We start from the raw sequence: 109,378 nt of genomic DNA, 5'->3' as shown, positions 1-109,378 counted from the left end.
TGAGCATTCAGAAGTTCAGGAACTAAGATGCACAAGGACTCCTAATCATCAAATGGTGTGCTAAGAGTATTCCCAAGCCCTCACTTTAGGATAGAGGGCCCTGTAGAGCTAGACATCAATTATTTCTCTTCCTACCTGTCAAATACTTAAGGACAAAACTATCTCAATTGCAGGAATGTCCTTGTCCTTAATTTTACAAGTGGCAAAAGTAAAGAAGCCTCCATTGTAAAGAAACTAGAAACCTTTTCATGTGATCTGACCCCATGAGCCTGTATACTCTTCTATACCCATAACAGCCAGCCATACAATTCAATAAAATTACTGAATAAAGCTAATTTAAACTACCTGCATTCATATCTGGATTACTGCAACTCACAAAATCTGGTTCTTTAGCTCTGAAATATCAATTAAATAAATTAAAAGGGGTAACGTAACAAAGAGGAAAAAGTACAAACCTCTAACAATCCCCTTCTTATTTAAGTCAAGCCATAAATAATAATTAACTACATCAGATAAATAACTAAGAAACTAATTAGAGGTGCATCTCATCACTGTTTCTTGCAGATCCGTTTCTGCCCTTTTACATCCATTTCTATTCCTTTCTCCTAGCGACATCAGACTAAGAGAGCTGCCCCATAGTAACTTTCCTCTTACACAAAGCCATTATCTTCCTACTTGAATGGCTTACTCCACCACTCCATAACACAATGGAGCTTCTATGTGCTGCCGGGATCAGCAGACTTAGGATCCCAGCCACATTCATGGTGCACACAAAGTTCTTTCAGTAAGATACAGAGTTATACTTCATTCCTGTAATGAGGATTCACACCCACAAAGATAACAATATTAGGGAAAACATAATTATATTTTCATGTGGTTGGTATCATAGATATTTCTCTCCATAAGAAATGGTGATTGAAATCTGGGTAAAATTATTGTCTAGTAAAGTTAAGTCCTTGGTGGTAGTAACGGGAAATAACTTGCACTGATATTTTTTCAGAAAGAAAACATGTCTAATTATTTTCAAGATGACTCATTTGGAAACTAAGCAAGGAATGTGGACAGGCAAATCTGCAAATTATAAATGATCAGTAAACATGACAAACCATTCCATCTCACTGTCAATCAGGAAAATACAAATTGAAACAAGATACCATTTTTTATAAAACTAGCAAAAAATTTTTTTAATTTGATAACCTGCATTGTTATGGGGGGGGGGGGGTAGGATGCATTCTTAAGTACCACTGGTAGAAATATAAATTAGTACAAAATTTTTGAAGGGCAATTTTATACTACTTATCAAATGTGCATGATCCAGCAATCCCACTTATAGAAATCTATCCTACAGAATTAACTACATAGTCCAATACAGTACCTACTAGCCACATGTGGCTATTTTAAGTTTAAATTAATTAAAATTAAATACCATTAGGTATTCACTTCTTCAGTTGCCCTAAGCACACTTCAGATGCTCAACTAGCACCTATGGATGGCTAGTGTCTACCATACTGGACAGTGCAGATTAGGCCATTAACTTCTGAACTGTCTGAATTTGTTGCTATCAGTATATATTAAATCTGTACATATATATACACTTATATTTATATATATATATTAAGCATGGGCAGGCTCGGGGAATCAAACCCGGGTCTCCAGCTCAGCAGGCAAGAATTCTTGCCACTGAGCCACTGTTGTATCACCCTATATGTATTTTTGAAATAGAGATTTTCAAAAGAAGTTCTATTTTTAGAAAGATGATTTATCAGTAAGTCTTGAGGCTATTATGATCTGCTCATTTCTTTTCTAAACTGATGCTTCCATTCTTTGGTTAAAATTTTTCTAGCTCTAGTAATCAAACATATTTTTCTGAGGCCCCAAAGAAGGTATATCATCTTCTAGTTTGGGAGTCATCCTATCCATATCTCTTCCTTATGGTATTTCCCTGATTGTACTCTTTTCTTTACCCTTTTTCTTGCTCTTTTCAGCAGCTTCACAAAACTACCAAGACAATACTAACCTATCACACTAAATAAGAAGCAAAGAACCTCAACAGATATGCTTCTGCCCAGCCTGACTGCATGAGAGCAATAAAAGCATGAGGTAAACAAGGTGAAATGGACAAGCAACAGCATAAAGGGAACCAAAGCCTTTCAGTTTGACTCCTTGTAAAGACATACTAAATCTGGACACAAATCCCGCACATTAAAATATTTTTCAAAACAAAAAAATCACGTAAAATATAAGAAAACCACCACTAGCAAGTCATATGAGCAATTAATGTTTCAAATGTGATGGATTTATTTTACTCTGATGCAAAACCAAAGATTCCACTACAGCACAGAGACCAATATATTAAAAGGTCATGAAAAAGTGGTGTGGGACATGCAGGACGTAATGTACAAACCGGAGGATCAGGTCATTTCCTTTATAACATGACATACACTGTCATTGAGGAACACATTTAAAATAACACTGAGGAACTGAACTGAAATGTGGCACAAACATGACAATTTCCATGCATGCCTTCAAGTACCTCCCTTAGGATGGACTTGCAATCTCTAGACTTCAGTGTAGGGAGGATTACAATTCTTTGGAAGAATAAAAAGTTCACACTTTTGAAATTTCACAGAAGAATTTTAAGGCCAAAACAGCAGGTTCACTTCTCTTCATCTCCAGGGATAAATCGGATACTCTATACTTAAAACCATATTAAGCCTCTAGTTCAAATCCCAACCCAACCTTGTGACCTCCTGCATTGAAGTTCTTTCCATCAATTAAAGCTGACAGGGTCAGTTTGACTCCTAGAAAGAAAAAAACACCACAGTCATTTATAACAGGTATTACAATCAAATCTGAATGTTCTTGAAAAAATGGATGGAGTCAATGGCATGGACTATAGCAGGGTATAAGAGTTACAAGCATATGACTAAATCTACATAGGACTATCTATAATCATCTGCTCTGCCATAAGTAAAGCATGTTCATGACAAACTTGATTTGGAGTTCAGGGTTAAAAGCAATAAATGATCAACCAAATTTACAAGCCAGAGTGACCAAAATTACAGTTAAAGATACATAAATATTTTCTAAGCAAAAATATTTAATCTGTTTCACTTTCTGGCTGAACAACCAGGTGTTATACAGTGCTCTGAATCAACCTACAATAAAGATTATTTCATATTACTCTATCCCCTTCTACCCAACCTTACTGTCATTAATTCCTTTACATACCTGGTCGTAGGGTCTGAGTATAACCAAGTCCAATCAGGCTGGCATTATTTACTTTAGCCTAAGATTAGGAGATGGAATAAAAATAGTTAGAAAACTGTCAATTCAATAATATGTAAGTCCAACACAACCACCACTTCATGCACCAGGTTTCCAAAGCTAAAACACCTCAGGACTACTCTGTACTTACTAAAACTGAAAATTTAGTAAACAAAAAGATAAATCTCTAAGAAGTCAGTACGGGTGGTAGAGATGGCATGAACCTTGAAAATACCTGCTTAAAGGCCTCAGACAAATTCGTCAAAAACACCAAGGTGCTAGGACTAGAACCCACCTTTTCTGACTTCAGTTAAATACTATTTTCACTATACAATGAGCTAGCCCATGAAAGTTAGTAAGGATGCAAACAACCATAACACAACATTCATTTACAACCCAGATAAAACCCTAAGAGCAGATCCAATCTGGTAGTATATTCTTACAGATAGAGAAGTCCTACAATCCAGCTTGTATTTAGCAGCAATGCCAAAACGGGTGTTGTTACTGCCAGCTGTCCAAGCAAGATTTATTGACGTTTCAATCTTCTCATTAACCTTCTGGTATATAGAACCCCCAAATTCAGTGCCATCATTCCTGTTTTCAAGATACAGGGAAAATTTATAAATATCTAGTTTGTACCATTTTTATGATATGGAAACAAATGGTAAGACTATCTATACAAAGATCCCACGTGCAACTAGAGATTTTAGCAAACTCCTAGCATAAATTACTTTCTAACAAATAAGGAACTAAATCCAGTTAGGCAATTTATAAGCACTAATTCAAACATAATAACACTTGATTCATTTACATGGGTCCTGAACATGATGTAAATTTCTTAGACACATTCAGTCATGCACAAAGGCAGACACCTCAAGCAAATATGACCTAAAGGTCTCTATGAGATTTTCATAGAATTTAGAAACTTCAAAGTAGAATTCAATAAAGATTCTGCAAAAAAACACAAAAAAAATATAGAGAGATACAAGTTCAGGAATAAAGCCGATTCAGGATTTCATCTATAATATAGTACTAGAGTTAAAAAGCACCCTCTCTACAATACCTACGCTGCTCCAGAGAAGTGTATAAATTTTTGCTTCAAAGCATCCCAGAAGTTAACCCTTAAGATTTCATAGTTTTCTTGGTAAAACCGTTTCATTAATTTCAACGCCTCTTTGTGTCTAACTTTGCTTAACTTTGCTTTAGACACCAGAAATGAATTAGAATGTCTAGCAGACAGCAACCTACACCACTTCAAAAACACAGCTCACCCTTTACTTTTGCTTTTTTATACAATGGCAGTTCCCAGTAGACCTAAACATACAATATAATTTAAAAATTCAAATTCAGTCAGTCAATAAGTTTCGGACTACATAATTTAATCCCATAATTGCTACTTCTGAATGTATTAGGGGTAGCTGGGATTGGCTGGGTGCTGACCAAGGGTACCTGAAAACTTCTACAGCATCACTGGGGATGTTCCAGGACGCTGAGATCAATTTGATGGTTGTTCTTGGTGATCAAAACAGACCTGCTTCCAGACACCACCAAGATGTGTAGGGCATCAGAGGAAATTGGAACATATATTGCCAAAGGATCCCTTATATCAGGAGATGACCTATGCCCTCCTTTTTTGTATTTAGCAGCAATACCAAAATGGGTGTTGTTACTGCCAGCTGTCCAAGCAACATTTATTGACGTTTCGATCTTCTCATTAACCTTCTGGTATACAGAACCCCCAAATTCAGTGCCATCATTCCTGTTTTCAAGATACAGGGAAAATTTATAAATATCTAGTTTGTACCATTTTTATGATATGGAAACAAATGGTAAGACTATCTATACAAAGATCCCATGTGCAACTAGAGATTTTACCAATCTTGCTTGGACAGCTGGCAGTGGTTCATCTACAGATTCTAGAGCTTCTATGAAGTCTGGAGTAAAGACCGAGAGACCAGTAACTGCCAGCAGCACAGTACTAGGCACCAAGTACAACTAATCTCCTTGTACTTGTTTTGCTGACAATGAAAATAGTATAATGAGGTTGGGTATCCACCAAGGCTTAGCAAATGCTAGTACCATCACTTTTACTTTTCCCAACAGGCTAATGACTACCATCCTTCTGGGAGACTGCACTGTAACTAAAGAAGGAATGAATTATAAACACTCACACATGAGTGTGCAGCTGGAAGTCTGCAGCCTTATAACCAAGGGCGAAATTATTCTGTGACAATTTGGATTTGGCTGTGTCAAAACTCATTTGATAGCCGGCAAGCCAACCTTCAAGGGCCAATACAGCCCAGCCATAGATGGTTGGTCCAGAAAAATCTATATCAACATTACTGCCAAAACTGAAACAATCCCGTTTATAGGAGGCCTTTAATTTCCCACTCTTCTTTCTGTAAAAAACAAACAACAAAAATGATGAAAACAACATGAGTTTCTACTACCTTCCAGGAATTTTTAAAGACCTTCTCTCCCCCAATTTAAATATTATTTTGGTAGACTGTATATATACTGTAAAAATGATTCAAATGACTTAGCTCTACAAATGTAATTTTGTTAGGTTTACAAATGTATGTGTAATTTCTACCTATTACTGATTATAAATTCAAATTATAGGATATTTCAGCACTAATTTTATAAAGGCATGAAGAAAAGTAGAATATAAGAAGGAATAAGGTATATCAGCACCAAATTAATAATCTGAAGATATATATACACAGACATACAAGAGATCAAATCTCTTTTAAATATGTCCAAATGCCCAAATACCACAAAATATAACATCCAACACACTTCTCTATTATTAACCTATCATGGTCAGAAGTGTATTTTTTTGAAGGACAGTATTAAAAACACTAAATCAATTTTTAATAGTCCTTGTCTTGTTCCAACTAGGCCTTTTATGAGAATATTTGTCCTAAAGAAAACTGCAGTATGTGGCAGGAAAGATACAATCTATTGTTATAGGTGAAAAGACATGCCACCTTGCATTTACCTAGCATCTTTGTCCTTTATGTAACATCAGCCTCTTAGGCAGAACTATCCACACTTTACAGATGAGGAAATTGAGGCAGAGAAGTTTTGGGATTTATAGAGGCTAAGAAAGCAAGCAATAGTAGAACTACTCTAGAACCAAGAGATTATATTCTTCTTAAGAAATTAACTTCTCAGCAGAACACCACATCCATGATCTTTAGAACACAGTATAAGAAATAACTATGGTCTCAGATCCTTCTAGGTCCTAAACTTTTTCTACTCTATACCTCTTTGAAACAGATTTATAATTTTGTGTTCATCTTTTCAATTTTCACATCTAAATTTCATCTTACCTCAAATGAGTCTTCCTTTATCTTCACTATAAGCACAAAGTCCCTAGTGTTACTAACAGCAACTTCTTAAGCTCTTCCTGCCTGTTAGCTTTTAATTGCACTCCCTATTCTAAAGCTTTCTATCTCTTCAGGCTACAGAAACATTTCAGAAAACCGAGTTTGATAATTACCCTGTGTTCGGTACAAATATGGTATCAAGAGTCACTTTCAACCCTTCAGCCAACTGAAAAATAAAGATTTAAAATTAACAAGTTGGTAAATTTCAATTATCTTTTCAACTTAAGAAACTGACTATTAAGTTTCCTCTAACGACCTATGTAACAAAAAAAACAAAAAAAAAATGGAAATCATAAAAGAAACCCAGACATTAAATTATATAATAAATTACCTTCCCATCCTTCACTTTATCCTTTCTCCCAGACTTCACCATGATTCTCGCACTCAAAAACAGGTTAAAATTTATAAATCAAATCCTATTACAACAACTAACATAAGTCGCAGTACAAACAACAAAATTCTAATACAAAATAATCTTGATATTCTCTTAAAACTGTTGTAATGTGATAACCTGGCATTCACCAAGCCAACCAAGGTAATTTATTCAGCTATGCATGATTATATATCTATATATGGTAATGTGTATGTAGACAGTTCAAAAGCCAGTGCACTAAACACAGTGGGTACTGGCTTTTTTTTTTTAACTTTTTTATTGTATAGTATAACATATATACAAAGCAATGAAAATAAAAAGCAATAGTTTTCAAGCACTCTTCAAAAAGCAGTTACAGGATAGATCCCAGAGTTTGTCATGGACTACCATACAATCCTCTCATATTTTTCCTTCTAGCTGCTCCAGAATATAGGAGGCTAGAGGGCTTAAATACTTTTTTATCATCACAATCGACTCTTTTTTCCTTCTTTTCTTGTAAACAATAACATACATACAAAAAAAGCTATAAATTTCCAAGCACGGCACCACAATTATTTGTAGAACATATTTCAGTCTTTGACATGGGTTACAATTTCACAATTTTAGGTTTTTACATCTAGCTGCTCTAAACTACTGGAGACTAAAACAGATACCAATTTAATGATTTAGCATTCATATTCAATTGTTAAATCCTATCTTTTATGTATAATTTCACCATCACCTTTGATCTTTCCAAACCTCTCATTGGGGTTGTTTGGGCTATGGCAATTCTAAATTTTTGATATTGGAAGTGTCTGTCACTAGTATGGAGTAGGGAGATGGAACTATCTGATGTTCTGGAGAGGCTGGGCTAGGTTTCAGGACTTATCTGGACCAGGGACCCATCTCGAGGTTGTAGGTTTCTGGCAAGTTACTCTAGTGCCTGGAACCCTTGTGGAATCTTATAAATGGTCACTGGCTTTTGAACTGTCTATATGATCGACTTTCTCTTTTAAACATTACAGAATGTTTTAGAAACATTTTTCTGTGTACTCAGTTTTGCAACGAATATAAAAAAAAAATCACCACTAGTTTAGACTACCCAAGAGAGGCTCAGCTGTATAAAAGAACAAGTATGAGCAGAATAAGTAAAACGGGAGAACAAAGATGTAATGTCATCATTAGTGTACTTACAAACAAAGCCTTCTTTTCTAGAAACATAAAACATCAAATAAGGCCATACACAGAAAAAAATATATAGCTACTGATAGGTTGTAACATCTTGTTCAGGTTATATCTAGCATTTGTTCATCTTTGAATCTGCAAGATATGTTTAACCAACAAATAACTTCTAATGTTTTTTCATACCTTATTCTCCAAAGAGATTTCTGTCCCAAGAGTATTGTCTGTGTTCCATTTTTGGGTGAAGGTAAGTCCATAGTTACAGATCTTATATTTGGTCTCTAGGTTGCCTGATGCTTTTCCTGTATCAGTGTAAGCATGACCAGAAGTAGAAAATTCCTGGTAAACAGGAAAAAATATAATTACCTTAAAATTAGCTCATCAAATAGAAAAAAAATCATTTAAGAAAGTAATGTTCAATGCACCAGAAAGCAATATAATTTCCTTTGCATTCCCTAGTACTCTACAGTAACTTATTTCCTGCTTTCCTTCCTTCTTTTCAGTCTCTAAACATTTTAACTAGTTTTACGTCTTTCCATTATTCCACCTGTCTTAATGGTATTTCTTGTTACATTTACTCTCTTACTAAATTGAAATCTTAAATCTCGATTTAAATAAGTATCTTTACTAAAAATAAATGCCTGGGTGCATGGGTGGTTCAGGGGTAGAATGCTCGCCTTCCATGCATGAGACCCAGCTTTGATTCCCAGACCATGCACCCAAAAAATAATAATAATAAACAAATAAATCCTTCTCTAAAAAGACAAAAATATCAAATCTTAAACATTTAACTTCCATGACTTGAAAAATATTATAGTTCTCCACCAGATCTTTCAAATCATTAGTTCATTTAAAAGTCCTTAAACATCCCAAAACACTAGAAGTACTACAGCCTTCTTCCTCCATTGTAATAGGGTTGAAATTTTATTGCTTTTGTCCACAAGACTATGTTCAAAACTTTCAACATAAACAATTTCAATATTTTAAAGTATGTGTGCATTTTTCACTACAAAATGGAATGTTATAGGCTGGGTCACGGTGGCTCAGCAGGCAAAGTTCTCGCCTGCCATGCCAGAGACCCGGGTGCAATTCCCGGTGCCTGCCCATGTGAGAAAAAAAGGAATGTTATAATTTATTCCTCTTTTCTCTTGCTTCCCCAGTTTAGTGCTTTCTATCAAACAGTTACTATGAATGCCCTAAAATATACCCTCTTCCTTAGGTAAGTGTCCTTTTAGTCATGCGATAAACAATTGGAAATACATTTCCTTCTAAGGGGAAGCAAGAGTTAACACCTGTCACTATCAATCTATAAACTGTCAAGCAAAAGCATTTTGACTGGCTCTGTTTTTAAGGAATATTTCTGAACTACTGCCAACAGTAATGAAATGCTGCCAACTCTCAACAGTTTTCACTGCCTGCAATATGAAGCCTCCCTTTAACAAATATCCTGCTGCCTTAACTAGTTCTACAGGCTAATGAAACAACTGGAAACATATGATCTGTTTATCAACACCAGACAGAAAGCTTTAAAAGAGAATATCATGCTACACATTTAGGGCAAGGCCTTACTAAAAATGATAAAATGCTAGTCAAGTTTTATAGTTCACATAATGTTTTAAATATGACAGTCATTTTCTTTTAGTAAATCCCACTATCCAGTTTACCTTTTACACACTTGACAACTGTAGCAAATATAAACCTCAATTTTGTGGTTAGGGTAACTTTATGCATAAAATTAAGGTTAAGAAGTATTATATTCCACATTTTTGCCTTGTTACCATCACCATTTCTTAGTTTGAAGATCTTTCAAAAAACGTAAATACCAGAGGTACAAATCTAAAAGAGAAGGCTAGGATTTTTCTGAGTTCCAGGATCCCAACTGTTTCAGCTTCTGTTTAATTTCATAATTAGGTCAATCAGGTGCAAAATACACATGCATGTAACATCTACAGCTCTACATTAAATGCTAGTAAGCAAGAAAACAATCACAAAAATGTTACTCTTAAATAGATGGCATATGATAAAAGCATCAAGGTACAAACTAAGAAATTTGGATCAATGGAGGAAACCTGTCCTAAATCCAAACCAGAGACCAAAAGCAAGCCATAACAGCAAGCACACAAATATGCTTTTTTCCTTACCATCTGAATGAATAGTCCCAAACCACAGCAGCATGAAAGGGAGATAAAATTTTAGTTGATGACTTTAATGACATGAACCTAACTTGAACAAATTCTGAAACTCTATCCAAAATGAGCATAAGTTTTCTATTTTAACAGAATCGTACATATAATATGCCCACCTTAGCAAGGAAGGCAAAAATAAATATATACACTAGAGAAACTCAGGGAAAGAATGATAGAGACAAATCAGGATTATACAGACTGAGAGAAAAAGTGTCATAGGATTTCCACATGCCTCCTGTCCTTCTAAGTAAATTTCTATATCCAGAAATAAAACTTGTATTTGATTAAATAAATATCAAAAAAAGATGTGTCCAATGAGGATAAATCAGAGAATGGGGTAAACATAATCTATTTGCTGAGATCTAGTGAATGAAAGCTCTGGCTAATGACTCCTCTCAAAATATACCACCACATCCTTTACTAGTTCTTAACTTCCTGTAAGACTTTATGAACATGGCTAAAAACTGTAGAATAATCATCTGCATGCACTTTTTTTCTACATGTTTCAACAATCATAAAAAGACTAAAATTATTTTTTGTAAAAGGGCAATAAAACTTGCATGAACCTATTATAATAGAAATAGTTTTTAGTGACTACAGGACACTTTGACATGGGTCAAAAATGCATATTCTGTATCTTCTGAAAGTAAGACTCTGAACACTCTTATTATGACAAATATATAGGGTCCCCTAAAAAATTCGACCTAATTGTCAATGGGTTCAATTGGCTGAGTAAGAATGATCACTGAAATTAGAGAGTAGGTCAAAGCTGAGGGAAGATAGAACAGTATCAAACGTAGGGTGTTTCACATAGAGTGAACAATGATTTTTAAACAGGTTCTTTTAAGTTAATTATGCTACATCTATTAAAAAAAATATTAGGTTCCTGGCCCAAGTAGCCCCACCCCCCCAAAAAATATATATATATATTAAGTACTCACCACTCCACTACAAGACTTGGTTTTCAGATCAATTTTGACCATACCAAACCCTAGACACACACACACAAAAACACAGTAATGAACAAAATGTGACATCCACTCATTTTTGCAACTCAGAAATTAAGAAAATAGTCCTTCCATGTGGAAACATAAATTTCCATGATAATGAAAAATAACCAAATAAATTTAGTATAATTTCAATAACCAAATAACTTATATATAATTTAAGCCCCCAAACTGAATAAAGCCTTACTTTAAATATAGAAGTTAAAGAACAAGTAAATGAAAGCAATATGTACCATTCCAAGAACCAATATTATGTTGATAAATATACAAGCTTAATATATACAATTAACATTACTAGCTAACGAATAAATCAAACGTGCATAGCACAGGAAATTAAGAATTTAATTGTTTTAAAACTAAAAATAAATTTCTTTTTGGGATCAAAGAATATGTTGCTCCAAAGAAGTAAAAAGCCGCACCTTCACTCTTATGAAAACACAACCAATATTTGAAGGGACACAAAAATTATACCCTGCCTTGACTGCCCCCAGGGCTAGCCAAGGGAGACACAGATATTATTGATTTATATTATTTTATATTACCTATGTATGTATGTATACATAAAATTGCTTGTATTGCTTGTAAGGGACTCTATTCCTAAGAAATGAAGTCTAATAACATGTTATCCCCTTAAATCTTGTGAAGTAGGTTAATGTTGTCTTACTCTTATTTTACTAGTACAGTATCTTGCACATAGTAGGAATTCAACACTGACCTCAAACTCCCCAAGGTGGAAATTTACAATAGCGTATTTACCATATCCTTTGTTGAAGACATCTTTGGCAGCCTTTCCTAGGTCACAGTAAGTCGGTGTGTTACACATATCTTACAAGGAAAAATGGGATCAAAGGAATAAAAATAACCATTTAGTATTTATTCAGCCATAGTGAGAAAAGGTATACAGTCTCTTCCTTTGCATCATTAAAGCTTATACCCTTATGCAATCAGATTAAGAGAAGGCATTTTACTCCTTAAAAAGAAAGAGCTTTCCAGAACACTGGAATAAAAGGGTTTTCCCACAAGTCACAGAGGTCATTTTTCTGATTGCATTTCCAAAGAAAAAAAAAGTTCTCACAGCCTGAAGGAGATGCTTTGTTAAAATGGACTTCCCAAATTCATCTCAGTAAAACATTTTTCAGGCTATTATAGAAGCCAAAGCGTATGTGAGCCAACGAGGTAAATTTTTTAAAGAATTCTAAGAATAGATACAATCAAAACCTCAGGGTTAACATTATTATTAAGATGAAATTCAGTTCTTAAAATAAGAATTTACCATACTAAATGAAATGGATTCAGCCAGAATATGCTGTTTCTCAAAGCCCTTTTTAAAATGAAGTCAAGAATCATACTTACTAACCAGAAGTAGAATGGATTCTACCTGGAGCAATCAGTTTACCAACAATTGGTATAAAGCCTAAGGTGAAAGCCTTCAAAACCCAAGGTGCCTTGGCTTTCTATCTTGCCTATTTAGGATTCAGCCAACTTTTCACCTTGACCCTCATATCAAATTCTCAGCACTATCAACACTGCCAAATATATCATTCCTTTGCCCTCTTTCTATAATGGGAAATGTTTTTCTGCAGTTGTTTCTGTTCTGTCAAGTCGTGTAAACTCAAAAGCCATGTCTAACCAAATCCAGAACCACTCAAGCAGGCCCATTAGCCTGATTATTATACCAGAGCACCAGCTAGCATTTGCAGTTCCTATGCCTGAACTACCTATACATTCAAACTAATATTTACTTCTAGATAGCCTAACTCTTAATTAAATTTTCTGCTAAATTTCTGCCCATACCATCATACCTGCACATGGCATACATTTAAAATACACTTATCAATTGGCAATTCATTTAAAATTACTCTGTAACCTAAACCTATCAAATATATCAATATAAATATACTGACTCATATCATAATAAAACTAGGCTCTAAGCCATAGGGTTTCATAGTCTACTTACAGAACAGTTATTTTACAATTCAATCCCTTGTACTCAAATGATCGATTCTAGACTTTTTTTTAGTACAGTTCCAATTTCATTTTGATGATATTACTCTTTTTAATCACAAATTATGCTGGTATCTGTTGAAATTTTGTCAGAACTCTAATTTGGGAGGTAAGCATAGAAAAGCAGGCACTATATATTCAAGTAGAAATGTTAAGGCTTTTCATATCTGGTTTTTCATCTACTCCCGAGAGACTGGTTAATGTTTAGAAGCACCAAACACATGTGGGTACTAACTACTATTTGTCTTTTAGTATTTTTCCTTATTATTCAAAACCACTGCCAAATAATTTGCAAAAGACGTTAGCTGGTGTAGTTTACTAACTATTCTCAATTCTGCCCAGTTCAAGCTTACTTCTTCTGGTCCATGATTCTAATGGAAAATGTCTTACTGGTATGATCAAGCAAAAAATCAAGGAGACACAGAAACTTCATGTTACACGAGAGTAAAGCTATAGTCACATATTTCTATTAGCTCTATAAAATGCGCTTCTTGTTTGTTGATATGCACATTACACTGGTATTGCATTACATGCAGACAGAGGGGGGGGAAGGCGTTAACTAGGTAATACTGCTTTACCCAATCACTAACACGACATTAAGTATAGCGCTCCTTTTGTTCCTCGTTTGTCCTTTTTAAGCTGCACGTACACTCTTTGGACATAAGGAGCGGAATAGTTGCCGAGATGTTTGACAACTATTCCAGAGAGGAAGCTGGGGGCGGAGGTGGGGTGGGATTGAGGTTCGACGATTCAACTTCCCTAGGAACCAACCTCCTTTCTAGCCTGACTCCTGGAAAGAAAGTCCTGTCCGCACACTAGCAAGAGGGGAAGATCAAGGCTCTGCTCTCGGAGCACCACCTCTTCCACAGAGAGCGCGCAGGACCTGAGGCGGCAAGGAGAGCAAGGTCTCTGACAGGGACCACCGCCCCCTTCTGCTCTCCTCTGCCCCGCCTGGCCGGCGCCACAATCACGCCCCGTTAGACTGCTCTCTCCTTCCCTATCCCTCCGTTAGGTCCGTCTCTCGTCGGGTCCCTGCTTTGTCGCGACCCACCGCTCCCGTGGCCCTTTCGCTGGTCGAGCCGGCCCACGGCTTCGGCCCCGCCTCACCTCCTACAGGGCCTGTCTCGGATCCACCCGGGCAACGCTGAAGGTCTTCTTCAAACCAACGCCGTCCGCGCCTGCGCGACCTCACGCCCACCGCGGCGCCTGCGCGTCCCTACTCCCGTCCCGCACCGCGTTTGCGCCGCAGTGTCGTGCAGGGCTCGCTCGCGGCCAGCCTGGATGAGGAGCAGAACAGCTGGGGCGAACAAACACCACCAACTGTCTGGCTTCGTGTGTGCGCGTGCGCAGGAGGGCTCGGCGCGCAGGTGTCTGGGAGGTGGGGGTTGACGCGGTGCTGGAAAGGCCCGGGGACCGCACCTATTAGCCCTGGAAGGGGTTGACTGTCGCGTGAACGCCTCGAGGTCACTAGTTAAAATCCGCTAGAAGAGGATGTGGGGTTCCTCTGCAGATGGATGTAGTGGCCTGGCACGCCAGGCCATGACCGTTTCATTCTTGGGGGATGTCTTGCAGATCTTTATGGGAATCCCATCTCACACTGACTAGAATTGGAAAATGTGACCCTTAGGTCAGCTCATCTTAAAGATGAGAAAATAGAAGTCCCGAGGGGTAAGTGACTTATTCAAGGCCACACGAGTAACGGTAGATTAAAAACCAAGGAGGGGAGGAGAAGCAAGGGAACGTTCTTTACAGAAGAATACCAACTAATGAATGTGGAAGAAATTATGGAGAAATAGTAAATGGCCGCGTTGGAACCACCATACTAACAACTGATTTGGGCAAAAATTTTCCATGGAGAGTGGACTATTGATATTCCTACAGTTTCGAAGTATCACCCTGTAAATTACAGAGTAAATTACAAAGACAAAAGGATACCTTTACACCAAAGAAATCACCCTTAACCAAGTGATCAAACTCAGTATCCCCAGGGATGGAACAGACTGGCATCATGTGCCCCGTGATGGGATACACAGAAAAAAGTGCAAAGGTAATATTTTTGCCAAAAGTGTGTAACGTGTCATTCATAAAGAAACAATCAGACAAATCCTAACGGAGGTATAATCTAAAAAACAATTCTCTTAAAAAACGTAAATGTCATGAAAATTTTCTTTTTTAAAGTCTGGTTAACTGTTCTAGACTATAGGAGACAAAAGAAGGACAGGACACTAAAAGCTATGCTTGGTCCTAAATTGGCCCCTGAATTTAAAAAGATGAATAAGGAACCTTACTGGGTTAATTAGGGAAATGGGGAAATTTGAATATAGAACATATATTAGTATCATAACAATGTAAAGTATTTCTGGGTAATAATAGTATTTGGATTATAGAGAAATGTCTGCTTTTAAAGATTAGTACTGAAGTGTGTAGTAGTAAAATAGCGTGGTCTGCAACATAACTCTCAAATGGTCCAGGAAAAGAGAAAGGGAGACCGGAAAAGTAAATGTGACGTATGTTAAGAATTGGAAGATCTAGATGAAACGTATATGGGTGTTCATAGCACTATTCTTGAAACTTTTCAATGAGTTTTCAGATGTTCAAAATTTAAAAATTGGGGAGAAAAATAATATAAAGTCTCTGATGTTCAGTCCACAACACCAGGCTGCTTACTTAAATCAATAGCCAAATACTATTTGCCTGCTGTGTGTAAAGCATCTCAAGTTAGCCAAAGAAAAATAAGATAAATACCCCCAAGAGACTCATAATAATCTAAGACTTGGATGAAAAACTACTGAATGAGGCAGAATATGATAAATGTCATAAGCAAGGCAGTATAGCATAATAGGCTGAATGGAATGAGTTTCAGAGTCAAAAGAAGCTGCCAGCTCTGTGGTATTAGGCAAGCTACTTAACCTTTCTACCTCAGTTTCATATCCCTAAACAGAACTAAGTAATATCTACCTCAGAGGATTGTAGTGAATATTAAAAGAAGTAATGCATCCAAAGCACATAACAATCTACCTGGCATATGGAAAGTATTCATTAGTTAATAACATGAAAATTATTATGAGTTTAAAAGCAATCGAAGCAGAAACGATATTTGTTCATGTATGTAGTTATTTCTCGGGACACTTGTTCATTAGAGTCACAACTTCAGCCTTTTTTTTTGGCTCAGCTCTGGCCTTGTCATATACAGGTACCTCTAAGGTCATAAACACTTTGGATGGGAATTTGACAACATTCCTTTCTTCCTCTTCTGTTATCCAAATATCTTTTTTCTGAAAGGACCTAATAACACCACTCCCAGATCATCCACAGAGACTTGTTCTCTCTCACGACATTTGAAGCAGGAAGATGATGAGCGAAACCGAGAAGGAAAAACAGTCATGAAGGAGGAAATCCTTCCTTTGTTTCGTGTCCCTCTGGCCCTGTCAATTTAGCTGGATCCAGATTAATGTTTTTGATAAACTGTCTGTTTTAGTTGCCCAGGCTGCTCAAAGCAAATATCATGAAATGGTTTGACTTTAACAATGGGAGTGTATTCGCTCGTGGTTAGAGTCCAGAAAAATGACCAAATCAAGGCATCCCTAAAGCAATGTTTTCTTCCTTGAAGACCAGCTGTTAGTGATCCTTGGCTCCTCTGCCACATGGCAAAGCACATGGTGGTGTGTGCTGCTCTCTCCCTTCTCTTTCAGGTTTTGTTGCTTTCAGCTTCATGCTTATGTGGCTTTTTTTTTCCCTGTGTGAATTTCATTCTCTTAGAAAGTATCCCAATAATAGGATTAAGATCAATCCCAAATGCACTAGAGTTAACTTGCTGGAAACCTACAGCCTCCAGATGGGTCCCTGGTCCAGATAAGTCCTGAAACCTAGCCCAGCCTCTCCAGAACATCAGATAGTTCCATCTCCCTACTCCATACTAGTGACAGACACTTCCAATATCAAAAATTTAGAATTTGCCATAGCCCAAACAACCCCAATGAGAGGTATGGAAAGATCAAAGGTGATGGTGGAATTATATATAAGAGATAGGATTTAACAATTGAATATGAATGCTGAATCATTAAAATGATATCTCTTATAGTCTCCAGTATTTTAGAGCAGCTAGAAGTAAAAACCTAAAATTGTGAAATTATAACCCATGTCAAAGTCTAAAATATGTTCTACAACTAATTGTGGTGCTGTGCTTGGAAATTTATAGCTTTTTCGTATATATGTTATTGTTCACAAAGAAAGAAGGAAAAGAAAGTAGATTATGATAATAAAGTATTTAAGCCCTCTAGCCTCCTATATTCTGGAGCAGCTAGGAGGAAAAATATGAGAGGATCATGTGGTAGCCCATGACAAACTCTGTAAACAGTTATTAAACAGTGCTGTGAAAACTATTGCTTTTTTATTTCTTTGCTTTATATATATGCTATGTTATACAATAAAAAAGGTTAAACAAAAAAATCAATCCCAGTTGAGGTGCACCACACCTCAAGTATATATATATAAAAAAGCTATAACTGAAGTAGCTTCATCAAAAGATCCTACTTATACTGGGTTTACACCCACAGGAATGACTTAACTTTAAAAACATGTTTTTCTGGGGGTTATGCAGCTCCAGTGACCACACTGTTCACATCAAGACCCTGGCCTTAGCCACCTCCAGAAACTACACCAGCAAGTGACTGCAAATTCTCATGCCCCCACCCACACTTGGATCTGAATTCTTGGGAAGCATAGAAAATACTCTCTCAGTCAAAATCATGATAACAGTATTCTTCCCTTATAAAATGTACAGAATTTTAGAGCGGAGAAGGAACTCCTTCACTTGAGAGATGTGTGCTAAGGCTTATTATCTATAGGGCTCCATGCTCACAGCTGAAACAAGAGGAAACACCCAAAATATCATTGCCCTGTGGGTGTGGAGACCCATTAGATGGGTGCCCCATCATGAGCAGGTTCCAATACAGATTACCCACTTAAGTCAAGATAACTTCTGATCTGCCTATGTTGCCTTTTTGGAAAAAAATGTCAGAAGATTTGTATAGTTTACTCTCAGAAATGAAAATAACATGAGAACAGAGGCCCCACTGTGAAGATCTGGTAACTCAACTACCATAAGAATATTATAAGATTATGAAATCTAGGGGGTATTGGTTTGTTAATACTGCCAGAATGCAATATACTAGAAATGGAACTGCTTTTTCTATCCATATGGTTTTTTCCGGCGGGGGCGGGGGGTGTTTTGTTTTGTATTTTTTGGCATGGGCAGGCACCAGGAATCAAACCTGGGTCTCCAGCATGGCAGGTGAGAACTTTGCCTGCTGAGCCACTGTGGCCCACCCTGAAACAGCTTATGAAAAGTGAATTTACTAAGTTGCACGTTTTCAGTTCTAAGGCCATAAAAATGTCCAAACTAGGGCATCCAGAGAAAGATATCTTGACTCAAGAAAGGCCAATGGGTCTGGAACACCTGTTTCAGCTGAGAAGGCACATGACTGGCACCTTGGCTTCTGGTTTCCAGCAGCTTCCCCAGCGGCATTTTATTCTGGCATCTCCAAATATCTGGGTCTCATGTGCATCTGCTCTCTCTGTCAGCACTGCAAGCATCTAAGCTTCCTTCGTAATGTCTCCCCTAAGGACTCCTGTAAACTATCAAGGCCCACCTTGAATGAGTGGAGTCACATCTCAATCTAATCAAATTTCACAACTACACAAATCAATAGGCCATGCCCTCGATCATGAGGCTTGCTTTTGTGAAGCTTATGTAGGTAGCTTAGAAGGTTAGACTACCTATAGGCATGCCTAACAGTTACTTCTGAAGGACCTCTATTGTTGCTCAGATGTGGCCTCAGTCTCTCTAAGCCCAACTCTGCAAGTGAGATCATTGCCCTCCCCCCTATGTGGGACATGACATCCAGGGGTGAAAGTCTTCCTGGCAACATAGGAGAGGACTCCCAGGGATGAATCCAGACCTGACACCGTGGGGTCAACAATTACATCCTGACCAAGTGGGGAAAAAAGAAGTGCAATTAATAAAGTATCAGTGGCAGAGAGAGTTCAAATAGAGTCAAGAGGCTACTCTGGAGGTTGCTCTTTCATAAGCTTCATATAGTTACTATCATAACCTGCCAACACCCAACCAGGACCACTCCAGCCACTCCTAAGGAACATCTAGGGCAATATATAAGATTCCACAAGGGTTCCAGGCACTAGAGTAACTTGCCAGAAACCTACAGCCTCCAGATGGGTCCCTGGTCCAGATAAGTCCTAAAACCTAGCCCAGCCTCTCCATAACATCAGATAGTTCCATCTCCCTACTCCATACTAGTGACAGACACTTCCAATATCAAAAATTTAGAATTGCCATAGCCCAAATAACCCCAATGAGAGGTATGGAAAGATCAAAGGTGATGGTGGAATTATATACAAAATATAGGATTTAACAATTGAATATGAATGCTGAATCATTAAAATGATATCTCTTTTAGAATTCCAGTATTTTAGAGCAGGTAGAAGTAAAAACCTAAAATTGTGAAATTATAATCCATGTCAAAGTCTAAAATATGTTCTACAACTAATTGTGGAGCTGTGCTTGGAAATTTATAGCTTTTTTGTATATATGTTATTGTTCACCTGCAAAAAAAAGGAAAAAAGAGTTGGTTGTGATAATAAAAAAGTACTTAAGCCCTCTAGCCTCCTATATCCTGGAGCAGGTAGAAGGAAAAATATGAGAGGATCATATGGTAGCCCATGACAAACCCTGGGATCTATCCTGTAACCACTTTGGGGGGAGTGCTTTGAAAACTATTGCTTTTTTATTTCTTTCTTTGTATATATGGTATAGTATACAACAAAAAAAAGTTTTTTTAAAAAAAGCTTTTACAGTAATAACTCTGAATGTTAACCAACTAAACTCGCCAATTAAAAGATACAGATTGGCAGAATGGACTTAAAAATATAATCTATCTATATGCTGTTTACAAGAGATGCATCTTAGACCCAAGGACACAAATGGTTTGAAAGTGAAAGAAAGAAAAATGATGTTCTATGCAAGCTGTAACCAAAAGCAGGAGTGGCTATACTAATATAGATAAAATAGACTTTAAATGAACTATAGATGTTTAAACAACAATAGTGGGAGATTTCAATACACCTCTCTCTACCATAGATAGAATAACCAGAGGCTCAACAAGGAAATGAGAACTTAAACAATGCAATAAGTGAATGAGACCTCGTAGACATATAAATCGTTGCACCCCAAAACACTAGGATAAAAAATTCTTCTCTAGTGCTCATGGAACATTTTGTAGATAGATCATCTGCTATGACACAAAACAGGTCTTTATAAATTTAAAAAGATTGAAATTATCCAGAGCACTTTTTTCAGGTCACAATGGAATGAAGCTGGAAATTAATAATCACCAAAGAACCAGAACTATCACAAATATATGGAGATTAAACAATACACTTAAATAATTAGTGGGTCAAAGAAGAAATTGCTAGAGAAATTGGTAAGTATCTGGAGATGAATGAAAATGAGAATACAACATATCAGAACTTATGGGATGTGGCAAAGGCAGTGCTGAGAGGGAAATTTATTGCCCTAAATGCCTGTATTAAAAAACAAGAACCAGCAAAGATCGAGGACTTAACTGCTTACCTGGAAAAATTAGAGAAAGAACGGCAAGCTAACCCCAAAGCAAATAAGAGAAATAACAAAGATCAAAGCAGAAATAAATTAACTAGAGAAAATAAGGTAGAATCAACAAAACCAAAAGTTGGTTCTTTGAGAAAATTGATACAATAAATGGATCCCTAACTAAGATGACAAAGAAAAAAAGAGGGAGGATGCAAATAAACAAAATGAGAAAGGAGAGGGCAGTCATTACTATGGATCCTGAAGAAATTTTTAAAATCATGAACGAATACTGTATGCCAACAAATTAGACTGCTTAGATGAAATGGACTAATTCCTAGAAACACACAAACTACTTACAACGACTCGAGAAGAAATAGAAGATCCCAACCAATTACAAGTAAAGAGATTTAATCAGTCATCAAAAAACTTCCTACAAAGAAAAGCCCAGGACCAAAGGGCTTCATGGAGGAATTTTATCAAACATTCCAAAAAGAACTAAACATTCAGTCATGCTCAAACTCTTCCAAAAAATTGAAGAGGAGGGAACACTACCTAACTAATGAAGCTAACATCACTCTAATACCAAAACTGGATGAAGAAGCTACAAGAAAGGAAAACTACAGACCAATCTCCCTAATGAACATAGATGCAAAAGTTCTCAATAGAATATTAGCAAATCAAATTCAATGACATATTCAAAGAATTATGCATCACAACCAATAGGGTTTATACCAGGAATGCAAGGGTGGCTCAACATAAGAAAATCAATCAACATAATACAGTACATTAACAAATTGAAAGGGGAAAATCACATGATCATATTGATTTAAAGCATTCAACAAAATTCAGCATCCTTTTCTGATAAAAACATTTCAAAAGATAGGAATCAAAAGATACTTCCTCAATATCATAAAGGGTATGTATGAAAAACCCACAGCCAGCATCATACTTAACTGTGAGAGAATGAAAGCATCCCCTCTGAGATTGGGAATAAGACAAGATGGCCACTGTCACCATTATTATTCTGGTTCTTTGAGAAAGTCAAGAGAAGTCCTAGCTAAAGCGATCAGGCAGGAGAAAGAAACAAAAGGCATCCAAATAGGAAAGGAAGAAATAAAACTTTCATTATTTGCAGACAACATGATCCTATACTTAGATAACCCTGAGAAATCTATGACAAATCTATTTTAGCTAATAAACAAATTCAACAAAGTGGCGGGGTACAAAATTAATGTACAAAAATTAGTAATGTTTCTATACACAGATTATGATATAATTGAGGAGACAGGTAAGGAAAAAATTCCATTCAAAATAGCAACCAAATGAATCAAGTATCTAGGAATAAGCTTAACCATGGATGTCAAGGACTTGTATACAGAAAACTATAAAAATTGCTGAAAGAAACCAAAGAAGATCTAAATAGATGGAAAGACATTCCATGGTCATGGATAGGATGGTTGAATATCGTCAAGATGTCAATTCTACCAAAATTGATACAGATTCAATGTAATACCAATCAAATTCCAACAAACTGAAGATTTGGAAAAGCTAATTATCAAATTTATTTGGAAGGGAATGAGACCTTGAATAGCTAAAGATATCCTAAAAAAGAAGAGCAAAATGAGAGGACTAACACTTCCTGACTTTAAAGCTTGCTATAGAACCACAGTGGTCACAACAGCTTGGTACTGGCACAAAGATATAAATATTGATCAGTGAAATTGAATTGAGAGTACAGAGACAGCCCACCAAATTTATGGCCAGCTAATCTTTGATAAGGACCCAAACCCACTGACCTGGGACAGAATAGTCTTTTCAATAAATGGGGATGGGAGAACTGGATATCAATAGCCAAAAGAATGAACAAGGACCCCTACCTTACACCCTATACAAAAATTAATTCAAAATGCATCAAAGACCTAAATATAAGAGCTAGTACCACAAAATTTCTAGAAGAAAATATAGGGATACGTATTCAAGACCCAGTAACAGGCGGTAGCTTCTAAAACTTTACACCCAAAGCACAAGCAATGAAAGAAAAAAATAAGTGGGAACTCCTTATAATCAAAAGCTTCTGTGCCACAAAGGACCTTGTCAAAAAGGTAAAGAGGCAGAGAACTCAATGGAAGGAAATATTTGGAAGCCACATACCAGATAAAGGTTTGAGATACTATGTATATAAAGAAATCATATAACTTAACAACAAAAGAATGAACAACCCAATTATAAAATAAGCAAAGTGCATGAATAAATATTTTTCCAAAGAGAAATACAAATGACTAAAAAGCACATGAAGAGATGTTCATCTTCATTAGCTATAAGAGAAATGCAAATCAAGACTACAATGAGTTATCACCTCACACCTATAAGAATGGCTGCTATTAAACAAACAGACAACTACAAAGTTGGAAAGGAAGTGGAGAAATTGGAACACTTATTCACTGCTAGTGGGAATGTATAATGGTACAACCGCTATGGAAGACAGTTTGGCGGTTCCCCAGAAAACTAAATATCTAGTTGCCCTACAACGTGGCAATACGAATACTCAGTATATACCCAGAAGAGCTAAAAGTAGTGACATGAACAGACATTTGCACACTGATATTCATAGAGGCACTGTTCACAATTGCCAAAAGATGGATACAATCCAAGTGCTCATCAATGGACTAGTGGATAAACAAAATATGGAATATACATATGATGGGATATTAGGCAGCAGGAAGATGAAATGAGGTCCCAAAGCATGTGATAACATGGATGAACCTTGAGGACATAATGCTGAGTGAAATAGGTTAGCACAGTATGATTTCGCTATTATGACTCTGATAAAGTTAATCTCCAAGTTTACACTGTAGGATATAGGCTACCTAGGGGTTCACAGAAGCTAGAGATGGAGGAAATTTTACCCAATGAAATTGAACTTAAATGTAAAGGAACAGATAGAAGTGATGGTAGCTAATTAGTAGTGTTATAAGTAACATTGCCATATTGAAGGTGAATATGATTGAAAAGGTATGTATAGTGCTATGTATCCTACTGATCAACTCTATAATTACAAATAAGTTCTTGCATGAACTCCTTCAAAGGTTTGTTCTTGTACAAAGAGTAAATAAATTGAGGAGTAAAGAAGGAAAACTAATATTGCATGGCTTATTAGTATAATATGGCTTATAGTTAACAGGAAGACAGCAACAGCACTGCAGCAATACCAGGGGTAAACAGTTGACAGGGGGGAGGGACTAGAGATTGGGCAGGGTTTGATTTGATATCTGGTGAAGCTGTGTTTATAGGTTCTTTGTCTCTTTGGTCCAATGAAATTTGTCTAAAATTGAGAGTGCTGCTGATTGTACAACTAAATGAGGACACTGTAAGACATGGTTTGTTTATTTTGGACATTATCCATGATGCTCAATGGATGGAGGGGGCCAAAGGATTCAATGACTGAGAAGCTGAAAGGGGAACTTTGATATATATATATATGAATGATGGAATACTATGTGGCTACAAAACAAATGATCCTGTGAGGCACACAAAGAAGTGAATGAACTTTGGGGACCATGTGTCATGAAAAATAAGCCAGAAACGAAAGAACAAATATGATATGGTCTCTTTCAAAAAATACTTAAAAGAAAATTGCAGCCTAGATTGTAGGCTCTTATAGTAGCCATACTTAGTCTGAAGTTGCATTTCTAGATTCTGAGACACTAGCTAAATGTGTATAAACTGGAATTTTCCTAGAACTTTGAGTATCTCTGTGACACCTAAGACTGGAGTTCTGCAGCTCTGAAAGTCAGTGTTGCTAAATATGGTAACAATTAAAGTAAACAAAAAAGAGATCAGGCTTCAATTAGAGATAAAGACACTCTGACTGGGACTAAGGTAAATCAGAATACAGGGCAAAAGGTAATATAGTATGTACTCTAGAGCTTCACCTACTATATGAGATCAAAGAGAGGTTTATTGTGTCTAGAACCTAAATTTTCTATAACACACAATCTAAGTCAACCTGTTTGGATAGCTCATTTAAATAACCCAAACACATAAAGCCCAAAACAGGAATGAGGGCTTGTAATTCTGTATAGATTAATATAATAACTGGATACATCCCAGACTGTGGTGGGCTGATAATTAAAAAGTGTTGGTACATTCCCTTGAGAATGCTGGTACATTTCCTGGAGAAAAATGTAGAATGATTCAACTTTCCCATATGGAAAACCCCTGGTGCTTTCTCAAACATTAGAGACTCCCACGAAAATAGGCCACGCCCTTAATTTTAAGGATTGCCCTTATGAAACTTATTTCTTCAGTGGAGAAGCTAAGACTTAAACTATGCCTAAGAGTTGCTTCCAGGGAATCTCTTTAGTTGCTCAGATGTGGCCACTCTCTCTCTCTAAGCCTGGTGTTTTGGGGTGTAAAATCTATATGTCTATGAGGTCTCATTAAAGTTCTCATTTCCTTGTTGATCCTCTGGTTATTCTATTTATAGAGTAGAGGGGTGTATTGAAGTCTCAATAAACCATTATTTCAAACTCAAAAAAAAATTCCACTATTATTCTTGAAATATCTATTAATTCCCTTTAGTTTTGCCAGTGTTTGCCTCATGTACTTTGGAGCTCCTTGATTGGGATCATAAACATTTATGATTGTTATTTCTTCTTGATGAATGGTCCTTTTTATTGATATGTAGTGTCCTTCTTTGTATGATGACTTAACATTTAAACTCTATTTTATCTATATTAGTATAGCCACTCCTTCTTTTGGTTACAGCTTGCATAGAACATCTTTTTCCATCCTTTCACTTTCAATCCATTTGTGTCCTTGGGTCTGAGTTGCATCTCTTGTAAACAGCATATTTTTAAATCCATTCTGCCAATCTGTATCTTTTAGTTGGTGACTTTAGTCTGTTAACATTCAAAGTTACTACTGTAAAAGCTTTTCTTGAACCTCCCATCTTATCCTTTAGTTTGCAAGGAAACTCATTATGTTCCCCACTACATGAGACGTGATATTCAGGAAGAAGTCTCCCTGACAACATGGGACATGGCTCCCAGGGATGAGCCTGGCCCTGGCACCATGGGATTGATAATGCCTTCCTGCCAAAAGGAAGAGGGAAAGAAAGGTATTGAAAAAAGATATCAGTAGCTAAAAGAATTTAAATAGAATCCATAGGCTATTCTGGAGGCTACTCTTATCCAAGCTTCAGCTAGATATTGCTAATTGTCACAGTTTGTCAAACTCCATCCAGCATCATACCTATTAACCCTAAAGAATACCTGGGGGGCAGGTCACGGTGCTCAGCAGGTAAGAGTGCTTGCCTGCCATGCCCGAGGACCCGGGTTCGATTCCCGGTGCCTGCCCATGTATTTAAAAAAAAAAAAAGAAAGAAAAGAATACTTGGGGCTCTAAGACTCTATAAAGGTTTCATGCACTAAGTTTACTTTCTGAAACTCATTAATTCCAGAGGGTTCCTATGTTAGACAAGCCCCCAAACCCAGAGGGGCCAGTCTTTCCAAGAATATCAACTAATTCCACCCCCTACCCTATATTATCGTCACCCCTTTTCAACATGAAAAAGTTGGAAAGGGTATCAGTCAAAGATCCTTATAGAGTGGGAGAAGAATCAAAGGAGAAGGAAGAGTTATAACAAAGAAAATAGGATTTAACAAATGAATATGACTGCTGAATCATTATATTGCTATTTCTTTTAGCCTCCATTATTTGGTAGCAGTTAAAAGGAAAAACCTGAAACTGTGGAATGATAACCCATACCAAACTATGATATTTGTCTGGTAGCTGCTTGTTGGAGTGTACTATGAAAATTATTGCTTTTTCTCTTTATATATACATATATATATGTATATATGCTATATTTCACAATATAAAACATTTCAAAAATATAGGCTATGAACAGGATTATATTTCTGAATTAATGTTAATTTTTTCAGGTATAAAGGTATTTAAGTTATAGGAGAATGACATTGTTTTTTAGGAAAACATGTTGAAGAAGTTAGACATGAACTGTCAAGATTGATATTTGATACTTTCACATGATTAATAAACAAAAAATAAAAGTGAAAAAACAATAGGAAATTCTCCTTATGGTGCCTTAACTGGACCCAAATCCATTCCTCTCACTGACTCGGTGTGGACCCTGGTCCCAGTTTTGGAGGGAGCAGAATTACCTTGGTGCCCATCCTGGGAGCATGTGTATCTGTGCTAATCTCTCTGGTGACAGTCTGAAGTACTGGATCAGGACACCTGTCAGGCTCACTGTGCCAGAACTTGCCCTGCATGTAAAAGGCAGCTCACAAAGCTCTCCCATAGAATGCTTTAGGAGAACAGTCAAACTGCAGCTGCCCCGGGCAAAGTCTTGCTGGCTGTGACTTATACAGTGCAATGCCCAGGGCCATGCATGCAGAAATGCTATTTTCTAGGAAAAAGGAGATATTCAGATCCACATACATTCCTAGAAACACATATATGCCCAAGATAAAATGCATATGCATAAAGGACCTGGCAAGACCCTATGCTCACGCTATTCTCTAAACTTACCATTTAAACTTATTGTTAAGACAGCTAAGCTTGACACAGACCATTCTGCAAAGAGAAAGGAGGTTCTTTCTCTTCTTCCCCCACTCCCTCCCTCCCCCTCTCTCTTTTTCTTTCTTGTTCACTCCTGGGCATTCAAGGAAATCTCTATCATACCACTAGCTATACACAAGGTTAAGGAACAGACGACTCAGTGTCTAAATTTCACATTAAAATATCAAAATGTCCAGGTTGCAACAAAAGAATGCTAAACATACAAAGAAACAGGGGAACTATGGCTCATGCAAAGGAGCAAGATAAAGAGCTTGAAAACCATCAATGAGGAAGACCAGACCATGGACATACCAGACAATTTTTTTTTCCTGTATATAATCAAAGAGCTAAAGGAAAACACGGACAAAGTAAAGGGAAATCAGAAAAATAATAGAAGAACACAAAGAGTATCATTAAAGAGAAACAGAATCAAACAGAGCTGAAGATCGCAATTACAGGAATTTTTAAAAATCCAGTGGATTGGAGCTGGAAGAAGAATCAGAATCAGTGAACTTGAAAATAAGACAGTTGAAATTATTCAATCCGAGGGGCAGAGAGAAGAGTGGACAGAGGCAGAGGAACCTGTGGGGCACCATGAAGCATGCCAATATATGCAGTGTGGGAATCACAGAAGGAGAAAGGAGCAGAAAGAACATTTGAAGAAATAACAGCTGAAAACTTCTCAAATTTAATTTTTTCAAAAATGAGGGAGAAATTAAGACATTCCCAGATAAACAGTGGCTAAGGGAGTTTGTCACCATTAGACCAGCCCTATAGAAACTTCTAAAGGAAGTTCCTTAGGTTGAAAGAAAGGACACTAGACAGTAGATCAAATTGCATGAAGAAACAAAGATCTTCAGAAAGGTATTAACATGGGTAAATATAAATGCCAGTATTATGCCAGTGTTTTTGTTTTATAACCCCATTTTTTCTTCCTACAGGATCTAAAATGCACATGCATAAATAGTAGCAATAAATCAATGGTTTTGGACTTTAAATATATAAATATCTCATTTGCAACAACAGCAACAAAAACAGGAGGACAGGGGCAAAGGAGTATAGTTTATGTGTATGCTATTGAAGTAAGGCTGGAATCAAACCAAACCAGACCGTTATAGATTTAGGATACTAAATTTAAGCCCCATGGTAACCACAAATAAAATATTGGAAAAAAATATGCACAGAAAGAAATGAGAAGGAATTTTTCTAAAAGATTCACTTGAAAAACAAAGAACTTGAATAAACATTTCTCCAAAGAAGATATACAAATGACCTATAAGCACATGAAAAGATGCTCAGTATCTATTTTAGTTTCCCAGCTGCTAAAACAAATACCATACAATGGGTTGGCTTAATAACTAGAATTTATCGACTCATGTTTTTCAAAGGCTAGAAGGCTTGCTTTCTCCCTGGGTCAATATATTCTGGCTGGCAGGCAATCTTGTGGGTTCCTTGGCTTTTCTGTCACATGCCAATGCACAGGACAGCATCTTTTCCTTTCTCTTCTGGGTCCCATTGACTTCCAGCTTCTGGCTATACTACCTGTGGCTTCTCTTTCCATGTCTGCTTCCTTTGCTTACAAAGACTTCCACCATATTAGATTAAGGCCCACCCTCATTCAGCTGGGCACACCTTAACTAACAACATCTTCAGATGTCCTGTTTACAGTGGGGTTCACGCTCACAATTAGGTGTTGGGACTTGAATATGATTCAATACTCAACAATACCATTAGCCATTAGGAAAATGTAAGCCAAAACTACAATGAGATACCATTGCACACCCACTAGAGTGGCTACTGTAAAAAAAATAATAATAAAAATAACAAATGCTGCCAGGATGCAGAGAAATGAAATTCTTAGTACGTTATTGGTGGGAATGTAAAATGGTGCAGTTGCTGTGTAAAACAGCTTGACATTTCCTCAAAAAGTGAAACATAGAGCTACCATGTGAATTGGCAATAGAAAGCAGGGACTAGGACAGGTTTTTGTACACCAATGTTCATAGCAGTATTATGCACAGTAGCCAAAAGGAAGAAGCAACTGAAATGTCCATCAGCAGATAAATGGATAACATAACGTGATTTACACATACAGTGAAATATTATTCAACCCTAGAAAGTAATGTAGTTCTGATGCATGCTACTGCATGGCTGATCCTTGAAGTTACGGTGCATGAGATGACAGACAGAAGAAACAGATAATGTATGATTCTACTTATATGAAATAGCTAGATGCAAATTCATAGAAACGGAAAGTAGAGTACAGGTTACCAGGGATGGGGGAGGGGATGGGGTGGGATGGGGAGTTAATGTATATTGGGTGCAGGGTTTCTGTTTGGGGTAATGGGAAATTTCTGATAATGGGTGTTAGTAAGGGTAGCATGACACTGTGAATGTCATTACTCCCAGTGAATCGAATGCTTGGGAGTGGTAGAGATGGGAAAGTTCATGCTCTGTGTGTGTTGCCACAATTTAAAAAAGAGATTAAAGAGACAATAATAACAAAAGCAATACATGATCCCTGACTGGATCTAATAATGGGGAGAAAATGCCCAGGAGGACATTACTGGGACATAGGGGAAAAATCAGAATATAGTCTGTAAGCTTTATATCAATTTCTTGACTTGATAGCTGCACTTAAGGTGGCTGCAGAAGTGAATAGTCTTCTTCTTAGGAAATGTACATGGAAGTCTTATGTGTTCACAGACTACTCATATGTTTACAGCCTACTGTCAAATGTTTATAAAATAGAGAGCTAGACAGATGCATGGTGTGCCCCAGAAAAGCCAGGTTTTATTAATCCTGATTCAATATTGTGAGTGGAAACATTTGATTAGATGGATATATGACTGTACCCTTTCCAGGTGGGTCTTGATTAGTTTACTGGAATCCTTTAAAAGAGGAAACATTTTGGAGAGAGTTAGAGTTGACAGGGAGACAGCTGACAGAGAGAGAAATGACAGAGCCTACAGAAACTTCAGAGCAGAGCTGACACAGATGCTGACATTTGGAGAACAGAGCCAGAAATATTTGGAGATGCTTGGAGCCCAGCAGGCATCACCATGAGATGTTAATCAAGCCAGAACCTGGAGAGAACCAAGGGAAGCCAAGAGATGAAAGCCAGCCCCAGAGAAGCAAGGTGAGGAACCCCCACAGGAACAGAAGCTGAAAATAATGGGGTGTGGGAGCAAGGGACCAGCAGGTGCCAGCTGCATGACTTCCCAGCTGGCAGAGGTGTTCCTGGCCCATCAGCCTCCCTTGAATTAAGGTATGTTCACCTGGATGCCTTAGTTTGGACACTTTTATAGGCTTAGAACTATCAACTTGTAACTTATTAATTTCCTTTACAAAAACCATTCCATTTCTGGTATACTGCAATCCAGCAACTTACAAACTAAAACAGATGGTAAGATAGATGGATAGGTAGAATGATATGCATAGCAAATGTGGGAAAATATTAAATGTTGGTTGATCTGGGTATCTGTGTGGAGGTTTGTTGTAGTTCTCAGTATGGGGTTTGTTTGGTTTTTGCAACTGTCCTGTAAGTTTGAAATTAATTTCTAAAGAGTGTATCTACAGTGTGATCCCAATTGTGTGTGTGTGTGGATATGTGTGTGTTGGACTTTTACTTTAGGAAGAAGCAAGGGAATGATAAGCATAGTCATCAGTGTATATCTCTGATAGGGAGGCAGACAGAAACGTGGGATAGAGAAGGTGCACATAGGGAGATGTAGCTATTAGAAATGGCTAGTCTGGAGTTGGTGATAGATTATATTGTATAATAAATAATTAAATTGATTAATTAAATGTATATATACATGTGTATAAATACCTGAAAAGAAAAAGGAACTGGGAAATTTTTCCAAAATTCAACAGTAATTATATCTACTGGATCAGAGAATATATGATTTTAATTTTCTCCTTCACACTTTTCTGTATTTTCCAGAATTTCTGAAGTGAACTTGCATTTCATTTATATTTAGAAAAGTTGAGCTCACTTTCATAAGGTGAGGAAGTGCCTTGGTTTATGAGAGGAGGGGAGTGCTGTCCCTTGGGGGAATTTCCACCAGAAATTGCTTCTGCGATTGCATACATGGAATTTATTTGGGGGCCTCTGAGTGCTCACCCCACCTTGGACCACAAGGGGGAGCAAGAACACAGTGTCTAAGAATAATTAATCCTGCTGGTTGACCCGGGCTTTCCTTCCTCAGACAGGGCAACGCTCACTGCCCCTTCCACTTATTCCCAGGAGCTTCATAACATTCTAAGTTTCTTCGTAAGGTTGTGAGCCTGGATATGAACGAGGGTTGCAGTGTGTCAAATTCTAAGTTGAACGTAGGTTATGGTACAGTCTGGCCCACACAACCGGCAAGTTGTTTCATCTAAAGCACTTCCTTGTGAAGTACTGTAATCCCGTCTACGTAAGTGTAATTTAGGAAAAAAGAGGTGACGTACTTCTTCAGTTGCACATATAGAAAAAGAATAAGCAGCATTCCCTGCAATTTAATTTTTTATCTGTGAGTATATAGCTATGTTTTAAGCAACTTGATATGTTTGGGAATGGTCTTCAATTAGTGAGCTGAATAAGGTGATATAAAGGACAGAATAAACTTTGGAACCAGAGAATTTACACTCAAATTCTGAGTCTGCAGCTTACTAGCTGTGTGACCTTAGGCAACTTATTTGACTTCTCTGAACCTCAGTTTCTTTGTTTTTAAAATGGACATTCCCCAGAAGTAGACCCTGGTCACACAGGGAGAGGCTTGAGCCACAGGTAACTTTCTTTGGCCAAAAATTTTGAGGAAGCTTGAGCAGCTCTCAGGACAGGAGCCGAGGGGACAGAGAAGCCAAGCTCATAGCCAGTGAGGCAAATGCATTGCAACCCCCAGAAGATGGAGAAACCAGATGAAGACTCACCCTGAAGGGGCTGTAGAGGGGCTGCGGTGACTGTAGTGGGGCCATGGGAGGGGCACGGTTTGTCTGGGTTTCCTTTTTCAAAGGGTATTGGAACCAGGCAGGCTTTTCCCCGGAGGACACCACAGAGAAAATCAAGGCCCTCAGCCTCTCTGCTCTCTGTTCCCATGTGCAGAGCACACAGGCAGCCATTTTTTAAAGTTTGTTTCTTCGAATTGGGGTTCCAGGCAGCAGATGGGTTTGGGGTCTAGCTAATGCAATGAGATTCACCCCGTACTTTGAGGAAAAAGAGCCAGACCCAATTTAGTCTGAATCTTAGGATCCACAGCAAAAGACAGCAGAACCTGTTTTGCCCCTAGGGAAGAGTTTGCAGGCCAGTAGGATTCCCATTTTCTTGCTCCTTCCCTGAAACAGGCTTCCTGGAGTCTGTGCACTCACCTGGTAATGTCCTCTCTCTGTCCTCCAAAGTTGCACATGGTCTCAGGCCTGGCAGGAGATATCTCCTACCCACAGCTCTAGGGCCTTTGGGCTGTCAGAGGGCAGTATAAGGACAGAAAACCACCTGACAGGAGTGAGTCCCAGGAGATGCCCAGAAAGGGCAGGCATTTCACACCCTAAGACTTTTCTTGCACACAGAAGGGTGGTTAATCTCTCCCACCGGAGAGAGTGATCACGGCAAAGAAGCTCCATTTAATGTCTGTGTCAGAGTTTGAGAAAAAAGATGCTGTTTTAGGAAAATGTGCAGAGGGGGAGCAAATGTGTTTGGGTACAGGCATAACTTATTAGAGAAGTTGTTCAGAAGCCCCAGGAGCTGGGGAGGGAGAGGACCAGGTCAGATACGCAGAGCTGGCACTCAGCCTGGCTGGAGCTTGTTGGTATGGGGTCCTCAGTCCCTGCAGCCTTCCACAACCTTTCCAGCCTCTTGCTTACCAGGGCATGAGAGAAAGGCCCTGGACAAGATTTCTGGAGACACTTCAGGTCACACACCTACATGATAGAGGCCATTGCCCCAACAGAGGCAGCTGCCACAGGGTGGCAGAGGCACACCTGACCATCAATTTAATGCTCCCATCAGGCTCCGAGTGCCACCAGAACACCATGAGATTTCAGAGGACATTTGGATTGAGGCAAAAGAGACATTATAAGTGTGGTTAGTTACGGGGTTGCCAAAGGAAGAGGGAAAAAGGGAAGAGCAACAAAACAAGACAGAAGTGAAAGTATCAAATGGCGGAAAAAGCATATGGAAGACAAAGGCATGAATGGTAAAGAATGGGGACAAGACCCCACTCAATTTTAGGGGTTTCTGTCATTCTGGTACTTTCTACCTTCCCCAAAGTATATTTGCCATTAAACTGCAGTCAGAAAAAGTATATCTCTGTGAAATTTACCTTGCTGTCAATGAGAATGAAAATTTCAGAGAACCATAAGGCTGAAAGGGCCTCAGGATGTCAGTCATCCCAGGGGTGTAAGTCTCTCTGGCAACATGGGACAGGACTCCTGGACAAGCCGGGACCCAGCATCATGGGACTGAGAGAGTCTTCTTAACCAAATGGGGGAAGAGAGAAATGAGACAAAATAAAGTTTCAATGGCTGGGAGATTTCAAACAGACTGGTGAGGTTGTCCTGGAGGTTATTCTTATGCATTATATAGATATCCCTTTTTAGTTTATTGGAGCGTATGGAGTATTGGAGTGGCTGGAACAAAGTACCTGAAACTGTTGAACTGTGTTCCCATAGCCTTGATTCTTGAAGACGATTGTATAAAGATAAAGCTTTTACAATTTAACTGTATGATTGTAGAAACCTTGTGTCTGATGCTCCTTATATCCAGGGTATGGACAGATAAGTAAAAATATGTACAAAAAATAAATAAATAATAGGGGGGATAAGGGATAAAATAAATCAGCTAGATTAAAATACTAGCTGTCAATGAGAGGGAGGGGTAAGGGGTATGGGATGTATGAGTTTTTTCCTTTTTTATTTCTTTTTCTGGATTGATGCAAATGTTCTAAAAGTGATTGTGGTCATGAATACACAACTATGTGATGATATTGTGAGCCATTGATTATACACCATATATGGACTATATGTGGCCATATATGTATATTTTATAAAATATATATATATTTATTTAATATATATATAAATACATATATATAAATTTATATATATTTATATATAAATATATATATAATATATATATATTTTATAAAAATATAAAGTATTTTAAAAATACTTTAAAAAAAGAAGCCAATCAAAGTACTCTGGAAACATAAATAAAATTATAATCCAGTTATAATCACCCTTGGCCTCTCTCAGCTCACCCTTGAGCCCTCTGTTGACCAAGTGAAGGATATTGCTATGTTTTCCAACCAATACACAGTGGACAGGGTGAGTGTTTCATTATCTCCTTTGCCTTCCATAGCAGCATCTGTTGTCACTCTCCTGGTGTTTTGTGTGACATGAGGACATAAGGGATTGCCTGCAGAGAGGGAGAGGACCGTGGGGAGGGCCCTGGAACAGGATAGGGTGGAAGAGGCATTTAGGAGGTATCAAGTCATGAATAACAGCACCGATTATTTAAAATCATTTATAGAAAACAATTTGAGATTCATGGATGGGGAAGCATCCAAAATACTTGCAGAAAGGAGCGCTGCCAAGGGGGTGGATGGGGAAAGCTTATATAGGGCAAACACAGAAGTGTTCTGATTGGCTAACATTAACTTTCCAATTTAAATAGGGGTCCTATCAAGTGAGGAAGAGATGTACATTGATTAGTGTGGCATACTTGTCCATCCTGATAAACTATCTCTACTGGACCCAAACTGATTTACCACCAGGTGCTGCCTGATTCTCTTTTAAACCAGGAAGGCAGAGCATATCCTTGAGGAAGAGAAACTCAGGCTTTCTGGGACTATTTTCAGCCAGGTACTGATGTAGCTGGGGAACTCAGAGGCTCCTACTGCTGGACAAGGAGCGCTCCGGGATGCCATGCTGCACAGCTGCAGCAGTTTACTATTGACATGGAGCACAGCGTGTGAATAGGGTCCCCGGGAACTCACAGACTGCTGCTCTGAAGCGGCCCTCAAAATCTTGAGGAACTGAGCCTGAAACATGACAAGACCTCTCGAAGGCCACACGGTTAATAAAAGAGGTTAGAACCGAAATTTCCTGGCCCGTGCTGTCTCTGCATGCTGCCCCATGCAAAGTTGCAAGACATCTGTCAGACTTGACTCAGCCATTGCAACTGGTTAGCTTTACCTCCTTCTGACCTCAGGTACCCAATGTTAATGTTTACATCAACTCTGTGATTAGATCCTGCGGTCTTTGTGCTCATCAACATGCCCCTTCTCATCTTTTATTTTATTGAACATTTCCTGTGAGATTCTGCCAAAGACTTTGTTTCAGTTACTTTGATTTTTCTTTTATGAAAAGCAAAATTTATGGGAAATCAAACTGGTTTTGACACTGGTGCCATAACAAATAAAAATTTCCATTCCTAAGTGAATATAAATCACCAGTTCTGACACTCTGCCTTTGACTTGATCTACGGCAGCTGTAATTTGGGAGGATACAGGTGTCAGCTGTCATCCCCAACTCTGCAGTTCTTACCTGGGTCATGAATCACGAAGAGAATGGGACCAGGCCTGCAGAGCTGAAACTGAGGCCTTTGGGAATTTCTTTTTGAGAATTTTCATTTCCTCTGAGTTCAATCAAGATTGTGCGATTTCAGTATTCCTTTGGCCCAGGTATTGCCGACAGAACTAAGAGGATCAGTTTGAGATTTTCAGTGGAACCCATAAGCCTTGCCAGGGGGCATCAAAATGGCAGTGTTGGGGCCAAAACTGCATGTGAGGGCTTCCTTTGTTCTGTGGCTACAGAAGCCTTTAGTGTCTCTCTTCAAAAGATAGCCACAGCTCAAGGTGATGTTCAAGGGGTGGTGGTTTGAGTGGGCTCTGCAAATCCTTTGCTGCTGTAGTTTGAGCTGTGAGCTCCAGTGGCCTAACCTCCAGCAGAGAAAATGCCTTTCAATGGGAGACACTTTTCAAGCTTTCCTCTCCCCTGTCATCTCCTTCCTGCTGCCCCATCATCTCTAATCCCCAAATAATTGAGATGCAGGATTATGGAGGTAAATTCTGCCATGGGGACATCTTATTTCTGTCATTGGCATTCCAGCTGAGGAGCCACTGTGATTGTTAATGGGCAAGCAGGCTTAACAGATTTTAAAATAAACCCAGAGTCATTTTCCAGGGAGTACTTCACATGTCTACTGTCCTTAAACTTGCTCTGGTTTTTTAGGAGACTTAGAAAGTCCTGCAAAGGGAGGTTTCAGGTTAGGGGAGATTTTTCCTTTGATGAATTGCACTGAAGAAGTATTTATTGAGAGACTGTCACAATAGGGCCACACTAGGTACTAAAGCTTGTATGATGGTGGAACGTTCTGGCCTCGAAAACAAGTGAGAGACTGACATTTGTTTACAGTTGCATGATTGCCAGTTACCATAGTAGGCACATTGCATTTTATTTCCTTTTGTGTTTTTTGTTTGGTTTTACTTTTTTTATTGTGAAATATAACATATATACAAAAAAGCAATAAATTTCCAGGTACATTTTAACAAGTACTTAATAGAACAGATTTTAAGTTTGGTATGGGTTACAGTTTCATGATTTTTCATTTTTTCTTTTAGCTTCTCTAAGACACTGGAGACCAACAGAAATATCAATGATTCAGCAGTCATACTCATTTGTTAAATCCTATCTTCTCTGTTATATTCCTTATTCTCTTTAAATACCAAAGATACATAAAAGCAATAAATTTCAAAGTACAGTGCAACAATTAGTTGTAGAATGGATTTCAGAGCTTGGTATGGATTACAATTCCATAGTTTTAGGGTTTTATTTCTAACTGCTCTAAGATACTGGAGGCTAAAATAAATATCAGTATAATGATTCAGTACTAATACTCATTTCTTAAACCCAACCTTCTCTGTATAACTCCATCATCATCTTTGGTCTTTCTCCTACTCTTTAGGGGTATGTGGGCTATGCCCATTCTAACTTTTTCATATTAGAAGGGGCTGTTGATAACATGGGATAGGGGGATGGAACCAGCTGATGTTCTGGAAGGGCTGGCCCCTCTGCATTTCAGGACTTATCTGGTCCAGGGACCCATCTGGAGGTTGTAGGTTTTGGAGAGTTACCCTAGTGCATGGAAACTTTGTAGAATCTTATATATTGCCCTAAGTGTTCTTTAGAGTTGGCGGGATGGTTTTGGTTGGGGTTTGGCAAGTTATGATGCAATGTCTAACTGAAGCTTGCATAAGAGTGATCTCCAGAGTAGCCCTTGACTCTATTTGGACTCTCTCAGCCACTGATACTTTGTTACACTTCTTTTCCCCCTTTTGGTCAGGATGGCATTGGTGATCCCATGGTGCCAGGGCCAGGCTCATCCTTGGGGTCCTCTCCTATGCCGCCAGGGAGGCTTTCATCATGCCCCACATAGTGGGGAGGGCAATAGTTCCACGTGCAGAGCTGGGCTTAGGGAGAGAAAGGCTACATCTGAGCAACAAAAGAGGTCTTTTGGAGGTATTCTGCCTAAAGGTAGGCTAATCTTCTCCGCTACATACATAAGCTTCACAAGAGCAAGCCTCAAGATCAAGGGCTTGGCCCACTGATTTGAATGTCCCTAATGTTTGACACGGTATCAGGGGTTTTCTGGGTGGTAAAGTTTAACAGTTCCACATTTTTCTCCCATCCCTCAAGGGACTTTGCCAATACTTTTTGATTATATGCTTAATATACTCTGGAATGTATCCAAGTATTACATTAAGCTATACAGGAGTAAAGGCCTTCATTCTAATACTGGGCTCCATGTGTTTGGATTGTTTAAATGATCTAACCAGACAGGTTGAGTTAGATTATGTACTACAGAAAACCTAGGTTCTGGACATAAAAAATTTATTTTCCTTGGTCTCAAAGAATAGATGAAGTTCTAAAAATACATGCAATGTCTTTCTTACCCCTGTATTCTGAATTACCTTAATCCTGACCCTATCAGCCTCATTCTTATCTCTAAATACCAAGTTATACATATATAAAACAGCCCCTCAAAATCCAGAAATAACAATTACCACTCTGTACTAAATGTGACTGCCATAAGAGCTTACAATCTAGGCCCCAGTTTTTGTATAAGTATTTTCTAATTGAGATCATACAATATTTACTCTTTTGTTTATGGCTTATTTTGCCTCACCAAATGCCCCACAGGCTCATTCACATTGTTGCATGTCTCACACCTTCGTTCTTTTCTGTAGCAGCACAATGTTCTAGCATATGTATACACCATCCTTCACAATCTACTTCTGTCAGTGCGTCCTCCAGCCACCTCCATCTACTGGGCCTCATGTATAAAGTCCAAAGTCAACAGTCCATCAACACTCCCAATTTTAGATAATTTCAGTGTTCCCAAGAGAAAGATAGCCAATAAACACATCCTCACCAAATGAAAATCCAAACCTCCCCCTAACTCTTGTCCCTCCCTCCATTATGTACCCCTGGTATTGCTGCAGTGCTGTTGATGTTTTCCTATTAAACATAGCCCAGAGCATGCCAGAGCGGTTTCCCCCTTATACCTCGAAATTATATGCTCTTTGTACAAGATTCATACCTTTGCAGTAGTTCATGCAAGAACTTATTTATATTTATAGTGTTAATTGGTGGGTGACATGAGTCTATATAACCCCTTGCAATTATGTTCACCTTCAATACCGTAATATTACTTATAGACCCACTTGTGAACTGCCTTCATTTCTGTCTATTCCCTTACAATTAAATTCACCCTCATTAGCTCACTGTTCGCCCATCTCTAGCCTCTGTGTTTCTCTGGGTTCCCTATACTCTGTATTATAAGCCTCTGATTTTACCTTTACCGTGGTCATAAAAGTGGAATCATACAGTATCTATCTTTTTGTGTCTGGCTTGTTACATTCAGCATTATGTCCTCAAGGCTCATCCATCTTGTCGTATGCTTCAGGATGTCATTTCGTCTTATTGCTGTACAATATTCCACCATATATATATATGCTACATTTTGTTGATCCACTTATCTGTGGATGGGCACTTGGATCGTTCCCATCTTTCAGCGATTGTGAATAATGCTTCTGTGAACATCAGTGTGAAAATCTCTGTTTGTGTCGCTGGTTTCAGTTCTTCTGGGTATATACTGAGTAGTGGTATTGCTGGGTCATAGGGCAACTCGATATTTAGTTTTCTGAGGAACCACCAGGCTGTCTTTCATAGCAGCTACACCATTATACATTCCCACCAGCAGTGTATAAGTGTCTCAGTTTCTCCACATCCTCTCCAACATTCCTGTTTGTTTAATAGCAGCCATTCTTATAGGTGTGTGGTGGTATCTCATTGTAGTCCTAATCTGCATTTCCCTTATAGCTAATGAGAATGAGCATCTCTTCATGTACTTTTTAGCCACCTGTATTTGTTCTTCAGAAAAATGTCTATTCATATCTTTAGCCCACTTTATAATTAGGTTGCTTGTTCTTTTATTGTTGAGTTGTATGATTTCTTTATGTATACAGGATATCAAACCTTTATCCAATGTGTGATTTCCAAATATTTTCTCCCATTGAGAGATTTATGTTTATACCATCTTCACCTTTTTTTTTTACCAAATCTTTTGAGGCACAAAAGCATTTGATTTTGAGGAGTCCTCATTTATCTATTTTTTCTTTTCTTGCCTGTGCTTTGGGTGTAAAGTTGAGGAAGCTACCTCCTATTAGTAGGTCTTGAAGATGTTTCCTTACATTTTCTTCTAGGAGCTTTATGGTGCCAGTTCTTGTATATATTTGAGCCAATTTGAGTTCATTTTTGTACAGGGCATAAAGTAAGGGTCCTCTTTCATTCTTCTGGCTGTTGATATCCAGTTCTCCCACTTCCATTTATTGAAAAGACTCTTTTGTCCCAGTTCAGCGGATTTGGGGACCTTGTCGAAGACCAGTTGACTGTAGATTTGGTGGTCTGTTTCTGCACCCTCAATCTGATTCCATGAATTGATACATAATAATCCTCAAAATATGGTCATTATGGTAAAACTGGTATTGCCAGTTTTACAGTGGAGGAGCTTGCAACCTAGAAAAGTGAAGAAACTTGCTCAAGGTCTCAGAGTTATTATAAAGTTCTCTATTCGTGCATTCATTCACACCCCCCCCCAAAAAAAATGTATGGAGCCTTTATTATGTGCCAGACACTCAAAGCATGGGAACACAGAGATTAATTAGGTATGGTCCTGCCCTCATAGAGTTTATAATCTAGTTGTAGAGACAATAAATAGACAAACAATAACAAGAGAGTATAAGTGGCATGACAGGCAGATGGATGCTGGCAAACCAGACTGGTGATCAGATTGGGTCTGCCTGACTCTTAGAGGCTGGACCCTTTCAGTACTGAGAGAGAGGATTCTTCTTTCCAGGCTCGTTCCCACCCATGTTTGTAACCCTCTAGCACTTGCATCCACTCTCCTTCTATCTCTGGGAGGAAATGGAGATCATCCTTCATGGAGAAAATTATGGTTAATCTTTATCTCAGCATTATATATCCAGCAAATATTTGATCATTTGATAGCTTTTCTCATGGCAAGCTGTTGTCCTGCCCCCCACTCTGCTCTCATCCTGAGTTTCTGTCCTTAGTGTCATCACCACCCACCCAATCTGCCAAATTAGAATCATCAGAATCACCCTTACCTCCTCCCTCCCACTGACCCCTCAACTCCCATAATAAATGAAGTGGAGCCAACTTCAGAAGCCCACCCTTCTCTTGCTTCTCATCACTGCATCACTGCCTAGGATGATCAGCATAATTACAACCGATTCCTAAGTGATCTCTCAGCTTCTCCTTTCTCCCCACCATAACCCCAGCTCCACACTGCCACCAGTAGTCTCTTTCTACACAGCAAATTAGATCATGCCATTTCCAAGCTCAAATATCTCCACTGGCTTTCCATTGCATACAGAATAAAGTCCAGTTTCCTTAGTGTGGCATATCAGGTTCTTGGCAGCTTAGCCTTATCTCCTTTGTCTGTCATCTGCCCCAGCCGCATTAATACCCAAATGTACCTCCCTGCCTTTGCATGTGCCTCCGCCTCTGTCTACTGTAAGACTATCCTCTGCTTCTCAACCTAGGCAACTCCTACTCATCCCACAAACTCAGTTCAACTATAACCTGTTCTGTTACAGAAGAGACTGTAAACATAGTCTCTCATTTCTCCTGAAAGTCTAAATCACACCTTCTGCAATCCTGCAGCCCTGCATTTATACCTTTGTTTTAGTTCTCATCACTCTATATTGAAATCATCCATACATATATGTCTTCTGGTTGGACTTGAGCTTCTCAGGGGGAAAGACTGAGTTTTATATTATATTCCCAACATCTCACCACAGGATCTGCTACTAGTAAGTGCTCAGTGACCGTCTGTGCTGTTACAGGATTACCCATCAGTCTTTCCGCCTGTGCATGTCACCAGACACCTTTAGTACCCTGGCATTCTCTCTTCAGTTTGGAAACAGGAAGCACAGAAATCCAGCAGAGAGGGAACCTAGGGACCCTCTTCTTTATCCTCAGTTCAAAATAAACTCTAACACTCCTAGTCACTAGCCTTATCAAACTATCAAAAGCTGTTATATGTCAGTTTAAATGAAAAAAGAAAGTACTTGAAAAAGTGACTCCCATTGCACTGTATGAGTAGTAGATAAGCAAAACCAATACAAGCAAGCGAGCCAAGCAATGGAAAGACTCAGATCACCTGCATCAACTTCTCAGTGGCACTGTGTATAACACAGAGCAGACTGCAAAACTGAGATGATTCTCCTCGCAGAGAATGTCAAGATACGTTTCCATGGACTGATGTTGTTTTGGAAGCAGACCCAGTAATACTAAGATTATTATTTATGGCATGTGGAGGATGCATTTTTGGATTTTAACCAATACCTCACACCTGAGGTACTGGGGTAAATCTACTCTGAGGACAATGAAAACAATTAAGAGAAAAAGAAAAGGAATTTTTTGACCCAGTCTAGATTGTTCTACTCTTAAAATACCTAAGGCAGTGGTAAACTCAGGTCTAAATTACTTGACCTCTGAAACAAGTAATGGGGGAAAAAAAAGGCAAAAGAAAGATGAAGCAGAAATTAAAAAAAAAAAAATCCAATTAGTAAATGTAGAACTGTCTGAAATTCCTTCTGAAATCAGCCAGAGACATGGAGACCTGTTCTGCTTAAGTCAATTAACGTAATGCATTGCAAATTAAATATGTTGCTCTTAAAATGGATCCCAAACTTCCCCTTGAATTGTATAAATCTGTACAAAGTAGACTTTCTGTCAAATCTTGTCATTAAACAAGATTTTTATAAATCCCATTATTTTCCTCATTAAATAACCCTCACTTCAAACAGTGCAGTTTTCATTTTAAGTAGAGTAATTTCCCAATTGACATGTAGTAGGAACAGGTACTATTATATTCATAGCTTTTAAACTACTGAGATTTTTACATCTGGATGCCAAAGTTAATCTGAAGGCATTTTCTCTCTTTTCTACATCTTCACTATCTGCAGTCCAGCTTAAAGGGTCTCAGTATATTTTGTAACTCATTAGTTTTTGGCATCCATCCTCCATAGAATATTGGCCAATATGATTCATTCTTTCTTTGAGCACAATTAACTGTGAAAACAGATCTTAGAACAGATGCCCCCACCACCCGAAGGATTACTGAAGGTAGGAAATGCAGGTGATTATCAGAGTTTCCTTTGATACAGACATCCTGCTCTTCTACTAGCCCTTTGAACTGACTTTGATATGCAATAATTAAGAGGGATTCAACCCCTGGAGGAGAAGCTGCTGTGGCCCTGCCTCTTCTCTTCCTCTATTGAGTCCTTGTTTTGAACTATTGATCAAACGAGATTTGAAGGGATTTGTTGAAGCCTGTGTGGGCTAAGAAGGAAGGAAATGAGGGGAGCGGGAGGAGGATAGAAATGAGGTGGGGGAATATATCCAACTATAAATAGTTTCAGAAGGAACTTGCTGATCAGACCTCATTCGTCTAATTTCACACACCTTACTAAGGTTTGCTTCCCTTTTAGAGAAAAAGCATTCACAAAAGACTTGCTGCATTTCCATCTTGGCAAAAGCTCTGTCGTGGATTTAGAGTCGTCCAGTTTCCAAGGACGCGTAGAGACCTGAGAACTTCGAGGAGACCTGGGTGATTGAAGGATGGTCGTGGTGTTCTTGCTGGCACTTGGCTGGTTCTGTTCTCCCCTGGGAGCTCTAGTTCTGGACTTCAACAACATCAAGAGCTCTGCCGACACGCAAGGAGCTCGGAAGGTAAGGGGCAGCTACACAGAAGGGGACACTGTGCACTCGTGGTTGGAAGCTGGTAATAGCATGACTGATGGGTGCTGTATTTAGGTTTAGGTAAATCATTCAAATTAATGTGTAAAATGTCTCACCTAGAAAGTAGTTGGACTGATGTAGGAACTGGGAAGCCACCCTGTTAGAATCCGTTTGCCTTCGCATTAATATATTATTAAATAAGCAAAGTGGCTTTTTAGTGCATTCAGTTATAGATTTGTCTGTAAGTGAAGTATAAACTGATATTTTAAAAATTCTACCTGTGCCAGGCCTTTAGAACATAATTAAGATCTCATATCATCTCACAACTTGAAATAGGTATCATACATCCTAATTTACAGATGAAGAAAATAAGACTCAGAGATGTTAAGGAATTTGCCCAAGATCATACAGCCAGTAAATATGTGAATTAAAATTTAAATGGAGCATGCCATGGTGCGTTGTCATTGCCCCTAACGTCACTTCAGATATATATATGAAAAAGTATCAGATGTGGATGAGAAAAATTGACCAAATTGACCTTTGGTACTTTTTTTCTGTCTGTGAATGAGGCATACTAAAAATCAAACAACAGTTCACTTGGGTAACCTCACAGAGGTCTACTCAGCAAATGGATGCAGTGATTAATGGGATTCATTAGAGTAAAAATTCAAATAGGAATGCCACAAACCCCAACATGACAGCTAATTAAACTGTAGCACAGCTTCTAGAGTTAGAGGTTTATATTATAAAACACATGACCATGTGTAAAACACGCATGGGCAAACATATCCTTTTCTTTTTCTGAGGAAGATAAGAAAATAAAATTCTGCATTTAAAAATAGGACAATTTCTCAAACACAGATAGCCTTTGCAACACCTGGGTGCTTCGTTGGTGACTTGATTTCCACTTTGTGAGATTATAATTATGTTGGCAGTTGAACTGCCTAACATTTATCACAGCATTCAAAGTGCCACTATGATTTGGTTTCTTCCATCTCCTTCCTTGAATAAAAATCATTTTATATCTTTTGGAAGGCCTACCTTGTTGTGACAGCAGTTTCCTTCATAGGGTTCACAATGCTTGTCTGACAAGGACTGCAATACCAGAAAATTCTGCCTCAAGCTCCATGACGAGAAGCCATTCTGTGTTACGTGTCGTGGGCTACGGAGGAAGTGCCAACGTAATGCCATGTGCTGCCCGGGGACACTCTGCATAAATGGTAAGCTATCATAAGCCCTCACAGAACTGCTTTGCTTCAGTGAATAGCAGTTTTTAAAGTAAAGACAGGTAGCATCTGAACCTCACAGGACAGAATATTCCACCATAGGCATTCTCTCTAAAGGTTTCCTGGATTCATGCTTGAAGTACATTTACACAGCTTCCTTTTCTGGATGCAAAATGTAATTTACTTCCCAGCAATAATTCTTGCCAGCAACTTGGAAGTAATGATTTTAAAGGAAGGATTCAAGTTGGAATCTTTCAAATTATTCCATTTTCACTTGGATTCCATCAATTACTTAAATACCCTCTTTGCCATATGTGAGCACGTATTTAGTGCACATGTCCTAAAAAATCTAGAAAGTTAGATTTCTAGAAACTAAAGGCAGAGGTGCTGCCAAACTATCACAATGTTATAATTACACACCTGTGTTCCTCCTGCCTGAAATGAATAACTCTGGTTTACGTGGTTGTCCCTCAGATGTTTGCACAGCAATGGAAGATGCAGCCCCGATATCAGAACGGGAGACTGATGACCAAGATGACACAGATACAAAAGGAATAACTGACCATCCAATTCAGGAAAACAAACCCAAGAGGAAGCCAAATACTAAGAAATCACAAGGCAGTAAGGGTAAGCAGAGCACTCTGAGGACATTTTATGTAAGAAAAACATTTTCCTCTCCTAGGCGCTTAAAGATAGGCTGAAGCTGACTTTTTAATTCCTCTCCACCCCTGAAACGTGTAGGGAACATGTCCCTTTACAAATCTCTTTCCATAAGAAGCTTGAGATTGTGTAGGGAGTAGCATAGTTAGTCAGCAGGCCAAGAGGGCAGAATAGCCAATAATAGCTGACTGGTTAGCAAGAAAACCTTTTACTGTATAATTCAATTTTATACACACACAATTTTCTAGTGTCTACAATTCAACAAAGGGCAATTGACCTTCCTAGATCCTCAGATGGAAAATAGTTGCGAGAGATAGAATTAGACACATTAACCTCTTTTCCTTGTACAAAACACAAACTTCACTAAGATGAGGCTTTTAACAAAATTGTAGCCTCAAAGTCTTCAACATAATCAGAATGTTTGAAGTTGGGTCAATTGGCCCTTCTTGTTCGCGTCTTCAGGTTAACTGGCTGTAGTTAGTAATGGTCCCTCTTTGTATCAGTATAAATCCCATTTAATAAAACATTGTAGAATGCTACTTTATTTCCTTTCTCAAGATGGAAACTCCAGATCTTTCTTTGTAAATGCTTTAACTTTATAAAATAGAATAAGTTCTGTCAGAAAGGGCTGGAATTTCCATTTCACTACCACTTTTAGCCTAAGACCTGACAATGAGAATTGCCTGCTGTTCCTATTTCTGCTTTGTGGCCTCCAGTCCCATATCCCATGTCTTTATCCCTGTGGCAATCCCCTCCATGTGCCACTTCCTCCATTGATTGCTAATGCCATATTAACCTTGTTACAGGACAGGAAGGAGACAGCTGTCTTAGAACTTTTGACTGTGGATCTGGACTTTGCTGTGCTCGTCATTTTTGGACCAAAATTTGTAAACCAGTCCTACTGGAGGGACAGGTCTGCTCTAGGAGGGGTCATAAGGATACTGCTCAAGGTCCAGAAATTTTCCAGCGTTGTGATTGTGGGCCCAGACTATTATGTCGAAGTCAATTTACTGGCAATCGACAACATGCCCGGTTAAGAATATGTCAAAAAATCTAAAAAGCTATAAATATTTCAAAATAAAGATGAATCCTCATTTTAGTCAAGCAGAAATGTGTGACATTAACGTAGTAATTCTTCTGTACAAATAGCTCTTAAAATAAGGTCTTGTAGCAGCTGAAATAGATGGAATCTGGAGAACTGTGAGATGCTACCTTGTCAAAAACAGAAAATTGCTTTTTTGTGTGTATTTCTCCAGAAAATTGATGTTTCTGTAAAAAAAAAAAATTAATTTTAATCTAGTGACTCAACTACAAATAAATCTTTAAGTAATTTTTGGTGAAGGGCTGGTACCTGACAACAGCTTGGGGAAGAAAAAAATGATGGTCTGTGAAATTAAGTGAGTGAATTCTTGCATCTTACCAGTGAAAATTATCACAGCAAATATTATATTTTTCCTTAAAAACCCTATGTTTATTTTCCTTCATTTATTGGAAGGAAAATGCCATTTTGCTACAAAATAATCTGTTCAATAAAGAAACAAAATCAAAAGGTACTAACATCTTATATTTGTATAGCTCTTCAAAAGTTATAAAGCACTTTCACATATTTTGTTTTCAATAGCGTTACCACTTGATTAGTTTTTATCTTTTATGATTTTTATAATTGAAAGTTAGGGCTTTCAAGGAGTATCTTTACTTATACATTTTGACTGTTTGTACTTAAAAGTTACCTTGAAGGAAAATTAAGGAAAAAAAGGTGAAATGTGTTTGCTTCAAGTTTCAGAGGCTGTATTCTGTGATGGGGGCATATAGGAAGTGGTTATGCTTGGGAAAGTTGTTTCTAGTAGACTAAAACCAAGTACTACAAATTTCATTTAAGAAATAAATCATTCCATTGCTCTTTGGTCTAAGTTATAAATAGATATTATAAATTCTAACATGGGCCAACCAAAGAAAAAAATTGAATTTATGAAGGTACCTAGTTTCCAAAAGAAATTTATTGAACCATCTTCCAGGTGCTAACCTCTGGTGTATATTAACTGACTAATTTGTGATCAGTATGTGGGAAGAAAGGAAGTGAGTATAAGTAGTTTACAACATAAGGGCAGAAAATCAGAATATAGAATTTCCCGTGACAGACTTCCTATCTCATATTTTTCTCTACTAAACCCTTAATAAAGTATGATTATGAACATAAGATATAAATTTAAACTGTACACATTTGCTAATAAAATAAGAACAGCATTAATTTATAGTATTACAAGAGGTTTTATTGACTACAATGCAAGCTAAAACATGAAGAAGAAACAATTATTTTAAAACACCAAAGACCCTTACATAGCAAAGGTTAAGAAATAAATTAAGACTCCTGTTGAGCTGTGTCTTGGAGAAAGGACAGGCCTCACTCACTTCGGTCCTTAGGTTCTCGGTATTTCCACTGTATATAGTCAAAGATGTCTCTCTCACTGTCCACTGGCAGGGGTTCACCAGCAACTCCTGTAAGTAAAAAGAAAAGAAACTTATTTTAAAGATCAGTATTGGAATTCAGATATAGACGGTTCAGGATTGAGAGTTGTGTGGGACCATTTTTCGGAAGAAAACGAAAATGGCAATCAAGTCATTAAAAAAGAGATACTGAATATCCTCATCTCCCACACGGCTCGTGTGTGAGGTCTGTCATGTATTACCCACGCTACCAAAGGAACCTGGGTATCCGAATGAGGGCCAATGAAGCGATCCTAACATAGGATTTTAATCTCTACTGGATCTCCACTGTGGCTACCAGGTATTACATAAGAAATCAGAGAGTATATTATAAAATGTTAAGATTCATAAAGCACAGATTAAGCCAAAGCTACCCAGTTTCGCATGGTACTAAAAGTAACGATACCTGGGTTCTTCAGAAGTCTTACGCGATACATTAAAACAAACGGACAAAGAAAAATGCTTTGGATTTCAAGAAAATGTTCTACTACCCATAGAATGGACTTAATCATTCTAATAGAGCTAGAAATAAAGTTGCCTTGATGGGCTTTCAATTGAGGGCCGGAGAGCACCTTAGGGATTAAAACCCCTCTTTCTGCCTTAGGGACTACCAAAACAAAGAAAAGAAATAACCTTTGAAAATAACTTTTTCTCTTAGGCGATCAGTTTAGCTCTAATGCAGACATAAGTACTCACCAGTGACTCCCAGTGGACGGATCGTATATTCATTGATTGTGAAGCCTTTTTCTAGAGCATGTGCTCTCATATTCTTATTGAAAATATCACTTCCGGTGAAATAAAGAACACCACAGTAATACTGATCTTTGGGTATCAACCTAAAAAAATTTGAATAGATAAACCTTTTACCACATGCTTCAAATCTGGTCAAAATAGGAATCTTAAAATCCATAAGGCACAAATACCTAAAATAAGTCTATGTGGTCTAATAACCCGAAGAGAAGATTATCATTAGGTAGACCGTTAGAATCACACCAATCCTGCAGTTAGTTTAGGATTTAATCAACTATGCTCTGCAAAGTTGCAGAGAAATGAAAAGCACTGTCACTTATCACAGCTAACTTTCCCCTGGCGAGAAGCTACTTTGGAGCTGTGGAAGACATCATGGTGAGAGGTATATACAAGAAAAATAATTTAGAATCTGTAAGACAGATATTATTCTTTATATATTTTCAGGCTAAACATTGTATGTGGCAGGAACATATGGCACTTCATAATAAAAACGGGTTGTGCTGGTTTGAAAGGAAGTATGCCCCCTAAGAAAAGCCATGTTTTAATATAAATCCCATTTCATAAAGGTAGAATAATCCCTATTCAATACTGTATGTTTGAAACTGTAATCAGATCATCTCCCTGGATGATGTGATTTAGTCAAGAGTGGTTGTTAAACTGGATTAGGGAATGACATGTCTCCACCCATTGGGTGGGTCTTGATTGGTTTATTGGTGTTCTATAAAAGAGGAAATATTTTGGAGAATGAGAGATTCAGAGAGAGCAGAACAAATAGCCACGAGAAGCAGAGTCCACCAGCCAGCGACCTTTGGAGATGAAGAAGGAAAATGCCTCCCAGGGAGCTTCATGAAACTGGAAGCCAGGAGATGAAGCTAGCAGATGACGCCGTGTACGCCATGTGCCCTTCCAGATGCGAGAGGAACCCTGACTGTGTTTACCATGTGCCTTCTGTCTAGAGAGAGAAACTCTGAACTTCACTGACCTTCTTGAACCAAGGTATCTTTCCCTGGATGCTGTAGATTGGACATTTGTATAGACTTGTTTTAATTGGGACATTTTCGCAGCCTTAGAACTGTAAACTAGCAACTCATTAAATTCCCCTTGTTAAAAGCCATTCCGTTTCTGGTATATTGCATTCCAACAGCTAGTAAACTAGAACAGGGATTCTGGACATTTATGTGAACACCAAGGAACACAGAGGTGAGGGAGTGGGGGAGAAGGGAAAAGTTAATAGGTCAGAGCAAATTTTCAGTAATACCTGATATCAATTCTCCTGTGTGGATACTCCTTTTCATGATTTTTACTGGGAAGTTGGCAAACACCCTAAAATAGATATTTTAAAGATTACTCAAAGATTTTCTTAAATTTAAGGCTTATTTTAATTAAAAGGTATTAAATACATAGCTATACTTTTAATGACTTCAGTTTTAGCATTCTGAGCACTTTTTACTGAATAGCTTTTCTATACATTCTGGTATCACCACCTTCCTGTTATACTTCATGATAACCAACTTTAGAGAACTATATGAAACAGCAAACATGCAAGGATTCTAGTTGAGAATTAAACCTTTATGTGATTCTAAATAAAGAGTCAATTGAGGAAAGAATCTAACATGAAAGACAGACCAAAATAAACAGAAAAAAGCAAACTGGAAGAAACAATTATGCAGGGAGAAGAAATCTAGACCCCTGTCAAAGCTATGAGTAAGATTCTCAAATAACAGAAGATTTTGCATCCCTAAAATAAGAATAAAATGCTACAGAAAAAGAATATTCACTAGAAAAGTTGAAATCAAAATTTAAAATATTACAGCAAAAGTAGAAGAGTTTGAATTTTAGGAAATTCCCTAGAAATCAGAAAAAGGCAGAGAGGTAGAAAATAAGAAATTTTTTAAAGATAAGAAAATTAGAGGATCTTCCTTTTTCTACCAGGAATTTTCATTATACTAATACAGTTTTCAAACAAAAATTAACAAAGTTTGTTTTGTGCATGGGACAGAAATCCCAGGATGAGATGGGACCCGGCACCAAGCGATTGAAAAAACCTTCTTGACCAAAAGGGGGAAGAGAGAAATGAGAAAAAATAAAGTGTCAGTGACAGAGACTGCAAACAGAGTCGAAAGGTTATCCTGGAGGTTATTCTTACGCATTAAGTAGATATCACCTTGTTATTCAAGATGTAATGGAGAAGCTGGAGGGAACTGCCTAAAAATGTAGAGCTGTGTTCCAGTAGCCATGTTTCTTGATGATGATTGAATAATGATATAGCTTTCACAATGTGACTGTGTGATTGTGAAAACTGTGTGTGTGTCTGATGCTCCTTTTATCTACCTTGTCAACAGACGAGTAGAACATATGGAATAAAAATAAATAATAGGGGGAACAAATGTTAAAATAAATTTAGTATGAAATGCTAATGAAAGCGAGGGGTAAGGGGTATGGTATGTATAACTTTTTTTTTTTCTGTTTTCATTTTATATTTTTCTGTTGTCTTTTTATTTCTTTTTCTGAATTGATGCAAATGTTCTAAGAAATGATGAATATGCAACTAAGTGATGATATTGTGAATTACGGATTATATATGCTGATGTTTTAGTTCATTTGTTAATTTTTTTTTAATTAATAAATAAATTTTAAAAATAAATAAATAAATTGGGTAGATGGAAATACCATTGGTCAATGAGAGGGAGGGATAAGGAGTATGGTATGTATGAGTTTTTTTCTTTTTTATTTCTTTTTCAACATAGTGATACAAATGTTCAAAAGAATGATCACAGTGATAAATACACAACTCTGTGATGATATTGTGAGCCACGGACTGTACACCATGTATGGAATGTCTGTATGTTAAGAATGCTTGTATGTTTGGATGTTGTTTTATCAACAAAAATAAATATTTTTAAAATTTGTTTTGTGATCTTTTAACTCCCTTTCCAGAAAAATGGGTAAAAATTCTGGAGTGGGCAGCAACCCATACATATGCAAAGAGAGCTATACACCACCAAGTTTCAAAACAGAAGTTAAGAATACCACGTTCTAAGAAAAATTCACAAATGATAGCTTCTGATGCTAAAGACTAGTCAATACTCAGGTCATTAAAGGCCATACTGTTTCACTCAACAAAAAAGAAAAAATTAAAATCTAAAATGAGCATTTTCTTTAGTGTTTCTATGACTCAAGGATTAATGAAATCTGTTTATCTTCAAAATAGGAAACCTACCTTCTTACACATTAACAAGTTCCAACTCAACCTCCAACTTCAAATGGATCAGAAATAATTTCCATCTGGAATTACCATGAGGTATTACCTTGCAGATATGGATGTCTGGATGCCATAGGCAGTTATCTTGCTGTTTGTCACATCAGTAATGGGATTTCATCTAATGACTTTGTTCCTTTCCCTCAGGTTAATATTATTTCCTGGCTTTTTCTGAAGGGCTAATGTTAAAGAATTTTTCTGTATTGTAAATACAGATTGAGTGGATTAGTTTTGTCTGGCATTTGTTAAATAGTTTCATGTGGAGTATCTCGAATAAGCCTTCTTTCATTTCTTCAGGGTAGTCCAGGTATCTTCTACTGTCCCTTGAATCCTTACTGTAGATATTTCACAGAAAATCATCCAAAGCCAAACTTGAAGAAAATACTAAAAAGGGAATGGCACTCGTCATATTTAAAGCTAACAGGCATCTAAAAGTAGAGGGAACTTTTTTCTTCAAAACATTATTATATTCGTATGAAGAAGAGCTCAATTATCTGAAGACCTTGATTTTACAAGATCTGGAATAACCCTGGCTTTCCTAAAGTTTGATGACTTTTAGCTAAAAGGAATTCATGTCTTGAAGATAATTTGAAAACACACGAATAAGCATACCTTTAAAGTTATTTATGTATTCAGCAGTTATAGCAACAAAAAGTTCTGAAATCAAGTGGATATGACATAAGAATGGCTTATTCACTTTATAATTATAAGCTGAATTCACTTTACAGCCAATTTCCTTTCAGAAACCTAGAGTTCTTAAATTCTCTGGATGTCTCTGCTGACGTTCATTTACTTAGGGTCTTGCTTGCATTCCTTCTGCCTGGATATCTTTTCCCTCAGATATGTGCCTGGCTAACTCCCTCACCTCAAGTCTTCAGTAGGATCTTCTCAATGTGGATTCCTCTGATCACCTTAATTTATTAATAATGCCTCTTGCACTCCCATCGTCCCACAATCTGTTCTCCTTTTCTTAAATAGCATTTATCTTAACCAGCACTTTTCTTAACCTACTATATAACTTACCTATTTATTATGCTCATTGTTAACTATCTAATTTCCTTCCATACCCTCCAAATGTAAGTCCTACTTCATTTATATATCCCAAGTTCCTAGAACAGCGCCTGGAATGTAGTAGACACATAATACACATATGTTGAATTGAATGAATATATCTTCTCTTTGCTATTAGTATTCATTCTCCCCATTTTGTTCTTTCATATCATCATCCTCCCTCATTTTCCATTTCTTTTTTGTTATTCCCCAGTTTTCTCCTCACCAGGTCATCTTCCTTTACTGATCTGTTTCTGAACAGATTATACCTTGTATTTGTCCAGCATGTACATGGAAACTTGACCTACATAATAGCCCTTTGAAACAACATGTATCACGTTACAGATACACGTTGCCTTGTAGAAGTATAGCAACTTGTCTAATATCACACAATTAATTAGTAATGGAGCCAGAATAAAATACTACATCTTCTATATCCAAATATTCTTCTATCATGCAATATATAGTACTCACCCTTCCTTTGCAACAAGACTCAAATCACTTCTTATTGCCTCCAAAATAGAGTGATTTAAAAGTTGACATGGTGGAGTTATACAGAGAAGGTAAGGTTTAACAAACGAGTTTGAATGCAGAATCATTATATTGGTATTTCCTTTAGTCTCCAGTTTATCAAAGCAATTATAAGTAAAAACCTAAAATTGTGGAATTGAAATCCATACCAAATTCTGAAATCTGTTCTACAACTAACTGTTGTGAAGTGCTTTGAAATTTATTGCTTTTTTGTATATGCTATTTTTCACAAAAAAGAAAAACAATGTCTATTGTGATGATAAATGCATTATATGATGATATTGTGTACCACTGATTGTACGCTTTGGATAATTACATGGTATGTGAATATATAATATATATCAATAAAAAATTTTTAAAAAAATTTTTTAAAGTTACCTTGGTATGCTTCTCATCCTCACAAAATACTAATTATAGCTCAAAACTGGAGTTTTAAACAGAGCACTTTTAGTAGGTTTTTTAATGTGTCTCCCTATATATATGTATTTCTATATCTATACATACTCACACACAGAGGCAGATATGTGATATTTGTATCACAGGGAATTTTCTTTACAACATTTTTGTTTTTGTGCATTTTGGGGGGGGGGGGACGGGAAGGGGGATCCATGGGTTGGGAATTGGTCTCCTATATGGCAGGCAAGAATTCTACCACTGAACTACCCGTGCACCCCAGAGCATTTTTTAAACTTCAGGAAATAAACTAACCACGTGCATAGTATCCAAACTTTATACACAAGCCATCCACTAAGATTTATTCCTTTGTCACAATATAAAGGTCTTTTTTTTCCTGCTCTTATCTTCACCTAAGTATTCTACATTAAAATCACACACACACATACCACTTTTTCTTATTTTTTAACCTGTTTCCTTTTGGAAATAGTTCTGGGAGATGCCCTTTCTGGTACTATCTGTATGTATGCTGCCAGGTATATGACTGAGAGAACGGACAGGCACAGTAATGTATTCACCGTAGTCTTTCCCATCCCCTACGTACTATGAGGTGTGAACAGGCCTAACCTGCAACAGTCACCAGGACGTGCATGTCCTTACACTTCCGTCTTCTCTTTCTTTGAGCGGTTACTAGGATAACCCAATTTTACCACAGTAAATAATTCTTTATGTTCACACCTACTTGGCTACCCATCTTTTCCATTCAGGAGTATACCAGCCGCCCAATTTGTAATTTTTACTTGTATTTTTGCTAACTAGATTCCTACAGTCTCTGTTGGTTTTTCCTCTGGCTCCCCCTGTGCACAGCAGAACACTGTTAAGGCTATTAAAAAATGCTTCTGCTATTGTATTGTGTAAACATCCTCCTGACTACTAATTCTGAAAGCAGTTGATAAACTTGCTCCAGAAGGGAGCTCCAGTGCCTTTCAGAGATAACTACTTAGGGAAGAGATTTAGGCCAGAAAGGATCCCCAGAATATCCCCAGGTGTATAGGAAACCAAGACATTTTTCTACTATGGGAAAAACCCAACTTGTCCAGCACATATTGCTTTTAAGATTTTTATTTAGTTCTTTAAATATAAGTTTTTAAGTACATTCATTTTGAGGGAATTAAAATCAATATATAGAGTGCTATGAGAATCTGCTAATTATTTTTATCTAAAGTGTCACAGTTAATTTATTGACTACCGTTATACTAAGCTACAGTGAGGTCACACACTCAGAATGGTTACTGAACAGTCTCCAAGGTTTTTTTTCAGATGTGTCAACTCAAGCAAGTACTTACCATGAACTTTGTTTCACCCTTTGACAGAGTGTCTGTAATAAAATGGACCTTTTGTAACTGCTCCACAACACGATGTAATAGTTTTGGCTGTAGAATCATAATTAGGGAACGGGAAAAAGAGCAGTAACTTCATTTAGGTAAGAAAACATTTTTAACAAGATGCTGTTTTGTATTATCTATACAAACTATGGAATACTTAATTTTCCTATGTTCTCAGCACTTGCTTTCTCTAACAAAAAAGTGATCTTATCAAACGAAACATATTTTTAGAAACTACCATTTTCCACCAATACCACGATACCTAAGAACAATCATCATTTGTTTATGTTTCATTAATTCAAAAAGTTAGTAAACTCATCTTTAAAAGCTTATAATCCAAAATTTTTAAAAAAGTCTCTGTAAGCTTTTAAATAGTGGTATAGTTTCTGAATACTATATATTTTAAGAGAAAAATATTCTTCTAATGAAAATGTGACTATTACACTGAATATTTCCAAAATATCTAGGCTAGGTAAATAATCCTAAGAATATTTTACTAAATTTTATCTCCTTCATATATTAGACTTTCTCCCAGTTTCTTGAGGGGAAAACAATGTATATTCCTTTCAACAACTCACTTTGCTGTTCATCAAAACACTTCAACTGACTTTCAGAGGCATTAAAACAAAAACTTATTCTGAAAATATCCAACTGGCATTTACAAGATGATACTGCTATGAAAGATGGATCACATCTGATTAATAAATTATGAGGTACCTGTTTGGTCGACTCAGAGGTAAAGCTTGGATGGGTGAGAAGAACATCCATGTCCCCACTGGACTCGGCACCTATGAAAACAAAGAATATGTTTTAAATTCTCCATGTAAATGTATCACTTAGGGAAACACAGAACCAAGTTGATAACACACACAGGAGATCCTTACTTCTTACAGCCTAACTTTCTATTTCACTGTGCTTCATGTTCATAATTAGTTAAAAGATTTCAACTCTGTCCAACTATTCAGGTGTATTGATGAAACAGCAGAATCTGTGACAACAGTATTCGGCATTAGATATACAATGCAAACAACTGGTTAATTTAATGTACTAAAAATGCACCTAAGTACTCAATACTGAATAAGAACAATATCTAAAAATATCTTTAAATCCCAATCATGAACAACAATATATCTGAAAATACCAAATTAAACAATAAGCTCTAGCTTTGTAATGGTTAATAAGGAAACACATCAATTCTTATGATTGAACTCATTTAATAAATATTGATAAAAATTACTATTATGGTGCCACGGATAAGGACATGGCACTTTGTAATGACTTGGGATTTTAAAAAAATTTTTATTAGAGAAATTATAGGTTTATAGAAAAATCATGCAGAAAATACAGAGTTCCCATATATTTCCCACACACACACACACAATTTTTCCCTATGATTAATACTTTGCATTGCGTGGTACCTTTGTTACAATTGATGAAACAAAATAATTATAATTGTACCATTGACTATAGTCCATAGCTTACACTAGTATTCAACTGTTTGCTTGTATGTACTATTTTTTTTAATTTTATTCTTTTAATATATACGCAACTTAAAATGTCCCATTTAATCACATTCAAACATATAATTCAGTGGTAATCACATTCACAAATGTTGTGCTACCATCACCAACATTCATTACCAAAACTTTTCCATCACTCCAAACAAACACTGTAACAGTTAAGCATTATCTATCCATTCTTTACCCACATCCTGGCTCCTGGTAACTTGTATTCTAGTTTCTAGTCTATAAATTTGCTTACTGCAATTATTTCATATCAGTGAGATCATACAATATTTGTCATTTTGTGTCCAGCTTATTTCACTCAACATGATGTCCTCAAGGATCATCAATGTTGTCATATGTATCAGAAGTTCATTTTTTACAGCTGAATATTCCATTGTATGTATAGTCCACATTTCATCTCCTGATGGACAACTTGGAATGCTCCCATCTTTTGGTGTTGTGAATAATGCCACTATGAACATCAGTATAACTGTTTGAGTACCTTTTTAAATTCTTTTGGGTATATAACTGTTCTATACTTAACCTTCTGAGGAACCTCCATACTGTTTTCCACAGTGTCTATATCATTTTACATATCCACCAATAATGAACTAATGCTCCTATTTCTCCTCATCGACTCCAATGGTTATAATTTTCCATTTTTAAACCATTCTAATGGGTGTTGTTCTAGTTTGCTAGCTGCCAGAATGCAATATTCCAGAAACATAATGGCTTTTAAAAAGGGGAATTTAATAAGTTGCTAGTTTACAGTTCTAAGGACAAGACAATGTCCCAATTAAAGCAAGTCTATAGAAATGTCCAATCAAAGGCATCCAGAAAAAAGATACCTTGGTTCAAGAAGGCAAATGAAGTTCAGGGATTCTCTCAAGTGGAAGGTCACATGGCGAACACAGAGATCCTCTCTGTGTTCATCTGGAAAGGCACATGGTGAACATGGTAGGGTTCTTCTCTCATCTGGAAGGGCACATGGTGAACATTGTGTCATCTGCTAGCTTCTTCTCCTGGCTTCCAGTTTCATGAGGCTTCCCGGGAGGCATTTTCCTTCTTCATCTCCAAAAGTTGCTGGCTGGTGGACTCTGCTTCTCGTGGCTATGTCGTTCTGCTCTGCTCTCTCTGAATCTCCTCTTCTCCAAAATGTTTCCTCTTTTACAGGATTCCAGTAAACTAATTAAAACCCACCCAAATGGGTGGAGACACATCTCAACCTAATCCATTTTAACAACCACACTTGATTAAATCACATCTCCAGGGAGATGATCTAATTACAGTTTTAAACATGCAATGCTTAGTAGGGATTAGAAGAAACGGCTGCCTTTACAAAATAGGATTAGGATTAAAATATGGCTTTTCTAGGGTACGTACATCACTTCAAACCAGCACAGGTGAGAAACAGTATCTCACTGTGGTTTTGATTTGCATCTCCCTAATGACTAAAGATGTTGAGCATTTTTTCATGTGCTTATTAGCCATTTGGATATCTTCTTGGGAAAAATGTCTATTCAAGTCTTTTGCCCATTTTTAATTGGGTTGTTTGTCCTTTTTTGAGTTGTAGGGTCTCTTTATATATTCTGGATATTAAACCTTTATCGGATATGTGGTTTCCAAATACTTTTTGGAAATATTAGATATTAGATATGTTAGATATGTGAATTCTCTTATAGATACATGTGATTTCCAAATATTTTCTCTCATTCTATAGGTTGACTTTTACTGTCTCATTCTGTGGGTTGTTTTTTACTGTCATGATGAAGTGCTTTTATATACACATGCTTTTAATTTTGATGAAGTCCCCTTAATTTTTTTTGTTGTTGTTGTTTCTCATACTTTTAGTGTATGGTCTAGGAAACTGCAGCCTAACACAAGGTCCAGGAGATGCTTCCCTATGCTTTCTTCAAGAGTTTTAGGTTTTGGTTTCATATTTAGATCTTCGATTCATTTTGAGTTGTTTTGTATATGGCATGAAGTTGGAATCCACCTTCATTCTTTTGCATGTTAGCATCCAGTTTTCCTAGCACCAGAGACAACACCAGTCTCTGTTGAAGAGACTACTCTTTCCCCACTGAGTGGACTTAACACCCAATCAATTGGCTATAGATATGAGGGTATATTTCTGAACTCTCAATTTGGTTCCATTGGTCTATATGTCTGTCCATGTACGTTGCTGTCTTGATTATTGTAGTTTTGATACAAGTTTTTAAATTGGAAAGTGTGAATCCTTCAACTTCATTCTTCTCTTTCGAGATGGCTTTGGCTATTTGGCATCCCTTCCCTTCTGAATAAATTTGATGTTTGGTTTTTCCATTTCTGCAGGGAAGGCTGTTGGAATTTTGATTGGGGTTGTGTTGAATCTGTAAATCACTTTGGGTAGAACTGACATCTAAACAATACTTAATCTTCCAACCCATGAACACAGAATGTCCTTCTATTATGTAGATCTTCTTTGATTCGTTTTTGCAGTTTCATAGTTTTCCATGTATAAGTCTTTACATCCTTGGTTAGATTTATTCCTAGATATTTGATTCTTTTGGTTGCTATTTAAATGAATTTTTTCTTGATTTTCTCTTCAGATTGTTCATGACTAGTGTAAAGAAACACTACTGATTTTTGCATGTTGATTTTGTACCCACCACTTTGCTAAATTTGTTTAATATCTCTAGTAGCTTTGTTGTAGATTTTTCAACATTATCTATATATAGAATCATGTCATCTACAAATAGGGAAAGGTTTTACTTCTTCCTTTCCAATTGAGATGCCTTGTCTTTCTTTTTCTTGCCCAACTGCCCTGGTTAGAGATTCCAGTACAATGTAGAATAACAGCGATGACAGTCGGCATCCTTGTCCCTTGTTCCTGATCTTACAGGGAAAGTTTTCAGTCTTTCATCATTACGATACTAGCTATGGATTTTTCACATATGTTTTTTTATCATGTTGAGGAAATTTCCTTCTACTCCCACTTTTCTAAGGGTTTTTGTTAGGAAGGGGTGCTGGAATCTGTTAAAAGTCAGACTTCGGTTCACAGCCCCAGTTCTACAACTATCCATCTTTTGGTAAGTTATAAAAAGCTGATCAAACCTTTCTTTTAGTATGTACTATGAAATTTGTCTCACTTTAGGGGGATTTTTTTTTTTTACTTTAAATGTTTTTTTTCAGTATTGTAAGTAAGCACTGTATTCCACTAGATCTCAGTTCCTTGCCTGAAAACTATTTCATAGGCTGTTAAGCACTTAAAAAAGGACATATGAATAAGTATCTAGCATAGTGCCTGGCACACAGTTGGCATAAAATAATCCCTTTTTTCCTCTCCTCTCTTTCCATTTTGAAAAGAACAATATATACAAAATATGCTTTTGGTGACTGAAGTTCTTGTAGTGTCTCCAGATCATCAATTGATTCATCAACTGATTCATCAATATTTATTCATCAATATTCGTTAACAACATATTTAAATAAAAAGAAAACTAGATTGAATAGGCCCTATCCCAGGATACCCCTGGAAACTATTTTAACAAAGAAAATTCTATCAACTTCTTTTCTTCTCATTTGGTTCTTTCTCCTAAAAGCTGAATACCTTTCACCACTTATCTACCCACATATCCACCAACATGGAACTGAATAAAGTATGGTACATCCATACAAGGGAATAGAATGCAGTTGTAAAAGAAAATAAGGCAGCTTTCTACATACTGATACGGAAAGATTTCAAGAATGTTTATTCAGAAAAAAAAAAAGAAGGTTGGTTATTACATATACAGTATGTTACCACTGTGCAAGAAAGGGAAGGGGAAGAGGGGAACCAAGAATACACACTCATATTTAGTTGTCTCTATATGCAGAAACACTGGAAGAACACATAAGTTCTTACAATGAGACAATGGTAGGAGAGGCTGGATAGAGTGAATGAGAACAGGATGGAAGTGAGAATTCTTAGCATATACCTTTTTATATTGAAATATATAACCACATAACCCATTCAATAATAGAAAATAAAATATAATTATAAATATAAACAAATAAATCCAGGAAGTTGTCATATTTCACTGAGAATGCATCTGGCTTGCTGTGCATCAAACTCTATCCTACAAAAATACAGATTCTAAGGTCCCACCCAAGGAGATTCTTATTTAGTTGGTTTGAAGAAGGGTACAGCAATCTGTAAGTTTTTTTAAAGTTTCCTAGGTATTTCTGACACACAGACATACTTGAACAAATGTGGAAACTAGGATTTGGAAAGACAGGTACCTAAAATCAAACAGTGGTAGTCGATTTGACCTCAGATCTGGCCCCAGACTTTTTGACTCCAATCCAAAGTTCTTTCTGTATATGTCAGGAATTATGGAAATAGTCCTTTCCTCTCCTCAACTCAGGATACATACAGCAGCTACTTAGAGTATTTCTGATAACTCATCACCTATATCCTATGCAAAACTCCACAGTTGGCTCAGAGAGTTGGTCAGGTACCCATTCTAAAGAGTTTTAAATAAAGTTTTTCTATTCCAGTTTTAAAAGTTGGCATTTTAAAACCTATACTACTCTTCCCAAATTCTGAGCCAGTAAGAGACCAAGATGGTGTGGTTCTCACTTTCCTTGCATTCACGTAGTAGTAAGTGGAGGTGTTCTCAAGAACCTGGTGGCTGTGAGAATTGGTTTTAAACTGGTGCTGCTGAGACATCATTATTGGATCCATTATAGAAAACTTGGAAAAAAAGTAAAAACCAATCACTTCAGAAGCAGCTAGCCAAAGACAACCAGTATTAGGATTTTGATATATGTAAAATTATTTTATAAATTTGGTAAAACTAGATATTACAATATTGTTGAAAAATAAAATCAGGATGAACTACCTCCGATTTTTAATAACAGATTCCCATCTATAAACAAATAAACTTAGCTAATACTACAGAGTCTTAGTGAGTCAATGAAGTAACACAAACGACATCTTTCTGATCTATGCCTTTTGTATACATTAGGCAATGTTAATGTCAAGGCAGAAATAACATAACATTAGGAAGTACTTTACCTCTTCTAAAACTGCCACAGACTGTAGCAATATATTCAGAATCCACTTTTTTAACTTCACTTAGTACAATATCCTAGCAGAAGAAAAATGTAGGTCAGCAATCCAAGCGTGACTTCTCCCCAGATGACTTTCTCAATTCTAATCAAAGAATATAATTCAGCACACTCTTACTTGCATTTGTAACATCTCATCACGAGGGATTCTTTTTTCAAAGTCCTCAAAATATCTATAAAGACAGATAAGTAGACAAAAGATTTTTGTAAACTTTAAGTTTCCTTACAAATTTCCTACTATAACAAATGTCCTTATTCTAGTAGATCACTCAAAAATTAAGACTAGAATTCATTAAAACAATAAGATTGGGGAGGGAAGATTTATTCCTTATTCCTTATCTTGGATCAAAATTCTTAAGTGTCATCCTTCGTAACATTCCAGAGACTACAAATCTATATTTATTTATATATAAACTTCACATTCACATTCCAAGAAAGAGTAAATATTTAAGTTAATGTATATTGCCAAACTACACTGCTCTCTAATGGCAAGTCCAGGAATTACAGTTTACTGCTCTTAAATCCTACAAAATTATTATATTTTAAAAAATTAGCCTACCACAGTGATGAACCTTGAAAACGTAGCTAAGTAAAAGAATTCAGTCACAAAAGACCACACATGAAATGACTGAATTTATATGAAATGTGCAGAATAGGTAAATATATAGAGACCTAAATTAGTGGAACTGGGGAGTGATTGTTAATGGTACAGGATTTCTTTCTGGGGTGATGAAGATGTCCTAAAATTGACAGTAGTGGTTGTTACACAACTCTGTGAATATACTAAAAACGAATGAATTGTACACTTTAAATGTGAATTATACAGTTATGTGAATTATATCTTGATAAAGTGGTTAAAAAATATTATCTCAGCATGAAATAATATCTAAGAATATGTCTGAGAATGATGCCTCAAAAGCACTAGTTCAAAACCAATTCTCAAAGCCACCAGGTTCTTGAGAAGACCTCCACTTACTATGTGAATGCAAGGAAAGTGACAACCACACCATCTTGATCTCTTACTGGCTCAAAATTTTGGAAAGGCAATTTAAGTTTAAAAATATTATGGTAAGCATAAGCAGGAAAGTTCAAAAGGTTATTGGGACTAAACTGTAAAACAAAACTATGTAAGATTATGGGAAATACATAAAATCTTATGTACAATGCATTATAATGAACAAATGAGAAAGGAAATTCCCAAATTATATCTGAGACACAAAATAATTACTGATGTTGATATAAAAGCATGATTACTAGTTATTCCTATACCATTACTTAGGTTTTGGGTTTTTTTTTTTTTTTTACTTAAAAAAAATTTAGCTTTTCATAAGAGCTACACTGAACTACTTTATACTCTTACCCCATACCTAGTGCAGTGTTTTGTACATTGTAAGCACCAAATAAACATGAGCTGACTGACTAACGCACCAGTCCTATGTATTTTGACATGAAGTGCCTCACTAAAGTCAAGAGATTGCAGGAAAATTCTACTTTTGGTAGTGCATTATCCAATTTAACTTTATGGTCAGTTTATTCAAACAGCATAATTACATGGAATCTTGAATAGGGAGTGAAATTTTGTTGGTTTGTACAGGTTAGCATGATGCCCCGATACATCCCAGAGTACTTTGGGTAGAGAATACAAAAGAATTTGCAGAGCCCCTTGTGAACTGGGGAGAAAGGAGTAAATAGTGAACTGGGGAGAAAGGAGTAAATATTCAACTTCACCAACTTTGAAATTCTTGACTCTCGCAAGCATTGGAAACTACAAATTTAATAGACTGAGACCTCAAACTTGAGGATCACCCTAAATTATTACTGCAAAGGAGAAGCTGAGCTTACTTAAAAAAGAATCACTCCCAGAGAACATCTTTTGTTATTCAGATGTGGCCTCTGTCTCATGGACAAACTCATGAACTCACTGCCTTCCTCCACTATGTGGGACATGACTCTTAGGTGTGTAAATCTCCCTGGCAATGTGGGACAGGATTCCCAGGGATGAGCCTGGACCCGGCGTCATGGGATTGAGAGAGCCTTCTTGAGCAAAAGGGGGAAGATGGAAATGAGACAAAATAGTTTCAGTGGCTGAGAGATTTCAAATAGAGTCAAGAGGTTATCCTGGAGGTTATCCTTATGCATTATATAGATATCCCTTTTCAGCTTTTAGCGGATTAGAACAGCTAGAAGGAAATACCTGAAACTGTTTAACTATATTCCAGTAGCCTTGATTCTTGGAGACAATTGTGTAACTATATAGCTTTTACAATGTGACTATGTGACTGTGAAAACCTTGTGGCTGACATTCCCTTTATCCAGGGTATGGATAGATGAGTAAAAAAATAAGGCAAATAAATAATAGGGGGGTTATAAGGGATAAAAAAATGGGTAGACTGCAATTCTAGTGGTAAGTAAGAGGGATGTATGGGATGTATGGGGTTTTTCTTTTTTCCTTTCTATTTCTTTTTTTGGAGTGATACATATGTTCTAAAAATGATCAGAGTGATAAATAGAAAACTATTGTGAGCCACTGTATACTTTGGATGGACTGTATGGTATGTGAATATCATCTCCATAAAAAAAATAAAAAAGAGAGAGCACGTAGGAAATCCTCCAAATAAGCAAACAAGCTAAAAAGCAATAATAAACATGTGTATGCAGACATATACTTTACGAAAGCCCACCACAAATTTAGCATTTCTGAATAGAAAACTGGTTATATTTAGCTAACTCTGAAATTACTATGATACATGAAAGGACTATAAAAATTTTAATTTTTATTAGCATCAAGTGCCCAAAGAAAATTTCCTATCTTATTACCTCAGCCCAATTCGCTGATGATGATTCAATTTATCTTCATTTTTTCTAAGATCTGTGTAGAAGATAAATAAAAAATTGAGATCTTAATTTACACATTTTTTGGAAAACATTCTAAATATAGTGACCCTTTTTATTAAGAAATGCCTAGGAAAACAATTACTGAAAGAACTTTAAAAAGACAATGAGAGGGGGTGGGCCATGGTGACTCAGCAGGCAAGAGTTCTCAGAGACCCAGGTTTGATTTCTGGAGCCTGCCCATACCAATAAATAAAAAAATAAAAAGGAATAGTGGCAAAGTAAAAAAAAATTAAAAAGACAATGAGAAAAAAGTTTCAGATACTAAGAACTAGATGGAAGTGACTCTAAATCAATGTAGAAAAACTTCTGATTTCATGATCATTTTTATATATTTAATCAAAATTTTACATTTTAGTTACAAAAAAATAGATAAAACATAACAGGATCATGGCAAATTTCACTGACTATATCAAAAAGCATCTTGGTAAGAATCTTTATTTCTTAATTTACTGTTAATAAAAGCAGTAGCAATCAAAACTTCTGAATAATGTTTTATGACTAAGTTTATTTATAAGTCTTTTATTCTCTCATTCATTCGGTAGTATTTACTGAATATCTGTGTAAATAAGGTGTTAAATATTCTGTTGAAAGGAAAGGTGTTGTCTTCATTTTTAATTAAAAAATCAGTTATAACATCATATCTTAAGTCTAAAAGTGACTTAGTTCCTTCCTTTATTGGGCATGAGCCACACGTACAGAAATGAGACTTGTTAAAGAAACAGTAAGATAAGAATACTTCAAAAGCAACTGCTAATAATCATCTTTATACTCACAAACATATAAATTTCCTCTGAAGATGAAAAATAAGCATCTCCATGATACATGAAGTACTCAATATTTCTCATAATTGTGTGTACAAAAACACTGAAGTATATGACTGAATACATAAACAGATAATTATTGTATAAATGTGGATCAGACAATTTAAGTTTTTTATTTCTTGTAATTGACTATCCAAGAGATACAACTGAATACTTTGAGAGACCCACAAATCCTTGACCTCTTTAGCATATCATTTCACTCAGATAAACTATACATGCCACAAGCAGAAAAGCAAAACCCTGTTTGAGATGCAGATTTTTAGTTCATTCTCTAGTCCTACGACTCACACAAATTCTTGACTAGTACCACGACTACTAACTAAACATATTCTTAAGAGCCAGTTACCATTTTTAAGTATTTACTAAGTACCAAACACTGTGTTAAGTGCTTTACATACATTATTGCATTAAATTGTAGGAGGCAAAAATTATGATTCCCATTTTGTGACTAAAAAAATTAAAGCAGCAAAGTCACCCATCTAATAAAGTGGTAGAGATGGGATTCAAACCAGATCAGTCTCTAAATCCTGTCCATCTAGATATTTTGGTTGCCTGCAAATAGTTGAACCCACAATTATTAAAACTCAGATGCCACAGATGTAGTGTATGAATCCATATACATGGAATATTCCATTGAAAAGCAATAATAAGTAAATTATATTTAAAGGGCAGCCCATATTAAGTTTAAGGAAAATATTTTATAATGCCTTGATTTAAGCTCTATTTTTATCATTTATTTGAAAGAGTCTACAACCTCTCAGGGTAACTTTCCCAATATATGAAACTTAGTTTTTAAGGCTGACCTGTTGTCCAAAATTTTATTAAAGAAACAAAGGAAATTTGAATCTTAAAAAATCTGCAAATAACTTCTTCATTACCTTTTAACCAAGAAGTCACTTCTTGCCTTTCTTTTCTTCTAAAAATTTTTAAAATGATAAAAGAAACTACACCCTATATCTACTTTCCATTTCAGAGTTAAAAAGGAAATCTTATTTTCTATCTACGAGTGAGAAAGTTTGTCAGGCATTACTGGTCCTTCAGGACTATATTTATCCTGGAAGCAGTGACCTATGGTACATACTTACCTTCTAATGTTTTAATTCCTTCCTCTACAAATTTTCTTGCAGCAGATGGACTACAAAGAAAGAACAGCATTATCTCAGTATCATAGGTGAAACTCAGAATCCTTGCATGAAATAAACAACTATGTCTTTTCTTATTAAACACAGAATTGCTATTGAGCCAAGCAGGATCTGCTAAATTGTTGCATGGTTACTTTAGTAATTGAAAGGTTTTAAGATATAAGGCAATTGAGAGAAAGGAAAGTAGACAAAAGGATTGCAAATGAGCATGCTTTATTGGCTGTGTTCGCTATGAGGTGAGTTCATGCCCCGGCTTTGGCGAGTGCAGTTTTTAAGGGCAGGGGTCAGGTGATGACATGAAAGGGGTGGCACATTAAACAAAGGATTATTATGCTAGTGGGTTGAGCAGCGGGTGGTTAGATGTCCGTGAATAGCTGTTTGCTGCCCAAGGACCTTGACTGTTAACGGTTCACCTCTCGTCCTGGAGTGACGTCATGATTCCAGCCACAGAGCCCTCCCTTATTCCCCCGACCTAACAGTAATGTTCGATTTTATCTAAGTGAGAGCTCTTGAAGCCTCAATCATTAGGAAGACAACCATGAACTTGGCCATCAAAAAAACATCAAGGGCGGGCCACAGTGGCTCAGCAGGCAAGAATGCTTGCCTGCCATGCCAGAGAACCCAGGTTTGATTCCCGATGCCTGCCCATGTAAAAAAAAAAACCATGAAGCCAAATATTATCATGCCTCACTCAAATGGACTAACTATAATATACAAAATTGAAGAATTGAAGTCGAGAGCATGGATTATCAGGTTGGGGCCTAGAGTAAAGGGTCCTAGATTGTAAGCTCTTACAGCAGCCACATATATTCAGGAGTTGTAACTAGTATTTCTAAATTCTGAGATATTGAACTATTTGTGTATAACCTGGTCGTTCCCTGAAACTTCAGATATTTATGTGATACCTGAGACTCTCAGTTAGAGCTCTGAAGCTATGGAAATCAACATTACCCCACATGGCAACTGTTAAAACAGTTGAAAAAGTGATCAGACTTCAACTAGAGGTATGAATGAAGCTGATTTGGATAGGACCAAGATAGATAAGAATACAGGGTAAATGATGAGATGGTCCATGTTTTAAAACTTCAACTTTTGTGTGAAACCAAAGGGAGAGACATTTATTTGATGCAAAATTTATATTTTGGGTAGTACATTATCTAATTTAACCTGTATGGTCAGTTTATTTGAACATCATAATTACATGGAATCTTGAATAGGGTGTGAGATTGACCTCGTTGGTTTGTATAGATTAGTGTGATGCACCCACATACTCCAGAGTAATTTAAGCAGAGCATAAGAAAGCATTTGAAAAGTCGCCTTGGCTGACTGGGGAGAAAAGAGGAAAAATTCAACTTCCTCATCTGGGGAATTCCTGATATTCTTGCAAGCAGTGGGGACAATCAATTCAACAGGCTGAGCCCTCAATCTTAGGGGGGGTCATCCTATGAAACTTATTCCAACAAAGGAGAAGCTACACTTACTTATAATTATGCCTAAGAGTTACCCTTAGAGAACCTCTTTTGTTTCTCAGATGTGGCCGAAGAGAGTCTAAGCCAACTTGGCAAGTGAACTCACTACCCTCCTCACTACATGGGACATGACTCCCAGGGATGGAAATCTCCCTGGCGACATGGGACAGAACTCTTGGAATGAGCTGGGACGCCACATCACGGGATTGAGAAAGCCTTCTTGACCAAAAGGTGGAAGAGAGAAATGAGACAAGAATAAAGTTTAATTGGTTGAGAGATTTCAAATAGAGTCGAGAGGTTATTCTTATGCACTATATAGATATCTCTTTTTAGTTTATGGTGTATTGGAGTGGCTGGAGGGAGGTACTTGAAACTGTTGAACTGTGTTCAAGTAGCCTTAATTCTTAAAGACAATTGTGTAACTATGTAGCTTTCACAATGTGACTGTATGATTGTGAAAACCTTGTGTTTGATGCTCCTTTTGTCCAGGGCAGGGAAAGAAGAGTACAAAAATAGGAATAAAAAAATAATGAGGGAGATAATGGATAAAAAATTGGGTAGCCTGAAATACTAGCTGTCAATGAGAGAGAGGGGTAACAGGTATGAGATGTATGACTGTTTTTTTTTTTCTTTTTCTGGAGTGATGCAAATGTTCCAAAAATTATGGTGATGAATACACAACTACGTGATGATATTGCGAGCCATTGATTGTATACTATCTATGGGCTGTATGTGTGTGAAGATTTCCAAAAAATATATTAAAAAATAAACAAAGACATCAAATAGTTAGCTATTATAATGCTTATGCACCTTACCCCATTAAACAGACATTCGGAAACTTGAAAACTTCATTCATCAAACTAAGATTTACTGAGGGCCTATTATGTGCCAGATACTCTTTGGTGCTAAAAACACATCAGAAAACAAAACAAATAAGATCCCTGGGCTTACAAAACTTATATTCTTGAGAGGAGAGACAAAAAATAGACTAGAAGAAAAATATCAGATAGATGTGCAGTGCTAAGCAATGAATTAAAATGGAGTTATAAGACAGAGTGTTTGGGTCCTACTTTAGACTCAGTGGTGAGGGAAGATTCTTAGATGATATTTAAGCTGCGATCTGAATGACAACGAGCTAGCTATCAGGCAGATCAGAGGAAAAAGCATGTCAGTCAGACGAAACAATGAGAGCAAAGCCCTTAAGGCTGGCAAGAGCTTGGCTTGTACAAGAGAAAAACTAGTATGGCTAGAATGATGTAAGAGATGAGGAGAGTAGTATGAGATACCATTGCACAATATGCAAGGTTCACATTATATAGGACTTTTTAAGCCATGGTGGTAAATCTGGATGTTATTCCGGGTGCAATGGGAAGCTATTAAAGGGTTTTGAAAAAAAACAGGGATAACATCTGCAATGGTCAGGTTCATGTGTCAACTTGGCCAGGTGGTGGTAACTGTTTGTCTGGTTGGGCAAGTGCTGGCCTGTCTTCTGCTATGAGGACATTTCATAGAATTAGATCATGATCATATCGGCTACCTCCACAGCTGATTCCATTTGTAATCAGCCATGGGGAGTATCTTCTTTAATGAGTGATGCTTGATCTAATCACTGGAAACCTTTTACAGAGGATTCAGAAGAGACAGGTTCTCTTCCTCCTTCGGGGCCAGCGAGCCTCTCCTGTGGAGTTCACCCAGACCCTCCATTAGAATCATCAGCTTCACAGCCTGCCCTACAGATTTTGGACGCTATGTTCCCACAGTGACGTTAGACACTTTTATAAATTTTATATTTATGAATATTTCCTGTTGACTCTGTTTCTCTAGAGAACCCTAACTAATACAACATCTGATTTAGGTTAGTTAAATATCATGCTGTTGCTGTGTTCATGTACATAAATAAGGACACAAGAAATTACTGAAGATGCTCTTACAGAATGGCAAGGGCAGAGATTAGCCCTGACCTCCCTTTCATTTTACAGGGGACACTGACATGTAGAAAAATAAACTGACTTGCTAAAGTTACAAATCTAGCTGGTAGAAGCATTGGGATCAGTGCCCAGATCTCCTGAATTTTTTCCCCCAAAGCAATTTAAAGAGTAATAATGTGGAAACACAGAAAAGGAAAAAATAGCCATACACATACAAAACCACAATAGTCTGGAGCCATACTGTTTTGAGATATCTATATAATTCAGGAACCTGTGAAAATCACACTATAGTGTGGGACTGTAACTGATATTCAACAAACGTGGCATAGAATAGAAATAATTGAGAATTAGAAGACTTGGGTTCTAATTCCACCTCCACCACAGTTATCTCACTTTCCATATTCAAGTCTCAATTTTCTTGCCTGGAAAAAGAGGATAATATAATAGATGCTTTCTTTCTAATTTTTTTAATGACCTTGGGTCCCCAGATAATCATACTCATTGATTAATCATCATTAAGGATGCTGGGTTTAAGAATTAAACATATTCTAGAATAACACTAATTGAAAATATTGCCAATTAAGGGTCCAGCATCATACATACTAAATAATAACCCATTCCATAAAGATGAGCAATAAGTAAAGCATAACAGCCTTTATATTTCAGTTTGATCTTTACTTTGTCCAGTGACAAAGAAGTCCCCCTTTGGTTGAGCCCTCTAGCTCCAATTTTAAGATAAAAAGTCCTTCATTAAAAAATGCTTGTGTGCTACAGGTAGGGCAAGAAACAAGAAAACAAGAACTGAAAAGTTCTCCTCTGTTAAACAAAACCTAAGCTAGAGGTCCAAAATAAGCTAAACTCAATGTCAAAGAACAGATAGACAACAAAGTCATCCAGCAAGAAAATCCTAGGTAAAAAAAAGTGAAAAAAAAACACTCCAGAATAAACTAATTAAGGTAATTAGATACTGAGACGCCAGCAAAAAATAACAAATTATACTAGGAAAATTGAAGATATGGCCCAGTCAAAGGAACAAACCAACAATTCAAATGAGAATCAGGGGTTGAAACAATTAATTCAGAATGTTCAAACAGACATGGAAAATCTCATCAAAAATCAAATTAAGTGATTGAGGGAGGATATAAAGAAGGCAAGGAATGAACAAAAACAAGAAATTGAAAGTCTGAAAAAATAACTCACAGAACTTATGGGAGTGAAAGGCACAGTAGAAGAAATGAAAAAAACAATGGAAACCTACAATGTCAGATTTCAAGAGGCAGAAGATAGGATTGGTGCACTGGAGGACGGGACATCTGAAAAACGACAAGCAAAAGAAAATACAGGGAAAAGATTGGGAAAATATGAGCAGGGACTCAGGGAATTGAATGACAACAAGAAGTCCCAGAAGGAGAAGAGAAAGGAAATAGAGGAGAAAAACTAATGGAGGAAGTTATTACTGAGAATTTCCCAACTCTTATGAAAGACTTAAAATTACAGATCCAAGAAGTACAGCATACCGCAAACAGATGAACTCCAAGACACTTAGTAATCAGAATGTCAGATGTCAAAGAGAAAAATAGAATCTTGAAAGCAGCAAGAGAAAAGCAATCCATCATATACAAGGGAAGCCCAATAAGACTATGTGTAGATTTCTTAGCAGAAACCATAGAGGACAGAAACAGTGGGATGATATATTTAAATTACTAACAGAGAAAAACTGCCAACCAAGAATTCTATGTTCAGCAAAACTGTCCTTCAAAAATGAGGGAGAAATTAAAACATTTTCAGACAAAAAAAATCACTGAGAGAATTTGTGCCCAAGAGACTGGCTCTGCAAGAAATACTAAAGGGAGCACTAGAGACAGATATGAAAAGACAGAAGAGAGAGGTGTGGAGAAGAGTGTAGAAAGGAAGACTATCAGCAAAGATAAAAAGAAGAAAAATTAGATATGACATATAAAATCCAAACGGCAAAATGGTAGAAGAAAGTACTGCCTGTATAGTAATAACACTAAATGTTAATGGATTAAACTCCCCCAATCAAAAGACACAGACTGGCAGAATGGATTAAAAAACAGGACCCATCTATATGCTGTCTAAAGGAAACGCATCTTAGATCCAAGGATAAACATAGGTTGAAAGTGAAAGGTTGGGAAAAGATATTCCATGCAAAAAACAATCAGAAAAGAGCAGGAGTAGCTATACTAATATCCAACAAATTAGATTTCAAATGTAAAATGGTTAAGAGACAAAGGACACTGTGTATTAATAAAAGGAAAAATTCAACAAGAAGACACAGCAATTATAAATATTTATGCACCAAGCCAGAATGCTTCAAAATACATGAGGCAGTCACTGAAAACACTGAAAAGAGAAATAGACACATCTACCATAGTAGTTGGAGACTTCAATTCCCCACTGTCATCAATGCACGGAACATTTAGACAGAGGATCAATAAAGAAACAGAGAATTTGAATAATACAATAAACAAACTAGACTTAACAGACATTTATAAAACATTATACCCCACAACAGTAAGATATACCTTTTTCTCAAGAGCTCATGGATCATTCTCAAGGATAGACCATATGCTGGGTCACAAAGCAAGTCTCAATAAATTTTAAAAGATTGAAATCATACAAAACACTTTCTCAGATCATAAAGGAATGAAACTGGAAATCAATAATAGGCAGAGTGCCAGAAAATTCACAAATATATGGAGGCTCAACAACACACTCTTAAACAACCAGTGGGTCAAAGAAGAAATTACAAGAGAAATCAGTAGATATCTCGAAGCAAATGAAAATGAAAACATGACATATCAAAATTTATGGGATGCAGTAAAGGCAGTGCTAAGAGGGAAATGTATTGCCATAAATACTTATATCAAAAAAGAAGAAAGAGTAAAAATTGAGGAATTAACTGTCCACTTGGAAGAACTAGAGAAAAAACAGCAAATTAATCCCAAAGCAAGCAAAAGGAAAGAAATAATGATGATTAGAGCAGAAATAAATGAAATTGAGAACATGAAAACAATCGAGAAAATCAATAAAACCAGAAGTTCATTCTACGAGAAAATCAGTAAGATTGATGGACCCTTAGTGAGACTGACAAAAAGAAGAGATAGGATGCAAATAAATAAAATCAGAAATGGAAGAGGAGACATAACCACCGACCCCACAGAAATAAAGGAAGTAATGACAGGATACTATGAACAACTTTATGCTAATAAACTTGATAATGTAGATGAAATGGACAACTTCCTAAAAAGGCGCGAACAACCAACACTGACTTGAGAAGAAATAGATGACTTCAACAAACCAATCACAACTAAAGAAACTGAATTTTCTTTAGCTCCCCCAAAAGAAAAGCCCAGGACCAGAAGGTTTTACATGTGAATTCTACCGAACATTCAAGAAAGAATTAGTATCAATTATGCTCAGTTATTTTTATGTTTGAGCATAAAAAATTGAAGAGGGGGGAGAAGCTACTTAACTCATTCTACGAAGCCAACATCACCCTCATACCAAAGCCAGGCAAAGATATTATTAAAAAAGAAAACTACACACCAACCTCTCTCATGAATATAGATGCAAAAATCCTCAACAAAATTCTTGCAATTCAAATCCAGCAGCATATTAAAAGAATTATATACCACGACCAGGTAGGATTCATCCCAGGTATGCAAGGATGGTTCAACATAAGAAAATCAATTAATGTAATACCCCATATCAACAAATCAAAGCAGAAAAATCACATGATCATCTCGATTGATGCAGAAAAGGCATTTGACAAAATTCAACATCCTTTCCTGCTGAAAACACTTCAAAGGATAGGAATAGAAGGAAACTTCCTCAACATGATAAAGGGAATATATGAAAAACCCATAGCTAACATCATCCTCAATGGGGAAAAACTGAAAACTTTCCCTTTAAGATCAGGAACAAGACAAGGATGTTCACTATCACCATCGTTATTCAACATTGTATGGGAAGTTCTAGCCAGAGCAATTAGACAAGAAAAAGAAATACAAGGCATCAAATTTAGAAAGGAAGAAGTAAAACTCTCACTCTTTGCAGATGATACAATACTATATGTCGAAAACCTTGAAAAATTTACAGCAAAACCACTAGAGCTAATAAATGAGCACAACAAAGTGGCAGGTTACAAGATCAATACTGAAAAATCTGTAGTGTTTCTACACACTAGTAATGAACAATCTGAGGGGGAAATCATGAAAAAAATTCCATTTATAATTGCAACCAAAAGATAAAATATTTAGGAATAAATTTAACTAGAGAGACCAAAAAAACCTATACAGAGAAAACTAGAAGAAATTGTTAAAAGAAATCACAGAAGACTTAAATAAATGGAAAGGCATACTGTGTTCATGGATCGGAAGACTAAATAAGGTTAAGATGTCAATTCTACCTAAATTGATTTACAGATTCAATGCAATACCAGTTAAAATCCCAAAAACTTACTTTTTAGAAATAGAAAACCCAATAACCAAATTTTACCTGGAAGGGCAGGGTGCCCCGAATAGCTAAAAGTATCCTGAGAAAGAAAAATGAAGTCGGAGGTCTCACACTACCTGACTTTAAGGCTATTACGAAGCTACAGTGGTCAAAACAACCTGTTACTGGCATAAAGACAGATATACTGACCAGCAGAATCAAATAGAGTGTTCAGATATAGACTCTCTCATCTATGGACAATTGATCTTTGAAAAGGCAGTCAAGCCAACTCACCTGGGACAGAACAGTCTCCTCAATAAATGGTGACTAGAGAACTGGATATCCACAAGCAAAAGAATGAAAGAGGATCCACACCTCACACCCTATACAAAAAATTAACTCAAAATGGATCAAAGACCTAAACATTAGATCTAAGACAATAAAACTGTTAGAAGAAAATGTAGGGAAATATCTTATAAATCTTATAGTAGGGGGCAGTTTCCTAGACCTTACAGCCAAAACATGAGCACTGAAGAAAGAAATAAATGGGAACTCCTCATAATTAAACACTTTCGTGCATCAAAGTACTTCTTCAAGAAAGTAAAAAGACAACCTACACAATGGGAGACGATATTTGGAAACAATATATCAGATAAAGGTCTAATATCCAGAATACATAAAGAGATTGTTCAACTCAACAACAAAAAAGACAGACAACCCAATTACAAAATGGGCAAAAGACTTGAACAGACACTTCTCAGAAGAGAAGATACAAACGGCCAAAAGGCACATGAAAAGATGCTCAACTTCCCTGGCTATCAGGGAAAGCAAATCAAAACCACAATGAGATATCATCTCACACCAACCAGAATGGCCATTTTCAATAAAACAGAAAATGACAAGTACTGGACAGCATGTGGAGAAAGAAGCACACTTATCCACTGTTGGTGGGAATGTCAAATGGTACAACCTCTGTGGAAGGCGGTTCCTCAGCAGCTCCTCAGGAAGCTAAGTATAGAACTGCCATATGACCCAGCAATACCATTGCTAGGTATCTATTCAGAGGACATGAGGGCAAAGACACAGACAGACATTTGCACACCAATGTTTATAGCAGCATTATTTACAACTGCCGAGAGATGGAAACAGCCCAAATGTCCATCAACAGAGGAGTGGCTAAACAAGCTGTGATATATACATATGATGGACTATTATGCAGCTGTGAGACAGAATGAAGTTATGAAGTATGTAACAACATGGATGAACCTTAAGGACATTATGCCGAGTGAGATAAGCCAGAAACAAAAGGACAAATACCGTATGCCCTCACTAATATGAATTAACATTAATGAATGAACTTGGATAATTTCAGTTAAGAACAGAGGTCATCAGGAGATAGAAATAGGGTAGATATTGGGTAACTAGAACTGAAGGGATACAGACTGCGCAACGGGACTGATTGTAAAAATTCAGAAATGAATAGCACAATACTACCTAACTTTAATACAATAATATTAGAACACTGAATAAAGCTGAATGTGAGAATGATAGAGGGAGGAAGCCTGGGGGCACAAAGGAAATCAGAAGTAAAGATATACGATAAAGACTGAGATGTTATAATCTAGGAATGCCTAGGGTATATAATGACAGTGACTAAATGTGCAAATTTAAAAATGTTTTGTATGAGGAAGAACAAAGGAATGTGAAAAATGCAGGGTGTTGAAAATAGATAGTAATTAATCTTTTAAAATGTATGAGACTAAAGCAAAAAATATTTATTAGGTACAAAATTTATATTTTGACTAGTGCATTTCTTAATATAACTTATGTGGACAGCTTAATTGAATACCGTAAGTACATAGAACCTTGAGTAGGGCATGAGATTTTGTAGGTTTGTCCAGAGTGATGCCTTGATCAATTTCAGAAGGATCTGAACAGTGAATAAAAAAGTATTTGCAAAGTCCCCTTGGGGGAATGGTGAGAAAGGGGGAAAATTCAACTTCTCCAAGTGGTGAATTCTTGATATTCTCACAAGCAGTGGGCACAACCAAAGCAATAAACTGAGCCCCCAATCTTGGGGGTTGTTCATATGAAACTTAACCCCACAAAGGATAGGCTAAGCCTACTCAAAATTAGGTCTAAGAGTCACCCCCAAGAGAACATCTTTTATAACTCAGATGTGGCCTCTCTCTACCAGCCAACATGACATCCAAACTCACTGCCCTCCCCCTCTCTACGTGGGACATTACTTTCAGGTCCAAGGGGTGTGGAACTTCCTGGCAACGTGGGGCAGAAATTCTAGAGTGAGCTAGGACTCAGCACCCAGGGAATGAGAAAACCTTCTCAACCAAAACGGGGAAGAGAGAAATGAGACAAAATAAAGCGTCAATGGCTGAGAAATTTCAGAGTCGAGAGGTTATCCTGGAGGTTATTCTTACACATTAAACAGATATCACCTTTTTAGTTAAGGTGTAACAAAGAGGCTGGAGGGAAGTGCCTGAAAAAGTAGAGCTGTATTCCAGTAGCCATGTGTCTCGAAGATGACTGTATAATGATAAAGCTTTCGCAATGTGACTGTGTGATTGTGAAAACCTTGTGCCTGATGCTTCTTTTATCTACCTTATGAACAGATGAGTAAAACATATGGATTAAAAATAAATAGCTCTTTCTCTGCCGGCGGCGCTCCCGCCGCCAGCCAGCCAGCCCTCCTCTTCCTCTCCTCTCCCTCTTTCTCCACCGGCGGTGCTCCCGCCGCCTGCCAGCCAGCCCTCCTCTCCCTCTTTCTCCACCAGTGGCGCTCCCGCCGCCAGCCAGCCAGCCCTCCTCTCCCTCTCCTCTCCCTCTTTCTCCACCGGCGGTGCTCCCGCCGCCAGCCAGCCAGCCCTCCTCTCCCTCTTTCTCCGCTGGCGGCACTCCCGCCACCAGCCAGCCAGCCCTTCTCTCCCTCTCCTCTCCCTCTTTCTCTGCCGGCGGTGCTCCCACCGCCAGCCAGCCAGCCCTCCTCTCCCTCTCCTCTCCCTTTTTCTCCGCCGGTGGCACTCCCGCCATCAGCCAGCCAGCCCTCCTCTCCCTCTTTCTCCGCCGGCGGCACTCCCGCCACCAGACAGCCAGCCCTCCTCTCCCTTTCCTCTCCCTTTTTCTCCACCATTGGCGCTCCCGCCGCCAGCCAGCCAGCCCTCCTCTCCCTCTCCTCTCCCTCTTTCTCCGCCGGCGGTGCTCCCGCCGCCAGCCAGCCAACCCTCCTCTTCCCCCTTCTCCGCCGGCGGCGCTCCCGCCGCCATCTAGCCGCCCTCTTCCTCTTTCTCCACCGGTGGCGCTCCCACTGCCATCTTGCCCTTCTCTTTCCCCTTCTGCTCCGGCAGCGCTCCATCCGCCATCTTATAATTCCCTTTCTCCTTCTGCTCCGGCGGCTCTCCAACCACCACCGTGTCCTCTTCCGCCTTCACCAGCTCCTCCGCCACCATCCTCGACAGTCTTGCCACCCTCACCTTTCCTCCTCCAGAACAGCTACTGGGAGAGTGGAGACGATACAGAGCAGCTCCCGGAGCCACGATGGAGATCAAAGGGACGGCGTACCCCATCCTGGAATGGCTGACTGTCTGGGAGAACCAGCCCCGGTGAGATCGCCGAGGGGCGTGGGCTTTCCCAGGCGGGACGGCAAGCGGCCGGAGTCCCTCCCTTCCTCCTTCCCAGGCCAGCTGGCAGAATTGGGCAGGCAGTCCCCTCGGGCCGCGGCGCCTGGTGCCCCTACCACACGAGGCCCCCCAGACCAACTGACAGAGTTGGGTCGGAAATCCCCAGACTGCGGAGAATGGTGACCGGGGGGGTCCCTTCCAAACACGTGACTCCCCGGTCCGGCTGGGAACGGTGCACTCCCACCGGCTTGGGTGGCTGGTGCCCTCCTGCCACGCTTGGCGCCCCGGGCCGACTAGGAAATTCGGTCGGGTGCTCTCCCGGGCTGCGGCGGCCGGCGACCCTCCCCACGTTCGGACCCCCGGGCCGGCTGACACTCTTCCAAGCCGCTTCGGCTGGCGAACCTCCCCCACGGCGAGAGTTTTCCAAAGTTAAAGGACCCACAGCACCTTTTACTGGTGGAACCCACAGACAAACGTATGCCACGAGCGCCACCTACTGGGCAGGATAAGAAAAGCAGAACCCAGAGATTTCACAGAAAAATCTTTCAACCTGTTGGGTCCAACACCCAGGGAAATCTGATCAAATGCCCAGATGCCAGCAGAAGATAACGGATCACGCTCAAAAAATTGAAAATATGGCCCAGTCAAAGGAACAAACCAATAGTTCAAATGAGATACAGGAGCTGAAACAACTAATGCTGAACATACGAACAGAAATGGAAAACCTCTTGAAAAACGAAATCGATAAATTGAGGGAGGACATGAAGAAGACATGGGCTGAACATAAAGAAGAAATAGAAAAACTGAAAAACCAAATCACAGAGCTTATGGAAGTGAAGGATAAAGTAGAAAAGAAGGAAAAACAATGGATACCTACAATGATAGATTTAAAGAGACAGAAGATAGAATTAGTGATTTGGAGGATGGAACATCTGAATTCCAAAAAGAAACAGAAGCTATCGGGAAAAGAATGGAAAAATTTGAACAGGGTATCAGGGAACTCAAGGACAATATGAACCGCACAAATACACGTGTTGTGGGTGTCCCAGAAGGAGAAGAGAAGGGAAAAGGAGGAGAAAAACTAATGGAAGAAATTATCACTGAAAATTTCCCAACTCTTATGAAAGACCTAAAATTAAAGATCCAAGAAGTGCAGCGCACCCCAAAGAGATTAGACCCAAATAGGCGTTCCCCAAGACACTTATTAGTTAGAATGTCAGAGGTCAAAGAGAAAGAGAGGATCTTGAAAGCAGCGAGAGAGCAGCAATCCATCACATACAAGGGAAACCCAATAAGACTATGTGTAGATTTCTCAGCAGAAACCATGGAAGCTAGAAGACAGTGGGATAACATATTTAAGTTACTAAAAGAGAAAAACTGCCAACCAAGACTCCTATATCCAGCAAAATTGTCCTTCAAAAATGAGGGAGAAATTAAAACATTCTCAGACAAAAAGTCACTGAGAGAATTTGTGACCAAGAGACCAGCTCTGCAAGAAATACTAAAAGGAGCATTAGAGTCAGATACAAAAAGACAGAAGAGAGAGATACGGAGAAGAGTGTAGAAAGAAGGAAAGTCAGATATGATATATATAATACAAAAGGCAAAATGGCAGAGGAAAATATCATCCAAACAGTAATAACTCTAAATGTTAATGGACTGATTCCCCAATCAAAAGAAATAGACTGGCAGAATGGATTAAAAAACAGGATCCTTCTATATGCTGTCTACAGGAAATGCATCTTAGACCCAAAGATAAATATAGGTTGAAAGTGAGAGGTTGGGAAAAGATATTTCATGCAAATAACAACCAGAAAAGAGCAGGAGTGGCTATACTAATATCCAACAAACTAGACTTCAAATGTAAAACAGTTAAAAGAGACAAAGAAGGACACTATATACTAATAAAAGGAACAATTAAACAAGAAGACATAACAATCATAAATATTTACGCACTGAACCAGAATGCCCCAAAATACGTGAGGAATACACTGCAAGCACTGAAAAGGGAAATAGACACATATACCATAATAGTTGGAGACTTCAATTCCCCACTCTCATCAATGGACAGAACATCTAGACAGAGGATCAATAAAGAAATAGAGAATCTGAATATTACTATAAATGAGCTAGACTTAACAGACATTTATAGGATATTACATCCCACAAAAGCAGGATACACCTTTTTCTCAAATGCTCATGGATCATTCTCAAAAATAGACCATATGCTGAGTCACAAAGCAAGTCTTAACAAATTTAAAAAGACTGAAATCATACACAACACTTTCTCGGATCATAAAGGAATGAAGTTGGAAATCAATAATAGGCGGAGTGCCAGAAAATTCACAAATACGTGGAGGCTCAACAACACACTCTTAAACAACAAGTGGGTCAAAGAAGAAATTGCAAGAGAAATTAGTAAATACCTCGAGGCAAATGAAAATGAAACAACATATCAAAACTTATGGGACGCAGCAAAGGCAGTGCTAAGAGGGAAATTTATTGCCCTAAATGCCTATATCAGAAAAAAAGAAAAGGCAAAAATGCAGGAATTAACTGTCCACTTGGAAGAACTGGAGAAAGAACAGCAAACTAATCCCAAAGCAAGCAAAAGGAAAGAAATAACAAAGATTAGAGCAGAAATAAATGAAACTGTAAACATGAAAACAATAGAGAAAATCAATAAGACCAGAAGTTGGTTCTATGAGAAAATCAATAAGATTGATGGGCCCTTATCAAGATTAACAAAAAGAAGAAGAGAGAGAATGCAAATAAATAAGATCAGAAATGGAAGAGGAGACATAACTACTGACCTCAGAGAAATAAAGGAGGTAATAACAGGATACTATGAACAACTTTACGCTAATAAATACAACAATTTAGATGAAATGGACGGGTTCCTGGAAAGACATGAACAACCAACTTTGACTCAAGAAGAAATAGATGACCTCAACAAACCAATCACAAGAAATTGAATTAGTCATTCAAAAGCTCCCTAAAAAGAAAAGTCCAGGACCAGATGGCTTCACATGTGAATTCTATCAAACATTCCAGAAAGAATTAGTACCAACTCTGTTCAAACTCTTCAAAAAAATCGAAGTGGAGGGAAAACTACCTAATTCATTCTATGAAGCCAACAGCACCCTCATACCAAAACCAGGCAAAGATATTACAGAAAAAGAAAACTACAGACCAATCTCTCTAATGAATATAGATGCAAAAATCCTCAATAAAATTCTAGCAAATCGTATCCAACAACACATTAAAAGAATTATACATCATGACCAAGTAGGATTCATCCCAGGTATGCAAGGATGGTTCAACATAAGAAAATCAATTAATGTAATACACCATATCAACAAATCAAAGCTGAAAAATCACACGATCATCTCAATTGATGCAGAGAAGGCATTTGACAAGATTCAACATCCTTTCCTGTTGAAAACACTTCAAAAGATAGGAATACAAGGGAACTTCCTTAAAATGATAGAGGGAATATATGAAAAACCCACAGCTAATATCATCCTCAATGGGGAAAAATTGAAAACTTTCCCCCTAAGATCAGGAACAAGACAAGGATGTCCACTATCACCACTATTATTCAACATTGTGTTGGAGGTTCTAGCCAGAGCAATTAGACAAGAAAAAGAAATACAAGGCATCAAAATTGGAAAGGAAGAAGTAAAACTATCACTGTTTGCAGACGATATGATACTATACGTCGAAAACCCGGAAAAATCCACAACCAAACTACTAGAGCTAATAAATGAGTACAGCAAAGTAGCAGGTTACAAGATCAACATTCAAAAATCTGTAGCATTTCTATACACTAGTAATGAACAAGCTGAGGGGGAAATCAAGAAATGAATCCCATTTACAATCGCAACTAAAAGAATAAAATACCTAGGAATAAATTTAACTAAAGAGACAAAAAACCTATATAAAGAAAACTACAAAAAACTGCTAAAAGAAATCACAGAAGACCTAAATAGATGGAAGGGCATACCTTGTTCATGGATTGGAAGACTAAATATAGTTAAGATGTCAATCCTACCTAAATTGATTTACAGATTCAATGCAATACCAATCAAAATCCCAACAACTTATTTTTCAGAAATAGAAAAACCAATAAGCAAATTTATCTGGAAGGGCAGCGTGCCCCGAATTGCTAAAAACATCTTGAGGAAAAAAAACGAAGCTGGAGGTCTCGCGCTGCCTGACTTTAAGGCATATTATGAAGCCACAGTGGTCAAAACAGCATGGTATTGGCATAAAGATAGATATATCGACCAATGGAATCGAATAGAGTGCTCAGATATAGACCCTCTCATCTATGGACATTTGATCTTTGATAAGGCAGTCAAGCCAACTCACCTGGGACAGAACAGTCTCTTCAATAAATGGTGCCTAGAGAACTGGATATCCATATGCAAAAGAATGAAAGAAGACCCATATCTCACACCTTATACAAAAGTTAACTCAAAATGGATCAAAGGTCTAAACATTAGGTCTAAGACCATAAAACAGTTAGAGGAAAATATAGGGAGATATCTTATGAAACTTACAATTGGAGGCAGTTTTATGGACCTTAAACCTAAAGCAAGAGCACTGAAGAAGGAAATAAATAAATGGGAGCTCCTCAAAATTAAACACTTTTGTGCATCAAAGAACTTCATCAAGAAAGTAGAAAGACAGCCTACACAATGGGAGACAATATTTGGAAATGACATATCAGATAAAGGTCTAGTATCCAGAATTTATAAAGAGATTGTTCAACTCAACAACAAAAAGACAGCCAACCCAATTACAAAATGGGAAAAAGACTTGAACAGACACCTCTCAGAAGAGGAAATACGGATGGCCAAGAGGCACATGAAGAGATGCTCAATGTCCCTGGCCATTAGAGAAATGCAAATCAAAACCACAATGAGATATCATCTCACACCCACCAGAATGGCCATTATCAACAAAACAGAAAATGACAAGTGCTGGAGAGGATGTGGAGAAAGAGGCACACTTACCCACTGTTGGTGGGAAAGTCAAATGGTGCAACCACTGTGGAAGGCAGTTTGGCGGTTCCTCAAAAAGCTGAATATAGAATTGCCATACGACCCAGCAATACCATTGCTGGGTATCTACTCAAAGGACTTAAGGGCAAAGACACAAACGGACATTTGCACACCAATGTTTATAGCAGCGTTATTTACAATTGCAAAGAGATGGAAACAGCCAAAATGTCCATCAACAGAAGAGTGGCTAAACAAACTGTGGTATATACATACGATGGAATATTATGCAGCTTTAAGACAGGATAAACTTATGAAGCATGTAATAACATGGATGGACCTAGAGAACATTATGCTGAGTGAGTCCAGCCAAAAACTAAAGGACAAATACTGTATGGTCCCACTGATGTGAACGGACATTCGAGAATAAACTTGGAATATGTCATTGGTAACAGAGTCCAGCAGGAGTTAGAAACAGGGTAAGATAATGGGTAATTGGAGCTGAAGGGATACAGACTGTGCAACAGGACTAGATACAAAAACTCAAAAATGGACAGCACAATAATACCTAAGTGTAAAGTAATCATGTTAAAACACTGAATGAAGCTGCATCTGAGCTATAGGTTTTTTTTGTTTTGTTTTGTTTTGTTTTTACTATTATTATTTTTATTTCTTTTCTCTACATTAACATTCTATATCTTTTTCTGTTGTGTTGTTAGTTCCTCTAAACCGATGCAAATGTACTAAGAAACGATGATCATGCATCTATGTGATGATGTTAAGAATTACTGATTGCATATGTAGAATGGTATGATTTTTAAATGTTGGGTTAATTTCTTTTTTTTCCGTTAATTAATAAAAAAAAAAAGCATTTTACTAGCTGAGCAGTTGTTGGAAGATAGAAATTTTTTTTTTAATCTTATAGAGTGTATCTCCACTGTATCATTTCCTTCCCCCTCTCTTTTTATTTGGAGGAGGGATGTCTCTCAACTGCTCAGTAGCTAACAATGGGATGCAGGTTGATGAATATGAATAAGGTCTTCTATAAAACTAAATGAGGGTAGGAGAAACCAGCTCTTCTGATGAACATGGGAATTTTCCAATAATGCTAGTCTTCATGAATAGGCTACTTCAAGACAGTTGTGTACTATGAATACTCAACTTAGTTGGTTTGCCTGGCTTAGTGTTTCATTTATTGTCTTGCTATGAAAAGCTTAATAGTACACAGAACATATTTTAAAGTAGTGGCAGGAATGTTCTTTGGTACTGAAAATAACCAAAATAATACCATACCAATATGCTTGATTTCTCACTGTTAAAAAGAGATTTTGGCATTTCAGTAACAGTTAGTTTGGTCTTTGACTCATCTATGTGTCAATATTATGAGAGAGGCAATTTAGATTATTGGATGTGATGAAGACAACCTTAATCAGAAAATCTTTTAATCCTATTTTCTCTTCTCCATTTTCTATTCTTGATTTTTGACATCCATTCTCTGGAAGTTAGTCATGACTGTTAACATACTTGGCATTGCTTAAAAAACTCCATTTTAAAATATGAACCATTTTTCATTTTTAATAAAGAAGTATGAATATAAGGGAAGAATTTAAAGCAAAAAAAAATCCCTTTTTATAGCTCATTTTCTCTGTACTTAAGGAGAATGCTCTTATTCTAAATAGAGTATGGCTAATTCTCTGATACCCCTACCCCCATTTTTGATGTACAGAATGCTATGGTATTGCTTAGAATTTCAGACATTCTCATAAACATCATTTTTGGTAAAAGTCTGTCTTTGCCAGATGATCTCAAAATAAATTTGGGCAATCCAATGTGAACTCCTGTAAAAAAACATAATTTAGCATTTCTGTAATGAGATATATTTTTAAAAATATCCCGATTCACTTGAGGGCTAGAGTTGCAAATACCAATGGTAGTATTTTGCCTAAGAATAACCACATATTAATCTATAAATATGGAAAGTTGCCTTGGTTTACTTAACCAAGTAAGTAAACTGGCAATAAAAAGCAAGTTTTTGTTATTTAATGATATTTCCTCTATAGAGACCAAAATACCTGAAACTTTTATGTCCTTTATAAAGTCAAATACTTTTCAGATAGGAATAGTCAACCTAAGCTGAAATGAACATGAGTAATGTCTTATCTCTATCAAAAGAAGTTAATAATCTAAATGGACTGCCATGAATCATTTATGTATTAAATTTGATAAATAAAATGGGAAACATTTCAAATCATTAGATAAATTCTGGTCTGGAATTGCATCCTTTCTTAAATTTTCTTTTTCATAGACCCAATATGGGAGTTTTAACTGTTAAGGGAAAGATTGTTGATGTGGAAGCATTCCCTACCATTCTTTTTTTCTCTTTGAGGAAAGATGGCTTTATAGTACATGTCACCAGGATCCATTTCAAGTTAACATTCAAATGTTGATGCTCATTTGGATATTTGACTGTTTTAAACAAAATTTTACAGTATGCTTTTCTCAAAGCTTGTGTTCTTAGTAATGAAAAAGATCAATAACTTAATTGGTGTGATTCAAAATATAAATAGTTTTGTGACACTAATCGTCTGCTCTTAATAACTTATAATTTGTTGCCCTCACGTGGAGTGACTCCTGCCACCAGAAAATACCTTTTTACCTGCAAATTAGAGTGAAAGTAGTATGTGACCTCCACTTTTTAGATGAGTAGCAAGCTTGTAATAGGGGCTGTTTGTCTTACCAGTTTGGGAATTTGTGCCTTGTTACTTTCTTAGGTTTGTCCCTTAAGTTTACAAAGACTTTAAAACACTTACTGGGAAGTGAGACAGCAAAGCTATGAGATAATCCTCTAGTCTTAGATGTAGAGAAATGAGTACTAGTTGATGCTAACATGTGTATACTCTGAGGGGCTTCCATCCAAGCTTTGACATGAATCTGCTAGACACAATTCTTTACTCCTTTAAGAATCTTTTTCCACAGCCGTTTTTCTTAGATTGCTAAGAACTTAGAAGCATCTGGTGTCTTTTTTTTCTTTTCTTTTTTTTTTTTTTTTTTTTGATTTTAACCTTCAACCTTTTAGGAAGCAAAGTTCTTTTTCCAGTAGGTATTGGCTGTTCCATAGTAACTCACTCACAGGAGTGTTTGTAGACTCTGCATGCTTTGTATGAGTTCAGTTTGAACAATGCGTTTTGAATCATTGGGGGTGCCCAGTTCTGGCATGTCTTCACTAATTGTGTTTATAAACACTTTCCATGTCATTTTCCAAATCTCACTTCCCACCTTATTCAGAGAGGTTAATCAAGGAATGAAATTTGTTTGGGGATGGGGATTAGGGTGGGTTGGGGATTTGAGAGAAGTCAACTTGGGATGTTTGCTTTTAAAGTGTTCTCAAGCAGTTCCTAACAGTATTGAGAGATTCCCTGGAATGATTGTATACTCAGTTTATTCTGGACAAAGTGGCAGTCTTTCTGAGATTTGCATTCTTAATGCAGGACAGCCTCTAAATTTAATCTGTAGTGTAACCTTGTTACCGAATTCAAGAAGATAAGGACAGACAGTGTTTCTGGCAAGTGCTCCCGAAGATGATACACATACAGTTCTCAGTTTTCTAGGTCTTTAATCCCATGGTGCTAGGAGATAATAATTTTTTTTCTGCAACTCTTCCCAAAAGCAGGAAAAAGAATTTTGGACTAGTAAGCAAGGGGTAACTGGACCATCCACCAAATTTTTTTTGTTCAAGACACACTAGAAACCCTCCTTTATATCTAGTAAGTGATAATAGAGGTGCTATGGATAGCCTTAAATTTGAAGGCATGAAGGGACAATAGAAAAATCTAAATTTGTAGCAGAAGAAAAACATGCCATTAGGTAAAGCAAAGCTGTAACTGCTAAGACTCAATGAAACTTCCACTTGCTCTAAAACCAGGGAAATCTTAAACTGGGTGTGATATATCTATAGATACATTTAGTCTATAGGTAAATACTTTCTAAATTGAGGATCTGTTTCTCTGTTGGTGATTCTCTAATTTTGGCTGTACCAAACTGTGGATACTCTTGCTGTGTTGTACCCAGTTGCTTTATTTTGATACTGCAACTTGAATTGGGGAGGAAGGGTGGGACATTTGGTGTGGGGGGCGGGGAGTGGGGCGATAAGTCTTTGAAGACATCAGCTCACTGTGCTGAGAGAGGGACCAAACTCAAGGAAACCTCTGATCTATAAATTCAACTGCTGCATTTTTTTAATAAATACATGTAAATGTCCTGTTGTAATATTTGATCTTGGAAATAAAAAAAACTTTTCAGTATTAAATAAATAAATAAATAAATAATGGGGGAACAAATGTTGATATAAATTTATTAGACTGAAATGCTAGTTACTAATGAAAGGGAGGGGTAAGGGGTATGGTATGTATGAATTTTTTTCTGTTTTCTTTTTATTTCTCCTGAATTGATGCAAATATTCTAAGAAATCGTTTACGGAGAAGATGGCGGCTTAGTAAGACGCGCGGGTCTTAGTTCCTCCTCCAGAAAAGCAACTAAAGAAACAGAAACAATACGAAACAGCTCCTGGAGTCACGACAGAGACCAAAAAGACAGCGTACCCCATTCTGGAACAGCTGAACGGGCAGGGAGATTCTGCTGGTGAGATACCCGAGGGGTGCGCGTTTTCCCGGCCGGGGCGGCTGGCGACTAGGGTCCCCTCCACGCACGTGGCTCCCCGGTCTGACTGGGAAGGTTGGATAGCGGGGCCCTCCCGTCACGCTTGGCGTTTCGGGCCAGCTGGGCAATTAGGACCGGCACTCTCCCAAGCCGCGGGGGCCAGCGACCCCCGCCTCCACGCGCGGTTTCCCGGGCCGACTGCCGTGCAGACAGACGAGCGCCACGAGCACCACCTACTGGGCAGGAAAAGAAAAACAGAGCCCAGAGATTTCACAGAAAAACCTTTCAACCAGCTGGGTCCCACACCCAGGGAAATCTGATCAAATGCCCAGACACCAGCAGAAAATAATGGATGACGCTCGGAAAATTGAAGATATGGCCCAGTCAAAGGAACAAACCAATAGTTCAAATGAGATACAGGAGCTGAGACAACTAATGCTGAATATACGAACAGAAATGGAAAAACTCTTCAAAAACCAAATCAATAAATTGAGGGAGGACATGAAGAAGACATGGGCTGAACAAAAAGAAGAAATAGAAAATCTGAGAAAACAAATCACAGAACTTATGGGAGTGAAGGACAAAGAAGAAAAAATGGAAAAAACAATGGATACCTACAATGGTAGATCTAAAGAGACAGAAGCTACAATTAGTGAACTGGAGGATGGAACATCTGAATTCCAAAAAGAAACAGAAACTATAGGGAAAAGAATGGAAAAACTTGAGCAGGGGGTCAGGGAACTGAATGACAATATGAAGCGCACAAATATACGTGTTGTGGGTGTCCCAGAAGGAGAAGAGAAGGGAAAAGGAGGAGAAAAACTAATGGAAGAAATTATCACTGAAAATTTCCCAACTCTTATGAAAGACCTAAATTTGCAGATCCAAGAAGTGCAGCGCACCCCAAAGAGAATAGACCCAAATAGGCGTTCTCCAAGACACTTACTAGTTAGAATGTCAGAGCTCAAAGAGAAAGAGAGGATCTTGAAAGCAGCAAGAGAAAAACAATCTGTCACATACAAGGGAAACCCAATAAGACTATGTGTAGATTTCTCAGCAGAAACCATGGAAGCTAGAAGACAGTGGGATGATATATTTAAATTACTAAAAGAGAAAAACTGCCAACCAAGACTCCTATATCCAGCAAAATTGTCCTTCAAAAATGAAGGAGAAATTAAAACATTTATAGACAAAAAGTCACTGAGAGAATTTGTGACCAAGAGACCAGCTCTGCAAGAAATACTAAAGGGAGCACTAGAGTCAGATACGAAAAGACAGAAGAGAGAGGTATGGAGTAAAGTGTAGAAAGAAGGAAAATCAGATATGATATATATAATACAAAAGCCAAAATGGTAGAGGGAAATATTATCCAAACAGTAATAATACTAAAAGTTAATGGACTGAATTTCCCAATCAAAAAACATAGAATGGCAGAATGGATTACGACCCAGCAATACCACTGCTAGGTATCTACTCAAGGGACTTAAGGGCAAAGACACAGACGGACATTTGCACACCAGTGTTTATAGCAGCATTATCTACAATTGCAAAGAGATGGAAACAGTCAAAATGTCCATCAACAGACGAGTGGCTAAACAAACTGTGGCGTATACCTACGATGGAATATTATGCAGCTTTAAGACAGATTAAACTTATGAAGCATGTAATAACATGGATGGACCTAGAAAACATTATGCTGAGTGAGTCTAGCCCAAAACTAAAGGACAAATACTGTAAGGTCCCACTGATGTGAACCGACATTCGAGAATCAGCTTGGAATATATCATTGGTAACAGAGACCAGCAGGAGTTAGAAACAGGGTAAGATAATGGGTAATTAGAGCTGAAGGGATACAGACTGTGCAACAGGACTAGATACAAAAACTCAAAAATGGACAGCACAATAATACCTAAGTGTAATGTAACTATGTTGGAACACTGAATGAAGCTGCACCTGTATATGGTTTTTTGTTTGTTTGTTTGTGTGCTTGTATCTTTTGTTTTTATTTTTTTCTTTTTCCTTTTTATATATATATATTATTATTAGTATTATTATTTTAATTGTCTTCTCTATATTAACATTCTATATCTTTTTCTGCTGTTTTGCTAGTTCTTTTCCTAAATCGATGCAAATGTACTAAGAAATGATGATCATACATCTATGTGATGATACTAAGAATTACTGAGTGCATTTGTAGAATGGAATGATTTCTAAATGTTGTGTTAATTTCTTTTCTTTTTTTTGATTAATAAAAAAATTAAAAAAAAAATATTCTAAGAAATCATGATGATGAATATACAACTATGTGATGAAAAAAGAATGTTCATTTTGTATGTTGATTGGTTTTATTAATAAAAATTTTAAAAAAAAATGCTTGTGTGCCATGGGCTATGTTTGGCAGGAAAATATCAACAGTACCACAGCAATACCAGGGGTACATAAGCAGGAAGGGATAAGAATCAAGGGGAGGTTTGGATTTTCTATTTGGCGAGGGTGTGTTTATTGGTTATCTTCTCCTTAGAAACAACGAAATTATCTAAAATTGAGACTGCTGATGGACTGTTAGCTTTGGACATTATACATGAGGCCCAGTAGATGAAGCTGGTTGAAAGATGTACTGACTGAGAAGTAGATTGGTAAAGGATGGTGTAAACATATGATTGAACACAGTGCTGCTCAAAACAAAGTTGTGAGGCATGCAATGATGTGAATGAACCTCTGGGACATTTGGTGAAGCAAAATAAACCAGAAACAAAACAGAAAATATTTATATGATCTCATTTAGAAAATAATTATAAGAAAGCAGGGCCCTAGATTGTAAGGTCTTGTAGCAATCACATTTTGTCCAGAATTGTAATTATTATTTCTGGATTTTTAGAGGCTGTTTATATATATATATATATATATATATATATATATATAAAACCTGGTATTCAGAGATAAGAACGAAGGCAATCAGGTGTAAGGAAGACATTGTCTATATTTCAGAACCTCACCTACTCTCTGAGACCAAAGGAAGAAAGGTTTATTTTACCTAGAACCTAAATTTTCTGTAGCACATAATCTAACTCAACCCGTCTAGATAGCTCATTTAAACAACAGAAACACAAGGAGACCAGGATGAAAATGAGGGCCTTAAATCCTATATAGCTTAATGTAATGCCTGGAGATACCCCAGCATATGTTAAGCAGATAATCAAAAAGGATTGGTAATCCTCGAGGGATAGGAGAATAAATATGGAACTATTAAACTTTACCACCAGGGAAACTCCTGATACTGTGTCAAACATTAAGGTCACTCAAATCAATAGGCAAAGCTGTTGGTCTTGAGGCTTGCTCTTGTGAAGCTTATGTATGTAGTCGAGAAGCGTAGCCTACCTAATAGGTGTGCCTAAGAGTCACCTCCAGAGGAACTCTTTTGTTGTTCAGATGTGGCCTCATTCTCTCTAAGCCCAACACTGCAAGTTAAATCATTGCCTTTCCCCCTGCATGGGACACGGGATGAAAGTCTCCCTAGCAGTGTGGGAAAGGACTCCCAAGGATGAGTCTGGCCCTGGTACCATGGGATCAACAATGACAGCCTGACCAAAAGGGGGAAAAGAAGTGTAACAAATAAGGTATCAGTCACTGAGAGAGTTCAAATAGAGTCGAGCGGTTACCCTGGAGGTTACACATGCTTCAGTTAGACATTGCTACCTATCATAACTTGCCAACCCCCAACCAAAACCATTCCTGCCAATCCTAAAGAATACTTAGGGCATTATATAAGATTTTGTAAAGGTTCCATGTACTAGGGTAACCTTCCAAAACCTACAACCTCCACATGGGTCCCTAGATCAGATTAAGTCCTAAAATGCAGAGAAGCAAGCCCTTCCAGAACATCAACTAATTCCATCCCCTTATCCCATATTAATGACAGCCCCTTCCAACATGAAAATGTTAGAATGGGCATAGCCCAAATACCCCTAAAGAGTCTGAGAAGTATCAAAGATGTTGGTGGAGATGTACAGAGAGGATCAGACTTAACAAATGAGTATGAGTGCTGAATCACTATACCGATATATCTTTTAGCCTCCAGGACCTTAGAGCAACTAGAAATAAAAACCTAAAATTGTGGAACTATAACCTATACCAAACTATGAAATTTGTTGTATAAGTACTTGTTAAAATGTACTTTGAAATTTACTGCTTTTATGTATATATGTTATTTAAAGAGAATGAGGAGTATAATAGAGAAGAATAGGATTTAACAAATGAGTATGACTGCTGAATCATTATATTGATATTTCTGTAGATCTCCAGTGTCTTAGAGCAGCTAAAAGAAAAAACGAAAAATCATGGAAATGTAACCCATACCAAACTTTAAAATCTGTTCTATAAGTACTTGTTAAAATGTACTTTGAAATTTATTGCTTTTATGTATATATGCATTTTAAAGAGAATGAGGAGTATAACAGAGAAGATAGGATTTAACAAATAAGTATGACTGCTGAATCATAATACTGATATTTCTGTTGGCCTCCAGTGTCTTGGAACAGTTAGAAGAAAAAATGAAAAATCATGGAAATGTAACCCATACAAACTCTAAAATCTGTTCTATAACTACTTGTTAAAATATATTTGGAAACATTGCTTTTTTGTATATGTTATATTTTACAATAAAAAAAAAATGCTTGTGCGCATGTTCCAAATTCAAAAGGTACTATGCTAGGTGCTATGGGAAAAAAAGCCAAAATGCTTAAGATTAATAAATATCATGTTTGGAGAGGTAAAAGCAGCACAACCTGAACAGAACGATAAGATGTACACAGAATAAGCATTAGTGAAGTTCAGAGGATGGAGAGATTATTTCTGGCTGAAGAATCAAAATGGTTTCATGAAGAAGGTAATATTTGTCTTGAATGGGAATTTTACAATGGAGGTAGTTACTTTGGAAAAATGAATTGTTTAGGCAAAGGCCCAGAAGTGGAAAGTTACAGGTTTTCAAAGGAAACAGTATGCAATTTAGGTTTCCTGATATAAAAAATAAAACCAACTGTACTATTGTGTCTGCTTTAAAAAGTAGTTCTTACCCAATGCCAGTAACGCGAGTCAGGAAGTTGATGGATGAACTTGTATCATCCTGCCGAATCTTTAATAAAAAAAAAGTCTAACTATAAGGTAGGAATGCTTTGAAGACTCAAGTGATCTTATCTGAAATATGCCAATCTGCTAACAGACATAAAGAGCCATGTATATGTGTCTGGATAACCCATTCAGAAGTTTCATATATAACCTAGGCAATTGTAGACAACTCTGTTCATTTGTTAGCAATGTTAGATATTGCTCTGTTAGATGTTAGCAATGTCTCACCTTCTAATTTATCAATAATTTTAAAAGGCCTATTCATAAATACCAGAAGTAATATAATTATTGTCATGGTGAAACAGAACTATAAAAATGCTTAAGAGAGTTTAAAGCATAGAAATTCTAAATATATAATTATCTTTTGAAGATTATAATCTCTTTTTGAATGGTACTAAAAATAAGGAATTAATTCTATCATAGATGCTAACAGTCTCTTAAACACCACATAAAATAACTGAATGTTTTACAGTAACAATATACAAATTTTAAAATAGAACAGTTGAAGCCCATAAACTCCACTTATCTCTTTTCCTCCCAGTCTCAGCAGAATATCTGACATCAATCATCCTGCAATGGTCTACATATTTGCCATCAAGGCACTATAATCAAGTAAATAAACACATAAGTTACTATTTTACCTTTTCCAGTTTACGCAATTTTCCAGTCGCTAAAAATTCATCAATCTTTTCAGCAATTTTCGTTCCTACTCCAGGCTGCATAGAAAATTAAAAACATAAAAGTCATAGAAACATAATGCTTATCAAAACACTAGAAAAAAAAGTAAAAACTAGGAACTGAAAGACAAATGATCATCAAATGATAAATGTAAAACAAAAAACACAGAAAACTGAACCCCAACACAAATACACAAATATATTCTTCAGAGGTAAATACTGAAATGACTAACAAAAGAAAAGCCCAATAAAATTATTCTAACGAATCTTGCTTTTTTGAATTAATATTGTAGAAAATACAGAGCTGCATAAAGAAGACTATTAAAATCATTTGTTAATCTCAGTTGCCTAAAAATTAAAGTAAACTGTAACCAGAAATGCAAATCAAAACCACAATGAGATATCATCTCACACCCACTAGAATGGCCATTATCAAAAAAACAGAAAGGACAAGTGCCGGAGAGGATGTGGAGAAAGAGGCACACTTATCCACTGTTGGTTGGGATGTAAAATGGTACAACCGCTCTGGAAAACAATTTGGCAGTATTTCAGGAAGCTAAGTAAGTACAGAATTGCCATATGATCCAGCAATCCCATTGCAAGGTGTCTATTCAGAGGACATGAGGGCGAGGACATGAATGGACATTTGCATACCAATGTTTATAGCAGCATTATTTACAATTCCCAAGAGAAGGAAACAGTCCAAATGTCCATCAACAGATTAGTGGCTAAACAAGCTGTGCTACATAAACATAACGGAATATTACACAGCTGTAAAACAGAATAATGCCACGAAGCATGTAACAATATGGATGGACCTTGAGGACATCATGCTGAGTGAAATTAGCCACCAGAAATAAAAGGACAAATACTCTATGGTCTCACTAATAGGAACTAACATTAATGAGTGAATTTGGAGAATTGAAGTTAAGAACAAAGGTTATCAGAGATAGAAATAGAATAGAGAATGGGCAATTGGTGCTGAAGGAATACAGACTGCAACAGCACTGACTGTAAAAATTCAGAAATGGACAAGCGCAATACTACCTGATTGTAGTACAATAAGTACACTGAATGAAACTGAATGTGAATATGACAGAAGGAGAAGGGCTGGGGGCACTTATGAAACCAGAAGGAAAGACAGAGGATAAACACTGACATAGTATAATTTAGGAATGCCTAGAGTGTACAATGACGGTGATTAAATATACAAACTAAAAAATCTTTGTGCATGAGGGAAACAAATAAAAATCTTTCTGCATGAGGGAAAAAAAATGCCATGAGTGTACAATGATGGTGATTAAATATACAAATTAAAAAATCTTTTTGCATGAGGAAAAACAATGTTAGTATTGCAGGGTATTGAAAATAGATGAAAAAGTACAATCAATGTAAGCGAGGGTCTATAGTCAACAGTAACATTGTAATGCGCTTCCACTGAATGTAACAAAGGCATTATGCCAAAACTAAAAGTCAACAGGTAGGAGGACTGGGAAAGGGACATGGATTCTGTGTGGAAGAAAAGGAAATGTCCTCAGATAGAGTATGGTGGCAAAGGCATGTCTATACAATTAGTCTGGATTGTATGATGTGTGAATAAAACTGTTTAAAAATGAACAGAGAGAAACAAGTGCTAGAGAAAATGTGGAGAGAGAGATGTACCTATTCACTGTCAGTAGGCAGATGAGGTCTAGCCCCTTGGAGAGCAGCGTGGTGGTTCCACAGGAGGCTAGCGGTGGGTTTGCCATATGATCCTGAAACCCTATTGCTCAGTATATACCTGGAGGAACTAAGTGTAGAGACATGATTAGGCATTTACACACTGGTGTTAAGGTGGAAGTGTACTTGATCCACAATGAAAGGAGGTAGCCTAAGGGTACAAGGACTGAGGAATGGAAAAGGAGAATTATGGTATATATATACAATGGACTACTGAGCTGCCACAAGAAAGAATGAAGTTGTGAGGCATGAACTAGGTTAATGAATCTTAAGAGTTGTACGTTGAATAAAATGTCAGGAAAAAAAGACAAATATGATCATGCCTCAATCACATGGACTAACTATAATATAAAAATTCAGTGAAAAATTCCATAAAGTCAAGAGTATGGGTTATCAGATTGGGGCTTATTGTAAAGGGCCCTAAATTGTAAGCTCTTATAGCAGTCACATATATTCGTGAGGTGTAACTCTTACTTCTAAATTCTGAGATACGAAGCTGTTTGTAAATAACTTGGTCTTTCCCAGAAACTTTGGGCTGGGCACTTATGTGACACCTGAGACTCAGAGTTAGAGCTCTAAAGCCAAGAAAGTGAGCAGTACCCCATATAGGAACTATTTAAAAAGCTGAAAAAGGGATCAGACTTCAACTAGGGATATGACTGAAGCTGATAAGGGTAGGACTATGGCATACTAGAAGACTGGGTAAAGGATGATATCGTCCATATTTTAAATTCTCAACTTCTGGGCGATACTAAAGGGTAAGATGTTTATTTGGTGCAAAATTTATATTTTGGGTAGTGCATTTCCTAATTTAACTTTTACAATCAGTTTAGTTGACCACCATAAGTACATAGAATCTTGAACAGGGAGTGAGATTTTGTTGGTTTGTCCAAGTTAGTGTGATACATTTATAAATCCCACAGTGATTTGGGCAGTAAATAAAGTATTTGCAGGGTCCCGTTGGGGGAATGGGGAAAAGGGGTGAAGTGTTCAACTTCCCCTTTTGGAGAATTTCTGATATTCTCAAAAGCAGTGGGGACAACCAAATCAACAGGCCGAGCCCTCAATCTTGGGATTTGCCCCTATGAAACTTATTCCTGCAAAGGGTAAGCTAAGTCTATTTAAAAATAGGCCTAAGACTAAGAGTCACCCCCAGAGAACCACTTTTGTTGCTTGGTTGTGGCCACTCTCTCTCTCAGCCAACACAGCAAGCAAACTCACTGCTCTCCCTCTCTATGTGGGCCATGACTCCCAGGGGTATAAACCTCCCTGGCAATGTGGGCCAGAAATCCTAGAATGAGCTGGGACTCAGCATCAACGGACTGAGTAAACCTTCTCAATCAAAAGGGAGAAGAGAGAAATGAGACAAAATAAAGTGTCAGTGACTGAGAGATTTCAGAGTCGAGAGGTTATCCTGGAGGTTATTCTTATGCATTATATACATATCCCCTTTTTAGTTTATGGTGTATTAGAATGGCTAGAAGGAAGTGCCTGAAACTATAGGGTTGTGTTCCAGTAGCCACGGTTCTTGAAGAAGATTGTATAATGAAACAGCTTTTGCAAAATGTGACTGTGTGATTGTGAAAACTTTGTTTCTGATGCTCTTTTTATCTATGGTATGGACAGGTATGTAAAAAATATGGGTAAGAAATAAACAAATAATAAGGGGAACAAAGGTTAAAATAAATTGAGTAGATTGAAATACTAATGGTCAATGAAAGGGAGCTGTAAGGGAGCCACTGATTGTACACCAAGCTGTAAGGTCATGGCATGTATGAGTTTTTTCTTTTTTTTGCTGGAGAGATACAAATGCCCCAAAAAATGATTATGGTGACAAATACACAACTATGTGATGATATCGTGAGCCACTGATTGTAGCTATGTCAAGAATGTTTCTATAGCAAGAATGTTTATATATTTGTTCATTGTTCATCATAAAAATATTTTTTAAAAAACAGTCCCAAAAATCACCCCCAGAGAACCTCTTTTGTTGCTCAAATGTGGCCTCTCCCTCTAAACCAACTCAGCAAGTGAACTCACTGACACCTCCCTCCCCCCAATGTGGGCCATGACTCCCAGGGGTGTAACTCTCCCTGGCAATGTGGGACAGAAATTCCAGGATGAGATGGGATCCGGCATCAAGGGATTAAGAAAACCTTCTTGACCAAAAGGGGGAAGAGAGAAATGAGAAAAAATAAAGTGTCAGTAGCTGAGAGATTTCAAACAGAGTTGAGAGGTTATCCTGGAGGTTATTTTTATGCATTATATAGATATTCCTTCTTAGTTTATGGGGAATTGGAGTGGCTAGAGGGAAGTACCTGAAACTGCAGAGTAGTGTTCCAGTAGCCTTGTTTCTTGAAGATGACTGTATAATGATATAGCTTTTAGAATGTGACTGTGCAATTGTGAAAACCTTGTGTCTGAAGTTCCTTTTATCTAGGGTATGGATAGATGAATAAAAAATATAGATAAAAAATGAACAAATTATAGGGGGAACAAAGGTTAAAATAAATTGGGCCAATGAGAGGGAAGGGTAAGGGGTATGGTATGTATGACTTTCTTCTTTTTTCTTTCTCTTTCTGGAGTGATGAAAATGTTAAAAAAAGGATCATAGTGATGAATACATAAATATGTGATGATATTGAGAGCCACTGATTGTACACCATGTATGGAACATTTGTATGTTAAGAACGTTTGTTTGTTAGGTTGTATCAATAAAAATATTTTTTAAAAAAGATGTGGTACACGATTACTATGAATAATTTGTCACTGAATCATAAAATGTACAAGATTTATGGTATTGTAAACATAAAAAGGAAACATAAAGAGGACAGTTATCATTAATATTCTCAAGGCTCTCAGGAGAAAGTTGAGGACAATAAAATACTAATACCACTATTCCAGAGGAACTCTGTGAAACACAAATTGATAAAGAACAGAAGGAGGTGATAACTATCAAAACGAGGACTAATGAAAAGCCATGTCAGTATGGCACTGAATTAAGTACCAAGAACATAAAGATGAAAAAGCTGTCCTTAATTTTGAAGTACTTAGAATCTTTTAGTGAGACTTAATGAGAGAACAATCTGACTAGTAATTGGTGAACTTTCCTAGAATATTATTTTTTTCTTTGCTTTGTTAGATAAGTTGTGGGTTTACAGAACAATCATACATAAAATACAAGATTCCCACATATTATCCTATTATTAACACCTTGCATTTGAATGGAACATTTGCTACAATTGATAACATGCTTTTATAGTTGTATTACTAACTATTCCTAGGATAATTTTACTGATATTATTACAAATTACTAAGACATGTGGCCCTCTAGAAACTGTGAAACTACGAATATGCAGGACTTCACGGAAATTACAAAGAGCAGGGCTAAATGCCATAATTTACAAAGGGCTTCATTAGGTGTGTATTAGTAGTTAAGAATTCTGTGACAAACACTTGTTCTCATTAACGCACATAAATTCCTATACCCTAGGATCACAGAAAGATAGCTGGGGACCTGATATACTAGTACTACTCTGTTACCACCTTCTCTTGGGGACTACTACTCAGGCTGAAAATCATTGTAATAATGAGTGCAATGTATAAGGCTAGAGTACAGAAAGAAAATTATATTTTTAAATGTTTAATCCATCCCAAATAAAAACACTTTGAGCTTGAAAAATTATACCTGAAACAACATTTTCTCATACAAGAAATGAGAAGCCATGAAGACTGCCTGTATGATTCAAGACAGCTTCAGAGAGGTGAGTTTAGTTTTGTGAGAACCTGTCAAATTTTTATATGTGTGAACTCTTCAACTTACTCACTAAACTTACCAATTTCTTAGCTTCTGCTCCACTCTTTATTTTGTGTGGGTACTTTGCTATCACAGATGCTGCTTTTCTATAAGGAAAAAAAAAAAAGAAACCAATTAGAAATTCAGTGAGTTCTTAATTTTTCTAAAATTGAAGTACTCATACAAATTCCCACTTAAACTTTCACCAAGGTAACTAATTTTCCACCTCCATATAAAACTTTAAAAACTCAGATGAGCTGAAAAATCTGTTTCTCTTAACTTTTTAAGTGTCTTTAAAATTCTCACACTTGAGAATATTTTAACTACACGTAAACTAGGGAGATTCAAGAGACCAGTGGCCTTTTCTATTTGTGAGAAAGTGGGTCTTTAGTTTTTGGGTTTTTTTTCGCTTGCACCAGGAAGTGAACCTGGGTCTCTAGCATGGCAGGCTAGAACTCTGCCTGCTGAGCCACCATGGCCTGCCCTTTAGTTTTTTTTTTTTAATAGCCAGTTTTTAGAAACTGTTCATAATTTTCTTTCACATAATATGTCACCATATTCAGACCACTAGATACCAAATCTAGGCTGATATATGGCTGCTTTATAAAATTACTGATTTAAAATTGTATTCCACTATATCCTTATGCCAGTTATTCTTTTTCCATTGCTTCCTTTCACTTCAGCATAAAGTAGTGATTCATGATTCTTGCTAACCTCCTCAGATACATAGATCAGTAATCTGGTAACAGATTGGCACATCTAGGAGCCTATGGAAATTATCCTATTATAAAATCTCAATGCTAAATGTAGTTTAGAGTTGATGCTGATAAATATGATCATACTTCTTTGTGTAACCTAAATATTGGACAGTCTTTGGAGTTTTGGTTTATCAGTCTATTCCAGCATGTATAACCCTTTAGATTTGGATTTTAGCTTCTCCATCAGAAAATTGCTGCTGCTGAGTCTGGATAGGAGGGGTTGAAAACAGTTTAAAGAGGAAATTGTTTCAAGTAGTTCCAGACAAATGGCACTGTGGGTCAAAGCTTAAAAAGGAAGAATTAGATCATGAAAGTTTTTCATATACCATGATGCATTCAGGCTTTATCAAGGTAAAGAAGAAATATTTAATTATTTGATATGATGAATGACAATGTCAGACAACTATTTTCAAAGGTCACCTTAGCCACGATCAAGTGAAATGTACATTGATTGGGGTGGGAAAGACATACAGGGGTTATCTATCTTTCCAGATTTATTTCCCACTCACACCACATCCCTTAAGCAATATGAATTGCTGACTTCTCAGAAAATGTTCCTTCATGTTGTCATGCCTTGGCACATTGGGTTTTCTTTGTTCAGATTGCTCTTCCTCTCACTTATCAACTAATGGGCTCCTTTACTATTAAACACTGCCTCTCTGAAGCCTACGTGGCCCAAATAAAAGATAGGGTCGAATATTCTCTGGTTTCTAGGTGACCATATGTGTGGATAGCTGTACAGTTTACATAGGATAAGAATGACAAAAAGGATGAGGAGTATTCGGTTTTGAGTATGTTGGGGAAGGAAAGGAGGAAGTTGAGTTTAGTTTTGTAAGGGTAAAAATAAAGGGTATAAAGGGCTAAAAATCTGAAAAAAGCCCAGTGAGATACAGATTTGGAGTCACTAATTAGTAAGTGGTACAGAAAGCCAAGTAAGATTGCCAGCGAATGTACAAAAATGAGAAAACAGGGCTAATGGCAGACCACTAGAAACTATCAACATTTAAAGATGGAAGAGGTACAAGAATAGAAAGGAATGCCATTGTGTAAACCAAGGAAAAGTCTTGCATGGAATGAGCTAGTGGTGAATGCTACCAAGAGTCCAGTAAGATGAGATAAGTAGGTAAGAGCATGGAATTATACTGCAGTGAGTTAAGGAATGAGTAAAGATGAGAAGTTCAGGCAATGAACACAGATTATTCTTCAAGAAGGTTAACACTAAAGTAGAGGGAATAAAGTGCCAGTTATAAGAAAGTTAAGAAGATTGTTTTGTTTTTGCTTTTAAGAGCAAAGAGACTTGAATATGCTCATAGACTAAGGAGCTGGAAGCAAGTATATATAATAATGGCTAGGACAAGATCCTCGTAAAATGGAAAAGGATGGGATTGAATGAAGATATGACAGACTCAGTCACAAACCAGTAAAATGGAAAGGTGGAACGACAGGATTCCTTGAACTACATCTATTTCACAGCACAGACCCCTTCCCTCCGTTTTCATTATGTTCTAAAAATCATACTGCATTTCAAGTAATTCACATTTGATGGTGGGAAAAATGCACACTAGGTTACATCTATTTTCAATCAGAATCGGGAACTGAGCAGAACTTATCCTACACAACTCTGCCCAAATTCTTTCAGAAATATTGCAGTGAGATAGCCCTACGGAATAAATAACCTTGGTTCTCGCTTTTTCCCCTTGCAGATGGTCCAAATACCCACTGGACCCAGCACGCGTGCTACCACAGAATGCTGCGCCGTCCCACCTGTAAGCATTGTATTTGTGGATAGCCTGGTTCACGTTCTTCTCGAAGTTCGCGAGTTCTGAAAGGCAACAAGAGGCTAGAGTGAACAAGAACCACAAGTAAACAAACGGGAACTGAGTTTCCTGGAAAGGGACGTGAGCAATGACCACTGGCTTCTCCACGGGCCAAGCCGGGGGTAGCCCAAGCTATGACTCAGACTGCCGCAGGACTGACAACCAGCCACGAGCTCGGACGGAAGATCTGGACGGAAGCGAGGGGTCTGGGGGCCTCGGACCGAACCCAAACACTGGGCTGTGGGGGCGGGAGAGAAGGAAGGTAACGCAATGCGGTGAAAGAACAGGAGATGAAAGCGGCGGGGCCCGGCCCGGTGCTAACCCGTAAGCATGTCAGTAATTCCCCCGTTGAGAGTCTCCTGTGGCGCCTTCCGTTTGCTCATGGTGGCCTGCACCAGAGTCCTCAGAGCCTGGAACTCACCCCAGCTCCCAAAGCTGAGGAGGGGCCGGGAATTGAAGACGAGGCAGCACCGGACCAGCCCAGTCGTAGCCAGCGCGACCGGCTGAACAATGGCCGCTTCTGACAGGAGGCGCGGCGCGCGTGGTGACGTCATGCGTCCAGGGGAGGGTCCAGGGGCGGGGCTAGAGAGGCTCAACCACCACGCGGGAGAAAAGGTAATGAGTGGGATCTGAAAGAGGAAATCGGTCCTGCGCTTGAAATTAGCAGCGGAGAAATGGATATCTGAGAATTACATCCCAGGGGGCTTCTCAGGAGAAGTCCTGGATTCCTAACCAAAGAGGTTATATCTGTTGCCCATTTTATTGTTCTGGATTCTTCTTTCCAGAAAAGGAAAAATAGGAGTCCGATTTTGACTGAAAATATATAAGATGGTGTGGTGGGTGGATATAATACTGAAGACTGCCCTTGTGTGCATATGATATGTGCACAATAATAGTTATTAAATGCATGACGTATTTTATAGGGCAATATCAGTGTTACACTTACTGTCGAAAGCTTTTGGTGAGAATACAGTGAGTCCAACTGGAGTTTCCTGGAATGAAATATGCCAATAATACGAAAGTCTTATTTTCGTATACAAAACATCTTAGCAGGTCTGCCAACCAATATAAAAATATATTTTCCTTTCTTATTCCCCACCCTTTGAGGGAAAGTCCAAAATGATGAGAAGGCCACAAAAAAGGGAAATATGCTATATCTGAATAATGAGCAATGCAGCTGTCATTATAACGTCTCATGGCCTATATCTGAGAAATTCACAATTCTCCTTGCGAAATGGAAATATGACATCCGCAGTGTTTTATTTGACAAACTTACCTCCCAGGGTTCATACTGGAAATTCCAGGAAATTGTTTTGTTTGTAAATAAAATTTTATTACAAAATGATTCATAGTTGCTGTAGAAAAATCTGAAAAAAAATTTTTAAAGGAGAAAAGAGAAAATTAAAATCCATGATCATCTCCCCATCCAGCTTAACCACTACTAATATTTTTGGACATATACTTCTACACTTTTAATTGCTAATTAAAATTTTCCATTATTTTTTCGTTAAAGAAATAATGCCTTAGATTTAATTAGTTTGTTTGATTACCAAGTTTGTGGCTGGTTGTTTTTTACCAGTATCAGGGTGCATCTTAAATTATGCTTATTGGACAGTTGTATTTCTTCTTTTGTGAATAACCTATTCATATCCTTTTTGCTCATTTTTCCAATGGAGGTAGCTGTCTGTTACTCACTAGATCTTGTATATGTTGCTGTTACCCCTTTTGATATATTGCAGACATTTCACCCAATTTGTCCCTTGCCTTTTAACTTCATTCCTGCAGCTTACTAACACAATTCCCACCTTCATTTAAATATATGACTCCTCTCAGTTTTTTTTTTCTTTTGTTCACATTTTTTCATTTCCAATCGCCATTTCAGGCTATAATTATGTTATTTTGACCTGAAGAATGCTCATCCCTCATTAAATAAAAAAATTCTTATTAATTTTTGAATTGTAGAATCATTTTTTATATAAGTATTATGCCAACTTTTAAAAAAATATCAGTACCAGAAAATCCATGAAAACCCATCATCTTCTTGGACCAACCAGCAACATTTGATTCCCTCTCTTCATGAAATCATTTCTTTTCACTTGGCTTCTTTGGTGGATTGACTTGTGTACCCCAGTTTGGACATGTTCTTGGTCTTGGTCCTCATTCTGGTGGGTATGGACCCATCATTAATAATATCTCTTCAAGGTGTTACTTCAAGGCGTGCACGGGTAGTGCAGTGGTAGAATGCTCGCCTTCCATGTGGGAGACCCAGGTTCGATTCCAGGAGCATGCACCCCCCCCCCCCCCAAAAAAAAAAACAGATCAAAGATGTTACTTTACTTTAGGTGTAGCCCAGCTGAATTAGATTGAGCTTTCATCTGGATTACTGGGATCTTCATAGACAGAGCCAAAGTCAGACAGAGAGAAAAGCCAGGAGAGGTCGTCTTATGCATTGCCATGTGACAGAAAAGCCAAAGGCTGAGGTTTGTAGGGAGACAGCCCAAGAATGCAAGTCTTTAGGAAGAAAGCATTGCCTTACAGACTCCCTGAGTCTGGACTTCTTCTAGCCTCAAGATAATGAGCCAATAAATGCCCATTGTTTAAGAAAACTCATTGTATGGTGTCTATTCTAGAACAACTTCTAAGATACCACACACTCCAGGTTTTCCTTCTTCCTTACTGGCTACTCCTCAGTTTTTGTTTTGTTTTGTTTTCTCTTTTGCTGGTTCTCAGATCCTCCTACACTCTTCAGCCTTTGTGGGAAAGGGCCTTAGGCCATGATCCTCTAACCAGCTTTTCCACTTTGTCAAGTTTCACCTCTTTAAATGCCATGTTTAACGTGAAGACTCCTAAATTTATATTGCTGGCCCTAATCTCTCCCTTGAGCTCCAGTTTCATATGTACTACTGGATGTCTCCAATTTTCAAATTAGGCCTCTCAAAGATAAAATGACCTAAACAACTGTACTCCACTCAAACCCTAGCTTCTCCTTCACTTTTCCCCATCTTGATTAATGGCACTTCCATCAAGCTAAAAACCTAAGAGTTATTATTCATAACTCCCTTTTCACACTCCACATCCAACCCATCAGGAAATCCTGTCTGTTCCGTCTCCAGGATATAGCAGAATATTTCTCACCACCTCCACTGCTACCACCCTAATGCAAGTTGCCATGATCTCACTCCTGGACTGCTACCAGCCTCCGTGGTAAGCTTCCTGCTTCCACTCTTGTCCCTCTGCAGGCCATTTGCACAATGTGCAAATTCTAAGAATTGAATCCAAGAGCATAGGTTCAGGGGAAGGCTTATTGTAAAGGTTCCCAGATTGTAGGCTCTCACAGCTATCACATCTACTCCTGAGTTGTGATGGTTATTTCTAAATTCAGAGATACTGAGCTCTTTCTATATGGCCTGGGCAGTTCCTGGAACTTTGGGTATCTGTTTGACACCTGAGACTCAAGGCTGGAGTTCTGCAGCTCTGGGAGCTCTGGGGGGTCAGCATTACCCCATGCAGCAGCTGTTAAAGGGGCTGAGGGGGGATCAGACTTCAGATAGAGACAGGAATGAAGCATATCTGGTTAGGACTAAGGCAGATCAGACTAAAGGGTAAAGGATGATGTTGATTGTGGGTTGTTGTTTTTTTTGTTGTTGTTCTTTGCTTTTTTAAAGCAAAGAAATAAAAGAGCAATTGTTTCCAAAGCACTCTTCAACAAGTAGTTACAGGACAGATCCCAGAGTTTGTCATGGGCTACCATACAATCCTCTCAGATTTTTTCTTCTAGCTGCTCCAGAATATAGGAGACTAGAAGGCATAAATATTTTTTTTAATCACCACAATTGGCTTTTTTTCCTTCTTTTTTTTGTGTGAGAAATAACATATACACAAAAAATAACATATTTCAAAGCACAGCACCACAATTAGCTGTAAAGCATATTTCAGAGTTTGACATGGGTTACAATCCCACAATTTTAGTTTTTACTTCTAGCTGCTATAAGACACTGGAGACTAAAAGAGATATCAATTTAATGATTCAGGAATCGTATTCATTTGTTAAACCCTACCTTCACTGTATAACTCCACCATCACCTTTGTTTTTGTTTTTTTTTATGAAAATAAAAGAACAACCTTATTAGAGATTTGTAGTATAAAGTTTGCCATGCAATTTTAGGCTCAGTCTTTCATGATGTTGAAAAAAATAAATAACAACAATTATAAAAATTGCTAAAATTAAGATTGGCTACAAGAATGATTGTTTCCTGATTTGAACTTCCAGACCAAAGTTACTAATATTACTCTTTTCATTTTTCTTTTCAACTCCCTCTTTTTTTATCAAATGCAGTTTTATTGAGATATACTGTATAGTCATATACCATATGATCATCCAAATTGTACAATCAGTGGTTCACAGTAGATTGTGTTTTTAAAATATTTTTATTGCAATATCTTCATGCACCATACCGTATGCAATCAATGGCTCACAATATCATCACATATGTATATTCATCATCGTGATCATTTTTAGAACATTTCCATCACTCCAGAAAAAGAAAGAAAAACCCCATACAGCCTCTTCCCCTCCCTCTCATTGACCACTAGTATTGTAATCCACCCAATTTTTTTTACCCCTTATCACCCAACCATTATTTATTTATTTTTTGTCCTTCTTTTTTTACTCATCTGTCTATACACAGATTAAAGGGAGTGTCAGCCACAAGGTTTTCAAAACCACACGATCACACTGTAAAAGCTATATAGTTACATAATCATCTTCAAGAATCAAGGCTACTGGAATACAGTTCAACAGTTTCAGGTACTTCCTTTAGCCATTCCAATACACCATAAAAACTAAAATCAGATATCTTTATAATGCATAAGAGTAACCTCCAGAATGACCTCTCGATTCTCAGCCACTGAAACTTTATTTTGTCCCATTTCTCTCTTCCCCCTTTTGATTAAGAAGGCTTTCTCAACCCCATGATGCCAGATCCTGGCTCATCCCGGGAGTCATGTACCAAGTTGCCAGGGAGGTTTACACCCCTGAGAGTCATGTCCCAAGCAGGGGGGAGGGCAGTGAGTTTACCTGCACAGTTGGCTTAGAGAGAGAGAGGCCACATCTGAGCAACAAAAGAGGTTCTTTGGGGGTGACCCTTAGGCATAATCATACATAGGTGTGCCAGCTTGAAAGGATTTATGCACCCGAGAAAAGCCATGCTTTAATCCTAATCAATCTTGTGAAAGCAACGGTTTCTTCTAATCCCTATTCAGTACTATAGGTTGGAAAGTTGATTAGGTTATCTCCACAGAGATAATTAATTAATTGACTCAATCAATTGTGGGTATTAAACTTGATTAGATGGAGATGTGTCTCCACCCATTCCACGTGGGTCTTGATTAGTTTACTGGAATCCTATAAAAGAGGAGATATTTTGGAGAGAGTTCCTTTTAAGAATAAGGAGAGAGCTACAGAACCACTATAGAAGGATAAGAGAACCACAGAGTCCACCAGCCAGTGACCTTTGGAGTTGAAGAAGGAAAATGCCTCCTGGGGAGCTTTGTGAAACAAGAAGCGAGCAGAGAAAGCTAGCAGACACTACCATGTTCACTACATGCCCTTCCAGTTGAGAGTGAAAAGATGAATGTCATTGGCCTTTGTGCTGGTTTGAATCTGTGGTGGACCCCAGAAAAGCCATGCCCTTTAATCCTCATTCAGTATCGCTGGGTGGGAGCATTTTAATTGTTTCCATGAAGGTGTGACCCACCCAGTTGTGGGTGGTAACTTTTGATTAGATGATTTCCATGGAGGTGTGTCTCCACCCACTGAAGGTGGAGTTGCTTACTGGAATCCTTTAAAAGAAGAAACATTTTGGAGAGAGTCCCTGTTTGGTAGAGCCACATGAAAGCCAGCAGACGCTGCCATGTTAACCGTGTGCCCTTCCAGCTGAGAGAGAAGTCCTGACTGTGTTTGCCATGTGCCTTCTCACTTGAGACAGAAACCCTGAACTTCATCGGCCTTCTTGAACCAAGGTATCTTTCCCTGGATGGATGCCTTAGATTGGACATTTCTATAGACTTATTTTAATTGGGACATTTTCTCGGCCTTAGAACTGTGAACTAGCAACTTATTGAATTTCCCTTTATAAAAGCCATTCTGTTTCTGGTATATTGCACTCCAGCAGCTAGCAGACTAGAACAGCCTTCTTGAACCAAGGTATCTGTTCCTGGATGCTTTAGACTGGACATTTCTATAGACTTGTTTTGTGGACAATTTCACAGCCTTAGAACTGTAAACTAGCAATTTAAATCCCCCTTTTTTAAAGCTGTTCTGTTTCTGGTATATTACATTCTGGCAGCTAGCAAACTTGAAGAGTAGGTTTAGCTTCTGTTTCACAGGGATGAGTTTCATAGGCAAGCCCAATATTGAGGGCTCAGCTTGTTGAATTTGTTGTCCCCACTGCTTGCAAGAAAGTAGATTGTGTTTTAAAACTTCACCTTCACGTGTGGGACCAAAGGAGGAGATGTATGTTTGGTGAAAATTTATATTTTCTGTAGCACATTATCTAGTTTAATATGTATGGTCAGTTTGCATGGACACTTAAATAGAAAGTGATATCTTGTTGGTTTGTGCATTTTCGTGTGGTGCCCTGATATACCCCAGAGTAATTTGGGCAGAGAATGAAAGAGTGTTTGCAAAGTTCCCTTGAGGGACTGGGAAAAAATATGGAAATATTAAACTTCCCCACCTGGGGAATTCCTGATATCCTCACAAGTATTGGGGATTACCAATTTAATAGGCCAAGTCCTCAATCTTGGGGCTTGCCCTTATGAAACTCATTCCTGCAGAAGAGAAGCTAAGCCTACTTATAATTATGCCTAAGAGTCACCCCTAGAGAACCTCTTCTGTTGCTCAGATGTGGCCTCTCTAAGCCAACTTGGCATGTAAACCCAGTTCCTTCCCCCCTACATGGGACATGACTCCCAGGGATGAGCCTGGCCCTGGCATCATGGGTTTGAGGAAGACTTCTTGACCAAAAGGGGGAAGAGAAATGAAACAAAATAAAGTATCAAATAGTATAAGAGGTCATTCTAGAGGTTATTTTTATGAATTACATCCTTTTTAGTTTCAGTGGATTAGAATAGCTAGATGGAAATGCCTGAAACTGTTGGTCTGTATTCCAGTAGCCTTGATTCTTGAAGATGATTGTATAACTATACAGTTTTTACAGTGTGGCCATGTGA

At 37.5% G+C, this 109,378-nt stretch overlaps 3 protein-coding genes across 8 annotated transcripts; 1 reads left to right on the top strand and 2 right to left on the bottom strand.

Annotated features, from left to right (window-relative positions):
• Window positions 1–2,274: 2,274 nt before the first annotated feature.
• VDAC3 (voltage dependent anion channel 3) lies at window positions 2,275–14,711 on the bottom strand. 3 transcript variants are annotated; one of them, XM_077152620.1, is made up of 9 exons: window positions 14,498–14,705; window positions 12,143–12,211; window positions 11,321–11,370; window positions 8,380–8,532; window positions 6,773–6,825; window positions 5,439–5,666; window positions 3,711–3,861; window positions 3,232–3,289; window positions 2,275–2,801 (listed from the first exon to the last, which is right to left on the bottom strand). In XM_077152620.1, the coding sequence occupies exons 2-9, from the start codon at window positions 12,207–12,209 to the stop codon at window positions 2,710–2,712; spliced, it is 852 nt and encodes a 283-aa protein (XP_077008735.1). In that variant the 5' UTR covers window positions 12,210–12,211; window positions 14,498–14,705; the 3' UTR covers window positions 2,275–2,709. The 3 variants fall into 3 exon arrangements, with proteins under 3 accessions (XP_077008735.1, XP_077008737.1, XP_077008736.1); XM_077152622.1 differs by lacking the exon at window positions 14,498–14,705 and having other exon boundaries at window positions 12,102–12,202; XM_077152621.1 differs by lacking the exons at window positions 2,275–2,801; window positions 3,232–3,289; window positions 3,711–3,861 and adding an exon at window positions 4,720–5,026 and having other exon boundaries at window positions 14,498–14,711.
• Window positions 14,633–47,090, top strand: DKK4 (dickkopf Wnt signaling pathway inhibitor 4). Its single transcript, XM_077152624.1, has 5 exons — window positions 14,633–15,058; window positions 43,661–43,901; window positions 44,980–45,130; window positions 45,611–45,763; window positions 46,603–47,090. Exons 2-5 carry the CDS (start codon window positions 43,791–43,793, stop codon window positions 46,851–46,853), a joined length of 666 nt encoding a protein of 221 aa, XP_077008739.1. The 5' UTR covers window positions 14,633–15,058; window positions 43,661–43,790; the 3' UTR covers window positions 46,854–47,090.
• Window positions 47,091–48,044: 954 nt separating this feature from the next.
• POLB (DNA polymerase beta) lies at window positions 48,045–102,674 on the bottom strand. Of its 4 annotated transcripts, none has more exons than XM_077152606.1 (14): window positions 102,468–102,674; window positions 102,093–102,150; window positions 99,611–99,677; window positions 94,020–94,094; window positions 93,327–93,385; window positions 67,046–67,095; window positions 65,062–65,113; window positions 62,363–62,417; window positions 62,192–62,264; window positions 56,366–56,436; window positions 55,610–55,696; window positions 50,289–50,353; window positions 48,977–49,116; window positions 48,045–48,292 (listed from the first exon to the last, which is right to left on the bottom strand). In XM_077152606.1, the coding sequence occupies exons 1-14, from the start codon at window positions 102,526–102,528 to the stop codon at window positions 48,198–48,200; spliced, it is 1,008 nt and encodes a 335-aa protein (XP_077008721.1). In that variant the 5' UTR covers window positions 102,529–102,674; the 3' UTR covers window positions 48,045–48,197. The 4 variants fall into 4 exon arrangements, 2 of the variants coding, with proteins under 2 accessions (XP_077008721.1, XP_077008722.1); XM_077152607.1 differs by having other exon boundaries at window positions 102,005–102,150; window positions 102,468–102,514; XR_013172370.1 differs by lacking the exon at window positions 48,045–48,292 and adding an exon at window positions 52,251–52,673 and having other exon boundaries at window positions 49,073–49,116.
• Window positions 102,675–109,378: the final 6,704 nt, after the last annotated feature.

The sequence above is a fragment of the Tamandua tetradactyla genome, chromosome 3, assembly GCF_023851605.1.
Source record: "Tamandua tetradactyla isolate mTamTet1 chromosome 3, mTamTet1.pri, whole genome shotgun sequence".
Classification (NCBI taxonomy): domain Eukaryota; kingdom Metazoa; phylum Chordata; class Mammalia; order Pilosa; family Myrmecophagidae; genus Tamandua; species Tamandua tetradactyla.
The sequence above is the reverse complement of the archived record's forward strand: the minus strand, read 5'-3'. Positions and strand labels throughout refer to the sequence as shown.

What these genes read in the sequence shown, in the direction of transcription:
- VDAC3 (XM_077152620.1), bottom strand. Translation starts at nt 12,209, where the DNA reads ATGTGTAACACACCGACTTACTGTGACCTAGGAAAGGCTGCCAAAGAT. An exon ending in TGTCTTCAACAAAGGATATG is followed by an intron (nt 11,371 to 12,142) that starts GTAAATACGCTA and finishes GTGTGTGTCTAG; the next exon opens with GGTTTGGTATGGTCAAAATT. An exon ending in TACTCAGACCCTACGACCAG is followed by an intron (nt 2,802 to 3,231) that starts GTATGTAAAGGA and finishes TTTTCTTTCTAG; the next exon opens with GAGTCAAACTGACCCTGTCA.
- POLB (XM_077152606.1), bottom strand. Translation starts at nt 102,528, where the DNA reads ATGAGCAAACGGAAGGCGCCACAGGAGACTCTCAACGGGGGAATTACT. An exon ending in GAGCAGAAGCTAAGAAATTG is followed by an intron (nt 94,095 to 99,610) that starts GTAAGTTTAGTG and finishes TTTTCTATGCAG; the next exon opens with CCTGGAGTAGGAACGAAAAT. An exon ending in ATGAGATGTTACAAATGCAA is followed by an intron (nt 62,265 to 62,362) that starts GTAAGAGTGTGC and finishes TTCTTCTGCTAG; the next exon opens with GATATTGTACTAAGTGAAGT.
- DKK4 (XM_077152624.1), top strand. Translation starts at nt 43,791, where the DNA reads ATGGTCGTGGTGTTCTTGCTGGCACTTGGCTGGTTCTGTTCTCCCCTG. An exon ending in ACACGCAAGGAGCTCGGAAG is followed by an intron (nt 43,902 to 44,979) that starts GTAAGGGGCAGC and finishes TTTCCTTCATAG; the next exon opens with GGTTCACAATGCTTGTCTGA. An exon ending in GGGGACACTCTGCATAAATG is followed by an intron (nt 45,131 to 45,610) that starts GTAAGCTATCAT and finishes GTTGTCCCTCAG; the next exon opens with ATGTTTGCACAGCAATGGAA.